The 144,179-nt window shown below is 31.3% G+C and overlaps 7 protein-coding genes across 10 annotated transcripts in view; 4 read left to right on the plus strand and 3 right to left on the minus strand.

Moving 5' to 3' along the window:
• Positions 1-20,196: 20,196 nt before the first annotated feature.
• On the plus strand, positions 20,197-23,406 carry IntS9 (integrator complex subunit 9). Its single transcript, XM_065503401.1, has 6 exons — positions 20,197-20,282; positions 20,343-21,186; positions 21,277-21,590; positions 21,658-21,760; positions 21,821-22,020; positions 22,830-23,406. Exons 1-6 carry the CDS (start codon positions 20,274-20,276, stop codon positions 23,328-23,330), a joined length of 1,971 nt encoding a protein of 656 aa, XP_065359473.1. The 5' UTR covers positions 20,197-20,273; the 3' UTR covers positions 23,331-23,406.
• Positions 23,372-28,481, minus strand: IleRS-m (Isoleucyl-tRNA synthetase, mitochondrial). Its single transcript, XM_065503399.1, has 13 exons — positions 28,271-28,481; positions 28,079-28,198; positions 27,857-28,010; positions 26,225-26,432; positions 25,838-26,166; positions 25,600-25,772; positions 25,241-25,483; positions 25,019-25,185; positions 24,639-24,941; positions 24,462-24,578; positions 24,181-24,400; positions 23,878-24,112; positions 23,372-23,816 (listed from the first exon to the last, which is right to left on the minus strand). The coding sequence occupies exons 1-13, from the start codon at positions 28,433-28,435 to the stop codon at positions 23,404-23,406; spliced, it is 2,847 nt and encodes a 948-aa protein (XP_065359471.1). The 5' UTR covers positions 28,436-28,481; the 3' UTR covers positions 23,372-23,403.
• A 17,392-nt stretch (positions 28,482-45,873) lies between these two features.
• ATPsynbetaL (ATP synthase, beta subunit-like) lies at positions 45,874-68,022 on the minus strand. The gene is made up of 7 exons (XM_065503464.1): positions 67,892-68,022; positions 67,704-67,811; positions 54,896-55,143; positions 52,079-52,348; positions 46,658-47,111; positions 46,303-46,589; positions 45,874-46,240 (listed from the first exon to the last, which is right to left on the minus strand). The coding sequence occupies exons 1-7, from the start codon at positions 67,935-67,937 to the stop codon at positions 45,956-45,958; spliced, it is 1,698 nt and encodes a 565-aa protein (XP_065359536.1). The 5' UTR covers positions 67,938-68,022; the 3' UTR covers positions 45,874-45,955.
• Positions 68,023-81,327: 13,305 nt separating this feature from the next.
• LOC135955850 (uncharacterized) lies at positions 81,328-94,673 on the plus strand. Its single transcript, XM_065506218.1, has 6 exons — positions 81,328-81,346; positions 89,666-90,500; positions 92,970-93,249; positions 94,215-94,330; positions 94,403-94,480; positions 94,541-94,673. The coding sequence occupies exons 2-6, from the start codon at positions 89,680-89,682 to the stop codon at positions 94,599-94,601; spliced, it is 1,356 nt and encodes a 451-aa protein (XP_065362290.1). The 5' UTR covers positions 81,328-81,346; positions 89,666-89,679; the 3' UTR covers positions 94,602-94,673.
• A 4,564-nt stretch (positions 94,674-99,237) lies between these two features.
• ClC-c (chloride channel protein 3) lies at positions 99,238-116,203 on the minus strand. 4 transcript variants are annotated; one of them, XM_065506500.1, is made up of 13 exons: positions 116,043-116,203; positions 115,561-115,686; positions 112,323-112,647; positions 106,211-106,237; positions 105,746-106,089; positions 105,043-105,675; positions 104,761-104,978; positions 104,148-104,359; positions 103,828-104,078; positions 102,624-102,724; positions 100,757-100,920; positions 100,475-100,688; positions 99,238-100,390 (listed from the first exon to the last, which is right to left on the minus strand). In XM_065506500.1, exons 2-13 carry the CDS (start codon positions 115,645-115,647, stop codon positions 100,300-100,302), a joined length of 2,667 nt encoding a protein of 888 aa, XP_065362572.1. In that variant the 5' UTR covers positions 115,648-115,686; positions 116,043-116,203; the 3' UTR covers positions 99,238-100,299. The 4 variants fall into 4 exon arrangements, with proteins under 4 accessions (XP_065362572.1, XP_065362573.1, XP_065362574.1 ...); XM_065506501.1 differs by having other exon boundaries at positions 116,049-116,201; XM_065506502.1 differs by lacking the exon at positions 106,211-106,237.
• Positions 116,204-134,124: 17,921 nt separating this feature from the next.
• Pdf (Pigment-dispersing factor) lies at positions 134,125-134,666 on the plus strand. The gene is made up of 2 exons (XM_065505121.1): positions 134,125-134,229; positions 134,296-134,666. Exons 1-2 carry the CDS (start codon positions 134,125-134,127, stop codon positions 134,467-134,469), a joined length of 279 nt encoding a protein of 92 aa, XP_065361193.1. The 3' UTR covers positions 134,470-134,666.
• An 8,460-nt stretch (positions 134,667-143,126) lies between these two features.
• The window catches only part of LOC135955187 (uncharacterized), a 6,937-nt gene continuing 5,884 nt past the window's right edge, over positions 143,127-144,179 (plus strand). The window contains exons 1-2 of the mRNA XM_065505506.1: positions 143,127-143,227; positions 143,295-143,357. Coding sequence (XP_065361578.1) covers positions 143,201-143,227; positions 143,295-143,357 — 90 coding nt within the window. The 5' untranslated portion in view covers positions 143,127-143,200. The remainder of the gene's footprint in view (positions 143,228-143,294; positions 143,358-144,179) is intronic.

Consider the following 144,179-nt stretch of genomic DNA (forward strand, 5'->3'; position numbering starts at 1 on the left):
ATATGCTAGGAGACTACTGTTGGAGTGTCGTGAGGGAAACAAATGAAAATAATTATAAAAAGAGAACTAAAACACTTCACTTTTAATTTTTTTGTACTAATTTAATGTAAATTTTTATATGTTTCGTTTTTAAGAAATATCTCAAAAGTTTGACGTCCAGGATTTTTTTTAATATTTTTTCCGAAGTTAGAACCTAATTACACAAATCCCCATATGTTTGAATTCATGAGCAAAAACATTGTAAACTAGTGTTATCACAAAACCGAAAAAAAATAAACCGCGGTTTTGAAATTCTTCGGTTTTTTGGAAACTCTAGGTCCGTTATTATAGTAAATTCAAAAAAGTACCTATGAGAACAAAGAAAAAGTACCAAGAAGTATGGCCTTGAATTTTCACTCACTTGGGACCATAGACGCCTAATTTCATATTTCTATGTCCATTATTGCAGAAAATTCAAAAAGTACCATTAGAATATATAAAAAGTACCAAAAAGCCCCCACTTGTGGTTTCCCACTTACTCCCATATAAGCTTAATTTCATGGTTTTAGGTTAATTGGTGAAGAAATTACAAAAAGTCGAATAAAGAAAAAGTACCAAAAAGTCTCCCCCTAGAATTCGCACTCACTTTAGAACATATACGATTAATTTCATATTTTTATGTCCATTATTACAGAAAATTCAAAAAAGTACCGCTTCAATATATAAAAAGTACCAAAAATCAGGCACTTGTGGATTCCCACTCACTCCGGTCCATATAAGCTTTATTTCATGTTTCTAGGTTCATTGGTGAAGAAATTACAAAAAGTACCATTCGAATAATGAAAAAGTACCAAAAAGTCTCCCCTACAATTCTTACTGACTTAGGACCGAGTATGCTTAATTTCATGTTTCTAAGTCCATTGTTATACAAAATTAAAAAAAGTACCATTATAATAAAGAAAAATTACCAAAAAGCAGACACTTGTGGATTCCCACCCACTCTGGCCCATGTATGCTTTATTTCATGTTTCTAGGTTCATTGGTGAAGAAATTACAAAAAGTACCATTCGATTAAAGAAAAAGTACCAAAAAGTCTACACCTAAAATTCACACTCACTTAGGACCAAATATGCTTAATTTCATGTTACTAAGTCCATTGTCATATAAAATTCAAAAAGTACCATTAGATGAATAAAAAAGTACCTATAATTCAGTTCTCACATTTTGGTACCTAAATATTGTACCCTAATCCTAACACAAACTTCACTCAGATACATATCAGCTAACTTTAATGTCGATAAGTGAAATAATTTAAAATATTAAAAAAAAGTACCATTAGGAGAAAAGTACCAATTTCCCTTTTCTTTCTTGAAACAATCAAGTTCGAACTTTAAAAATATTCCATTTTGCCAAAATTGTTTATGCTACAGACATGTCTCAAAATATTAAAATCTGTGTTAATGTGCCCAAGAAAAATATGTTTTAAAAAAAGTACCAAACTGTTTACCCGGATTTGGCCCAATATACACCTTGGCACTCGAGTTCCAAATAACACCCTGTTAGTTAATTTTTGTACGTATCCAGGAACCAATGTTAAAAAATTATCAAAATTGGCTTAATAATTTCAATAAAATGTATTTTATCGATTTTATCCCCTTTTTGGTACCTTTTTTATCCCCATTGCTTTGGTAAATTTAATTCAAATAAATTTCTGTATCGTGGTGGTATCTATGTCAAATTATAGAAAAACATATTTTATGAAAAAGTACCAAAAATAAACTCAATTTTTATCCCTAAGGGTTCGAATTTCCAAAAAGTACCAAACTTATATTTTTTATTTTTTATTAATTAAAGAATACGATTTAAAATTTGTTTCTATGTTTATTGGTTTAAAAGATACATAGGGTGCAAAAAAAGTACCAAAATACAGTTTTTACCCGTTTGCTCCCCTAAAAGTTTCGAATTTCCAAAAAGTACGAAACACCTGTCAGCTTATTTTTTAAATGGAGTAACATGCTATTTTAAGTTTTTTTGTATCTTTATTAGTTTTGAAGATATAAGGTTACCGAATTTACCCGTTTTTACCCCCTAAACGTTCGAATTTCCAAAAATCCCTTCTTATCGGATCGTTTTGGGGAGGGAGGAACCCACAGTTAAAATTTCGTGATTCTAGCTTCAGCCGTTTGGGCTGTGCGATGATGAATCAGTCAGTCATTCAGTCAGTCAGTAACGTTACTCTTTTATATATATAGATAATAAAATATTGGAAGTCTTGTGTAACGTAATAAATGTACATTTATTAACCCGGCAATTCCCATACCCTCGCCAAAGGGAGAAACAATTTGTTTTTATTAAAAATAGTAAAAATACGTCTAGTTTACACTATAAATAAGTTTAAAATAAAAAAAAATATAGCTAGTTGCGATTTTATAGCGGGGTCACCTATAGGTGACACTGGGCAGAAAAAAATAATTTTCTAAAAATACTTGCTCACATTGTTAGCCTGAATATCTAGCAGTATTTATTAAAAAAAATTATTCAGGCATGTGATGACAAACGATCGTTTTCAAAACTGAAATTAATTTCAAAAACGATTTAGGTGTGATGAATTGCGATTGATTTTATATTCAATTTTTGGTTCATTCCTTATAATTTGCAAAAAACAACAAAATATGCGACTCTCCATTTGTTTATCTTAATTAATGTGAAAATTTAATTTCGATAAATTCCTTTTGAAGCAAATTGGAATTTGAAACTAATATGACAAATGATTCAAACAAACACATCATACCATAGGGTAACATAGAGACGAGACGTAATTGCCAAAAACCTATGTCTGTTGTCAAAAACCTAACTCCTGCAACAACAAAATACATGTTAGTCAATGTATTTTGTTGTTGTAAGAAACATATGCTTTGTTGTATTTTTGTTTGACAATTCAGAGTGTCTCGTCTCTATGTATAATTCTCTATGCATCACACCTTTTGTCGTTTTGAAATTATTTTTATATCTAAATCGTTTTTCATCACATACTTGATTGTGATACATACCCGTTTGGCATTTTTATAACAACTTATTTATCATAAGACACACACCAGTATGTTAAAATCAAAAACAGTGCTTAAAGATTTTTAAAAATCCCCTAGTTAATAAAATTCTAGCGTTGCCAAAATAAAATCAGATATAAAACCAGATATTGTCTGTATATAAATAATATCAATATTGATCAGTGATAACTGTTTCTATGTTTAAAACTAATGTTAATCTTTGTGACACTGGGAATTGCCGGGTTAAACAAAATATATGGGAGATTTCATGTCAAGTGAACCAACTTTTGAAATCGATGTCTTCCGATCGGGAAAAAAAAAGTTTTTGATTTCGGAAAAAAAATTTAAAAAGGTTTTTTTTTCGAAATATTGAAGAAATAGCTATCTAAACTATTCATGTTCACATGTTCACTTGACATGCAATTCGCCATATATATAAAGGTTGTGCTAATGAGCTGACCACCACTGTACAGTCTTTCTTTGTATATCTGTATTTCAAAAATAAAACAACAATCTGATTGTTCTTTATACATGTGGGAATGTTCCAATGTTTATCCGTTATTTTAGAAACCAAAAATAAATAGAAGTTAAAAATTTAAAAAAATTAAACTTGAATACAAATCCTCCTACGGAATGAGGACTTAATCATACCCTGATTGACTCGTATATATTCAGCCTTCTTAGCCTGGTCATATATTCTGGAGACTTGGACCAGATGTATTGTAGACTTCATCCCTAAAGGAGGGAAGGCTTCTCATACTAGACCGATATACCTGTTAGTCTATCGTCCTTCCTCTTGAAAACCATGAAAGGTTAATTGATTTGCACCTTCGTTCATCGATTGACCCTGACCGGCTTTCTTTGTTTCAGCCTACATGAAGGGCAGATCTATTGATACGGCTTTACATTCACTTGTGGGATTTATAGAAAAAGAATATGCATTGGTGGCCTTCTTGGGCATTGAAGGGGCCTTTAACAATGTGACGCCATAGAGAATTCTTTCGACTTTAGGCGGTCTGGATATAGATCAGTCTATAATCTGTTTCATATGTAGACTTCTGACCAATAGGGTCATTATTTCTTCTATGGGAACGGCTACTATCTTTAGATTAGCGAACCGAGGCACTCCACAGGGAGGGGTATTATCGCCACTCTTGTGGAACCTTGCTCATTAAATTAGACTTCATAAAGTACAAAAGTTACATATGCTGATGATGTTGCAGTAGTCGTTTCTGGGAAACACCTTGACACATATCAAAATGCCTACAAACTTCACTTAGTACACTTAGCCAGTGGAGCACTTCTATCGGTCCATAATTTTTCCTAGCCCCATACAACTGCCCTATCTGAAAATAGTTACGCTCTCATAAATATCTTAGTTATAATCATATCAAAACCAAATTCAGCACAAATAAGTTTTCTATAAGTTCCATAGCTCCCATATAAGCACGATTCTCAAAAATTTCTTTAATATGCATAAATCTCTGAAATATGTTAGTGTAAACACTTTGCTTAAATAATTTTGAAAATAATCAGAAAGACATTTTATGTATATTCAAATAGAAAAAATAAAATATGGATTATTCAATAATTGATTGTAAAACAAAACGATTGTCTTTTATTCAAAATCCTAATAATGCAGCGGTGGGATACAAAAAATTTGATATATTCATAATTCCTATGCCAAGAGGAAGCAGAAAACGTTACATGTATACCAGAATGCAGAGAACACTCAGATATAAGAGAAGTCTCACAAAACCGTACACAGTCCTTGAATATTGATGTTACTCAACAAGAAGCTATGGGAGATAACGAGATGACCATACGTATTAATGCGTTAGAAAGCTTGGTAAAGTCTTTGAGTGACAAGTAACATGGGGCTTTCGGAAACAACATCAATTTTAAAATTGATTGTATTCCAGAATTTGAACCTGGAATACTTAATTTACCTGTATTGTGGTTACATAAAATTTATCACATAGGAGAATTGCATAATTGGGACGACCGATACAAAATATTTGCTATGCAGAATAGATTAAGGGGTTTAGCTAAAATTTGTTTTGAGCGAAACAATTATGTATCATCCTGGGATCATCAGGATTTTGCGGAAAATCTAAAGCGATTTCTCAGTCGCGTAAAACTTCCATCAGAGCCCATGACTAATTATTATTTTTAGAAGAAAATTCTAGCTGATGTTTGCAAAATAACTGATAAGGATGCTGTATCATGCATTATAGATGGTTTACCTGGAGGAAGTGTACAAGTTAGTACAAGAACTGGGAGATTTCAAACTCCAGAAGATTTATTTAGTAATTTTTTGTCTACATTTTCAGATGTAATGGAATCTCAATAAAAAATAAGGCGCATTGAAGGCCGCACCATACAGTAACAGAGAATAATGAGGATAAGATGAAGAAGATTATATGTTTTAACTGTAAAAAAAACAGGATATTATGCTTATAATTCTGTTAAGAAATGCGAAAACTGTAAGAAATGGGGACATCTTACTATAGATTGTATGAAGAAAAAAGGTGAGTCTTCAATATTTTTTATCGGTGATAAGAAAATTTCGGAAGTTCATAAAAATTGCTATTTTGTAAATTGCAAAGTAAATGAAATATTGATTAAAGCTTTTATTGATACTGGTTGTTCAGTGGTGTTAATAAAGCAATCTAGTGCTAAAATTATAAAAGAGCCTATCCAACATTGTAATATACAAGTTATAGGATATGGGGGTTCGGTTTTATCAGTGACATGCTAAATATTTGCAAATTTGGAGATAGATTCAGTTTCAGCAATTGTTCCATTATTTATTGTTCCTGATTATGCTCAGAAAAGTGATATTCTTAATAGTCAACCATTTATTAATCATGATGTGATAATGGTAGTCAATGATAATACTGTTAGATTTTTATCAAAGGAAAGTGAAAATTTTTCAGACTTTGATTATTTCTCCAAGGAAAAGGCTTCACTTTGGATTGATAAAACAGTAACTATTCCTAAGGAACATGCTAGTTTTGTTGTAGTTTTTACTGATCAATCACATAATTCAAGTTTTTATTTAGAGGATATGTATGTATGTAAACAAACCAAATGGGGAATATAGAGTTTCAAGATGTGTAATTGATAAACAAGGATTGATTTTCATAGAAAATGAATCATCTAATGATCTTCATTTCAAAAAGGTCGCTTGTATAGGAAGAGTTTCTCCCTGCGAAATGGATGAACAATTAGAGTATTCTAATTATATGAAAGATTGTAGGGAGTTAAGGAATTTTTTTAAAGTGAAGTTATTTCCCAAGCTAAACATTTAGATGATATTAACATAGAACGATTACTGACATTACTTAATAAGTACAGAAACTGTTTTGCACAAGAAATGTCAGAATTATATATATATATTCCCATAGTTCCTAGGAGGAGCATAGGGCCTTAACAAATTGTCTCCATTTTACTTTGTCTAAAGCTAAGTTTTTAATTTCCCGCCATGTGTAGCCAGCTTCCAGTGCTTCTACGTCTACCAGTCGTCTCCACGTATTAGCCGGTCTACCTCTTCTGCGACTACCCTGAGGATTCCAATCTAGAGCTGAGCATGCGATATCATCATGTGGCTTTCTTAAGGTATGACCAATCCACATCCACTTGCAATTTGTTTGCTCCATAGCCTTTTACCCGCCTTGCGCTTTTCTTCACCATCTTGTCCAATCTGGCGTATTCTTGTTGGGCTAGAGCTTTTGCAGTTCTGGTTTTGGCACAGTTTACTTCGTTCTTTCCCTTTGCACGCTGATTTATTAGATTCCACGTATTTTCCGTCAACCATGACTTCTTGGGCGAGGTCCTGTAGCCTATGTGTTCCTCTGCTGCTTTGATCAGGGCATTTTTGATGTGAGCCCATTTATCTCCCTCACTGTCTCGTTCCTCTTGATAGGAGTCCCTGACGGCATTGGTAAAACGGCTTCAGTGACAGGGTCTTCTAGTCTGTAGGTGTTAAATTTCTTCTGGTATAACCCCAATAGCATGTCTGGATGCTTAGTCAGCAGCCCTGGCACCAGAATCGGACGCTGTGGTCCAATCAACCGCTCGTCCTAATCCTAACGATTAACGAAACCGAAACAAATACAACCAAAAATAAAGCAAAAAGAACCGAAATGTCAGAATTAGGGAAAATAAAATATCATTAACTGACGAAATTCCAGTTTCTTACAAACCATACCGGATGTCTGAGAGAGAAATAGTTCGCGAAATGGTGGATGATTTGAAGAAAGCTGACCTCATTCAAGATTCATCGTCTCCTTATTCTAGCCCTATTCTTTTAGTTAAAAAGAAAACAGGGGAATACAGGATGTGCATTGATTTCAGAGTTCTGAATAGGAAAACAGCAAGAAGTTTTTCCAATGCCAAGAATGGATGATGAAATTGATAGATTAAGAGGTAGCTGCTATTTCACTAGTCTAGATTGTGCTAGTGGTTATTATCAAATTGCACTTGATAAAGATTCCTCTCAAAAGTCTGCTTTTATAACTCCAGATGGGCATTATGAATTTTTAAGAATGCCGTTTGGATTACTAAATGCTCCGATTGTTTTTCAAAGAACTATCAATAAAATTCTAGGAAATTTAAGATTTACAACTGCTTTAGTTTATATGGATGACATTTTGATTCCTTCCGATACCATTGATAAAGGATTTGAGAATGTAGAACTAGTTTTAAAAAGGTTAATGGGAAATGGTGCAACATTAAAATTAAAAAAAGTTTTTTCTTACAAAATTCAATACAATATTTAGGCTTTGAAATCGATGGCAATGGTTAAAACCAGGTAAAGAAGAAAATAGTGCGGTTATTAATTTTTCTGTTCCTAAGAATATTGATAAATGTAACATAACATGTTACAATGTGCATGTTGATCACATTGGTCCATTTACAAAAAGTATTCACAGAAATATGTATTTAATTATTTTAGTTGATGGTTTTTCAAAATATGTTTTATTGAAAGCTGTACAAAGTACCAAAGTTGAACCTTTTATAAAATTTTTGGAAGAATTCATTAGAAGATTAGTTTGTGACAGAGCAAGTAGTTTTACTTGTCATAAATTTCAAAAATTTGTTCAAGATCATGGAATTAAAATCGTTCATATTACCACTGCAACTCCACGCGCTAATGGACAAGCTGAGAGATATAACAGAACAATTTTGTCGGCCTTAAGTTCATCTGTTGATAATGAGAACATGTGGGATGTAAATGTTAATGATATTCAGTGGGGTTTAAATTCTACTGTTAATAAATCCACTGGAAAAATACCAAATGAACTTTTATTTGGAATTTCGCCAAGGGGAAAATATGATTCTTACTTAGGTAATGAAGTATATGAAATTAATACTAATGATGTTTCTTGTAGTAGAAACCAGGCTAAGTCATCTATAGATAAGATGCAACTGTATCAGAAACACTCATATGATCAAAGGAGAAGAGCAGGTCAAATATATAAGATTGGGCAATTAGTGTTAGTAAGGAAAACTAATTTAATTGAGGGAAATCGGAAACTTCTTCCACGATATAATGGTCCATATCAAATTGTAAAATATTTAAGTAATAATATATATGTTATAAGGGATATGCCAGGATCAAATAGATCCCGAAAACCCTATGAAGGAATAACCTCATCTGATAAACATAAATTATACAATACACTTGTTGTAACTCAACTTCAAGAAAATTATTGAATTATTGCGTTACTAATAACCAGTGAAACCAAAATATGCAAATGCATGTTTTTTCTGGTGAGTCTAATGGGCACATGGATAAGATATTTACACGTTTCAGAACTATTTAAGAATTTTGGCATCGATTTGCTGGTGCATTTTGCATATTTTACACTTAAATGCATATTTTTGCATATATTTGTTTTAGAGCGTGTTTTACTGTTTAATAGCATATTTTGACTTTATCAAAAACTAATTTTGTCTTACTTATTTTTCGCTGTTGTGCTACAGGTTTTTACTTCATTTGTTTAAAATTCAAAATTGAAAAATATATGGCTTTTTTAATATAAGATAAGCACTATTTTAATAATAGCGCCATCTAAATATCAAATTTTAGTTCTAATTCAAACTTAACCGTTCTAAGTGTTAAAGAAATATCATATTTTAAATTTGCTCCTACAACATCAATGGATGTCGAAAGAACATTTTCTATGTATAAAAATGTTTTCAGATCCAATACAAGTTGTAATAAAGGGTATTGACTGTAATGTTGAACCACTCGAAATAAAGCAAAGCTTAGAAGATAAAGGCTATAAAACAAAAAATGTGATAAATATTAGAAATCGCGAAAAAAATACTCCAACCACTCTTCCGTGTTGAACTTGAACCCGGTGACATAAACCTGAAAAAAATTAAACACATCCCATATATAACCTGAAGTACTTATTGCATCGTAAAATTACGGTAGAAGAACCACACAAACGATTTGGCCCCGTCCAATGTATGAATTGCCAAGAATATGGACACACAAAGGCATATTGCAAATTGCCACCAGTATGTGTCATTTGCGGGGAGTTGCATAACACATCCCAATGTAACAAATCTTAAGATGATCCTAAAATAAAAAAATACAGCAATTGCGGAGGTAACCACACAGCAAACTACAGGGGTTGTCCTGTCTAATCAATTGTTAAAAAATCACAAAGCCAGAAACCAAAGATTTTCCCCGCTCAGCCATTAAATAACATCAATTTGAACTACCCCCCGTTGCAACAGACATATGACAACAAAGTAACATATGCAAATGTACTTAGAAACAACCAAACTCAGCCGCAAGTCCGTCAACTCCAAAACGAAAATATGAACCCAGAGGTAAGAGAACAAACGCCAATTTTCAATTTTACCCGACTAGAATATACAATAGAAACTCTTGTGCAATCGGTAAATAACTTTACAAACTCAATGAGTAACATGATGCAAGAAATGCTTAAGATGCAATCAATGTTATTGCAGGCTGTGCTTAACAGACCATGAACTGCCTAAGAATATGTTTTTGGAATGCAAACGGCATACGCCAACACAAAAACGAACTCGAATATTTTTTAAGAAACCAATGTAATGCTGGTTTCTGAAACTCATTTGACGTCCAGAAGTTCCTTTCGAATAAATGGATATGTAATATATGACACCAAAGATCTCAGAGGTAGAGCATGCGGAGGCTCGGCATTTTAATAAAAGCTCGAATAAAACACTACTTAATGTGTGATTTTTGCGAAGATTAACTTCAAGCTACTACAATCTGTCTTGAAGATTTTCATCGAAACTTAGTGATTTCATCGATATACTCACCCCCAAGATTCTCAATTACAGAAAGTCAATATAATAGATTTTTTAAATCACTAGGCCCCCGTTTTCTGGCTGCTGGCGATTATAATGCCAAGCACACATTCTGGGGATCACGACTGATTATCCCTAAAGGTCGTGTTTTGTTCAACTCAATTTCTAAAATGGGTTTGCATGTGCTTTCGAGCGGCCAACCTACTTACTGGCCTACTGACCCACGAAAAATACCGGATGTTATTGATTTTAGCGTGATGAAAAATATCCCTAGAGAAATGATTCAAATTGAATCCTCGCTGGATCTATCTTCAGATCACTCACCCACAATTATTACTTTATTGAGCCCCCTAGAAATTGTATCCCCGACTGGTAATTTAGCGATGGTAGGCACAAGAATAAATTGGCTCAAATATAAAAAATACCTCAGTACACATTGCTCAGTACACATTGATCGCTAAGAACACCAGAAAACATCGATCACTCTCTTATCAATTTCGATAAAAATCTCAAACTGGCTGCTCAACATGCTACCCAAACCCCCCGACAATTCAGATATAATAGAATTAATTCTGCAGATGTCGAACGGCTCTTAAATGAAAAAAGAAGATTTCGAAGAGAGTGGCAATTGCATAGATCCCCCCAACTAAAATCGAAGCTTAAAGATTGTATAAAAAGACTTAAAAAGCTCTTGGAATTTCGAAAAATGGAATCATTGAATAAATATTTAGAAAGCCTGGACGCAACCCCGCAATCGGATTACTCATTATGGCGAGCAACAAAAAGTCTTAAAAGACCCGTTATATGTAAGTCCCCCTTGCGAAATTCAAGTGGCGGTTGGGCAAGAAATGATACTGAAAAAGGGAATCTGTTTGTTAATCATTTAAACCAAGTATTTACACCGAACACATCAAACGAAGCAATTGAGTTGCCACCTGTTGCACCCCATTTTGGAGCAGCCGTACCCCTACGTTTTGAGATTCGAGAGATCGAAAATGCTATTGTTGATTTAAATCCCAAGAAAGCGCCTGGTATGGACAAGATCAGCAACAAGATGCTTATGGAGCTACCCCGGATAGCAATAAAAATAATTCTTTTTATTTTTAATGCTATATTACGACTTGAATATTATCCTCCAGAATGGAAGGTTTCACTGGTTACCATGATACCCAAGCCGGGAAAAGATCACACAAAAGTAGAATCATACAGACCCATCAGCCTATTGTCTAATACAGTGATGTTCATCCCATACAACAATTGTTTAAAAAATTTAAACACATTTGTTACGCTCTTTTAAAGAGCGTAATAAATGTCTCATTTTTTCAGAAATTCAATAAGCATTGTTGTTGGTTGGTTTTTGGATGAAGCATAGCAAACACACGCGTTTCAATTACAATTGAACACAAAAAAACAAAGTTAAAAATAAATAAAAAATTTGAGAGTATTTCGACCGTATAATGTATATTCTTTCATTTCCTTAAAATTTAAATTATATTCATTTAATAAATTGGTTTTATTTGACAAAAATTCTAAATTTAAACTTTCTTCATTTTGTTATTATTTTAAGTGTTTGACATTATGTTTGCTGGGTAGCTCTCTCACCAAATATCTTCATTTTTATTTTTGAACATCACTGGTCTAATATATCAAAGCTATTTGAGAAGATACTTATGAACAAGTTGTACCCGATGTTAACTGAAAACAATTGTATTCCGAATCATCAATTTGGATTTAGAAGAAAACACAGTACTATCGAACAAACGCATAGACTTGTAAATATGGTGAGAAAAGCGTTTGAAGAAAAGAAATACTGTTCTGCACTCTTCATCGACATCTCTCAAGCGTTTGATAAGGTATGGCATGCTGGATTAATATACAAATTGAGTCAAAATTTACCGGCAAACACACATAAGCTGTTGGAAAGCTATTTAACTGGTCGAACATTTAAGGTTAAAGAGGGAAACTTTTTAAGTACTGCACAACCCATTGAAGCTGGAGTCCCCCAAGGCAGTATCCTGGGACCTTTTTTATATTTGATGTATTCGTCTGATATGCCAACTAACAATCGCACTCATACATCAACATTTGCTGATGATACTGCTATTCTAAGCATTCATGAAAACCCTCAAGAAGCGTCTCGTTACTTACAAAACCACATATTTGAATTAGAAAAATGGTTAAAACAATGGAAAATTAAAGTCAACGAGCAAAAATGTACACACATTACATTTACATTGCGTAGAGAATCATGCCCCCCTATTCATATCAATAACCAAACAATACTACAACAATCGGAAGTGAAATACCTCGGAATACATCTCGATCGTCGTCTTACATGGAAAAGTCATATAGATGCAAAGTTGACTCAAATGAAATTGAAATCAATTCAAATTAATTGGCTTATTGGCAGAAACTCCACGCTTAGTTTAGATTGTAAACTTCTACTTTATAACATGATCATAAAACCGATATGGTGTTATGGCATACAGTTATGGGGCACGTCCTCAGCGTCAAATGTAGAAAAGATCCAAAGACGCCAAAACAAGTTTCTAAGAATGATCACAGTTGCCCCCTGGTATATCAAAAACGCGAATATACACAAAGATCTAAACGTGCCCATTGTAAAAACTGAAATCTCGAAAAATGTACAAAAATATTTAAAAAAACTTGAAGTTCACCCAAACCCGCTGGCCCGCAACATATTAGATAACCGTGGCCACACTCGATTAAGAAGGAGGGACACAGCAGACCTAATCTAGAAGGAAGAATGCCAATTTAACCAAAACAACCATGAACACAAAATTTTTTCGTCCGGCACTGGCTGGACTAATTAAATAATAATATTAGATATAAGATTTGAACCACTTATTGTTAGTTCATTAAATAATGAAGATACAATAAATAAATGATGAAAAAAAAAAAAAAAAGATCCAATAGACAACGATTTTTATTTGAAAATTTAAGTCAACATTTTGTAATTTATTGCAATAATATCCTTAATTGAAGAAGTGACTTTATATTTAGGGCCTCATTTTATAAAACGATAAACAAATTTTGTATGGAAAATATTCAAGTTTCAAACCCTTTTCCCAGTATTCTTCTTACAAATTGCTTACGTTTCTGAACGCTTCGTTTTACAAAATGGGGCCCTTATATAAAATATCATCAACAAATACCTCTCGAGGCCTTTTCATTACTTAATTTCCTATTGTTTTTATGTTGTATTTCTTTTTTTGTTATACCTGTTTTAGGTTTTGTTATTTGTGTTTATTTTATGTTACTTTAACTTTTTAGAACTGAATTGTATTGATTTTTTTAAGTAAAAGTTTATTTTTTTGTTAAAAATTATGTAAAAGTTTGTTTATTTATGAGCATATTTTTTAAATTTTAAGAGCATATTTTAAAGTTTTTATTGCATATTTAAAGAGCTTAAAACGTTTTTTTAGAGCATATTTCTGGTTTCCCTGCTAATCACATTTAATTACAGATGCTTCACGGGGACTTGAGTAAAGGTGCGTGGCCGAGTTGTAAGCACTTTGCTTAAATAATTTTGAAAATATTCAGAAAGACATTTTATGTACTTATATTCAAATAGAAAAAATAAAATATGGATTATTCAATAATTGATTGTAAAACAAAACGATTGTCTTTTATTTAAAATCCTAATAGTTAGTATCCAAATAAAATTCAACACAAATATCTTTCATATACAGTGGTGGCCAGGAATTTAAGACAAAAATTGTTGGTTAAATTCCATGTAATTGTCAATTATGTTTTCAAATATTTCAACAAATATGTATGCATGAGGACTGTTTTAACACACACGTGTGTTTTATTTGACTGTGTCAATTCATACATATTCACAATGAACACATACATTTTTCGACAACTTGACCAAACATTTTTTTTTTTAAATAAACATATTTTCTCACATTTATATCATTATAATTTTATTATTATAAAATATTCGGACCAAATTTCGTATTTTAAGTTCCATTAGTTTCGGTCATATCATGTTATTAACAGCGGATGTTCGCTGAGGTGGATCAACGTATTTCCACATATCTCTGTCCATATATATTTTACCGATTTTTTCAAATATTTTTCAGAAACTAGAAACATTAATAATAAATTTCATACCCTAGAGGTCCTTTTATTTTGGCTCTATCGCATATAAAATTCAGTTGATGAAAAAAATTCAAGTATTTGTCTTAAATTGGTGGCCACCACTGTATATGCAAATCATCCCAAATCATCATGCATATTCTAAAAGATGTGGAAAAAATATTATGTTCTGCATACTCAGAAATCCTGAAATCGTCCTTTTATCATGGGATATATAATCCCAATAAGCATTTTTCGTGAACATATAATCCCAATCAGTGTTCTTGATGGGTGACCTAAATTTAAAATTTAATAAAACATCATAAATTATTAAATTTAGATGAATAATATAGTGAATGATTAAAAAGAGACAGTTATACAGGCGTTAGATGAAAAGCAAAGCAAAGTCAGAGTAAAACGTTATAACTGCCGTAAATCCAGTCATATTCAGCGAAACTGCAATGCACCAAGAAAACGAATCAAATCAAGAAACAACCAGCAGTCCAGTCAACAATCATCACAAGAGTCACCTTTAAACGAAAACGAACTAGCACTACGGGGCTAGCTCTCACATCGGAGGACCCCATAATCTCCATATCCTTTATGCAGCAGATAAATAGTAATATTACTGCTTGTGGGTACATTAGCAGCCAGTTTGGTGAACATTAGTAAAAAAATCATCCTGAAAAAATTTTGGGTAAATCGGTTAACACGTGCAAGGGGAAAAAATGCATTTTTTTCAGTTTTTGTAAAAATTTTGCCATTAAAAAATTACTTTTCCAATTTAATTTAAAATAATCGAAATGTGTACGCAATTGACGTTCTAATGAGACATAAAAAACCGAAATTGGTCAAAAAATTGTAAAGTTATTAAAATATTGCCAGGCCATTAACGTGTCTCAGCCCACTAGAACAAGAAATGTAGGAACAAAATTAACATATTTTGATAAATATTAAAATAAAAGCTCATTTTTACTTAAAATATGTCCATATATACTTGTATATGAGTATCTGTCTTCGTAGGATACCGTTAACCTATTCTTAGGTATGAACAAAAAAAAATTTTTTTTAAGGGCAGTTTCAAAAATACATTTTCAAATTTTTAAAAATTTTGTTAAACAAATTTCAGAATTTTTTGATCATCTCATTGGGATTTATTAAGAATATAATAGGGAATAAAAATGTGAAAAAATTATGAAAATATCTCTTATAGTTTTTCCGTACCTGCGATTTAAATTTTGAAATTTTCCCTATTATAATAAATCCCAATGAGATGATCAAAAAATTCTGAAATTTGTTTAACAAAATTTTTAAAAATTTGAAAATGGAGTTTTGAAACTGCCGTTAAAAAAAAATATTTTTTTGTTCATACCTAAGAATGGGTTAACGGTATCCTACGAAGACAAATACTCATATACAAGTATATATGGACATATTTTAAGTAAAAATGAGCTTTTATTTTAATATTTATCAAAATATGTTAATTTTGTTCCTACATTTCTTGTTCTAGTGGGCTGAGACACGTTAATGTCCTGGCGAATTTTTAATAACTTTAAAATTTTTTGATCGATTTACCTAAAATGTTTTCAGGATGATTTTTTTTACTAATGTTCACCAAACTGGGGGGTGAGAATGGCCAAAATCCAACTTTCGTTTATTAAGGGCCATCCTAGGGTACATCAATGCACATAGGTCTCCAAGACCCACTTTTTTGGCCAAAACTCAAAACTTTTTGAGTTTGTTGGAATATTGTAGCAAACACTTCAGATAAACAAAAAAAATAATTTGTTTTTGCAAACTTCAATTAACCGTTATTCTATGAAGTGAGAAAGTTCAATGTTTTAAGTGCAGTGGTAAACTGAAACACGTGGTGTATTTTTTTGTTTTCTTTGAGTCACATATTACACGAAAATAAAAAACTTTTTAAATCAGTTAGTTATGGATATTAATGACGATGGTAAGTATTTAAATTTTTAATAGTGAAATATTCAATAAAAATTATGGTAATAAGAAATTAAATAAAAACTTTCATAACCTAAAAATCAGTGATTTTTACTTTTTATAAAAAAATAGTATATAACTTACATAATTTCAACCGATTCCATCGAACCAAAAACGCGCAAAATTACAGTGATATTTTGTGCTTACGAATCATCAATAACTTTCTGCTAGTGTTTGCTTATTTTGAAGAAATCAATTTTTGTTTCAGGAAACTTTTGCTTCAAAAATTAATTTACTCAGAGTTTAGCAAAGTAGAAGTCAAAAACAAGAAAAAAATTAAATTATTAAAAATTTAATAAAATTTATGTTTTTTTGTTATTAATTGTATCTTATGTTTGAATTCATGTATATAAGTGAATATTTTAGTTTTGGCCAAAAAAAGTGGTTCGCCAGACCATGTGCAATGGTCGGAAGCACATTTTTACTATAGACATAGGAGCATCACAGTCTATCGTCAGACCCGAATTAGTCAAAAATACAATTGAACCATTATGCGGGGTAAGTCTACGCACTGTTCCTGGGGAGCCTAACTACCACAGTCAGAAACTTTAGTATGGGTCCGTATGGTAACTACCAGAACAGTTTGTGGGTGGTAGAAACACAGAAGTAAAAATGATCTTATAACAGCAAAAACCCTCGTTAAACCCCGCAACAACATAATAGTTCGTGTAAGAATGTAAGAGCCAAATTCCGAAATAGATCAATGTGCTTCAGCAAAATTTAATTTTTTTTTTAATTGTTTTTCAACATTGTTTTTTAATTTTTTTTGAATTTTTTTTTTTTTGAAAAAGAATCCATATTGGCTATAACAATTATTTTTGCATTGGTTTTTTAATGATTTGTAACCTTATTAATTGTGGGGGGGTTGTTGATTTTAATGGTGAACCTTAAGAGAGTCACTTCCCAGGAAGTTTTCGGTTTCTAATTATATTTTACCTGGTCCTTCTCCACACAGAAACCAGTCTTGAGCGGTTTGGTTAAAAACACAAAAATGTGTAAGTATTAAGTAGTGTTCAGTTCAAAAAATGCCAAGATCTTTCATAATTATAACACATTTTATTTAAATTGTGTTTAGTCTTTTTAAAATAAGTGATAAACAATTTCAAATCATTTTGGCAGAATTAAACAAGTAAGAAAGTATAGCGGCCAAACCCGACAATATACGAGTAATAGCCACCGCTGAGTAAATGAGCAAACAATTGTTCTTGTATTTTGTTGAATTTTGTCGGGATACCAACACTTTTAGGAGTTTTATGTTCGAAAAAGTAATTTTTAGAAGTTTTGAAATTATGAAACGGTCCACACACAATTGTTAGGTGTTACATATTTATGATTGTAGTGTTATTGAACAATATTCTTCCTCTCGGTACTTTTATAGCAGCAATAATTTCTCAAATATTTAAAATTTGGTAGGTTTTGGTAGCTATTAGTCAGAAATTTGGTAGGAAAAATATTTTATTAGTGGCATCACTGCTTGGTATACTTTGGTTTGAAACGCAAAGAAATTGAATGAGAAATACTAAAAAAAAGTATAATTATATTTTGTAATCTTATAACCAAGGCGTATTTAACAAGGTGACAGCAGTGGCGAATTGAAATAAATACAGGCGAATTCACTTATTTTTTATCTATAGAGTTTGACATACGGACGTACGGGCGAATATTTTTTATATATGTAGTTTGACATTTGTGCGTGCTATTTTTATAATCAGCTGTGCTGCCAATGGCACCTTATTAAATGCTCCTTGCTTATAACGTAAAATTCAAAATGTCCACCCAAAATGATACCAAGTCTGGTAAATGTTATTATACCCTTCACAATGAGTCTACATTTTTCATTTGCGACCCCATTAAATATATATTCTGGAGCATTAAAAATAGCTGAGTCAATATAGTAGGGTATTCAATTAATCGGGTTTCTGGTTTAATCGGTTAATCGAGCAAATAATTAATCGAGGTTTAGATTTATTCGGTTAATAATCGGTTAATTTAAAATTATTCGATTAACCGAGTAATTTCTATTTTCATTTTAAATTGAAAATACAACAACGAATTTTGTGTACAAAAACATAAAAAACAGCAAATAAGGTATTTGAGATCATTTTTGTAAACATATCGCCTATTTGCTGCAACAACGTCATAACTTAAAATCCGTATTTTATGAACTGTTATATAATCTTTCATATAGTTTCATCAGTTTTCAAAAAAGTCAATTATTTTTTGTGTGAGTTTTGTTCTAAACATCAAAATTAAAATTCATGTTAAATATTTGATAAGTAAAAATTTGGGTTAAATACAGATTAGAAAGATATTAACATCTATTATTTATATATCTGAAATCGCATGATTTGTATAATTTAAACGATTTTTTAGATTTAATAAAACTTTTCTTGGAAAAAAACTCTCTCGCTGATTGTATATGTTGGAGAATTTGGATTGTTTTAGATTTTGATTAATTTAATAGTCGCGTTTACACAGAAAAAATTATATTTCAATTCAAACTTTTATCACATACTGAACTGGTTTCAATTATTTCATAATTGAATCAAGTATTCATGTGCTTAAAAACTAAATTTTCTGATATTTTCTATTGAATTTTGAGTTTTGAATTTTATAATTTTGACAATTGAATATACAATTTTCGTATTGGTTGAACTTTAAATACAAAAATTATTGAATAGATAATTTTCGTAATTGAAAACACAAAAAATAACAAAAATGTGTTTTTAATTACGAAAATTATCTATTCAATAATTTTTGTATTTAAATTTCCATCAATAACGAAAATTGTATATTCAATTGTCAAAATTATCAAATTCAAAACTCAAAATTCAATAGAAAATATCAGAAAATTTTGTTTTTGAGCACATGAATACTTGATTCAATTATAAAATAATTGAAACCAGTTCAATATGTGATATATATTTGAATTGAAACGGTTTAAGAAATAGTTTTTTCTGTGTAGTTATGATAAAAGACTCATTTCAAAAAAAGTTTCGTCTATACATGTAAATACAAAGTTTCAAATACATGTAAATTAAATATGTCAGTTGTTATACATACTCACTAATAATGTTTATTGGATGTTCAAAAATATCAAATTTTAATTTGAAATTTGTATTTGAATTGAAATGGAAAAATAAATACAAAAAAAATGTTTAAAGTGCATAAAAAAGGAATTTCGGTTAATCGGTTAATCGGTTAATCGACACAAATTAATCTGTTTATTTGTTATTTGAAAATCGGCAATTTCAAATTATTCGAACAGTTAACCGTCCAAAATTAATCGGTTAACCGATTAACGGTTAATCGATTGAATACCCTACAATATAGCCATGTCCGTCTATCTGTTGAAATTAACTTTCCGAAACCCCCAAATTATTTTCGTGACGGATACGAGATGAATATATGCGATGTAGTCCAACTTAGGTTGCTATTTAAAATCGACAAAATGGGCCCACAAATGGCTGAGATATAGGCCAACACTTTTTGTTTCACCAAAAAATAGTTTTTAATTTTAATAATTTATCTTAATGTTTACTCTGGTGAAGGGTATGTAAAACCGACACAACCGAATATATCACTCGTACTTGTTTTTTTCTATCTTTTGGCCGGCAAATAGCAATGCCAGCCTTGATAAAATTAATAATAAATTAATGGCAATACTGCATACAGCTGCTTGAGTCAATTATTTTATACAGTACTTTAGTTATTTTTGCCCAGCTGACTGTCAAAGTGGAATTTTTGTTTACAAATTTGCTGGCGGTAGAATTAACTAAAAAAATATTTTTATTCATTGGATATTTTTTGTTTTATTAGAGCAAAATGCGTTTAGTAAGTTAAATTAGCAATATATTTTATTTTGTCAGTAATAAAATGTATGTATTCTTTTAGTATTGCCTCAGTAATGACTTGGCCAAACCGTGCTATGTGATCACTTTTAAAGGGTTGCGAATAATGTTGGATTGCGGTCTAACCGAACAGACAGTATTAAATTTTTTACCCCTGCCTTTTGTGCAGAGTATGAAACTTTCCAACTTGCCCAATTGGATTCCCAACCGTGAACACGATCCTCAAATGGACGGTGAACTGAAGGAATGCTGCGGACGTGTGTTTGTAGACTCGTCACCGGAATTTACACTACCCATGGACAAAATGATGGATTTTAGTGAAATCGATGTAATATTAATATCAAATTACCTGAATATGTTGGCCTTGCCCTATATAACCGAACACACTGGTTTTAAAGGGAAGGTATATGCAACAGAACCCACTCTTCAGATTGGTCGTTTTTTCCTTGAAGAATTAGTCGAGTATATTGAAGTGGCGCCCAAGGCTAGTACGGCTCAGCTGTGGAAAGATATGTTGCATTTATTACCATCCCCCTTGTGTGAGGCGTTTAGACCAAAAAAATGGAAAACCATTTTTAGTTTACGTGATGTTCATAATAGCTTGGCCAGAGTGACAATAATGGGCTACGATGAGAAATTGGACATTTTAGGAGCATTCATAGCCACACCTGTAAGTTCAGGCTACTGCCTAGGATCCAGCAATTGGGTTTTAAGTACGGCCCATGAAAAGATTTGTTATGTCAGTGGCTCTTCAACGCTAACGACACATCCACGGCCCATAAATCAATCGGCCTTAAAACATGCTGACGTTTTAATCATGACAGGTTTAACACAGGCCCCTACTGTTAATCCAGATACTAAATTGGGTGAATTATGTATGAATGTCGGTGAGTTAGATAAAAAATAAACCAAGTATTTTATAGACTTTTGGTGTTAAAAACATATACATATATTAAAAAACGTTTCCTATATTGCAGCTTTGACAATTCGTAATAATGGTTCGGCTCTTATACCATGCTATCCATCGGGTGTGGTCTATGATTTATTTGAGTGTTTAACACAAAATTTGGAAAATGCAGGACTAAACAATGTGCCCATGTTTTTTATTTCACCGGTCGCTGATAGCTCTTTGGCCTATTCCAATATTCTAGCCGAGTGGCTAAGTTCAGCGAAACAAAATAAAGTTTACCTACCAGATGATCCTTTTCCACATGCCTTCTATTTGCGTAACTCGAAATTAAAACATTACAAACATGTATTTTCAGATGGATTCAGTAAAGACTTTAGGCAGGTAATTAAAAAAAAAACAGTTCAATTAGCAGTAGTTCATATTATTTTAATTAATTTCTTTATTTAAGCCTTGTGTGGTATTTTGCGGTCATCCGAGTTTACGATTTGGCGACGCTGTTCATTTTATTGAAATGTGGGGAAATAATCCCAACAATTCTATCATATTTACAGGTGATTTGTTGTTTTTAGGTGCTAATATTTGTTTACTTATATTTAAATTGTTTTTTATAGAACCTGACTTTCCATACTTGCAAGTATTGGCACCTTTCCAGCCTTTGGCTATGAAAGCATTCTATTGTCCGATTGATACTTCTCTGAATTACCAACAGGCGAACAAATTGATTAAAGAACTAAAACCGAATGTTCTAGTTATTCCAGAGACATACACAAAACCTCATCCGAATGCATCTAATTTATTCATCGAACAACCAGTAAGTTGTATGAATTGTATTTTTTTTTTCAAAACTGTTTCTTTTAAATGCATTCTTTGATACAGTTTTTGTTTAAATTTGAATTATCTACAATCATGTTATATGACTTTATCATATGTCTATAAAATAATACTAAAATTCTATGCAAATTTGTGAAATTCAGCCGCAGATCACCCAGAATTACCAGAATGTTTTTTACCTATTTATAAAAATTCTTTTCAACATGTCACATGTCAAATACATACTCTTAAAGATTTTCCAAAAGCGTAGAGGATTTTTGGCCATTTTGAAAATTAGGAAAAGGGCTCGGATATTACACTATATGGAAATGGTAGAAATGAATGCATTATGGTTGCATTGTTTCCGTTTTAACTGAAAAAGTGTGTTTTTTGGAAAAATCGGTTTCGTTTTATGTAATTCTAAAATGTTTATTCAATATGAAAAAGTTATATTTAAATTAATTTTTAAAGATACATATTTCTGTTAAAATAATTTTGGGATATCAACAAATTTGAGATTTAATTTGATTTTCGAGCTCTTTACCTAATTTCCAAAATTGCCACATAAAAAAATCAAATTTATTGGAATCCTGATCTTAAGATCAGTTCACATATCCCTCTATTTTAAAATGTTTATTACAATTCAAGTATATTAACAAGTGATTAACAGCAAATTGGGCGATGCTAAAAATGCGGTTTTAGCTTTCCTAGTTAAATTTAAATTTATCTTAACACACAATGAAAAATCTCAAATATAAAAATATGCAACAAAATAAACAATAACATGACTAATTTAACTTTCTTTTGTAGGACAAAAAGATTATAACATTCAAGTGCGGAGAAATTATACGTTTGCCTCTGAAACGTAAATTAGATCGTGTATTTCTTACGTCGGAAATGGCACAAAAGATTGTACCACGTGACGTTGGCAATGGCGTGACCATCTCCACCATAACGGGAATCTTACAAGTCAAGGACAAAGTTCACAATATTAAACCCTGCAGTGATGAGGCCAACGACCAACCCAGTGGCAGCAATAAATTTCCGCCTCCTACAAGAGAAGATGTTTTGAAAAATGTCAAATATGAATATGGAACACTGGATGTAGACATGCTGATAAAACGTCTCACTCAGGATGGCATTACCAATATCAAAATGGAGAGACAAGGCAACGTTCTAACGCTGCATCTGGTTAATGAAGATACGACGATTAAGTTTGATGAAAATGAAACGCATATTGTATGCGGTGGCAAACAGTCGTTACGTTTGAAATTAAGAGATTCCCTGTTAAAATGCTTACAAAGTTTCTAGATTTATGTTCTAATATAAAAGATGACAAATACAACAATAACTTTTAAATTTTTTCTAATAAATAATCAATAATTTATTTTTGTAACTCTAAAACTTTATTGCAACGATGACAAATTGCGTTTTCATGTAAAACGGCATGACGTCGACAGCGAGGGCATAACGAAGCTTCAATTTTATCAATTTCTATAACAAAGTCTGACGAAATGTCCCCACAATGATGTAGTGTCACTGAACCCACTTGTAATATTTCACATAATTCAGAGTCAGTAGAAGGTTGCTCAAGTCTGGGTTGCAAATGCTTCAACAACTCAATGTCTTTCTCATTACATTTGATTGAAACGTTCAAAAGCCAGGAATTCTTTTCCGTAGCCTTTTGATTTATTAAACGTTTTACATTTAGGGCAGTATCAACAACTTCTTCTACTAAGGCATTTTTCCAACTACTGTCAGACACAATTTTATGTTGATGGAAAGGCGATGAGGCATCTTATGAAAGTAAAAAGTATAATATTATTTAACAAAATGACAATTCTTCAACTGGACTTACCATAATAACTCCAACTTTCTTCCACTAAGAATGGTGCTATGGGCCACAAGGCTTTGCTCAACACTGTGTAGCATTTCTCCAACGTGGTACGAATGCCTTCAATTTCTGCTGGTGGGCCACAGTACAAACGATCCTTGATTAAATGAACATATATGGCAGATATTTGATTGGTAACGAAATTTTGTACATTTGCCACTACGCGATTGTATTCATAGCAATCGTATAAACTGAAAATCTTGAACATTCGAAAAATCAGAATGAAATTAATAACGTTCGTTTTGGTGAATTGTTGTACTAACTAACCTCTTGTTCGAAATCAAATAGTTTATTTAATAAGTAACGATTTAAATAGATTTGTTTATCAATTGCTAGGCAATTCGTAATATTGGAACGTTCTCCGATTACCCCATTTAAATAGCGTAAAGTAGAACGAATTTTACTAAGGTTTTCTGCAGATTGTTGCAACAGTTTATCACTTACTGTAATGGCCATGTGTTGGGTGCCATGGGAAGCCACCCACCATCTATGAAATGTAGAAAAAAAAATAACCAATAACAATAATTAAAAATAAATAAAACATGTACCTTAAAACATCGACGCCATAGGTTTTCCTAATATCTGTAGGCGATATAACATTGCCCAGAGATTTTGACATTTTATGACCCTTTTCATCTACTGTAAAGCCATGGACAAACAGAGCCCTGAAAATAAATGTTTAATATAAGTATGGCTTTATTAAAATATAATTTCATATCAAATACTTATAGGGAGCACTGTTTCTAGCACCAACACTAGTTAGTAAGGAAGATTGAAACCAACCAGTAAATTGATCATATCCTTCTAAATACAGATCGGCTATTTGTTGATCTTTTAAGACGTGCGACCACGTGCTGCCGGAATCAAACCAAATATCAAAGATATCCATACCTTTTTCAACATCACTAATGTTTACATTTAAATCTTTTAATAGAGTTGCAGGTAAAAGTTCTTCTATTGACTTTGACCACCAAAAATCTATATTACCTTCCTTAGTAACCATATTGCAAATATGCTTCAAAATTTGTCTGAAATCAGTGCAAAACAAAGAATATTATGGACAAAATAATTTATAAATATTCTTATACCTTTGTATGATACATACTCATTACATAGAACTTTTCTTGTATTATTGTCGTAAAATACAGGTATAGGCACACCCCAGGATCTTTGTCTTGATATACACCAATAGGGGCGTTTCATAACTTGAGTTCTTAATGCGTTTTTACTGGCCTCTGCATTGACACGCGGATATATTTCGATTTTTTCAATCTTAACGTAGACAAAATTAAAAAAATGATTCAGCGATTATTAAGCGAGTTCATACCTCTTTAACGGCCTGTTCCTTAAGCTCCGATGTATTTATAAACCATTGCTCACTAGCTCTGAGTATAACTGGTTCTTTGGTCCGCCAATCTAATGGATAACTATGAGTAAAAGTATCCGCATACAATACATCATCTTTTAAGTTTTGCAATACCAAATCATTGCCTTCTTTTAGTACGCTTTTACCCTTTAAATAACTAGGCGCATCGGAGTTGTAAATACCTTCTTCGTTCACTAAAGATTTCTGAAAATGAAAGTATGAGCCGATTAGATGCGGAATAAGATGGAATACAATTGTTTGATTATTTATTATGTTTTGCTGTTTGAAAAACGGACAGTTGTTAAACTAAATTTTCTTACCACTGGAATATTTTTGGACAAGCATATAAGAAAATCATCGGGACCATGGGCAGGAGCTGTATGAACTAAACCGGTTCCCTTGGTGTCTTGTACATGAGAAGCGTCAAGGAATGGCAATGCATTTTCCTTTCCGTAAATAGGATGCTGATAAGTACAGTGAATCAAGTCAGTTCCTAAAATAATATAAACAAAGTAAATAGTAAACAAATTTACTACTACCAATCAACGCAAATCTCACCTGCTACAGTTTGTTTCACTGTACACTCAATTTTAGTATTTCTTACAAAATCGTCTATTAAACTAGACGCAATTAAATAAAGTTCCTTTGTCAATAAGTTTTTTGAGTCATCTTTTAACTCAACTATGGAATATTCCAAATTTGGATTAAAGCAAATTGCCTGATTACTTGGCAATGTCCAGGGTGTTGTTGTCCATATTAATGCAAATAGCTTTTGTTGTGCTTCAAGTTCAATAGATGGTGGCAAAGATTTTAAAGCAAAGCGAACATAAACCGAGGGACTCACGAAATTTGCATCATATTCGAGTTCAGCTTCCGCTAATGCCGTTCTAAATGTAGCAAAACTTTAACACTGTTGAATCTTATAATAAAGCGTTTAACAATTACCTTGATGATGGCGACCAGTATACTGGTTTTAGGTCGCGATAAACTAATCCCTTTTTGTAAAAATCCAAAAATAACCGCAATTGATTGCATATAAAATCAGGATTAAATGTAAAATAAAGTCGCTCATTATTGTGCCAATCGGACAAAATGCCCCAGGACCGAAATTCCGCCCTTTGTCGGTCAATTGCATCCAAAGCAAATTGCCGTGCTGCAAAGAAAGACATATTTGTTTGAATATTCATAGATAAGTATATTAATGTACAGTATAGGAAAAAAAGTCTACATACTCCCCTTGATTTAGAGAGTTTGTGAAGAAAATTAAAAAAATGTTTATGTCAATATTTAAGGCATTAATAAATAAGTTTATTTATAAAATAATAAAGTAATTCAAAAAATAAATATTATTTAAAAATGTTATATAAAATTAAGTAAAAAAAATAACTTTTAATATATGGTTGGTCCATCTTGTGCATCAATAACTGCTTGAAGTCGACATTGATTTCTCCAAACTCTCTGTAATAGGTGTTATTTCGGCCCATGCTCGAATAAGTGGAAAACAAATTCCAAAACGTCCCATATGCGTTCTATAGGGGGTAAGTCTGGTGAATGGGGTGGTGAATTTGGAGCATATTAAAGAAGACAGTCTCGAACAACGTGCGCAGTATGCTTAGGGTCGTTATTTTCTGGAAAATCCATTGATTTCCCAGGCCCATGCTATCAACAGATGCCTTGAGGTTTTGTTCCAATATGTTGTTCCTATATGTTACCCTCGAAAAAAACCAAATGGCCCACTCCAAATGGCGCCCCAAACCATAACGTTGCCTCCACCATTTTTGATTGTAGGTATAATATTCTTTGGATGAAGTGCAGTGTTTGGTTTTCTTCAGACGATGGATCGGCCAACAATTCCGAAAATATTACACTTACTTTCCTCGGTAAATATAACACGAATCCAAATTCCATACCCTTGTCTTTATGAGCCTTAGCAAACCCAAGGCGAAGTTTACGATTCTTCGTTGAAATAAATGGCTTTTAGCGTGCTGTTCTGCTATCAAATCCATTGTCAATTAAAACTTTTATTACTGTTCGTTGAATAATAATTTTATGGGAACATTTTTCGATGTGTTCCGCCAATTTTGGGCGGATTATTAAAGGTTTTTTATGATCTTCTGTATAGTAGTATGACCTAATTATGTTGTTTTAGATATTTCTCCATAAGATTTATTTTCCTTTCGGAGATTTACTACTATATTTCGAACTGAAATATGCATATCTTTTCGAGTTGCCATTTTCAAGGATAAATATAAAAATAAATTCTTTAATTATCACTTTGTCAACTTAATTATTCAGCCCAATTATGAATAAAAATTCCGCGGGAGTTTTTTCTTTTCTCATTTTTCCTATTCAATTTCAATGAGAAAAAACTCCCGGGGAACAAACTCCCGCGGAATTTTTTATTCATAATTGGGCTGATTATGTTTTTCCCCAATAATTTCTACGTCATATTTATTTCATATTATTTTTTAATTCTAACAGTCTTAATTTTAAGTACCTGCTCCACCAATTCTCTAAAACTTCAAAATCGTAGGGTGTATGTAGACTTTTTTCCTTGACTGTATATCATTTACTTACATTTCGAACGTATATTATTTGGTGTCTTCTCACTGGTGTCAGTAGAAGCCAAAGCCTTAAGCTCTATTGGCAGGCCATGACAATCCCAGCCAGGAACATAGTGAATCTTTTGCCCCTTTACCACATGATGCCTTATTGTAATATCTTTAAGAATCTGAAAAATTAATTAAATTCTTACACATGCAATTACATCATTTATAATACAATACAAGCTTTACAGACCTTATTAACTGCATGGCCCATGTGTAAGTCTCCATTTGCATACGGTGGACCGTCATGTAAAATATACGACGGTTCCTTAAGATTGTCATTTTGATATTGATACGTTTGAGCGAACGTTGTCTGCAATTGGATAGATGTCATTAATAATAAATGCATTCATAGGAATCTTAAGGATTTTAGCTATTTACTCACAGATATTAATTTGTTTTCAAGTTCCTGACGTTTTGCTGCGGATAGACGTGCTGGAAATTTAGTCTTTGGCAAATTAATTGTTGTTGTGTATTTGATTGGTTCCTTGGCTGCATGTTTAATTGAATAATAACGCGAAATAGTTGGAATTCGAATAATTCTCAACATTTTTGCCAATTGCTGAATGTTTACATAAAAAAATTAACTGAGGCTATGCAACCGGCAAAACATGTGTTGTTTTGTTTTTGTTGTTGTTACCATATGTTATCCAACGCGAATTTATACAAGGTGGAGTCAGTCAAACAGCTGATAATTTTTTTTCGCTTTTTGGTTCTAACAACTGTCAAAGCTAGTTTTTATATTTACATATTCTAAGCTTATTAACAAAATATTTATTATTTACATAAATAAGTAAAGCCCTCACTATTCAATTATCCACACTATATTAAATTTAAATACTTATTTGTTTAATTTTTCATTTTGGTTTTTTGACATTTGTTAAGACCAATCGTTATTTTTGTAGAACTGACACCACCTTGTATGAATTCGCCTTGATGTTATCCGTACGTACATTTGAATGTATAGATAGCAACCAATAATCAACAAACATAACCCGATTTTTATACACTACACAAGTGCACTTCCCAACTAGTAAAAATAAAACGAAAATCATAGAGAAAGGCTGACTTCCAAAATGTTAGTTGCTTTGTATTTGAACAAAGTATACTGTTTCATAATGCCGGCATACAAAATGCTTACTGTGTATACTATTTCAAAATGCCGAAAATGAGTATTTTGAACGCAGTAAAAAAGCAATCACGCATCGGTTTTATAGTTGATGCTTTCTTTGACAATTTTTTATTTACGCACATAAATAAAAAAGAAAATATAGAAAATGGCCAACTCACAAATGGAAGTAATATTATTATTTTTTGGATAAAAAAACTTAATATAAACACCAAATAAATACTTTTATATATTTTTCAGTGAAAAAAATTATAATTTGCATTATGTTCATTTCATATCGTAAATGTAAACAAAGTATATAGTTGCTTTGTTTAGGAAGTTTAAATATGTACATAATTAAATTACCGTAGGAGAAATGCAAACAAACTTAGCATGGATACATTTTGGAAGTCAGCCAAACATAGAGCGAAAACTTGAAAAAAAAATCAAACAAAAAAATTACTAAAAAGAATCACACATACGAGTGTTTATATTTTTTTTTTATATTTAAATGGGATTTTATTAGTTTTCCTCTTGATCTAAACTGTTATTTGTTCCTTATTATATTAGTTAGACAAAATACTATTTTTGAGTTGAAAATATTTATTTATATCTAAACTCTCTATATTTAAAAATGTAATATTGTATATATATATATACCCTGCCAGCAATTGGAAGTTATATTTTCGATATATATGGGGAATTTCATGTCAAGTGAACCAACTTTTGAAATCGATGTCTTCCGATCGGGATGAAATTTGCACCAAGGTTAGCTCTATTGGATAGTAACTCAGGCACAATTTTTCAACAACATCGGTCGAGAACTCTCTGAGTTATAGGGGGTAAAATTTTGACAATTTGGTCAAACAGGGGTTTTTTCTTATCCATGTAACTTATTACCTATTGTTCTTAGCAAAATGTGTCCCAAATAGTATAGATAGCTATTTCTTCGATCTTTCGAAAAAAAATATTTAAAAAAAAAAATAAAAAATTTTTAATATTTTTTTTCCGAAATCAAAAACTTTTTTGACTTTTTTTTTAAATTTTTTCTCTTTTTTTTTTTTTTTTTTTTTTCTTAAAATAAAGTTTAGATATTTTCCTTGAACACCTACTTGGTCGCTTAGTGGGATGCGAGTGGGATATCTATCAAAATAAATATTTTGTAACTCAAAACATAAAATTTTTGACTTTTTTTGCAAAATCAAAAACTTTGTTGACTTTTTTTTTTTCAAAATGGACCCTTTTTTAATCTTTTTTTTTAGATCAAACAAAAGCTTAGATATTATCCTTGAAGACCCTTTTGGTCGCTTAGTGGGATGCGAGTGGGATACCTACCAAAATAAATATTTTTTAACTCAAGACTTACGATTTTTTTTCCAAATGGGCCCTTTTTTTAAAATTTTTTTTGTAGTCAAAAGAAAGCTTAGGTCCATTCCTTTAAGATATTTTTAGTCCCTTAGTGGGATGCGAGTGGGATATCTATCAAAATAAATATTTTGTAACGCAAGACATACAATTTTTTAATTTTTTTTTGTAAAATCAAAATTTTTTTCCAATATGGGCCCTTTTTTAATTTTTTTTTTGCTCAAAAGAAAGTCTAGGTCCATTCCTTTAAGATATTTTTAGTCCCTTAGTGGGATGCGAGTGGGATATCTATCAAAATAAATGTTTTAACACAAAAATTGTATGTCTTGAGTTACAAAACATTTATTTTGATATATATCCCACTCGCATCCCACTAAGCGATCAAAACCATCTTAAAGGAATAGGCCTAAGCTTTCTTGATAGCAAAAAAAAAAAATTACAAAAAGGGCCCTGTTGGGGTGAGAAATGGGTGATGGAACTCTGGATGAATTTGGAAAAAAATCAATCTCTGAGACTTTTGAAAAACCAAAATATTTATGTATTTTGCGTTTTTCTCAGAAAAATCCCAATAGGAAATGTAGCGAAAAAAAGAAGAAAATAAAAGACAATTATTAGGATTTTAGGACTACTTTAGGAAACCTTTATTTGATTCTTTGTAAAATTGTACCTTTTGGTTTGGATGCAGAAAAGACAAGAAAGATCAGAATTCATTAGGAAACCAACGGAAACAACATTTGGGACATTTTGACCAAGTTGACAGATTATTTTAGGCATTATGTGAGAAAGAGATAGCCTATTATTAACAACATTCAGCTTCTGTATATAAAGTAATGACAGGTAAAACGTTGACCATCACAAGTATTAATGCCAGAGCCAGATAAGGCTTTTTGGCATTAACATTGCCGCCCGCCTTGCAGGAATATGCAATGAACAATGGAGTTGATCAACCTGGTCATGTCACAGATGTTGCTTCTGAAAGAGTAAAAGTAAGTAATTTTAGTTAAAATAATTTATGTTAGTATTTTGAAATTCATTTTAATAGTTCTTATAGCATAGATACAGAGCAAATTTTTTTTTTTTTTTTTAATACAATTCATGTTTTGATTTTCATAAAATATTTAGACAATTCAATGAAGTATATGATGAAGGGATATGATATATGATATATAAATGAATATATTAGTTTTTTGTTAGGCATACATTGAAAATTAAAATACGTTTTGAAATTTGCTTGAGCTTTGCTTAAAAATGCATTTTAATAGTTTACAAAGAGCAGGGACCGTATATTGTCCATCCAAAGACTGTGCTTTGGGCAGTTGGAAAGCCTACCCTAGAAAAAACTCCTTGGCACATAACCTTTGGATATTGATCCACTCCTATTATGATGTCTATGGAGGAGGATTCATAAAATTTCGAGTCTGCGAGGAATAAATCTCGAAAGTTTTTCTTGTAGGCATCTGGAAGTGATTGAGCTGGAGTGCGGAGAGTTATTCGGTTATCAACCCTAAATGTACCTTCGATCTGAGAAGAAGAATCGAATCTGGATTTCAAGACAAGTGGACAAATGGTCTCCTCATTGAGAGTATACGCGGTTAAGTCAAGTTTGTCTACTAACTTCTTTGACACACGGCTGACTTGCGAGCCAGAATCCAATAAACAACGTGCGTGAGAAGTTGTTGACCCTATTTTGACTAAAACGGTTGGAAGCAAAATAAGGGTATTTTGGCGAATGATTGCCGTCAAAGAAGTGGACTTAGAAGTGGATGGGGTTGACTGATCGTTTTTAGAATCAAGGGTCAACGAATCACGTTTCTTTGATGATGTGGATGGCCTTGGTGACTGTGAACGTGAACGCGAACTAGATCGAGAAGGTAGCAAATCCTTTACCAATCTAGGATTGACATGTAACAGAGTGTGGTGAAACTTATGACAGTGTTTGCATCCATGTTTAGAGAAACATCTGCCTTGTGAATGGTCATGTGCCAAGCAATTAATGCAATAATTATTGTTGCGGACTGCACGAATACGATCGGACATATTCATAGCAAGAAATTTTCTACATGTGCGTAATGGGTGGGGACGTTTACATATACGACACGGATATGCGTTGTATCTTCCAATGGATCCACTAGAGGTAGATTTAGATGAAGTTTTAGGCATGTTGAGCTAGAAAAAAAAAGGAAAGAAAAACAAAGCTATAAAGAAAACGTTCTAGGTGCAAAATTATGATTCGTCGGGAAGCTTTATTAGTTTTACTATTGGTCTTTTTATTAAGCCACGTTGTGTCATTATGTCGGCGACTCGCACACGGTTATCCGAACCGGTATATATTTTTATGACTCTACCAAGTCTCCAAGAGTTCGGTGGAAGGTTTTCATCTTTGATCACTACTAGCGCTCCTACGTTAAGATTGACTTCAGGTCTCTGCCATTTAGTTCTCTTGTTCATTTCTTTTAGATATTCATTTTTCCAACGGGAACAAAAATTTAGATATATTATCTTTAATCTTTGCCACCGATTTATCATGGACAAGGAGGAATCATTCACCTGGGGATCAACAGGTGCTAGTATCGGAGTTCCTATAAGAAAGTGACCTGGGGTTAATGCGCACAAATCGGCTGAATCAGTAGAAATAGGAGAAATCGGTCGGGAATTGAGACAGGATTCAATTCTAGATAATAGAGTTGACAGTTCTTCGAATGTGTATTTGTAACATCCGACAACTTTTCGGAAATGAGCCTTGAAGCTCTTAACGCCAGCTTCCCACAATCCACCCATATGTGGAGCACCTGCAGGAATAAAGTGCCACGAAATATTTTGATGCGCATAATTTGATAATAAACATTGCTGGGAGGTTTGAACGAACTCTTTGGCTAGGATTTTTGAAGCTCCTACAAATGTTGTACCATTATCGGAATATAGGTGAAGAGGACATCCGCGACGAGAGACGAATCGACTAAATGCTGCTAGAAACGCCTGAGTGGATAAGTCTGACGTGGCCTCTAAATGAATGGCTTTGGTGGAAAAACAGACGAATACGCATACGTAACCTTTGGAAACACGACAACCTCGTCCTGAGTAGTTTTTAATGTCGAAAGGTCCAGCAAAATCCAAACCGGTGTGAGTAAATGGACGTGTAATCTCCGACCTTTCAGGTGGTAAAGCTGCCATGATTTGTTTTTGACACCTTTTTTTGTAAATAACGCATATTTTGCATTTATTGATGGTAGCTTTGATTAGATTTTTTGCTTTAGGAATCCAATATTGAGTTCTTAGGAGACGCAGAACTAGTTGATTTCCGCCGTGAAGACTTATGTCGTGGACAAATTTCACCAAAAGTCTTGAATATTGGGAATTGTATGGGATTATAATGGGATGTTTATCGTTATACGTTAACCCTGGAGATGATTCTAGCCGACCACATGAACGAATAATACCCTCCGGGTCTATAAAGGGATTTAAATTCAGTATTCTACTAGTTTTGGAAATACTTTGCCTAGAAGAAAGAGCTTTGTATTCATTCGGATAGCTAGCTTTTTGAATCACGGAAATGAGTTGATTTCTAACGGAACTAATTTCAGAGCTAGAAAGTGTAAGGGAATCTTTAAAGAAACTGAAACGATATCGCCGATGTGTTCTATAAAAGAAGCGATAGATATATGCCATGACTCGCATTGCCCTGCTGAAAGAAGAGAATCGTTCTAGGATATCTTCAAATTCCGTAAAATAGGAGAAATGTACCTTGACTGGTTTAACTTCAAGATCAGTACTTACGAAGTTGGATGGATCAGAACTAGGCCATTGAGACTCTGTTTTCTTAAGCCATTGGGGTCCAAACCACCATAAGTTATTTCTTGAAAGTTCTTGCGGACGTAGACCACGACTAGCCAGATCTGCTGGATTATCTTCAGAGTTCACATGTTTCCACTGTGAATAATTTACAACTTGAGAAATTTTTGAGACTCTATTGGCCACGAAGGTTAACCAACAACAAGGTGGCTTTGCCAGCCATGAAAGGACAATAGTGGAGTCTGTCCAGCAGAACATGGAGTATTTGTCAACATCTAGTCGCGGTAAAAGATTGTCTACCATTTCAGCTAGGAGAACCGCACCACAAAGTTCTAATCTCGGAATGGATAGAGTCTTAATGGGGGCCACTTTGGTTTTCGATAAGAGTAAATGGGTTGAAATAGAACTGCCTTGAGATATGCGAATATATAAAGCCGCTGCATACGCTTTTTCAGACGCATCGCAGAATCCATGGAATTGGATATTGGAATTTGGACAATAATCAATCCATCGAGGAATACGAATGGTATTGATGACGGAATAGTTAGATTCAAAGATTTTCCATTGACTAAGTGTGTCTGAAGCAAGAACATCATCCCAACCAGTACCGTCTATCCATATCTTCTGCATTATCATTTTGGCCTGGACAATACAAGGTGCTAACCAACCGGCAGGATCAAAAAGTTTGGCTATTTGTGACAAGACCTCTCTTTTCGAATAGTTTAAAGACTCTGGAAATGGTTGGGCAACGAAATAAAAATCATCAGAACAGGCATTCCATCGGATTCCTAATGTTTTTGCAGAACTACTATCTTCAAACTTCAAAAAGTCTTCCCGAAGTAGATGGTCTGGTGGAATATTTGCTAGAATCTCTTTGGAATTTGATGTCCACTTTCTCAATGAAAACCCAGCGGATTCTAGAGCTTGGATTAACTCATCTTTTGCTTTTATAGAATCTTGTATAGTATGAGATCCCGCAAGGACATCATCAACGTACATGAAATTTCTTAAAATTTTGCTAGCAATTGGAAAACTGAATTGGACATCATCTGCTAACTGGAGTAATGTTCGAATTGCCAGATACGGCGCACAATTGACCCCAAAAGTCACGGTTTTCAACTCATAATCGCAAATCGGATCACTTGGGTTTGCTCAGAATAAAATTCTTTGAAAGGCAGTATGATCTGGATTGACCAAAATCTGCCTATACATTTTTTGAATATCAGCGTTGAAAACCAATCGGAAAAATCGCCACTTTAAGATCAGAATAGTAAGATCATTTTGAAGAATAGGTCCAATGTGCAGCAATGAATTTAAACTTTTCCCATTGGAAGACGGAGCAGAGGCATTAAACACTACTCGAACTTTCGTAGTGACACTATCAGGTTTGATGACCGCGTGGTGTGGTAGGTAATACACATTGGAACTATCGGAGAGGTTAGATGATTCTACCTTAGACATATGACCAAGTTTTTCATATTCTTGGACGACATTGTCATATTCAAACTTAAAGTTTGGATTTCGAATCAATCTTGCCTCGTTTCGGAAAAACTGTGCCATTGCACTGAATCTAGAATGACCTATATTTAATGATTTTGGAAATTCTTCCCTAAATGGAAGTGAGACTATATATCTTCCATCGGCATTTTTCTTGGTACTTTGAAGATACAATTCTTCACAGGCTTGATCGGAAGGAGACATATAATTCTTCTTTGGGAGATTTTCCACCTCCCAAAAGCGTGAAATTTCCTTGTCTAAGGAAATTTCACAGAAATTCGAAATTATTATAGGACTTGGATTGGATTGATGGGAAACAGGACCAGTTAGAATCCATCCAAAAATGGTTTCTTGGGCTATAAGAGATTCACACACATTATGCATAATCCCTGAACGAACAACTAAAGGAAAAATGTCTCCTCCAATCAACATATCGATCTTCGCACTAGAATAAAATTTTGGATCTGCCAACTGAATTTCAGGAAGATTCGAAAATTTAGTATTAGAAAAGCTTTGGGATGGAAGATTATTCGACAATTGAGGAACTACTAGAGCCGAAACTGGAATTGAGATCTTGTCATTTAACTGTGAACCTAATACAAGAGAGCACTGACGTTGAACTTTAGCAGAAACGGTGTTATTTAATCCCGAAATCTGCGCATTGGTGGGCTGAGATGGAAGTTTAAGACTATTAAAGATGCGTTCTGAAATGAAAGTCCCCTCTGATCCTGAATCAATCAGAGCACGTACCTGGTATTTCATTCCCAAATGGCAAATATTCACCCATGCTGTCCCCAAGAGAATACCTTTGGAATTGGAAGCAAAACAGGACTGCACTCGACCGGAAACTGAACTACTACTAGTGGACTGTATATTATTAGAATTGGGGAAAGAAAATGGAACGGTGTTTGGATTGAGAGCAGAACTGCTTGCAGTATTTGATCCTTGAGAAGACGAAGGATTATTATCAACATCTTTATGGAGGAGAGTATTGTGTCTTTTCTGACATTTAAAACAGTTATGTTTACTACTACAATTCCTAACACTGTGAGTTTTGGAAAAACAGTTTAGACATAAACCCTCTTTTTTTATCTCATTGAGTCTTCTTTGGTAATTCATTTCTAAAAATTTGGGACATTTCCGAATTGCGTGGGTTTCTGTGGGACACAAATTACATTTTGGGTTTGTAACATTAGCTTGGAAGCTATGAACTCTTTTATTAGTGTTCGAATTTGAAGAATTTTTGGATTTTTGGTCATTAATTTTAGAATTGTTGGAACCACGAATTTCAGACACAGACTCCAGAGTTCTATAACGGTTAGTGAGGAATTCATCTAACTCGGACCACTTTGGAATAGCGGTCTTATCTTTTAACTCTTGTTCCCACAATGTTAAAGTATTTTCTGGGAGCCTATTGGTGCAAATAAATACAAAAATTGGGTCCCAACTTGCCACATCTATGTTGTAAAGTTTCAATATGGAAATGCATGAATTAATGTCTCTTTGCAACTGCTTGAGAGACTTACCGGTTTCGGAATGAATGGTTTGGAGATTGAACAGAATTTTAAGCTGACCGTTTACTAGAATCCTACGGTTTTCAAAACGTAAGCATAAATTCGTCCATGCCAAATCAAAACCCTGATTCGTAAGTGGACATTTTTGGACAATTTCCTTGGCCTCACCTTGTGTTTTTTGTGTTAAAAAGAACAATTTCTCAACGTTACTAGCTCTAGAATTGGATACGACAGCGCTGAACATGTCGCGGAATGTAGGCCAAGAAGCATAATCACCCTGAAAGGTTTCAATCTCAATAGGAGGTAGATGAAGACTACGTGACTCAGAAGTAAAGGTCCCACGATCTCGAGAAGGCGTGGGATGTACAGAGATATAGCCTTGATGTTGCGCTTCTTCAGAATTGTTAATGGATTGACCTCGAAGATTATCGGACCTTTCGGACAGTTCTGTCAAACAATTACAATACGTCGTATACGTATTCTTGTATTTCACCTTGAAAGATTCTATGTCCAGTGGATTCTCATCGGTAGCCTCCTTTTCAGCCTCGTTCAAGAATTGCTCATAAGCAATCTTTAGTCGGCTCCATATAGATTTCAGTTCATACCGATGCACCTCAAGCGTATGGAGCGATGCCACCGGATACTGATTCCCTTTGAGGTCGGCCTCGAACTCTACGATACTATCGGCTAAACGTATGAACTGATCCAAAGACATATTGAAACTTTCTATTGAAACTCGAATCAACTACACAATTTATATAGGGATATGGAATAAGAATCTTAAGAAAAACTAAAATCAGACTAATAGGAATAATAGGAACTGTGATGAAAAGCACCGAAAAATCTGAAGAAATTTAACACCGAATTTGCAATTTGAAATAAGTGTATAAAAACAGCCAATTGAATAATAATTTTTATAATTATAATAATTATTAACCACAAAATTTGATTTTGTTTTTAAACTTGAAAGGAATATCAAAGAAATAATCGCAGGGAGTAATAAATCGCAATAAAATCACGATATAAAACCTTAAATTCAATAATATTAATATTATCTTCTATAAATTATCTGAAAATTTAAAAAAATCAATGTACATATTCAAACCACTGTATTATGATACTATTGCATTCATTTAATATGCTGGAAACCAAATCAGCTGTTGACAAAATTAAAATAGCAAAAGGTCGTTCACCTTTTACTTATGGGAAATAAACAATAACTTTCCAGAAATTTTCCAGATTATAAGGTCTGTTCTTGCACCAATACCACACAGAATATGTATACAGTCGAAAAATAATTGAAATTGTAGAGAGGAAATGATTCTAAAATAAATATTACTAGCTGAAAATTTTATATTTGGAAAATTATTGTACTTTAAGGGGGGGGGAAATCGTTAAATCGGTGAGATTGGGAAAAACTACACAGGATTTAAAAAGTTAACGATGTTAGAAAAGTTGGAATGAGTGTTGTGAACAAATAAAATAACAATAGTTCTATTGTTAAAATAATACGAATAATTGGTACACGAAATGACCTATTGTTATAATGGAATGTATAAGTGTTGCCGAGTTCCGTTTAATTGTACCATACGGATTAACAATTTAAATTTGTAATATGAATTTGGATTGGGATATTGTGTCTAATTTTTCAGTTTTATAAAAAAATGTATTACTACAAAAGGATTTTTGTTTCCTTCTATACAACTAGATGAATTAATTTTATTTTGCCCAAATAGTAGTTAATAATTTTTGTAGTTAGAAATCAGAAAATTATTCAACAATTAATTAAAAACACAACTATTTTTAAATTTTCGAAAAGTTTCAATTCTTATTAAATCCTTGTGTGATTTCTTAAATTTTGATTAATTTTCTAATATCGGTAATACAAATCGTTTTACAACTGCGGCAATATTGGCCAGTGATAAAGTGTGTCTCTCTTATTTCCAAAGAATAATATGGAAAAGGGAAAAAACTCTTCCGAATTAAATAAGAAGAGAGCAACACAATTGGAATTCGAGCTTTAAGTAAGAGCCTACGCATACAAATGTATTACGAGACGGGAAAGTTGTAAAAGAGATGTAATACAAAGAGAAATGATATAAGAGATCACACAAATAGTTGTTATTTCTTAATTAAGAGTGATTACAGTTTGTTGTGTAAGAGATATTAAGAAATATAAAATAATTTAGGGAAGTTAATTAGTAAGTACGGAAGAGAATAAACTAATTAAAGGAGATTGGGATTTGGTAAAGTAAGAGTATGAGTGTTTTGTTGGAAAAAAAACGAACTGATCAAAAGCTGTAAAAAGGGGAAAAAATAACATACATGCATATATATATAATTCAGGGGAATCTGAAAAAAAGGAAAAGGCGCGAACGGTTTCGAAGAGTGTAAAAGGAGAAAGGAGAATACCCTACATCAAGGAATACCCGAACTATTGAAAATATGTTGTTATTTTGCACTCACATAAATATCGAAAAATCTTTCAAGGAAATAATGCACTTACTTAAAGATCGATGAAACCTTCCACTACGGATAACTTGAAGTCATTCACGGTGTAGATAATTTTTCCTTTTTGATGAACTAATTATGGCTCACTTTTCCGTAGATTTTGCTTCCTCAATTTTGTTTGTTTATACTCCTCACGTTTTTCTTATGTTTTTTTTTTGTCACTACTAGGTTAGGCTTTATCTTTAAATTTGTATATTCTTTAAATTTGTATTCTTATTGGTATGTTTTTCTTTCAATTTAGGTGGACACGCGGTATGAGAAAGAAAACAACAACAATATTCTTGTGGACACTATCAATGCACTTTTATGACTAAATCTACATAACAAGCAAAATAACAAAACGTACCTTTTTTGTTTTGTAGAGAAATGTAGTTAGTGTGTGTATGTAGATCTGTTGGCAATCCAATGGTAATCCAATGCAAAACTCAGAGAAATTTTTTGTTTACTTCCAATCCGGTTCGAATGGGACCAAATGTTGGGGTGAGAAATGGGTGATGGAACTCTGGATGAATTTGGAAAAAAATCAATCTCTGAGACTTTTGAAAAACCAAAATATTTATGTATTTTGCGTTTTTCTCAGAAAAATCCCAATAGGAAATGTAGCGAAAAAAAGAAGAAAATAAAAGACAATTATTAGGATTTTAGGACTATTTTAGGAAACCTTTATTTGATTCTTTGTAAAATTGTACCTTTTGGTTTGGATGCAGAAAAGACAAGAAAGATCAGAATTCATTAGGAAACCAACGGAAACAACATTTGGGACATTTTGACCAAGTTGACAGATTATTTTAGGCATTATGTGAGAAAGAGATAGCCTATTATTAACAACATTCAGCTTCTGTATATAAAGTAATGACAGGTAAAACGTTGACCATCACAAGTATTAATGCCAGAGCCAGATAAGGCTTTTTGGCATTAACAGGCCCATTTTAAAAAAAAGTCAAAAAAGTTTTTGATTTTGCCAAAAAATCAAAAATTGTATATCTTGAGTTACAAAATATTTATTTTGATAGATATCCCACTCGTATCCCACTAAGGGACCTAAAATATCTTAAAGGAATGGACCTAAGCTTTCTTTTGACTAAAAAAAAATTTTTAAAAAAGGGCCCATTTTGAAAAAAAATTCGAATTTGCAAAAAAAAGTCAATAATTGAATGTCTTGAGTTACAACATTTTTATTTTAATAGATATCCTACTCACATCTTCCTAAGTGACAAAATAGGTCTTAAAGGAAAAGACCTAAGCTTTCTTTTGAGCAAAAAAAAATTTTTAAAAAAAAGTCCCATATTGGAAAAAAATTTCGATTTTGCAAAAAAAATTAAAAAATTGTTACAAAATATTTATTTTGATAGATATCCCACTCGCATCCCACTAAGGGACTAAAAATATCTTAAAGGAATGGACCTAGGCTTTCTTTTGAGCAAAAAAAAAAATTAAAAAAGGGCCCATATTGGAAAAAAATTTTGATTTTGCAAAAAAAAATTAAAAAATTGTATGTCTTGCGTTACAAAATATTTATTTTGATAGATATCCCACTCGCATCCCACTAAGGGACTAAAAATATCTTAAAGGAATGGACCTAAGCTTTCTTTTGACTACAAAAAAAATTTTAAAAAAAGGGCCCATTTGGAAAAAAAATCGTATTTGCAAAAAAAAAAGTCAAAAATTGTAAGTCTTGAGTTAAAAAATATTTATTTTGGTAGATATCCCACTCGCATCCCACTAAGCGACCAAAAGGGTCTTCAAGGATAATATCTAAGCTTTTGTTTGATCTAAAAAAAAAGATTAAAAAAGGGTCCATTTTGAAAAAAAAAAAGTCAACAAAGTTTTTGATTTTGCAAAAAAAGTCAAAAATTTTATGTTTTGAGTTACAAAATATTTATTTTGATAGATATCCCACTCGCATCCCACTAAGCGACCAAGTAGGTGTTCAAGGAAAATATCTAAACTTTATTTTAAGAAAAAAAAAAAAAAAAAAAAAAAAAAAAGAGAAAAAATTTAAAAAAAAAGTCAAAAAAGTTTTTGATTTCGGAAAAAAAATATTAAAAATTTTTTATTTTTTTTTTTAAATATTTTTTTTCGAAAGATCGAAGAAATAGCTATCTATACTATTTGGGACAGATTTTGCTAAGAACAATAGGTGATAAGTTACATGGATAAGAAAAAACCCCTGTTTGACCAAATTGTCAAAATTTTACCCCCTATAACTCAGAGAGTTCTCGACCGATGTTGTTGAAAAATTGTGTCTTAGTTACTATCCAATAGAGCTAACCTTGGTGCAAATTTCATCCCGATCGGAAGACATCGATTTCAAAAGTTGGTTCACTTGACATGAAATGCCCCATATACTAAAATGTGTCTCTTTTGTGTCGCAAAAATGTTACTCAGCATATAAAAAACATTTTACAAAAACAAATTACATTACTATCATCAAAACGGGGTCCCTTCGACTCTACTTGATTGTTCGCACGTAGTGAACTACCACGTAAACCAACTATCGACTCTTAATGCTCATCTTAAAGTACATTTTAGTTACAAACAAAGATCCCTAAAAATTAACTTAATAGATAATATTAAAAAGTACATTATGATAAAAAAACGATCCATTTTAGTATACAAAAGAATATTATAGTTGGTTAGTGACAAATTTTACAATAACAAATTACATTAATACTGACTTTTTACTGTTTACATTTTAAAAGAAAGAAGAAGAACATGACAATACTCAGTATATTTATGAATTTTAAAATCATCGGTTGTGTTAAATAAAAAGTGTGTGTTTTAACTTAAGTTCAAATTAAATAGTGATAAATAAAGTTTTTTTTAAATAATTAGTGATTAATTTAAATTATATTTGTAATTGAAGTGTTTGTTAAAAGTGTATCAATAAATAAAGTTTTTTTAAAGGTATAGAGTTAGTGCAATAACTGGTGAATTTTTTTTTAAAAATGTAAATACGTATTCCAATTAATTTGTGAAACATATTTTATATAATTTTTTATACTCTAATTTTTAATTAAAGTCATATTAAGTTCAGTTATATCATTATTTTATTTATTTTTAATGTAAATAAGTATATGCAAAGTGTTTTCATAACTGGAATGCAATAAAATATTTCCATTTTAATGCAAGAATCAGAATTGGAAACATTATCTGGACACTTCTTAGACATAAATTTAGATATAATAAAAATACACTAAATGGATAGAATTGATAGGTATCATATGCGTGGCACGTTTTTTCCCGCACTGTGACACTATTACGATAAGAAAGCGATATTCGATGAGTTTCAACTTCAAGATGATACGTTTGGGACACTTTTTGGATAGTAATTCTGTGGTCACAAGCAATAACCGCCTAATTCAAAAAACATGTTTTTGAGAAAAAGCTATAAAAGCGATTCTGAAAAAAATAAAAGATTGCATTAGTAAAAGTAGAATGCAGAAACAAAGATTCTTACCCCCACAATGCTAAAATGAAAAATTATAACAAAAGCTTTATTTATTAGAGAAATATTTAATAAAAACAAATAGCATAGCTTAATGCAACTCAGAAATACTAAATTGAAAGTGCTAATGTCTGATAAGGCGTTTGTTGAAAATAAGTGTTTTGATTGTTGCTTGGCATATATTGAGTTAAGCTGTTATTACATATTTAAATATTACATGTCAAGTAATTAAGCCAATTTGCAATAATCGCTTATCCTTAGTTTGGCTCTTATAACAGCACTCATATTTATGAAAATTTATTTTGTGAAAAATAACAATAACAACTAAAGTCATTATAAGCTATTTAAACAAAATAAAATATAATTGAATGTTTTCTTAAGTATATTTTGGCGCTTATTGTAAATGCGATAGTCTTCCTTAGGGCTTAAGCCAATATGTTTCTAATTAATAACTTTTTAAATAAGAAAGTTAGGAAGGTAGGGATTTCACATATACATACAGTTCTATGAAGAGAATAATGTAGCATATATAACTCAAATCTGTCTTAAGTCGACTTAGGTGGTTATTGCTTATGACCACAGAATTGTTGGCAGGGATGTACTAGCTGAACCCGGTCCGCGTTGCTGGCCTTTAGAAAACATCTGTTTTATATTGCATCTCGATTTTAATATACAGTGTCGGAAAAAGTCGGTAATCCAACCTTCAATGTTAATACATGTGGTGGCATTTCGTCTGGTTGCAATGAATTCAAAAATTAAGTAAGACAATTGACGAATTGTTCTTCGTTCATTACTGTGTCAATCGATTTGTATTTTATTGCTTCGCCAGACACTTTCAATTGTATTTGGTCATCGAGCTTGTTAACATCATAATTATTTGATTAAAAGTAGATTTCATATGGAAATTTCTTATTCATGCACCTAACTAATATTCAAGAGTAAACAAAATTGTTTATCACAGACCGAAAATCAAAACTCTGACTATACACTGTTACCCAAAAGATTTTCTGAAGATTCCGTGAAAATTTTATCAAAATCGGTCAAGCTATTTTGGATTTTTACACGCCCGTCCGCCCACAGACCGAATATTAAAAATCTGACTATAGAATGTTACCCGCTGGCCTATTCTGAATATTCCCTGAAAATTTCATCAAAATCGGTCCAGCGGTTTTTTATATATATAGATGGCATTAGCGGTATAATGTAAAAATTTGATTTTGACACACCCCTCCGCCCACATACCGAAAATCAAAAATCTGACTTTAGAGTGTTACCCGCTAGGCTATTCTGAAGATTCCCTGAAAATTTCATTAAAATCGGTCCAGCCGTTTTTGAGTTCCTCGGAACATACATACATTTTTATATACATAGATGAAAAATGTTTGTATGAGAAAATTCGAAAATCTTCTTTACGAAATCACCGAATGGACCTAATGTAGTATTTGAGGTGTCCAAAACCATATTCAGAAAATTTCCTTTCCAATGATACCAATTTGGAGCTAATCGGTTGGATGGCCTCAGAGTCTATAACGGACATAGGTAGAAACATTTTTTGTATTTTATAGATATAGATATGGAATCTATTAGATGAGATCTACAAAAAAACATTGCTTTAGCCATATATTATCTCTTATAGATTACGAGTTATTCGCATTTGAAAAGTAAAATTTTTTTTTTTTTTTTCTTTCCCGACAATAGAGAAACTTTCGATTAAAATCCAAAAGTGAAAAATATATTTGTGAATTGTTAACGACAAACCCACAATTCCCACAAAACTTTTCAAAAGTCCCAAAATTGGGATTTTTTTAAATTTTGGATATATTGAAGGCGCCAAGCTTGGAGCTATGAAATCCCTTTACGATATTGAAGAACAATTGGGACATACAAAACATGTCTTCATTTTTTGAAAGCAACTATGCGATTAGAGAAGATGTCTAAATTTGAAATTTACATAAAAAATAGATCGGTCTACTTTGAAAGGCTCTGGACCACGTAATAAAAGGAATTTTGATATTATTTTGCTTTTATAATATTTCCTGAAATATTACAACTGGTTCAGCGAACGTTGATGCATAAAACGTTAATGTCGACGAATTGAATTTTAAGGTTCAAAGTGAAATTGCTGTCGAATTAATGACGTACAAATCGGTGGATTTCGTTAGTTCCCAAGATAATGTCAACTATACAACCGAGTTTTTAAACTCGCTGGAATCAGACGGATTACCACCTCAAAATCTATGCGATCAATTGACCAGCTTCTCACATGGTCAATTGTACGTCGCCTGTTGCCGTGTCTGAATACCATCAGCATTATTAGTTTAGGCCCCAGACAATAAAACAAAAATGTCATGTATCATAGACTATTACAATGAACAAAATTATGATATCACAGCGAAGCAATCGAAAAAACTATTTCTTTATTTTAATTGGTTACCTGAACATCGATCTTTCAATCAAAATGCAAATAGGACACCATAAGATTCATTGTACATATTTTCAAATCAAATGTTAATCAAACATACGCCAAAACTTCATGAATAACAATGGTCATTTAAAAATACGTGGTTTTTTTCTCCTTTTAACTATTTTTACACATTTGAAAAAGCCTTTCACAGGACAAAGTCTGTCGGGTCAGCTAGTACAATTATACAATTATAAATAGAAAATTCTGAAAATATACATGGAAGTTTCTGAAATACAATCGGAAAATTCTGAAATATATGTATGTAATCAACAATCAACTAATTTGATAATGGTCCATACAAATTTATTTTTAATTTAATAAATAGAACAGTAGTTAAAAACATAGAACATGAAAATTAAATAAAATTTAAAACATTACATTTTTAATTTTGCAGCTAAATCTTTAGCCTTTGAAATTGCTTCGTCAATATCACCTACCATATAAAAGGCAATTTCTGGCATATCGTCCATGTCACCGTTTAATAAGCGCTTAAATCCTTCAATAGTTTTACCTACCGGTACCATTTTGCCAGCATGTCCCGTAAAAACTTCTGCCACTTGAAAAGGTTGTGAAAGAAATCGTTGCATTTTACGGGCTCGAGCAACTGTGAGTTTATCGTCTTCCGATAGCTCATCCATACCCAAAATGGCTATAATATCCTAAGTATTTTAACATCCATTATTACAGTAGACAAATAAATTTCAGTGTTATAAAAAGTCACCTGCAAGGATTTGTAATTTTGTAGTGTTTTTTGAACCGACCGAGCAACATTATAATGTTCCTCGCCCACAATCATAGGATCCATAATTCGTGATGATGAATCGAGAGGATCTACAGCTGGATAAATGCCCAATTCGGCTATTGGCCTGGATAATACGGTAGTAGCATCTAAGTGAGCAAATGTTGCAGCTGGTGCCGGATCTGTCAGATCATCCGCTGGAACATAAACAGCCTGCACAGATGTAATTGAGCCATTCTTAGTACTTGTGATTCGTTCTTGCATAGTACCTATGAATGTAGTTTTAAATATATGTATTTTTAATGTTATACAATTCATTATTATCTGATATTCTTACCCATATCAGTTCCTAAAGTAGGTTGATATCCAACAGCCGACGGTATGCGGCCTAACAATGCAGATACTTCTGAGCCGGCTTGAGTAAAACGAAAAATGTTATCAATAAATAACAAAACATCCTGACCTTCCATATCACGAAAATATTCGGCGATGGTAAGACCTGTCAGAACTACACGTGATCTTGCTCCTGGTGGTTCGTTCATTTGACCATACACTAAGGCAACTTTGGATTTATCGTCATCCAAAGAAATAACTTTTGACTCAATCATTTCCATATACAAATCGTTGCCTTCGCGTGTACGTTCCCCTGCACCCACAAATACCGAATATCCACCATGCGCTTTGGCAATATTGTTAATTAATTCCATAATTAAAACAGTTTTTCCCACTCCAGCTCCACCAAATAGACCGATTTTTCCACCTTTCACATATGGTGCCAATAAATCAATAACCTACAAATCAAATGAATCATTTTCAATTTCCATTACTCGTAAAATATTATCAACCAGTGGCGAAAACAAACATTTTGCATTTAAAAGGAAAAAAGGTCAGATATTTGCAATGCAAAAGAAGTCGAAAAACCGAACACTTCTATCAAAAAAGCAGCTCGTAAAGTTATTTGCTCTGATTATTTTGTTCGCAGAGCCAAAGCTAATGCTGGGTTGAAGTCGTATAAGGTATCCAGATCGCAACTCGGTAAAGAACTTAGAAGCAAAAGAACAAGCGAAAAAATTGAGGTAAAATTTTATATAAAAAATACACATGTTGTGTGATCGATGATGAAACTGAAGCAGACTTTTCACAACTTCCCATTTAAGATTTTTATGTGGCTGATAAGGCTGATGTTCAAGAACAACAGCGGATAAAAAAAACAAACAAAATTCTGAAGAAGGCATTAGCAGTTGTGGCAAAAGAAGCAAATCATTTGTGACATCAGGCACGATAAACACAGAAATATATACATACATATTACGGAGTGTCTACAAAAACGGATTTAACCTTTCTTAAAACAGTAAAGAGTACCTTCATATATCTGGCCCGATTTGGTATCATGTCACTATGGAAAAATGCCCCTTGAGTGGTATTCAAACCATAATGTCAACTTTGTAACACGGGAAGCAAATCCACCCAACTGTCCAGAACATTAGGATGTGAATGTGAAAAAATTAAAGAATGAAAGTAGTAACGGAAGCAACTACAAAATCTTTAATGGTAGGATTTCCGGAAAAAGTGGATAAAATTTTAAATGCCGAGTAATATGTCAATATTTTAATGAGTAATGAATTTGTACAATATTTGAAAAAAACTTATCCAATTTAATTTTTTACTGAAGGAAAAATTGACCACGCCCACTTTTTTCGATTTATCTAAAATCGGAAAACGACTATTTGGCTAATTTGTTTTTAAATGTTCGTAGTAAAATTCGTAAGAAAAATTTACCACGCCCACTTTTTTTTCGATATATCTAAAATTGCAGAACGCCTGGACCAATTTGGCTATTTTCTTTTAAATGTTCGCAGTAGTCCACAAAAGTTTTTTACGCCCAATAATACGCCCACTTATCAAATGCTGTAAATATGCGACCAAAGGCCAAATATGGCATCTGAAAAATGGTTGATCGACCGCCATCTACAACATTAACCAGATTTTTTGATATGTGCCGGAATGATAAATTTAGCCGAACGCTGCTATAATCCTTGGAATATATACTTGGAATCAATCGTTAAAAAAATTTCAACGACGGAAACAAGGCATTCCAGTTCCAGGTTTCCCCCATTTATTTTCTAACGAAACATTAGGTCCATCCGAGAAACGATGAGTGTTTCTATTTGCGTTGGCCAAAAATCGATTTTTTATATAAAAACTCACAATATCTAAAATCGCTAATAACTTGGCCAATAAGCGTTTAATCAAGAAAAGCAGCTCGATCTGAGATCACTCATATTTCTGAACAAAAATAGATTTTTTATATAAAAACTAAAAAAAAATATCTAAATTTTCTAATAACTTGGCCAATAAGCGTTTAATCGAGAAAAGGAGCTCGATCTGTGATCACTCATATTTCTTAACAAAAATCGATTTTTTATATAAAAACTCAAAATTTCTAAATTCGCTAATAACTTGGCCAATAAGCGTTTAATCAAGAAAAGGAGCTTGGTATGTGATCACTCATATTTCAGACCAAAATTCGATTACTTATATAAAAACTCAAAATATGTACATTGATTTACATGTATGCTGTTGTTGCTTGGACAGGACAACGTCTGTCGGGTCTTTTATGAATGTAGACTTCGTTAAAAAGCTAAAAAATGTAATAGGTTTTAAAATGTAATTGGATACAAATAAAAAATCCAATAAAAAATTTAATACAAAGAGATAAACTGACTCGATTTCTAATTTGGTTTATACATATACAAATCTATCATCATTTGTCATTTGTAACGGAATGGCTTTTCCAATGGCAATTTCCATTTCCATTTTGTTCTTCGTTAGATTCTAATTAATTCTGATAATTTGCAAAAAAAAAATAAAGATTAAGTAAAGATGTTAATTAAAACTTGAAGAAAATCCAATAATATTAAACAAAATTCAAATCCACGGAAGGTGATTTTATTCCAAAAATTTTCGTTTTACTCTTTGTGAAAAAGCTAAATACTAAAATAATTCCACTTTCGATCGGTATAGAATTCTATGACAGCCCTCAACATTCACGAGTTTTTCGAATAATGAACTTGTTATTGGTATATTTGGGTTAAATCTTTTTTGTTGTATGGATCTTCTGCACTTGTTTTGGAGCTTTAAGCATCTTTCAGAGAAAGTCAAGTTAAACAAGTAAGAGTGCTATATTCGGCTATGCCGAATCTTATATACCCTTCACCTTTGTTGTGGATGCATTATTATTTTTTATAATAAGTATATATGTCCATACATTGCCCACTTTCAGCGTACAGCATCCTAAATTTATCAAGAACACAAAAAACAACAACAACGCCAAACGAAACAGAACACCAAAAGAAAAAACAAAAACAAAATACGCAAGGCAATGAAACCAACACACATCCAAACATACGTTTAATTGTATAAAATACAACAACAACGCCAAAAGAAACAAAACACAAAAGAAAAACAAAATACGCAAAGCATGCACATTCAAACATACGATTTGTTGATTTTTTTTTTCAAAAAAACCAACACACAACCAAACAAAAGTTTAGTTGTATAAAAAACAACAACAACAACGCCAAAAGAAACAAAACACAAAAAAAAAACAAAATACGCAAAGCTTGCACATCCAAACATACGTTTTGTTGTTTTTTTGTCAAAGCATGCAATACATTGTGTTTTTTGATGAAATTTTCAGAGGTTGTCTCGGATTTTTGCTCATATCTCCGTTATTTATGGACGGATTTTGCTGATTTTAAATAGCAAAATTCTCGAAAGTATGTCTGACAGAATTGTTGAAGATTTGGATCCCGGAGATATCTGGGGCCTTCAGAAAATTGATTTCAACAGACAGACAGACAGACGGACAGACAGACAGACGGACATGGCTTAATCGACTCCGCTATCTATAAGGATCCAGAATATATATACTTTATAGGGTCGGAAATGAAAAATGTAGAAATTACAAACGGAATGACAAACTTATATATACCCTTCTCACGAAGCTGAAGGGTATAAAAACATCACATATAACTAAGGAAAATAATTCCCGGAAATTTTCGCAAATTTCCCCGGATTTCGGGATTGGAAATTTTGCGGAATTTCCGGAATTGCGTAGTAGAAAGCCAATGAGACGCTACAGGACTTCGCAATGGAAATTGAACGTTTGGTGAAGGGAATCCGTGATCTTGACGTAAAGTATGCGGAATGTGCCCAATGAAGCCATTGCTTGCAGAAACCGTTTCATTCGCATTGACACAAGAAATCTCTACACAGCAAATATGGTAGGTGCCACGCTATAAATTGGTGAACGCTATAAAACAGGCAGTTATGAATGCATTAGCAAAGCCTGCCAGTATCAAGTGCTATAACTGCGGTAAATTCAGTCACATTCTGCGTAATTACAAAACGAAAATGGAAAGGAGGAGCCAGTAATGATGAAAAACCTGGTCATGTGTACACGATCTCAGTTATGAATGCATTAGCATATCCAGCCAGTAAGTGTTATATTGGAAAGTGCTGATGGCAAATCGATGAGCTCGATGAGGGCCCCAGTGGTGGTCTAGAAAAGATAAAACAAAGTTTATATTGGGTCGGATGTCAACAAGCTTTTGCCGATTGGATATCAAATTGTCCACATTGCATAGCAGCCAAAAGTCGTGGACAACATCAGCAGTACAACTCGGGTGTCCTATTTGAGCGAACAACGATGAATCTGAGCGCAGGTGGGTTAAAATACCCAACAACAAAATGACAGTGTTACGAAGTTGCATTAACGATTTGTTACAATTTTAAACAACTAAACTGTTTTTATTTGTATTTAAAAGAATACGGTTCATTTCATACGGTAACAATGTAAATATTTTGTAAATCTTCGTAAAGTAATTATAGTTTTCCACATATTTGAAAATAAATATGTACCGACTTTGTATGGGAGTCTACACTGATCCCAGCCATTTTATTTCATGTACATTAGGGATATAACTTTTGACATTTTTTGCAAATATGCAAATTGGCATAGCATAGTCGAATAGAGCATTAAAAAATATGAAAAATCACGGTATTATTTTTTCGCGGTTGTTAAAAAAGTTCACGCACCAAACGCAATAAATATTTTCATTCAATTATTTTGAAAAACAATATATTTTATTTTAATAATAACTGCGGACATACTTCAAAAGATAATTTTTAAATAAGGGAAGTATCCCTCACACTTGCAATTAGGTTCTATTAGGTTATAGGATTGCATGTCAGCGACTGGTGTGGGTAAATAAGTTTTTAATTAGACAAGAATGGACCGATTTATGTATTTAAAATACTAATGAATAATTTGAAGCAGTCAGTATATGAAATGTGTCTATCTGGAAGCTGCTACTTCCTACAGGATAAGGATCTAAAGACTACAGCAGCACTTTGTAATGGAATGGCTTTTGTCTAATGTACTGATACAACTTCATTCTCCTCCCCAGTCACCAATCTTAAACCACATTGATAACGAATTGTACCGGAGTATAATAAATACAGCAATAAGGAACAAACAGATCCTAAAAAATTATGTTATGAAAGTATGGAACCACATTCCTTCGGACACCACCTGTAAACGAATCCATTCAATTAAAAGACGATTGAATTCGGAGTTAGAGATCATTAGAAGTACAACATAATCATAAAATAGAAACATAAGTATGTTATTTTCTGTGTATTTAAAACTGAATTGCATTAATTTTTTTATAAAATTAATAAAATATTACAATACCTTAATACCAGTTTCCAGTAAGACAGGATTCACATTTAGTTCAGTCATTGCTGGAGCATCGGCATGTATAAAGGAATGAAAATCTGATTTTATTGGTCCACGCTCATCAATCGGATCACCAACAACATTAATAATACGGCCAAGGGTGGCTCGTCCAACCGGAACACGTATAGGATGTCCTGTATCGGTAACTTTTTGACCCCTTCGCAAACCTTCAGTACTATCCATAGCAACCGATCGCACAATGTTATTACTCAAATGATGAAACACCTAAAATTTAACGTCATGTACAAAAATAATCAGGGTTCAAATAACGATTCCGTAAATATATGTACATATGTATGTATATTAGACAGGTTATTAAATTGAACTTTTTAGATTTTTGGAGGTTTCTATTTGAAGATTCGAAAATACTTTCAAAGAAATAATAACCAACTAAATCCTCTTCAAACGAAATTGATATTATCTCAGATGAGGAGCTCGAACAAAATGTCGAGCAAAAATCTATGTTCCGGAGAATTGTATACAAAGACTCAAAAATCATAGGTTATATTCAAAGGGAAGATAGCTAGGCGATGATAGGATTAGGAGAGGAGTCACCAGGGGTGGAATGTTTTTTGTTTGATTACTGACGGTCAATTATATTCTCAGGATCTTTGAATCCTTGGATCCAGGATTACAGTTCCGCCATGAATAAAAATTGTGTGCGCCGTTGGACTCATGGGGTACTAATTGTAGAGTTACACATACATTTCTGAAGTTTTATGTGCATATTCATAAAATTGTTCAATATTAATGTGATGTCTGCTTGTAATTGCTTCTAATATTATATAAAGTTGATAATCCAAAAGTCAAAGCATTGGGCTTTAGAGGAACATTATTATATAATGTGTTAAAATCTTTTCACGTTTAGCCGCAAATATAACACCTGTGCATTTTGTGTCCGTTGCAGCATTGCAGACTTTTCTCTCCATCATTGCACAGTGGTTTAAGAACTTTTTTTTGGAAATAATTCGGTATCTTGGGAACTGTTGAAGATATTGTTACGAAATTTGACATGGTTTGAGCTGAGGTTTTTTCGAGTTGATTTATGTTTGTTTCCTAGCGCTAATGGGGGCAAGTACGTAGCCCCTCAAAGTTGGTCACCTCGGGTCTCAAATTTAAAAAAAATCGCCAAAAATCCATTTATGATCCGAATGAGCTGAAATTTTGAATATGAATAGTCCTACAAAAACTACGCTTACAAGTGTAGGTTATCTCTATTAGTTGAAGAGATATTCAGGTTTATTGATTTACTTTTTTAATTTTGCTCGATCTTTTTATGGTTTTTTAGATATGGCGGGCCTACGGAGGGTCGAAATTTATTTTTAAAAAATCAGCTATATTGGCGATAAAATTCTAAATAAAATGAAAAAAACGTGCTAACAGTTATCTCTTCTCTATAAAAAGTTATACGCATCCAAAGTTGGAACTTATAAAAAGGACCGCATTTTTTACGTTTCTTCGGGACTATATATAATTTTTATATGATCCGGAAATATAACTTAATGCAAAAGCGTGTAAAGAAAAACTTGGCTCAGTTAAGCGGACATACCACCCCCAGTCCTATCCAAACTTGGCAAATTTTAAAAGAAAATTTCGGTTTGAGTAAAAAATTCTAAAAAGGAAAAGCGCCGATCCACAAAAAGCTCCATATTTGTATAACCCGATATGTTTCTTAAATACCTACAAAGTAATTTTACTATCACACGATAAATAACGTCACAGTAGGCATTTTTCAAAAAAAAAACTCAGTTATTGGAACACATTTTGCCCGTTTTAGGAATTTCGGTATTTGGAAATAAAAAATTCGAATGCCATTGATTTAAGGACATTTGAGTCTACATTGGTTCCAAAAATTCACCATATGACTTTTTTTAGTTTTTAATGTGAATGAAGTCCCAAAATTTTATAAAATTATTTAATTTTACTAAAATATCAATCTAAAGGTCCTAAGGTTTTCAACAATATCAACTACTTATATAAAAAGCCTTTATTTACTCCTCAGAATTTGCACAATTTTGAATTCAAACACGTACTGACTTAACAGAAATTTTGGTGTAACAGATTTTGCACACAATATATTGTTACGAAATAGTACTTAAATTCAAATATAACGATTTTAACGGCTGATTTAAAAGTAGCATAATGCTTTCAAATAGCAGTGCTGTAATAGCAAACTGTAACATATATGTGGGCATTATTAACATTGAATAAAAGCTTTCAGTTGACCATTGATCGTAAGTATGGCAACACTGTTTGCTGCGACCGTATATTCGAATTCGAATATTCAGTTAAAGAACATTGTAGAAAGTACACAACAGATGGCGTATGTATTAGAAAGCTCTAGAATATACGAGCTTTGACAGTTAAAGAGCAATCTAGAGTGCAGATGGCAGTGTTATAAATAGTAGCAGAGGTTGCAGTCGTTAGTGAGTTTATCAGAGACGCTTTTCGAATAAACATCAACTGAGTGCCTTAAAGTGTGCTGTATTTTTCAAGTGAATTCGTGTACATTATAAAGTGTGTCTGTATAAAAAAAACATTGAGTGACTATTTAATACTGTTTGTGGAACTTAGTCCCGGTCCACACTGTGAAACATTTGCTGCAAAACATTTTTAAATTCTTTTTTGAAACTGCATCCGTGTCCACACAGTGAAGTTTTTTTTTTTTTATAAGTTAAGTTTTTATAGTATAAGTTAAGTATTTGTTGAAAACCTTAGGACCTTTAGATTGTGTCAATTATAAGCAATATTTCTTATTTCAATATATCAAACCTCTAAAACTAATCTTGGACCTGCTTTATAGTCGGAAACCTCCATAGCATTCATAATATCAGGTATGTTTTCATTGTCAAAAATAACATCAACAACGGGACCAATTACGGCATGTATACGTCCGACCTTGAAAAGTGTTTTATCAACTGCTGTGGTGGTACCACCTGTAATATCGGTACTGGGAGATTTCCGTGTCTCTTTTTCACAAATTGGTTCAGGATCACAATAATCTACATCAGTTGTGTTATCTATAAAATTATAAAAAAGATAAATTTTGTATATGCATATGAGCAAAAAGACAATTTTGTTAAAATTTTAGCAAATTTTGTTCGTGATTTTGTTTTCTTAGTGATTTTGTTTTGTATGAACAAACAAGTAAATCAGCGACGATGAACAGTGGTTTAAAAACTCTTTTTTTTGGAAATAATTCGGTATCTTGGGAACTATTGGAGGTATTTTTACGAGCTGAGGTGCTTTCGAGTTGATTTGCGTTTGTTCAGCTTCCTAGCGTAAATGGGGGCCAGTACGTAGCCCCTCAAAGTTTGTCACCTCGGGTCTAAAATTTTTTAAAAAAATCGCCAAAAATCCATTTATGATCCGAATGAGCTGAAATTTTGAATATAAATAGTCCTTAAGAAAAAGGGCGTACAGGCGTAGGTTATCTCTATTAGTTGAAGAGATATTCAGGTTTATTGATTTATTTTTTTAATTTTGCTCGATCTTTTTATGGTTTTTTAGATATGGCGGGCCTACGGAGGGTCGAAATTTATAAAATGTTGGGACTTCATTTACCTTAAAAACTAAAAAAAATCATATGGTGATTTTCCACGAATAAAAATATAAAATTTTAATTAATGAGAAATTTTAACTTAAGATTAAAGATATCATAACAAAATTTGGAACCAATATATAGTAGACTCAAATGTCCATAAATCAATGGCATTAGAATTTTTTAAATTTTTTATTTGCAAATATCGAAATTCCTAAAACGGACAAAATGTGTTCCAAAAACTGAGTTTTTTTAGAAAAGTGCCCACTGTGACGTTATTTATAGTGTGATAGTAAAATTACTTAGTAGGTATTTAAGAAACATATGGGGTTATACAAATATGGAGCTTTTTGTGGATTGGTGCTTTGCCTTTTTAGAATTTTTTACTCAAACCGAAATTTTCTTTTAAAATTGGCCAAGATTGGATAGGACAGGGGTGATAGGCTTAAGTGAGCCAAATTTTTCTTTACACGCTTTTGCATTAAGTTCTCTCTCCGGATCATATAAAAATTCTATATAGTCCCGAATAAATTTTTTTTCTACAAAAGAAAAAATATATGGGCTTTTTTTGGAAAAAAAAACTTAAAAAATACGGTCCTTTTTACAAGTTCCAACTTTGGATGCTTATACCTTTTTATAGGGAAGAGATAACTGTTAGCAAGTTTTTTTATTTTATTTACAATTTTATCGCCAATATAGCTGATATTTTAAAAATAAATTTCGACACTCCGTAGGCCCGCCATATCTAAAAAACCATAAAAAGATGAGGGTGCTGTGGCTTAACTGGTTAGCGCGTTTGATCATTAAGCATGATATGGTATTTGTGGCCTGGGTTCGATTCCCAGCCGCTGCCAATCAACAACATCAGTTTATAATAATTATTAGTTTACTAATAACTAATATTTATCACAGCGCCCTCCTTCGGTGTAATACGCCACCGAGGTAAAATAATTAAATAAAGGTTGTTGGCTTGACTAATGCGGCATCTCACCACCACAGGCGCTGCAACCTGCACTAATAACAAACATAACGCGCAATTGCAGAGTTGTCAATTAAAAAGCTTTTCTTCTCCCTCTAACCCCTTTCCAAAGAAAGTAACACAATTATATATAGGCATATTAATTGCCTGAGTTACTTCTCTTTTTTTTAAAAAAAAAAAAAGATCGAGCAAAATTAAAAAAATAAATCAATAAACCTGAAAAAAACCTCTTCCACTAATAGAGATAACCTACGCTTGTATGCGCATTTTTTGTAGATATTCTCAAGGACTATTTATATTCAAAATTTCAGCTTATTCGGATCATAATTGGATTTTTGGCGATTTTTTTAAAAAAATTTATACCCGAGGTGACCAACTTTGAGGGGCTACGTACTGGCCCCCACTTACGCTAGGAAGCTGAACAAACGTAAATCAACTCGAAAACACCTCAGCTCAAACCATGTGAAATTTCGTAACAATATCTCCAATAGTTCCCAAGACACCGAATTATTTCCAAAAAACAGTTTTTAAACCACTGTGCATCAGCGCACAGTGGTATGAGAATAAAAAAAGAGGGAAATAAATCTGTAACTTCTAAACCCTTATGCCGATTTGAATGAAATTTCACATGCGCAAAGAGGAAGTGTAGTCGAGTTTTAGTTTTGAATTTGGACCTCATGAGCCCACCAGGGACCAGGGGTTCCCAAAGTAGAACACCTCGGGTATGTTCAATTTTTAAAATGATCCTATTTCTTCGTCTGTAAAAGTCAATGTGTGTTTGTATGATTGTTTGCGTATTTGTAATGGCACTCGACTTACAGTAAGGCAATTAATGAACAATCTAATCGGAGCGACCTTTATAACTGGGAATTATAATTTCGGAAATGCCATTTGATTTTAATCGATTGCAGTTTCCTATTTGCTTAGTATTTGCAATGACAATTTTTTTTTTTTTTTTTCAATTTTATTTTTTTATTTATTGTATCTTCATTCATGAACTAACAACAAGTACTTCAAATCTTATATCTAATAATTATAATTTAATTAGTCCAGCCAGTGCCGGACGAAAAATTGTTTATTCATTTAGCTTTTATTAAATTGGCAATTGATAAAGCTCATGGTCAGTCTTTGCAAGTTTGCGGACTAAATCTAGAAAATTCATGTTTTTCACATGAACAGAAACTAATTTTAGATAGACTAAATATATTGTAAATCTTTACGGTACGGGTAGCGAAGCACACCTGGTTTTAGCTAGTATAGTTATAAAGTTGAAATTCGATACATAAAACCAATATATACAAACATCGCTGTACCAAATATTGTGAAGATCGGTCAATAATTGGCCATAGTTTCCATATAAGAACCTCTTCCTAAAAACACATTAACCTACATAAATATCTAAAAAAAAAATCAATACTGAACCAACATTTTACACAGATCAGTAATTTGTATCCAAGAATCATACAAGATTTTTTAAATATCGGTAATTAATTCGCCATAGCTTTCATATATTTCATACTTTCGAGAATCACCCATAAAACTCTTCTTAATAGCGCTGTTTAAATTAAATTCAACAAAAGTAGACCTCAAGTATGTACATAGACATCACGTAATAATATTTTATGGAGATAAGCCCATAATAAGTCATATGTCCAATATAAGGTCTACATTCGAAAACTAAATTAACTTATGTGCGTTAATGTATTTTTCGGGTGTCTATATCGATAAAAAAAATTAACAGAAATTTGTTTCAAGAAGGCAGAAATCATACTGCTGGATTTTGTGACTATCGTCCATAAATATACATAGCTCCTATATAAGGCCCACATGTGGAAAATTCATTAAACGCGAATATTTCTCGAAATCCTATGATATAACCATATGCAAATTTCAGTCTGAATACAAAACGTACTCTTGAAGTTTGTTTAAATATATTTGTGCACTAAGCCCAATAACTAACACTGAATATGGATATTTTAGTGTTTATACCAATGTAGTTTCTATAATTCTCATTATATTTAAATGTCGGTTCCATAGATTTTAAAAGAATAGTGTTTTTGCTCATATATATTTAATTTGGAAATAAAAAAATCATCTTTTTCTCCATATTCCAAATTTGTTTATAAAAATATTAATATAAAGAAATACCATCAAGTACATGTGACGAATTCCACCAAAAACCAGTAGTCCGATTTCGGCCATATCCTTTGGAGTCCTTTGGACATTTACATTTTTGTTCTTTTATATTTCGAAAAACTCGCAATTTCATTCACTATTTAAATTTCAGTAAAAATTTAGCCCTTTTCTGGCTAAATTTAGCCCTTAAAAAAATTAATTTAGCCTTTAGCCATTTTTATACCCTTCACCTTCGTGAGAAGGGTATATATAAGTTTGTCATTCCGTTTGTAATTTCTACATTTTTCATTTCCGACCCTATAAAGTATATATATTCTGGATCCTTATAGATAGCGGAGTCGATTAAGCCATGTCCGTCTGTCTGTCTGTCTGTCTGTCTGTCTGTCTGTCTGTCTGTCTGTCTGTCTGTCTGTCTGTCTGTCTGTCTGTCTGTCTGTCTGTCTGTCTGTCTGTCTGTCTGTCTGTCTGTCTGTCTGTCTGTCTGTCTGTCTGTCTGTCTGTCTGTCTGTCTGTCTGTCTGTCTGTCTGTCTGTCTGTCTGTCTGTCTGTCTGTCTGTCTGTCTGTCTGTCTGTCTGTCTGTCTGTCTGTCTGTCTGAAAATTTTAAAATTTAAAAAAAAAAAAAAATTTAAAATAACAGAAAAATTTTTTTTTTCCAAAAAATTAAAAATTTTGTTTACCTAAATATATTTAAAATTTTGAAGTATAATTTGGTGAAGGGTATATAAGATTCGGCACAGCCGAATATAGCACTCTTACTTGTTTATTTTCATTTATCCCTTTTTAATGGCTAAATCAAAACTTATATATTTACTCTAACGATCAATTCTAATATTATGACAAAAATTAACTAAAAATGTTGAACCAGTAAACAATTTAAGCAGTTTTAAGTTGGAACGCTCCCATAGTTAAATGGTCATAAAATCTATGCTATGGTTCAGCTATGATCATTTATATCTGATAAAATATAAAAAATCATCTTTTTTCTAAAATTAAAATAAATATTTATGTTTAGTGACCAGCATGCCACACCCGTAATTTCCATAATTGAATATAATTTTAATATTTTTTTCTGCATTACTTGAGGGCATATTAGCCATATATTATATATGAATATCAAAATATTCTCCACCGATTACGAAGTTATCACAAAAGATTACTTTAGAATTTGGCTTTCATAAAAAAAATTGCATTGGAGCATTTTGCAGACCAGGTGATAAATACGAGATTTTAAAAACGTGTGGCCATATTACGTTATTTTAAAGTTAAGGATCAACATACAGGAATAAATATTCTTATTTTCTTTCATTTGAACGTGTGTTATATTCATACATTTTTGTTTGTCTATTCGGCATAGCCAAATGTAACACTCTAAGTAGTTTTTGGAGTAAAATTAATGTGTTTTTATACCCTACACCACCATAGTGGGGAGGGTATAATGCGTTTGTGCAGATGTTTGTAACGCCCAAAAATATTAGTCTTACACCCACCTTAAAGTATACCGATCGACTTAAGCTGAATTTACCCATGAGTTTCTGAAACATTTTTTTGTTATATGTAGTTTGACGTTCTATTTTTGAGAGAGACTTCAAAATACATATAAAAAAAAATTGTTCCGAACAAAAAATGTTTCAGAAACTCATGGGTGAATTCAGCTTTAGAATCACTTTCTGAGTCTACTAAACGATGTCCGTCCGTCTGGTCGGCTGGCTGTCCATGTAAACCTTGTGCACAGATTACAGGTCGCAATTTTGAAGATATTTCGATGAAATTTGGTACATGTAATTTTTTGGGCCCAAGGACCAAGCCTATTGAATCTGGCTGAAATCGGTCAATTATTTCACCTAGCCCCCATACAAATGTCCTTCCGAAATTGGACTTTATCGGTCATAAATGTTTAATTATACCCTACACCACCATAGTGGGGAGGGTATAATGCGTTTGTGCAGATGTTTGTAACGCCCAAAAATATTAGTCTAACACCCACCTTAAAGAATACCGATCGACTTAGAATCACTTTCTGAGTCGATTAAACGATGTACGTCCGTCCGTCTTGGACTTTATCGGTCATAAATGTTTAATTTATATATGTATCTCCACAAGTTGCGCTCCAAATAAGTTTTATATATACAAAATTCATGTCACCAAATTTTGTTACGATCGGTCCGTAATTAGTCATAGCTCCCATATAGACCCGCTTCCGAAAATCGGGCTTGACCGACCATACTTTCTTACTTGTTTAATTTAAAAATGTTAGCAATTTTTAGCCACTTTTTAGCCTTTTTCTAAGTATTTAGCCCTTTTTGTTCACCAAGAATTGGCAACACTGCATGTAACTTTAAATTAGGGTTGCCAGCCAGGCTGGACTTGGATGGATTGTCCAGAAAATTGGAATTATCCAGCTAAATAGAAATTTTCAACAATAATATCCATAAATGAAAATTTACTTACTACTAATTAGTACACAGTAGAGATGAGCGATATTTCCATACCTGTGATTTAATCACTGTGATTGAAAAATCACTGGTAACAACAGTTACTGAATATAGCAAGTAACAGGTTCATTTAAGTCGTTCTTTCATATTTTTCAACATACTGTTAAATGTCGTTCTTTTATATTATTCAACATTCACTGGTAACAAATGCAGAAAGTCGTTCTTTTACGTATTTCAACAAACTGTTAAATGTCGTTCTTTTATATTTTTTAACATTCACTGGTAACTGCTGTTTACTGCATATTTTTAGGCGCATAATTTTATATATCTCCAATACAGTTTGTTGCATTTGCTTAATTCTGTTATTTTCCTATGTTTTTTTAACAGACGTTTTTAAATCAGCAAATATTAGTTTTTGGTTAACATAAGAACAGATTTAAGAATGAAAATAATATGTTATGTATTCTTCTTAACATAATTGTTATTTTGCTTAACATAGATAAAACGTGATCACAGTCACTGTTTAAAAGAACAGTGATTTATAAATCACGTTCACTGAGAACGACGTTCTTCAAAAATCACGGGATCGCTCATCTCTAGTACACAGTAATAACTTATGCAAAAAAGTGTTTTTGAAGAAATTAACAAAATAAATGCCAAAAAGTTTAATGGGAATACGTGTCATATAGAATTTCTGATACTTATGCCAATGAAGAAGATGAATGTAAACGTGAAGGATTATCAGAAGCATATTTATATTTTATGCAAAACATAATGTAGGAATTTACAACTCTTGAGAATGACTCTTGTACAGTTTTAGAGTTGCACGATATAATGACCGTACTTATGAATAGCCTCAAATGTAGAATACATAACACATTTTTTGGCACCTAAGTTGAACATAAAACTTTTAAGATGAAATTAGAAGACTTTTTAAAAACAGTGGTTAGCTATTTAGAAAATCGTTAAGACTTTGGTACTTTAGTACCTCTAATAACACACACATTTTTAAATAGTTACGGAAAGGCAAAGAATTAACCTTTCATAAAATGTATGCATATAATTTATAACTTACAAATGTATCAAAAAATGCACGTCCTTTTAAAGAGTAATAAGTTTACTTTCTTAACCCGTTAAAAAATTAAAATCAGACCAAAACTGCCTGAATTACTGGTCGTTAAGTTGTCGAACATCACTGAAAACTTTTTTTAGAATAACTTTTTTAGAATAACAATTTGTATTTACTCAACAAGACCTACATATCTATACCCACTCTAAGTCGTTTCCAAGTTTTTTTCACTGTAGCTCCGTGTAATACATATATGTTGATTACAATGGATAAAAATATATTTAAAAACAAATTATTTACACAAAACCAAAATTAAATAAAAAAGTAATTTTTTTAATGTCGTTTTTTTTGATTTGTCCAGCTTTTTAAAGCCCAATGTCCAGCTTTTTGGGAATCTGAATTTGGCATCCCTACTTTAAATAGTCATCTATATATATAAAAGAGTAACGTTACTGACTGACTGACTGATTCATCATCGCACAGCCCAAACGGCTGAAGCTAGAATCACGAAATTTTAACTGTGGGTTCCTCCCTCCCCAAAACGATCCGATAAGAAGGGATTTTTGGAAATTCGAACGTTTAGGGGGTAAAAAAGGGTAAAAACGGGTAAATTCGGTAACCTTATATCTTCAAAACTAATAAAGATATAAAAAAACTTAAAATAGCATGTTACTCCATTTAAAAAATAAGCTGACAGGTGTTTCGTACTTTTTGGAAATTCGAAACTTTTAGGGGAGAAAACGGGTAAAAACTGTATTTTGGTACTTTTTTTGCACCCTATGTATCTTTTAAACCAATAAACATAGAAACAAATTTTAAATCGTATTCTTTAATTAACAAAAAATAAAAAATATAAGTTTGGTACTTTTTGGAAATTCGAACCTTTAAGGGATAAAAATTGTGTTAATTTTTGGTACTTTTTCATAAAATATGTTTTTCTATAATTTGACATAGACATACGAATATTTTATTATGAGCTCCCACCACGTTACAGAAATTTATTTCTATGAAATTGTACCACCTCAATGGGGATAAAAATGGTACCAAAAAGGGGATAAAATCGGGAAAATACATTATATTTGAAATTATTAAGCCAATTTTGATAATTTTTTTAACGTTGGTTCCTGGATTCATACAAAAATTAACTAACAGGGTGTTATTTGGAACTCGAGTACCAAGGTGTATATTGGGCCAAATCCGGGTAAACAGTTTGGTACTTTTTTTAAAACATATTTATTCTTGGGCACATTAACACAGATTTTAATATTTTGATACATGCCTGTAGCATAAACAATTTTGGCAAAATGGAATATTTTTAAATTTCAAACTTGAGGGGTGTTCAAGTAAGAAAAGGGAAATTGGTACTTTTCTCCTAATGGTACTTTTTTAAAATTTAAATTATTTCAGTTATCGACATTAAAGTTAGCTGATATGTATTTGAGTGAAGTTAGTGTTAGGAATAGGGGATAATATTTAGGTACCAAAATGTGTGAACTGTACTATAGGTACTTTTTTGTTCATCTAATGGTACTTTTTTGAAATTTCTATAATAATGGACTTAGAAACATGAAATTAAACATATATGGTCCTAAGTGAGTGAGAATTCTAGGGGGAGACTTTTTGGTACTTTTTCTTTATTGGAATGGTACTTTTTGTAATTTCTTCACCAATGAACCTAGAAACATGAAATAAAGCTTATATATAAACCGAGTGAGTGGGAAACCACAAGTGTGGGATTTTTGGTACTTTTTCTATATTCTAATGGTACTTTTTTAAATTTTCTATAACTATGGACTTAGAAACATGAAATTAAGCATATATGGTCATAAGTGAGTGAGAATTCTAGGGGGAGACTTTTTGGTACTTTTTCTTTTTTCTAATGGTACTTTTTGAATTTTCTATAACTATGGACGTAGAAACATGAAATTAAACATATATGGTCCTAAGTAAGTGATAATTCTAGGGGGAGACTTTTTGGTACTTTTTCTTTATTCGATTGGTACTTTTTGTAAATTCTTCACCAATGAACCTAGAAACATGAAATAAAGCTTATATGGAACCGAGTGAGTGGGAAACCACAAGTGTGGGCTTTTTGGTCCTTTTTCTATATTCTAATGGTACTTTTTTGGATTTTCTTTAACAATGGACTTAGAGACATGAAATTAAGCATATATGGTCCTAAGTGAGTGAGAATTCTAGGGGGAGACTTTTTGGTACTTTTTCTTTATTCGAATGGTACTTTTTGTAATTTCTTCACCAATGAACCTAAAAACATGAAATTAAGACCGGAGTGAGTGGGAATCTACAAGTGACTGCTTTTTGGTACTTTTTTTCTATATTGGAATGGTACTTTTTGAATTTTTTGTAATAATGGATATAGAAATATGAAGTTAAGCATATATTGTCCTAAGTGAGTGAGAATTCTAGGGGGAGACTTTTTGGTACTTTTTGTTTATTCTAATTGTACTTTTTTGAATTTTCTATAACAATGAACTTAGAAACATGAAATTAAGCATATATGGTCCTAAGTAAGTGAGAATTCTATGGGGAGACTTTGTGGTCCTTTTTCTTTATTCGATTGGTACGTTTTGTAATTTCTTCGCCAATGAACCTAGAAACATGAAATAAAGCTTATATGGAACCGAGTGAGTGGGAAACTACAAGTGGGTGCTTTTTGGTACTTTTTCTATATTCTAATGGTACTTTTTGAATTTTCTATAATATAATGGACCTAGAAATATGAAATTAAGCGTATATGGTCCTAAGTGATTGAAAATTCAAGCGGATACTTCATGGTACATTTTGTTTATTCTAATGATACTTTTTTTAATTTTCTATAGCAATGGACTTAAAAACATGAAATTAAGCATACATGGTCCTAAGTGAGTTAGAATTCTAGGGGGCCACTTTTTAGTACCTTTTCTTTATTCGAATGGTACTTTTTGTAATTTCTTCACCAATGAACCTAGAATCATGAAATAAAGCTTATATGAACCCGAGTGACTGGAAAACCACAAGTGTATACTTTTTAGTACTTTTTCTATATTCTAATGGTACTTTTTGAATTTTCTATAATATAATCGACTTAAAAACATGAAATTAAGCATACTACATGGTCCTAAGTGAGTTAGAATTCTAGGGGAGACTTTTTGGTACTTTTACTTTATTCGAATGGTACTTTTTGTAATTTCTTCACCAATGAACCTTGAAATATGAAATAAAGGTTATATGGACCAGAGTGAGTGGGAATCCGCAAGTGGGGGATTTTTGGTACTTTTTATATATTCTAAAGGTACTTTTTTAAATTTCCTATAATAACGGACCTAGAGTTTCCAAAAAATCGAAGAATTTCAAAACCGCGGTTTCGGTTGTAAAAAATTAAAAACCGATCGGTTTCGGTTTTGTGATAATTTATTAAATCTTAAGTATTATAGAAACAAAATTAGTTGATAATATAGGAAATGATATACAAATCTAAAATTCAAACTTGACGGGTTATGGTTTAGTGAATGCGAATTTAAAAGTGATAATCAATGGTACTATTTCCTTATTGCAATGGTACTTTTTGAATATTTTATAATAATAAACATAAAAATTTAAAATTTGGAACACATTTTGCATTTTCTATAATAATGGACCTAGAAATATGAAATTAGACATTTACAATTAGATTCACAAACGGAGACTTAATAGTACTATTTCTTTCTTCTAATTGGGGTGGCGAAGCGCACCGGGTCTGCTAGTATTTTATAAACCTGATGTCGGATATTATTGATTTAAGATGCATTTGAAAGATAATTATGCCCCCTTTAGACTACATAGTTATAAATATATTAGTTCTCCAAAAATGTATTAATTGAAGTTGTATTTGCATCAATTTCCAGATACACATACTTTTGGAAACGTTCTCCACGTAAAATATAAATTATTTTCACATAATCGTAAAAAATGTTAAATCGACTAAACGAACAAATTAAAATTTATATGTGTTATGTGTTATATTTAACGCCAACTCTTTCATGCATCATAATGCATTTTTTATAACAATTTTTTTTTTAAATTATGTAGTCTATGTAGGACATAAGTATCTTTCAAAGGATTATATTTCGAAATTAGGAATAAATTAAATGGAAATGTCCAAAATGACTCTAATGAGTAGGTGTTTACCGAATATGATCAAAATCGAAAGACCCAAGGTAAATTTGTTTGTGAAATCTGATGGAATTCATGACATATTAAAATGGGTTAATATTCTATCTAGGGTTTTTATCCCGGGAATTCCCGGGAATTTTGCCAATTTTTCACTACCCGATTCCCGGTATTTTTTGTCGGGATTCCCGGGAATTAAAAACTGACGCAACTTCAAAGACAACAAGTTAGAACTCTATTTTTTTAAATTTAAAAGTTTTTTTTACAGTTTTTCGTTTATATCTCGGCAATAATAGACCGCTTATTATTATTGTTTATTTGGAGTTTTTCGAATTGACATTTAAAAAGACATAAGGTGAATAATCTTCAAAGCCAAGCTGGATCTGTGCGAATTATTCCACAAAACTCTAGTAGAAAAAAGGCCCCTACTTTTGATGGCGGCACACCATTTGATATTTTCAAGTAAAGATTTGATTTTGGCATTGAAAAGAAACACAGCAATTCTTAGTAACAATAACAGCTTTATAATGAGTGTGTTTTGCAGATGTTGTCTTACAAAAATTCATATCGTCTTGATTTTGTGAATGAACACTTTTGAATCCAATAATTTGGAAATTTTAATCTTTAAGCTTTCCGTCATTATATTTGTTAAAAATTATTTGTATAAACTTTTATATTAAAAGCATTAAATGAAAGCTTTATGTATATTTACATATAACATATATAACAAAGGATCGAAGGAATAAATTCTTAATTCCTTTTTCGAGATCAAAATAAATTTTATCTCTTAACGATTCAGTTGTATTGAATTCATTCCTTTTAAAATCTAAATAAAACTGAATGAAGAAAAAACATTGAATCAACAAAAATTTAATCAATCAAAGTTTGAATAAATTCTGTTATTAATTAACTTCAATTTAAATGAAGCTTTGAAGGAAGCTAAAGAATTAGATATTGGGAATGAATTTATTAAATGAAAGGCTGACATGTTTTAATTACGGATTAAGATTTTAGTGAATTTAACTCAAATTTAATTAATTAATACGAAGCTCTTTATATAATGATTATAACACTAAGTTTTTATATGAAATTTTGCTATAATATTCATAATTAACAGTATTATTATATATTTCGGGAATAGTCGAGACAAATTTTCCCGATTCCCGGGAATCAAAAAAGGTCGGGAAATTAAAATCCCTAATTCTATCACACATTTAACTAATTGATAATATAGATATTTAACGAATATGCACAAATTTAACTAATATTTACCATCTTCTTTCTTCAAATAAACGGCTGCTATTTTCTGATGAAAACGAGATTTTAAAAAACTCAATTGCGGCAACCACAGATTTTTTTGGTATCCATCATTTTGCATAACTATTGAATTCGTAAAATTGTATGGTCATTAAATATACATACACCATAAAATCTCAACGCGTACATATATATGTACTTACCAATTGCTGGTTTTGCAAATTTATACATTTTGTTCAAAACATTCATTGTTGTTAAATTAAATATTTTTTCAAATTTTTGAACTTTCAGAAAAATGTTTATACATATGTATGTCTGTATCGTATTTGTATGGGTACTATGATTATCGTTGTACAAATAAATGTCGATCATTTGCGACTACAATATAATTACAACCATGACACAACAATATAAGGTACACTCAGTAGAAAATAAATTCTCAATTTTACAATTCTTGTAACAAAAAAAAATTAAAAAAAATATGAACAAAATAAAAATCAAAGTTTGACGTTATAGAGCTAAATATTGAAAACTCTCCCTAGTGATTCTACCTTCTACAATTATTGTATCATGATTACAACCAAAGTATAACGTATAAAGCAAAGTATATTTATACTTTGGTATAAAGCAAGGCGAATTTACTGTACAGGTGGCGTTGATATTACAACAAGTACAACATAGCAAAAACAACATTGTGTTTTATTGTTGTTTCAGGGGCAAATGTGTCAAAAAAAAACAAAACAAAAATTTGTGAAAAAAAAACAAAAATAATCAATTTAATAAAAAATTAAGTAAAAATAGTAATAAAGCCAATAAAAATAACGTAAATTTTACACCAACGCTAATTAATATTAAGAAGACATTACTAAAGTTTAAATTTATTTGCTAGTGATCAGTAATTGTCCAGAGAAAACATCGAAAAATACTAAAACAAATGAAAGAAACTGATAAAATACGGGTGCCTCCTGGAAGCTCGGTTAATGGTGGCACACTTTGCGGTGAAAATGGTAGCGCTAATGCTCCAAATGTATTCACGTGGCATAAATTGTTATTTCCAAGATCAAAACACTAATTTTAAAAGATCTTATAAACTTTTTTTGAAGCTAAAAAGGTAAACAAAACAATTTAAGGCATAAAATAAATTTGTTTTGTAAACAATTTATGACAAGTTTGTCCCCAAGGCGAAGAAAAAAAAGTAAATCAGCTGTGCTGTTAACGCCACCTGTACAAAGCATACAAAACTCAACAAAACGGATTACCAAATATCATACCAGATATGAATTCAATATCGTTACCTTAATATACAAAGGCCTTAACTTGTGTTTTTTTTAAGTTGAGATTTTTTGGGAAAATCTGGGCTTACAAAAAAAACACGAGTTAGGACCTTTCTATATTATGGTAACGATATGTAAAATTAAGTCAAAAATATGTATGAAGTCGTTAATTGTATTTAAAGATAATTTGATTATTAGTTAGAAATTTTTAAATTTATAAAATTTTATATATGGGGCATTTCATGTCAAGTGAACCAATAAATGTTTTGTAACTCAAGACATACAATTTTTGACTTTTTTTTGCAAAATCTTACTTTTTTCCTAAATGGGCCTTTTTTAAGCGACCAAAAAAGGTCTTCAAGGAAAATACCTAAGCTTTAATTTGAGCAACACATATAAATTTTTGTTACTAACACATATTTCCACTTAGGTACTTTTTCATTAACACATGTTTAGAGTTAGGAACTGTTGCCAAAGAATTGGACTACTTGTTATATTTTGCTTTATACAATTGGGGTATTCACACTTTCTACTATTTGGTCATATTGTCATAATGTCCTAATATATTATGATAGTTTAAATAAATTTGAACTATGTTATTGTTTTAAAAAGAAACTACACAGTCTTCAAGAAAACCAAAAAAACAGATAAGTGTCGGATGTCAAGAAACCGAACCAAAAAAAGCTTATTTTCGAAATTGCGGTCAAACAACATGATGAAATTTATGTTGAGTTCTCATAATGAGTAAATATGTAAGATTGTCTTCATCAAATTAAACATACATCATATTGTTAAACCCGACGAAGACTGAGGGATGCCCCATCATAAAATTCGTCTGCGAATTGACCAGGAAAGCAAATTCACCAAGCAATAAAGATTATCTGGTTCTAGTTTGGTAAAAAAGCTGACATCTCCACATATTTTTTAAATAATACTATAACAAAATTAGAATTTTTCGGTGAAATTCCGGAATGGTGTAATAAAAGTTTTATGTAGTACATTCTGATGTAAATACAAGTTTATGTTAAAATAAATTTTGTAATTTAAACGGTCGGTTACACTATGGTTAAGACTTGACAAACTTAACAAAAGAACAAATAATTTCATTACGTATCTTTTAAGTACCAATATAAATTACAAACTAAAAATCAAAATTTTTTAACGTTGTTTCCCTTTTTTCATATGTGTCAACGACTTTTTCATTGTTTACAAAAATCGAATTTCAAATAATTCCAAACCAAAGAATAATAACAAGAAGTGAAACGCTGTCAAAAAAAACCTAAGTCGGTTGTCAAAAAAAACCTAACTATAAGAATGTATTGGTATCATTTTATTTATATGTATTGGTTTTCAAACCACCCAGCAGTTCGAGGAGACAGTACCGAACTAGTGATTTTACCCATCCTTTAGGGTGGGAGCTAGTTACTTCGATAGCCACGTGACTAGTCATTTTAACACGGGCATGTCCTAGGCAGGGGGTCAATTGTCTCTTTTTGATTATAATGGGACTGTCTAATAGCTAGTCCAAATTAGGCAACGCATTAGATTCACATACTGGTTATATAGCGTCAGTTACCTTACTAGCTTTGTAACTGGTTACTTGATCAGCTACTTGACTAGTTATTTTAACACGTACATGTCCTAAGCAGGGGTTCAATTGACTCTTTTGATACAATGTGACTATCTGATAGCTGATCGAAAGTAGTCAACGCTTCTGGTGGGTAAAATAAAGAGCAGTACAAAAAAAAAAGTATGAAGTGACTTCTCCATAGGTTACTAAGAGACACTAAAGTGACTATTGACTTCATGCTATGTTACATGGGATACCAGATACTTAAGCAAAAATAAAAATAAACTGTATGAGAATTATATCAACACAATTTGTATAAAACCAGTTTGTACGAATTACTCACAAAGCGTTTAAAGTGACTACACTCCAGATTACTTAGAGACACTTAAATGTCAATTGTCTTCACGCTAGATTACTTGGGATGTATGAAGTAACCAATTGTCTTCTCTCTGCACTACAAAGTGCTCACACGTGTCAAATGACCAAAATAAATAAATTGGAGTTAGCCAAGTGATACGACATTTGTGACAATTACTGTCTATAAGGGATACATTGACTACTTGCTTAACTGCTGGGCACTTTCACCACACTCCTCAAACACACAGAGTTGTAAAAAAGTGACCTTAAAAAGTATAACAAAATTTTGTTACAATTAAATTTAAAAATTCAAACAATTCTCAAATTATTTGGATTATATTTGATTTGGAGAAGTTTTATAAATAGATTTTTCCGCATTTTATTACATAATTTCTGCAAAAATTAAGTTTATTTGAATATTTTTATTAATTTCCAATACGAAATTTTACAAATGTGTTTATTTTAGTTTTTATTTCAACCCCCAACAAAATGAATGTCAAAAAAATTAAAAAAATATTAAGGGTACTCATTTAAACGCTTAAGTTTCCCATTTGTGCAAATGGGCAAATTTGCGCGACATGTTTCATGAACCCACCTTTTCAATTTTGTGCAAGTTTATACAGAAAATTTATATTTGTCAAATAAAAATACATAAATTCAACAAAAGCTTTAATAATTTTTTTTCAAATTGTATAAATTTTAATTTTAAAATGTTGAATGAAAGTTAAATCTTTGGAACAAACGGTGGTATACATAGTTTGGAGGACTTTGTTTATGTTCTAGCTGTTGGTTAATGTTTTCATACACAATGTCATTTAATACGATCATTCTGTTCCAAAGTTACACAATTTTCACATGCACAAAATTTTCATATTTTATTTGATTTTTATTTCTTATAAATAAAAGTAAACAAAAGCAGCTGATTCATCAAATGCTCAATAAATTCAAGTTTGCGAGTCTAAATTGTCGCGCACACTTATCGGAGTTGTGCAAACGAATTTCCATACATTTTTTGACATTTCATTTGCGAGAGTGTAAAAATGCACAGATTGCACAGTTTGCGAGGCTTTTAAGCGTTTACATGAGGACCCTTATTTTTTTCGTTTGTGCAAAATATACACGTTTCGGTTATTTAAATGGTTAAAATGTGTGGAAAAAAATAATAAAAATATTATGTGATGGTGAAAGTGTATGTTAGAATTGCAATTTTTTGCAATTTTCAAAAAATAGTTTTGAAGGTAAATCTCTCTCTCAAGTGTGTTGAATTCACATACTACTTGTATGCAGGGCTGCCAGATGAATTTGGGAAAAAATCGTCAATATCCCGATAAAAAAGAAAAAAATCGTCATTTTGAATTTTAAAAATCGTCAAAAAAAATCGGAAAATTAAAAAGGTCAAGATTTCTAACAGGAATTTTAAATTTCTACTTAAAAAGTGAACAAAAACATCACATTTATCAAAAAAAATTTCTTAAAATTGAAGTTCATAAATAAGGGATCACTAAAATAAAAAAGTAAAGCTCAATTTAATTATAATATAAGATTTCATTCAGAAGTTTTTTTAAATAAAACACATAAAATAGAATTTAATGTCTAAATCTTTATTATGACCCGAAAGAACAATCTCTGACATTACTTTTTAAAGATAATTTCATTATTATATAGCACCACGCTGTAGGTGGTCAATTCGGAAGGTAATAATGCCTGAGATTAAAGCATAAATTCGAGCTTGTCGGCTTCAATTGAATGGGGTAATGTCATTATATTCTGAATAAATTTTGTCAAAATAGAAAAAGTTGCATTAGAATTTTTCCGTTTTATTTCAGTAATTAATTTAATTTATTTTATTGGTTTAAAAACTAAAAATTTAATTGACAAAATTCAAAATCTAAATATTCACCAACAAAATGAGAAAATTCTTTACTTATCTCATAAAATAGTATCATATTTGCATAATGCAGAAAATCGTCATTTTCGAGAAAGAAATCGTCAAATCGTCAAATTGCTATTTTTGAAACCAAAAATCGTCAAAATGACGATAAATCGTCAAATCTGGCAGCTATGCTTGTATGTGAGAAGAGAGAGAATTTGTTGTTGTAGAAAAAATGAGAGGCTTCCCTTCTTGTTATTCTTTGAGTGGAACCAAAGAATAACAAGAAGGGAAGCCTCTCATTTTTTCTACAACAAATTCTCTCTCTTCTCACTTTCACCATCACATAATATTTTTATTATTTTTTTCCACACATTTTAACCATTTAAATAACCGAAACGTGTATATTTTGCACAAACGAAAAAAATATTTTTTTAATTTTTTTGACATTCATTTTGTTGGGGGTTGAAATAAAAACTAAAATAAACACATTTGTAAAATTTCGTATTGGAAATTAATAAAAATATTCAAATAAACTTAATTTTTGCAGAAATTATGTAATAAAATGCGGAAAAATCTATTTATAAAACTTCTCCAAATCAAATATAATCCAAATAATTTGAGAATTGTTTGAATTTTTAAATTTAATTGTAACAAAATTTTGTTATACTTTTTAAGGTCACTTTTTTACAACTCTGTGTGTTTGAGGAGTGTGGTGAAAGTGGTTTGAAAACCAATACATATAAATAAAATGATACCAATACATTCTTATAGTTAGGTTTTTTTTGACAACCGACTTAGGTTTTTTTTGACAGCGTTTCACTTCTTGTTATTATTATTTGAGTGGAACTATCTTGTTTTTTTCTATCATGGTTAGGACATTATGACAATATGACTAATAGCAGACCATGTGAATACCCTAAATGTATTTTGAAAATAGGTGTGTTCGTGTACTTTCCAGTAAAAAATATCCAGTAACTTTATTTTAGAGAGTAAAAATAAATTACTCTCAATCTAAAAATATATCCAAAAAAGTACGCGAATAACAATTTGTAAAAATAAGTTGTATTTTATTATAAATCAATTTAAAAAGTTTGTTTTTTGTTATTTTACTTCTTTTCTTTGCAAAACTTGTAAATTGTATTAATTTTCAACTTTTTAGTTTTGTTTGCATTTGCAACCATATGTTTTAAACACAATTTTATGTTGATATTTTTTACTGGAACAAAAATGTCCAGTAAAAAATATCATGTTCTCTATCGAACGAACTGTCACTTTTAACACTCTCTTGCTCTCTCGTTGCAAGTTTTTAAAAGTAAACGAACGGAATCCCGTAACTTCCAGTGATAATTTGTACAAATTATTACAAATTATCATGTACGCGAACACAACTAATGTTTTCTTTCGAATCGAAATACACAATAAAAAATTACACTATATACATATGTATATTGTAGTCTAAAACCATGGATATTTAGTGAAGTTATGCCATAATTTAATTGTAATTCGACGCAAAATTGTCGAAGGCCAAAAAACGAAAACAAGCCTAATTGTCAAGACCTAGTTTTCATTGAGATTTCTCTCTCCTTCCGTTATTTGTATTAATTCTATGACAAAAAATATGAAAAAATCATAGGCCCATAATCATAGTCAAACACTAAAGTCGGTTCTTTTTAAAAACAACTTTAAATTAAAAACCCACTTTATATTATTTCCCAACTATAGTCAAAATTGAAGTATGTTTTAAATTGAACCGACTTTAACTGGGTGTCACCTCACATGTAGAAAATGTTTTCATACAATATACAAGGAAATACAGACAAGTGGCACCGCTGAACAGCTGACATAAAATTAAAACAAAAACCAACTAAAGAAAAAAAGTTTTTTGTGGTGGAAAAATGGAAAAGATAAGATTAGTATCATATTTAGAATATTTTGGTACTAATTTTATTGATAACTGTTCAATAATTGCAAAATCTCTCCCAAATTCTTGTAACTTAATTTTTTTACTTTTTGCCGAACTTTTTTACATGGCGAAGAACAGCTGATGCTGTTGTTAAATGAGTTAATAACAGCTTCAGCTTGTTTTATATTTACAGTCGACTTTAACGTCAAAAATATACTTTAACTTGTCTATGGTATACCTAAAGTCCACTCTTAAGTAAAGACGACTTTATTTCTATTAAAATATACTTTATTTCTGACTATGATTATGGGCCATAGTATTTAAGAAATCATTTATAAATTAAAATTAATGAAATCAAATCATAGTACCAATTTTTATCGAATTATCTTTGAAATTGCGACCTGTAGTTTGTAGGTTTACATGAACGGACGGACATCGCTTAATTAAGGCGACCAGATTTTGAAAATGAAAAAAAAAATATTTGAATTCAACATTTTTTACATATTTTACAACCAAATTTACGTTCACATATACTTATGTATGTATGTATGTATGTATGTTTTTTTTTTTTTTTTTTGGACGTAGTGATAGCGCGCTATCAACTAGTGGCCCTACGACATCTCCAATCTACCCTGGGACCGCGTCAGCATTTCATCAGGGTAGGTGGTTTATTTTGCGTTCACGTTCTCTTTGGTTTCATTCCTACGTCCTCCTAACGTGGGAGGTTCGGAACTATGGAACATCTGTCCTTGATGACTGTGTTTATGTATTTCTCACAATGATTCCAGTCGTTTTTCGATCGTAGCATTATCTTAATTATGGTTTCTGCTATTATTGTATGTATGTATGTATGTATGTATGTATGTATGTATGTATGTATGTATGTATGTATGTATGTATGTATGTATGTATGTATGTATGTATGTATGTATGTATGTATGTATGTATGTATGTATGTATGTATGTATGTATGTATGTATGTATGTATGTATGTATGTATGTATGTATGTATGTATGTATGTATGTATGTATGTATGTATGTATGTATGTATGTATGTATGTATGTATGTATGTATGTATGTATGTATGTATGTATGTATGTATGTATGTATGTATGTATGTATGTATGTATGTATGTATGTATGTATGTATGTATGTATGTATGTATGTATGTATGTATGTATGTATGTATGTATGTATGTATGTATGTATGTATGTATGTATGTATGTATGTATGTATGTATGTATGTATGTATGTATGTATGTATGTATGTATGTATGTATGTATGTATGTATGTATGTATGTATGTATGTATGTATGTATGTATGTATGTATGTATGTATGTATGTATGTATGTATGTATGTATGTATGTATGTATGTATGTATGTATGTATGTATGTATGTATGTATGTATGTATGTATGTATGTATGTATGTATGTATGTATGTATGTATGTATGTATGTATGTATGTATGTATGTATGTATGTATGTATGTATGTATGTATGTATGTATGTATGTATGTATGTATGTATGTATGTATGTATGTATGTATGTATGTATGTATGTATGTATGTATGTATGTATGTATGTATGTATGTATGTATGTATGTATGTATGTATGTATGTATGTATGTATGTATGTATGTATGTATGTATGTATGTATGTATGTATGTATGTATGTATGTATGTATGTATGTATGTATGTATGTATGTATGTATGTATGTATGTATGTATGTATGTATGTATGTATGTATGTATGTATGTATGTATGTATGTATGTATGTATGTATGTATGTATGTATGTATGTATGTATGTATGTATGTATGTATGTATGTATGTATGTATGTATGTATGTATGTATGTATGTATGTATGTATGTATGTATGTATGTATGTATGTATGTATGTATGTATGTATGTATGTATGTATGTATGTATGTATGTATGTATGTATGTATGTATGTATGTATGTATGTATGTATGTATGTATGTATGTATGTATGTATGTATGTATGTATGTATGTATGTATGTATGTATGTATGTATGTATGTATGTATGTATGTATGTATGTATGTATGTATGTATGTATGTATGTATGTATGTATGTATGTATGTATGTATGTATGTATGTATGTATGTATGTATGTATGTATGTATGTATGTATGTATGTATGTATGTATGTATGTATGTATGTATGTATGTATGTATGTATGTATGTATGTATGTATGTATGTATGTATGTATGTATGTATGTATGTATGTATGTATGTATGTATGTATGTATGTATGTATGTATGTATGTATGTATGTATGTATGTATGTATGTATGTATGTATGTATGTATGTATGTATGTATGTATGTATGTATGTATGTATGTATGTATGTATGTATGTATGTATGTATGTATGTATGTATGTATGTATGTATGTATGTATGTATGTATGTATGTATGTATGTATGTATGTATGTATGTATGTATGTATGTATGTATGTATGTATGTATGTATGTATGTATGTATGTATGTATGTATGTATGTATGTATGTATGTATGTATGTATGTATGTATGTATGTATGTATGTATGTATGTATGTATGTATGTATGTATGTATGTATGTATGTATGTATGTATGTATGTATGTATGTATGTATGTATGTATGTATGTATGTATGTATGTATGTATGTATGTATGTATGTATGTATGTATGTATGTATGTATGTATGTATGTATGTATGTATGTATGTATGTATGTATGTATGTATGTATGTATGTATGTATGTATGTATGTATGTATGTATGTATGTATGTATGTATGTATGTATGTATGTATGTATGTATGTATGTATGTATGTATGTATGTATGTATGTATGTATGTATGTATGTATGTATGTATGTATGTATGTATGTATGTATGTATGTATGTATGTATGTATGTATGTATGTATGTATGTATGTATGTATGTATGTATGTATGTATGTATGTATGTATGTATGTATGTATGTATGTATGTATGTATGTATGTATGTATGTATGTATGTATGTATGTATGTATGTATGTATGTATGTATGTATGTATGTATGTATGTATGTATGTATGTATGTATGTATGTATGTATGTATGTATGTATGTATGTATGTATGTATGTATGTATGTATGTATGTATGTATGTATGTATGTATGTATGTATGTATGTATGTATGTATGTATGTATGTATGTATGTATGTATGTATGTATGTATGTATGTATGTATGTATGTATGTATGTATGTATGTATGTATGTATGTATGTATGTATGTATGTATGTATGTATGTATGTATGTATGTATGTATGTATGTATGTATGTATGTATGTATGTATGTATGTATGTATGTATGTATGTATGTATGTATGTATGTATGTATGTATGTATGTATGTATGTATGTATGTATGTATGTATGTATGTATGTATGTATGTATGTATGTATGTATGTATGTATGTATGTATGTATGTATGTATGTATGTATGTATGTATGTATGTATGTATGTATGTATGTATGTATGTATGTATGTATGTATGTATGTATGTATGTATGTATGTATGTATGTATGTATGTATGTATGTATGTATGTATGTATGTATGTATGTATGTATGTATGTATGTATGTATGTATGTATGTATGTATGTATGTATGTATGTATGTATGTATGTATGTATGTATGTATGTATGTATGTATGTATGTATGTATGTATGTATGTATGTATGTATGTATGTATGTATGTATGTATGTATGTATGTATGTATGTATGTATGTATGTATGTATGTATGTATGTATGTATGTATGTATGTATGTATGTATGTATGTATGTATGTATGTATGTATGTATGTATGTATGTATGTATGTATGTATGTATGTATGTATGTATGTATGTATGTATGTATGTATGTATGTATGTATGTATGTATGTATGTATGTATGTATGTATGTATGTATGTATGTATGTATGTATGTATGTATGTATGTATGTATGTATGTATGTATGTATGTATGTATGTATGTATGTATGTATGTATGTATGTATGTATGTATGTATGTATGTATGTATGTATGTATGTATGTATGTATGTATGTATGTATGTATGTATGTATGTATGTATGTATGTATGTATGTATGTATGTATGTATGTATGTATGTATGTATGTATGTATGTATGTATGTATGTATGTATGTATGTATGTATGTATGTATGTATGTATGTATGTATGTATGTATGTATGTATGTATGTATGTATGTATGTATGTATGTATGTATGTATGTATGTATGTATGTATGTATGTATGTATGTATGTATGTATGTATGTATGTATGTATGTATGTATGTATGTATGTATGTATGTATGTATGTATGTATGTATGTATTAGGGATGCCAAACGGGACTGGGTTTTACAAATCCCGGGATTCGGGATTTTAGAAATGTAAATCCCGGGATCCCGGGATTTTTCGGGATCCCGGGATTTTTCGGGATCCCGGGATTTTTCGGGATTTCGGGATTTTTCGGGACTTCGGGATTTTACTTAAACGTCAAAAACATCAAATTCAACAATAAAAACAATTAATTTCATTAATATATTTAAGTAAAAATATAACAAATCAAAAACTAATGCATTAAATTAAAATAAATGGTCCATGATTTCCGCTAGCTCCATACAATTGTCCCCCGGAGTACTGTTTGAGCAGTCATAAATATCTTGATTATGCGGCAATCCTTATAAAATTTTGCACAAAATAAGTTGTAAGTACTCTGAAATTATACTGTAGAATACTGCGGAAATCGGGCTGCATTTGCCCCTAGTCCGCTTCAGAAAATAACTTGAACATAAATTTCGTAAAACTGTAAATTGTGTAAAAGCCTGTCAATGCAAGGGAGACGTGCTGCTCCCTGATTCAAATGAAAAAATCTGGCTGCGTTTGGATTTGAAGCGAGATTAGTATTATAAATATGCTGAAATTTAGCTTTCTAAATATTTTGGGTGCTTCAAAAATCTTCCTAAAATATCAAAAATCTCATAATATTTCGGGATTTGTTAATCCCGAAAAATCCCGGGATTCTTTTTCACAAATCCCGGGATTCGGGAAATCCCGATCCCGAAAAATCCCGGGATTTTCGGGATCGGGATTTCGGGATTGGCATCCCTAGTATGTATGTATGTATGTATGTATGTATGTATGTATGTATGTATGTATGTATGTATGTATGTATGTATGTATGTATGTATGTATGTATGTATGTATGTATGTATGTATGTATGTATGTATGTATGTATGTATGTATGTATGTATGTATGTATGTATGTATGTATGTATGTATGTATGTATGTATGTATGTATGTATGTATGTATGTATGTATGTATGTATGTATGTATGTATGTATGTATGTATGTATGTATGTATGTATGTATGTATGTATGTATGTATGTATGTATGTATGTATGTATGTATGTATGTATGTATGTATGTATGTATGTATGTATGTATGTATGTATGTATGTATGTATGTATGTATGTATGTATGTATGTATGTATGTATGTATGTATGTATGTATGTATGTATGTATGTATGTATGTATGTATGTATGTATGTATGTATGTATGTATGTATGTATGTATGTATGTATGTATGTATGTATGTATGTATGTATGTATGTATGTATGTATGTATGTATGTATGTATGTATGTATGTATGTATGTATGTATGTATGTATGTATGTATGTATGTATGTATGTATGTATGTATGTATGTATGTATGTATGTATGTATGTATGTATGTATGTATGTATGTATGTATGTATGTATGTATGTATGTATGTATGTATGTATGTATGTATGTATGTATGTATGTATGTATGTATGTATGTATGTATGTATGTATGTATGTATGTATGTATGTATGTATGTATGTATGTATGTATGTATGTATGTATGTATGTATGTATGTATGTATGTATGTATGTATGTATGTATGTATGTATGTATGTATGTATGTATGTATGTATGTATGTATGTATGTATGTATGTATGTATGTATGTATGTATGTATGTATGTATGTATGTATGTATGTATGTATGTATGTATGTATGTATGTATGTATGTATGTATGTATGTATGTATGTATGTATGTATGTATGTATGTATGTATGTATGTATGTATGTATGTATGTATGTATGTATGTATGTATGTATGTATGTATGTATGTATGTATGTATGTATGTATGTATGTATGTATGTATGTATGTATGTATGTATGTATGTATGTATGTATGTATGTATGTATGTATGTATGTATGTATGTATGTATGTATGTATGTATGTATGTATGTATGTATGTATGTATGTATGTATGTATGTATGTATGTATGTATGTATGTATGTATGTATGTATGTATGTATGTATGTATGTATGTATGTATGTATGTATGTATGTATGTATGTATGTATGTACCCGCAAGGGTATCCTCAGGAGAGGATAACGGGATTAACGACCCCGCGGACCCTAGTTTTGGCAGGTATGGAGAGCGTACTAAAATGGTACATGAGCTCGATGAAGGCCTGTGACAGGGCGAGGGAATACCGCCCTAAAATAAGTATTCACCCAAAGGGGTACCCTCTAGAGAGGCGTAGTTAGAAGCTTGACGACTTCGTGGTTTCCCCAGTCTAAATTCCGTTAATGGATAACCCCGCGAAGGCCATCCTAACATGGCATATCTACGAGGGAGATTCTCTGCCGAAAGGCATTAAGACCAAGCCCAGTACGGTCTTTCTTATGGTATTTCTGGAAAACGAACATGAATTGGCGCAACACTGGGCTGACGGCTGTGGTATTCTGGAACCTGAGTATGCAAGGGTGAAATCTTGCAGAAATGGCTTCCAGGCTAATGCTTCAGCTGCCTCCGTCCCTTTAAAACCTGGCGAGTCTCGGGGTACGTTCAAAGCTCGTCACCATTTAGTTGGCGGTGCAGGATCGGATGTAAATTCCCGACTTACACGGATCTGGCTCTGACGGAAGGTCCCATAAGGTCCTTTCGTCAACCCTCGCATGGACCTCACTGCTTGCAAAGGGACCCATGGGATCTAAACGTGACTGCACAACGAGCGGAGATAGCGGCCTTGAGTTGGGACCCTATTAACATGAGCAATGAAAATAATCAACAACAACAAGACGGCATAGTGAGGAGAGCAGACGATAGAAATGTAGGAAATCCTTTTGAAAGAAGTTCCGTGATAACGCGATCACCACCCTCAACAGTGATAAATGGAACAGCGATTACAATAGAGGATAAGGGAGTAGACACTCCACTTGGAAGATGCCCGGTTAAGACACCTACTATAGGCGCAAAGAACCAACAGGATAACGGCTCTGGAAATAAGAATGTTGCAAAACTAGGTGACGAAATAAACCAGCTATTGAATTTCCTAAAAGGACGTACTAATGTACACAAGGAAATAGTTTCATATGCACGTAGGATACAGGCAACTTATATACAAGTTGTGGATGATCTGGGTAAGGTATCCGAAAACCTTGGCGAAGTAGTTTCTGCTGACAAGGATACACAGACCGAACAGGACGTGAGTTTAATCATACCATCTGGAACCCCAAAAAGGAGAAGGGACCCTCTCAGTCCAAAAGGAAACAAACCGAAGAAGAAAAAAGAAGGTATTCCACAGAAGCAGGCTAGATATGCTATACCAAGTACAGCTGATATACCTAGTACATCAAGTATCGTAATAGTTGACCAAGAAGCGATAAATGAGGCAAACTCTAAATGGGTCAAAGTTCCCCCCAAGTCAAATAGAAGAATGAAGGAGATCCGACGGAAGCCTGTCCGACCAGATGCCCTTATTATACACACATGTGGAGAAACATCTTATGCGGACATACTCAGAAAAGTAAAGAGTGATCCAAAATTGGAGACTTTTGGCCAAAATGTCAAAAATATCAGGAAGACTGCAAAAGGTGAATTGCTACTAGAGCTTAATAAATCGGCACACCAAAGTACGGTTGAATTCCGACACACTGTTAAAGAAGTACTTGGTACATCCGCAGAAGTAAGGTCATTGTCGCACGAGGTTGATATTGAGATTAGAGACATAGATGAGGTTACATCCAAAGAAGAGGTTTACGAAGCTCTTGTGGGGCAGGAAGGGGAGTTCGAAACTTTGCAGTTTACTGCAATAAAATCGTTGAGAAGGGCATATGGAGGTACTCAAATTGCCACAGTTGGGTTGAGCGCGGCATTAGCAGCTAGGCTTATAAAGACAGCAAAGATACGCATTGGATGGGTCGTATGTCGAATACGAGAGAAGATCAAACCTAGAAGATGCTTTAAGTGCTTGGATTATGGTCATACAGCCGCAAATTGTAAGAGCCCAAATGACTATACAAATCATTGCCTACGATGTGGCGAAAATGGTCACAAGATCAAGACATGTGAAAAACAACCAATGTGTCTACTTTGTAGCAATACCACCAATAATAGCGACCATGTTACTGGAGCATTTATCTGTCCCCACTACAGAGAAGCGCTGCAGAAGCTCTTGGTACGAAAATGAAATTGATGCAGATTAACCTAAACCATTGTCAAGCAGCCCAAGATCTGCTAGAACAAAGTGTACGCGAGTTAAAGGTAGATATCGCTGTTCTTAGCGAACCCTACAGAAATTTCGATACACCAAGTTGGATATCTGATAGTTCCAATTCATCTGCAATTTGGTCCATTGAAAATAAGGTGTTACATAGTGCAAGGACGACTCAACAACTCGGATTTGTTCGGGCCTTAGTTTCTGGAATAACAATATATAGCTGTTATATCCCACCGAGATATTCACTTACGGAATTCCAAAGTATCGTCGATAACCTGACTTCTGACGCTAGCAATAGAAGACCATTATTAATAGCAGGTGACTTTAATGCTTGGGCCACGGAATGGGGGTGCCGGAGTACTAATACACGAGGCCGGATATTGTTAGAATCATTCGCAGCACTTGATGTGATGGTTTTAAACTCTGGAAATGAGCAGACTTTTTATAGAAATAGTGGAGGCTCTATAATAGATATAGCGTTTGCAAGTGGAGACATCTTTGGCAGAATAAAGTGGTATATTAGTGATCAATATACACACAGTGATCATCATGCTATAATCATGGAAATAGAAGATGAACCAACGACACCAACATTTACAAACCCTCTCAATGTAGGACACACGGGCTGGAAACCAAATTCCCTAGATAAGGATCTGCTCAAAGCATATATGGAAGGTACGATTCTGAATGGTACTCCAGAAGATATGGCGGATCAGCTAATTGGCCAGGTGACACATGCATGTAATGTTTCGATGAGGAAAAGAGGAAAAGGAGGAAATAAACCTCCAGTGTATTGGTGGAACGAGGAAATCGCCCAAATGAGAAGAGACTGTATCCGAGCCAGAAGAACATATGTAAGAACGCGTGGTAGACCGGGAAACGAGCAGCACCATCGAGAGTTCAAATTTAAGAGAAGGGCACTGAAATTGGCCATACGTCGAAGTAAAAGATTATGTTTCAATGATCTTATCGATGATGTTGAAAATAACCCATTTGGAATGGCTTATAAAATTGTGACAAAGAAGTTGAATTGCCTGAATAAATTTTCACCTAGAGAACCAGCTATACTTGATAGAATTGTTAAACAATTATTTCCGCGGCAAGATATTGCATATTGGGAGAACAACGTCAATCGAGATGTTTTTAGTTTCCCATCTGTTACCAGTGACGAGATAATAAAAGCTGTCTCAAGATTTGATGAAAAGAAAGCACCAGGACTTGATGGCATATCAAACTTGGTATTGAAGGAGGTTGTCATGTGTTGCCCAAATCAAGTACTCGGTATGCTAAACGACTGCCTAAAATATGGATCGTTCCCTTCAAGGTGGAAAAGACAAAGGTTGGTATTGTTACCCAAAGACAACAAACCATTAGATGACCCTTCATCATATAGACCATTATGTATGATAGATACATTTGGAAAGTTGTTGGATCGAGACATCCGCTGGCCTGTCAGATACCCAATATGGTTTCCGTAAGCGCAGATCAACAATAGACGCGATAAAAGTTGTAGTTGACACGGCTAAAGAGGCTATTGCAGGCGAAAGCTGGACACATGGATCAAAAGAGTATTGTGTGGTTGTAACGCTAGATGTTAAAAATGCATTTAATACTGCAAACTGGGAGAGGATTGTGGATACTTTGGACTTCCTGAATATACCGCAATACTTATTGGCTATAATTAAGGACTATTTTCGAAACAGAATACTCGTATATGATACAAACGAGGGTAGGAAGGAATGCGAGGTTACCGGAGGGGTGCCACAGGGCTCTGTTCTTGGACCACTACTGTGGAATGTGATGTACGACGGGGTACTAAGACTGAACCTTCCGGAGAGAGCAAAATTAGTAGGTTTTGCGGACGACATAGCTCTTGTAGTTGTGGCAAAATATACACAGGAGGTGGTGAGTGTTACCAACAGTAGCATCAAATTGGTCCAGTCATGGTTAAGCAGAATGGGGTTAACATTGGCCGAACACAAAACTGAGGCCGTATTGATTACTGGACGGAAAACCATTGAACATATTACCCTGAATGTTGGTAGATGCGAAATCGTAACCAAGAAGTGCCTTAAATATCTAGGAGTAATGATTGATAATCGCTTATCGTTTAAAAAGCACCTGGAATATGTCGAAACAAAAGCCAGGAAAACGTGTACAGCATTGTGTCGCATAATGCCCAATACAAGAGGTCCTAAATACCTACGGAGAAGAATACTTGCAGGAGTTGTGAAGAGCGTTATCCTCTATGCCGCTCCAATATGGGCGGGTTCTACCAGGATTAAGACCTATAGAAAGAAAATTAATACGGTTTATAGATTAGCCGCACTTCGGGTGTGTTGTGCCTTTCGAACGGTGTCGGATGAAGCAGCTTTCGTCATTGCCGGCATGATACCCGTGGACCTGCAAGCCAGAGAGGCGGAATGTGTATATGCTTCAATAGGTGTTGCAGATGTTACAACTACGAGGAACACAGCAAGAAGCACGAGCATTTCTGAATGGCAAACGAGGTGGACAACATCTACCAAAGGTAGGTGGACCCATAGACTGATCCCAAATATAAATATATGGTTAGAGAGGAAACATGGTGATTTAAACTACTATCTAACACAATTTTTAAGTGGACATGGCTGCTTCAAATCGTATCTACATAAATTTAGACATGATGTCGACGCGGATTGCCCAGTATGTGGTGACGATGTAAAGGAAGACCCCGAACATGTATTTTTCAATTGCCCGAGGTTTAGTGCTGCGAGAGTAAATGTGGAACAAGCAACAGGGAGCAGTCTACGTGTGGAAAATATTATTCCAGTAATGTTATCTTCAGCGTATAATTGGGAATGTGTGTGCAACTTCGTACGGAGTATTATTATTGAACTTCGCGAACAGGAAAAAATACGAAGAAGAATGTAAAACAGTGGTTAAGATGGCGTAAATATTTCCGAACCTCCTAATGTGAAGGAGGATGTAGGAATGAAATTTAAAACGATTGAGGAGCGACTGCTAATGAATTACCCGTCTTGATGAAATATTAACGTAGTTCCAGGATGGTGTTAAGGAAGATCGTGGGGCCACTAGTTGATAGTGCGCTATCACTACGTCCAAAAAAAAAAAAAAAAAAAAAAATGTATGTATGTATGTATGTATGTATGTATGTATGTATGTATGTATGTATGTATGTATGTATGTATGTATGTATGTATGTATGTATGTATGTATGTATGTATGTATGTATGTATGTATGTATGTATGTATGTATGTATGTATGTATGTATGTATGTATGTATGTATGTATGTATGTATGTATGTATGTATGTATGTATGTATGTATGTATGTATGTATGTATGTATGTATGTATGTATGTATGTATGTATGTATGTATGTATGTATGTATGTATGTATGTATGTATGTATGTATGTATGTATGTATGTATGTATGTATGTATGTATGTATGTATGTATGTATGTATGTATGTATGTATGTATGTATGTATGTATGTATGTATGTATGTATGTATGTATGTATGTATGTATGTATGTATGTATGTATGTATATTTATTGGTTTGAAGTAGAGATGAGCGATATTTCCATACCTGTGATTTAATCACTGTGATTGAAAAATCACTGGTAACAACAGTTACTGAATATATCAAGTAACAGGTACATTTAAGTCGTTCTTTCACATTTTTCAACATACTGTTAAATGTCGTTCTTTTATATTATTCAACATTCACTGGTAACGTTTTTAAAAAATCACTGGTAAGAAATGGAGAAAGTAACAGGTACTTTTTATGTCGTTCTTTTACGTATTTCAACAAGCTGTTAAATGTCGTTCTTTTATATTTTTCAACATTCACTACACCATTTCCAATTGTATTTCAGAAGTTTCTAATTGTATTTCAGAAATTTCCAATTGAATTTCAGAAATTTCTAATTATATTTCAGAAAATTCCAATTCAATTTCAGAAATTTCCATTTATATTTCAGAAATTTCCAATTATATTTCAGAAATTTCTAGTTATACTTCAGAATTTTCTAATTATATTTCAGAATTTTCCATTTATATTTCAAAAATTTCTAATTGTATTTCAGAAATTTCCAATTGTATTTCAGAATTTTCCAATTGTATTTCAGAAATTTCCATTTGTATTTCAGAATTTTTATTTTATACTTAAAAAGTTTCCAATTGTATTTCAGAATTTTCCAATTGTATTTCAGAAATATAATTAGAAAATTCTGAAGTATAACTAGAAATTTCTGAAATATAAATGGAAATTTCTGAAATTGAATTGGAATTTTCTGAAATATAATTAGAAATTTCTGAAATTCAATTGGAAATTTCTGAAATACAATTGGAAATGGTGTAGTAACAACAGTTACTGCATACTTTTAGGCGCATAATTTTATATATCTCTTAAAATTTTGTTGCATTTGCTTAATTCTGTTATTTTCCTATGTTTTTTTAACAGACGTTTTATATCAGCAAATACTATTAGTTTTTGGTTAACATAAGAACAGATTTAAGAATGAAAATAATACATAATCTATTATTCTTAACATAATTGTTATTTTGCTTAACATAGACAAAACGTGATCACAGTCACTGTTTAAAAGAACAGTGATTTATAAATCACGTTCACTGAGAACAACGTTCTTCAAAAATCACGGGATCGCTCATCTCTAGTTTGAAGTCTATAAACGGCTGACCAGATTTGCTTGAAATTTTTACTGTAAGTTTCTCTATATCTGAAAGGAACAATAGGATACTTTTTGTTTTGAATTCTCGAGTGTTTTGAATTTACTTCCCATACAAAGTTAATTTTAAATATCAAATATTTTGGAAACTATAATAGCTATAGTGATCAATGTCTGCATGAGCAATACCACCGTTTGTATAAGTAGAAGCCACAGTGGGCATGGCACCTCCCATATGATGATAATTAAAAAATATATTTGGCCATATTTTGGTGAATGAGCCCAATTTCCTTACTGTTATGAATTTTAAATAAACCTATTCAGAATATTATAGTACAGATAATATTAAACATACTCTGAAAGTTTTACTAAAATCGGAAAACGTTAACCCTTAAATCGTGAAGGTCAAATATTTCAATATTTGGAATTTCTAATTGAAAGATAGCGAAACATTATACATATATTTTTAGGACGATTTTAATGAAACTTTAGAAAAATGTAGCATAAAGTTTAGTATATACAAACTAAACCACTATGGTGGTGTAGGGTATAATTTAAGCCAAATGCTTTTGAAATCTGAGAATGATTGCCTTTCAAACTTATTATATCCAAAACGAGAAATGTGATTTTCTTGAAAACTCTGGAAAAAGTATTTTTCGACAGTATTAAACAAACTCATCTTCATTATACATATGTATGTATGTGTATAAAACAAATAAGTTACCCAGCAGTTCTAGGGGACAGTACCGAACTAGGGGGTCAATTTTCTCTTTTTGATTATAATGGGACTGTCTAATAGCTGATCCAAAGTAGTTACTAGCTTTGTAACTGGTTACTTGATCAGTTACTTGTCTAGTTATTTTAACACGTGCATGCAATAAGCAGGGGGTCAATTGACCCGTTTGATTACAATGTGACTATTTGATAGCTGATCCAAAGTAGTCAACGCTTCTGGTGGGTAAAATAAAGTGCAGTAGAAAAAAAGTGTGAAGTGACTTCACCATATGTTATTAAGAGACACTAGAGTGACTATTGACTTCATTCTATGTTACATGGGATATCAGTATACTTAAGCAAAAATAAAAATAAACTGTATGAGAATTAAATCAACACAATTTGTATAAAACCAGTTTGTACGAATTACTCACAAAACGTTTAAAGTGGCTACACTCCAGATTACTTAGAGACACTTAAGTGTCAATTATCTTCACGCTAGATTACTTGGGATGTATAAAGTAACCAATTGTCTTCTCTCTGCACTAAAAAATTCACATACGTGTCAAATGACCAAAATATATAAATTGGAGTCAGCCAAGTGATAAGACATTTGTGACAATTACTGTCTTTAAGGGATACATTGACTACTTGCTTAACTGCTGGGTATTCATTCAAATCTTCGACAGAAATGAATTCGCACATTAGCGAATTAAATAACGGTTCAAATCGACAGTTTTTGAAGAATAAAAATAAACTTAGATCAAAAAAATGAAATGTTCCGTTAACATTCGCATAAAGCGAGGGCGTACTGTACATACATATTTAAGGATACATGAGGGTTAAAAATTAGTTGCTTTAGCAAGTGTTTATGTGTTTCCATAGCAACATCAAACGTATATAAGTTTTCATTACACTAAGTAGAAAAAAAAATAGTGAATTCAGTTCAATAAAGTACAATGGATGAATTATCAGACTATACTTCGCCGGTTATTGAATTTAATGCATCACATATCACAGAGAGGAAATTTAAACTGATTGATAACAGCACTGCTACAGATCCTTCGCCACCAAAAAATGATGCGTCTGTAGAAACTCATACGAAATGTTCACAGGAAACACAAACTGAAACGTACCAAACATTAGCTGAAAATGTTGACGAAAGGAAATTAGCAAATTGGTTACAAAATATCTATCCAAATGTTGAAAAGGAATTGATTAAAGGTTGTACACCCGCCCTGGAGTCACAAACAAATGATCTGTCCGTAGCTGATATTGAAATACAACCATACCAAAAGCTATCACTGCCAGCTGTAACAAATTCTCAAGGACTCGCCATTTGGTTGTCGGTATATACTAACAATGCACCTGTCCTGGTAGTCACAACAGTTGCACCACATGATGACTGGTGTGAACACGTTGATCAGTATTTGAAGCTTTTTGTTCCCAAACGAATTGCCAATGGTAACTTCGTGACATACAACGAAATAAAAAGTATCCCTATTAAAGCCTGCCTGAAAAGTTTGTGTACAAATCCTTTCAATAAAAACATTTTTGTTGGTTCCACTTTCGATGGTGACATCTATGTCTGGCAATATGAGCAACAATATCAGAGCCGTGCCAAAAATAACATAGAAATCAAAGAAATTTACCACACGACTTTACTCTATGGTTATGCAGTGGCATTGGACTGGTCCAGCGAAAACACTTTATTAACAGCTCATGGAAATGGCTACGTTGTACAATGGCATCTTGGCAAAGAGATAACTAAAGAAGCAGAGTAAGTAAAGTTCGACAATATATGTATGTATGTGCATTAGGGACAAGGAAAATCATATTCTACAGATCAAAATAAGAAATTTTGCCCAAGGAATCATACCTCTAAAATGAATTCTGATGTTCCTTATTTTGACCCAAAGGTCGAATTTTGAAAAATAAGTTACATGGATGAAAAATGTTAAAATTCCACTTAAGTTGGTTGTTTTGTCAAAAGTTCACAGATATGTATTTAATATAAACTATGTATGTATACTAGGGTATTCAATCGATTAACCGTTGATCGGTTACCGATTTGGTTGCTTAACTGTTCGAATATTTCAAAATTGCCGATTTTCAAAAACAAATAAACCGATTAATTTGTGTCGATTAACCGAAATTCCTTTTTTTGTCACTAACATATTTTTTGAATTTATTCTTCCGTTTTAATTCAAATAGTTAAAGTAAAATTACATACTTGATTCGAACATCCATGAAACATGTTTAGTGAATATAACAACTGACATGATAATAGACGAAACTGAAAATGAGTCTCTTATAAGAACTTATCGAAATTATTAAAATTATTCAAAATCTATATATGTAAATCCAAAAAGGATGCCAAAGGTATAAGGAGGATTTTATATGCTTAGAAAAAAACTAAAAAAAGAACCGAGATATATTGGATATGCTTTGTCATACTTTAGATTTCTACAACATTTACAATCAGCGAGAGAGTTTTAATTTGAAAATAAAACCATAAAATTCGTGGTTTATTTTCAGTTTAAATGTAAAATGGAATTATTAGGTTAATCGAATAATTTAAAATTTACCGATTCTATCTAATCGTCGATTAATTATTTGCTCGATTAACCGATTAATTGAATACAATAATGTATACTTATTAGAAATTTAGAAAATACAGTAAAAATTATCCAGTAACATTAATTTAGAGCGTAAAAATACATTTACTCTCAATCTAAAAAAATATCCAAAAAGTACACGAACAACAATTTGTAAAAATAAGTTGTATTTTATTATAAATCTATTTAAAACGTTTGTTTTGTGTTATTTTACTTATTTTCTTTGTGTTAATTTTCAACTTTTTTGTTTTGTTTACATTTGCAACAATTTGTTTTAAATATATTTTTCATGTTGATATTTTTTACTGGACAAAAAATGTCCAGTAAAAAATATCATGTTCTCTATCTACAAACTGTCACTTTTAACACTCTCTTGCTCTCTCGTTACAAGTTTTTAAAAGTAAACGAACGGAATCCCGTAACTTCCAGTGATAATTTGTACAAATTATTACAAATTATCAAGTACGCGAACACAACTAATAAAGACTTTATTTATAGAGAATTATACATAGAGACGAGATACAAACAAACAAATGTAAATCATATCATATGTTTGATTTCGTTGTTGCAAGAGATACATAGATTTTTGACAATTAAGTCTCGTCTCGATGTTATTCTATGGCCGTATTCATAATCAGCGTTGCCACTCATAAAATATTTTTCCTACCAAATTTCAGATTAAAAACTACCAAAACCTACCAAATTTTAAATATTTGTGAAATGCTATTTGGATTCCTTTCAAAATTAATAGTTAAATTAAAATTATATTATTGTTGCTATAGCATTACCCTGAGGATGAATATTATTTAATTACTCTACAATCATAAATATGTCACATCTAAAATTTGTGTGTGAATCGTTTTATAATTGACCATAAGCCATATAAGGCCCATTTCTAAAACTTATTTTAAGGAGCATAAAACTCCTAAAAGTGTTGGTATCCCGACAAAATTCAACAAAAATAAGTTTCATCGGTACATAATTGGTCATAGCTGCCCACTTCTGAAAATCACTCCCGAAAATAAATTATTGAAATTTTAAAAGAAAAATGTTTTTGCTCACTACTTATTACTTATTTTAACATGACTACAATTTAAATAATATGTGTTATTATTTTGAAATATTTAAAATGTGTAAATTAAATGTATAATACGTTAAAAGTTTTAGTATTGCAAGGCCTTTGGCATTTTTTGAACTGAACACTACTAAATTACACATTTACTTGACTAAACTAAAAATTTAAGATAATTCTGTCTTCATATTTTATAAATAATTTTATTATTTTGGATTAACATAGTTTTTTTGTTAAGTTTTTTGTTAATTTGTTCTTAAAAATATATATTCAAAAAACCTACCAAAATGCGACAAAAATCGGAACAAACCAACCAAACTACCAAAAGTCAATTTGTTAACATAAAACTACCAATTTTGGTCCAATTGGACCAAAGCGGCAACGCTGTTCATAATCAATTTTTAAATTTATGAAAGGTTTATAAAACAAATTTTTTATGGAAATTTAGTTTTATAAACCTTTTTTGAAAATAAAAACTGATTATGAATATGTGGATAAGAAAAAAAGAACCAAATACAGAAAGAAATATGTATGAACGAGGATTTTCTTTTTACAATAGATATCAAATAAAAGCGCCTGTCAATGCATCTACGGAAATATGTACATTACTTGCTCTAAGTATCAATCATTTTGTCGTTGGGACTAAAGATGGTTCAGTTTTTTACTGTACGAGTTCGAGTTTGTCTACTGTAAAACGTCACTTGGAAATTGTGGCTCTAAAAAAACATTTATTTATGACATCAACACTTTTAAAGACCCATGTAAACGGACACATTATGGTGATTAGTTGTGACTTAAGTGGCCAAGTTTATTTTCACGATTTACGGAATTCGAATGATGTAAGTATCAATAATAAATCAGTATAAATAAGTACATATTGTTCATTTCTGAGAAGATAGTAGTAACATAAATACAACGGTTTTAGTAAAATTGATTGATGAAAAAAAATAATTTGATTAGATTTGAATTTGAACATTCAATGGTTGAATGAATTCTATTAAGAATTAATTCATTCATTAATTATTCATATAAAAGCCTATCGAATATATCGTCATATGAAATGCAAAATAACGTAACATCACTTTTCATAAGTTTATAGGAGAAGCAAATAACGGTAAAAAATGAATTACATTGAAACTAGAATTATATTTCATAAAAAAATGTTTTTTTCAAAGTACACTTTATGCTATTTATTCTTACGTTATTTTATACATCAATATATGTAAATTTCTATGAAAAAATGAAAACTTAAATAAAATTATTTTTTTAATTTAAAATAAAAGCCGTTATACATAGATATTTTGATATTTTATACTACTTATTTAAACTAAAAAAATGTACTTCATTAAATTTTCGTAAAGACTGCAAAAATATTCAATTGCAACAAAGTTATTTAAAAAATTACTCAAAGCGTATACGTTATTTTGTTGAAGAAAATTATGTACATACTTGATGATACTTTGGCTGACTTCATTAACGAAGTTTGCAAAGCAACACTGCAATGCATAGTGTTCATAAACGCAATAGATTTGGTTTTTGCAATGTCGCAAGTTCATTATTGTATGGCAATGCTTTTCAATGCGCAACAACTGTGAAATTTGTGAACAGTTTTTATTTATGATTCTTTATAAAACATTTATACGTTCATGAATGTCACAAAGTATTGCTTTACCTTGTAATTGCTTTGCATTACTGCGTTTATGAAGTCAGCCTTTATTTTGAATTGTGGTTATAAATTGTGGTTGGCGTAAAACGTTTACGCCAACCACGATAAAGGTGATTATTAATATTATTTCTTCAAAAGGATACTGATACAACTGTTACACAAATACCTTTGCCATTTACAAATACCATTGCCTGTTCCCGTGATGGAAATTTTATTTATTCTCCTGGCCAAGATGGTTCTCTTGAGTATTATAGGTGAATGAATATTCATAAGCTTAAGAAAAAACTTATACATAAATATTTTTTATCACAACTTCTATTTTAAAGGCTAAATAACGGGTTACAAAACACTGTGAAGGGAGCATTGAAAGGTAAAGGAAATTTCATCAAATCAAGTGACAATGGGTAAGAAGGCTCAATTAAAACATTTCAAATTTCCATTATTTTATGTTTATATATTTTCAGATGTTGGTTAATAACAGGACTATACGAAAACGAATTTCAAATATTTTCAATAGAATCCTGAAGTTTTTAATTTATTTTGTAAATAATTTTATTTAAATGAAACTCATTTAATTGCTTAATAAAAATATAAAATTGACATAGTTAGTGGTAGTGTAAAATTATTCACTAAGTTTTTTTATGTTTAGTGATGAATTGAAAAATATAAGCCTCACTCAATAATAGTGATAGTGTAGTTAAAAATTTTTAACTAAAAATATTTTGAAAATAGTTAAAATATTTTTTTTGCAACCTAATGAAATAATTTTTTCTATACTAAAATTTTTAGTTAAAAAATATATATATATTTTTGAAAAATAGACAAAATCCCCTATCCATTGATATATAACATTTCTACCTTATGTTTTTTTCGTGGCAAATAAATTAGGGAAAACTTAACAACTCGCAGAGAATTTACCTAACATAGAAATTCTTAAAAAAGTATGTTGCTTACATAACAGCATTTTTATGAATGTAAATAACAGTGTTAGATAAATTCTCTGCGAGTTGTTAAGTTTTCCCTAATTTATTTGCCACGTAAATAATATAAGGAAGACATGTTTTTTTTTAATATTTATTATAATTAAAATTACAATAAATCTAAAGTTAAAAAGCACTAGCAACATAGGCTATCAATGAATAGGGGATTTTGTCTATTTTTTCAAAAATATATATAACATTTGACAATTAAAAAATTTATGGAATAGTTTTTTTTTGAAAAATATGACAAAAATTGCATTTTATTGAGTTTTTCCAAAGATACAAATTTTTCAATCGAAATTAAATTTTTATTTATCAGGTATGTTCTGCAAATCACATTTTATAGAAGTGGTTTGAAACCACAAAAATGGTGTTCTGTGCACATAATTTTGTGATTTTAAAACGTTCAGCTAAGTGGCTGTCGATTTCAAATCACTTAAATGAATAATTCGATTTGCTCCTTAATCATTTATGTATTAAAATTAGATATTTATCAAATTTTTAAAAAGGTGTCTTCTGCTGTAAAAAGTTAGTTCATTTTTGTGATTTTCTATTTCTGATTTAGTTGTTGGACAATACAAAGCAGCTTGCCAGATTAACAAATATAATTAATTTGACGAAAAATATAATTAATTTATATATGTAAGTTAACTAACAATTTAAAATCTAAATTAATTTATTTTTTTAAGTTTATTGATTGATAACAGTCAAAAATTTAATAGTTTTTTGTGTAAATTTAAAAATATTAAATGGCAACAATATTTTTTTTTGAACAATGTTGTCTTGTGATTTCGGATTTTAAAATCACACCGAAAAATTCTAAAATGTGTGATTTACAGAACAGGCACAAATCACACGTGTGATTTGAAAACGATTAGTGATTTGAAATCACGTGGATTTAAGAACAGACCTGTATTAATAGTTTTTAATAAAATTTTACAGTTATATAGATTTTGCCATTGAAAATAGAAAACTAAAAACAAATTTTGAAATTTGTAATCAGGAATCCCCAAAAAAGTTGAAAAATCCCAAAAATGGGATTTTTTAGGTTTTTGGCTTTAATATCCATACCATGGCTGGGGTTATCGAAACCCATTACAAAACAATTGAAAACATATTTGGCCATTTAAACTGGGTTACAAGATTTTGATATCGAGTATGCGATTTGAGAATTTTTGCCCTAAAGTTGAATTTTACATAAAAAATAGGCGTGTCAATAATTTTCATATTTGTTTTCATTTAAAATATTTAATGTAAAGTTAGCTTTTCAAAAAGTATAAATTTCTAATACATCTTTTTAGAAATTTTTATATAACTTAAAAAGAAAAAAAGTACTTTTTTCCCAAAAACTAGCGAAAAATCGCCTTTTTTTAAATCTTTAAATTCAAATGCTTATAACTTTTGACTCAGTTACGAGTTTTGAACAATTCTTTTTTGTTTGACATATACATTTGTTATTAGTAGGGGGCGGATTTTCATGCATTTATTATTGGAAAATATGCACCTAAAATATGCTTCAAAAAAATCAAAATATGATCTAAAAATTTAAAAAATATGCACTTATATTTTTGTGCAGAAACAAAAAATAATTAAGTATGGATTTTGAAATGTCCAAAAAATACAAAACATTGTTGCCAGCAGTTAGAACTCTTTAAATTATACCAGGAATTAAACAATTAAAGTTCCAAAAATATTTTTAAAATAACTTTTCTTCTGGAAAACGATGCATATTTATATTAATTGTAATATCTTCTTATGAATACTTGTATAAAGCCATAGAGCTTCTATATTGTGACTTTCCTTTTAAAATCATCAATATTTTGATCGTGCTGTAAAGTAGCATCCAACCTTAATTTTTATCTTGTAATAACCCAGCAATTAAGCAATTAGTACTGCTTGGAAATGACTGTCAGGAGCGGTTACTGTGTAGGTGAAGTTACAAAATCTTTCGATTACGAAATCTCTTATAAATCGAATTTGCAATGAAAACAAATATGTATGTTTTCTACACATTTAATGAATTTTTGATACTAAACTTGTTTGAAGAAAAATGTTTTGAAATGATTATTTTCAATTATTGATAGAGAAATGAAGAACTTAATGCCAGTTTCTCGATGTCGAAAGAAGTTAGTCGATAAAATTTATTGCTATTTCTATAACAAATTCGACAAAAAAAATTTTGTCGAAACCATGTATTGCCCATTAACGACAAAAATTTATATTTTTATTAAAAGTTGGCATAATATGCATACAAATATGCATTTTGAAGTAAAATATAACAAAATATGCATTATCAATAAAATATGCAAAAATATGCACTAACAAATCGATGCCATTTTGCAGCAAAATGTGAGATTCGGATAGATAATTAGTCTACATTGTATTTGCAAGTTCGAGAAAAAACATGCATTTGCATATAAATCCGCCCCCTAGTTATTAGTCTAATAAAAGAAAAATGGAAATATTTGGACCTGCTGTTATCAAATAACCGGAGTAGGGTGGGTAAAAATATTGAAAATTTAATATTCAAATGCGTATATCTCCTAAGTTATAAGAGATAATTGATAGCTATGACGAGGTTTTTTGTAGTGCTCGATGAGAAGATTCTATATGTGTAAGTTTAAAACTTAAGCTAGACAATACTTCTTCTTTGCGTATGTCAAATTTTATTCAAATCGGACTAAGGGTTTAGAAGTTACAGATTTATTTCCCTCTTTTTTTCCTCATACCACTGTGAGACGGTGTCCTCCCCAAATTAGATTTGTGAATTTGTAATCCTCTGGATATACCTGATAAATTTGTATCATGATAAACTTCAAAATGGTTGTCTAGATAAAAAATTATCAGGTATAGTCCACATTTATAAGTATTATTGCTTCGTTATGATAAAATTGGATGAGAGTTTAAATTTTGGACAGCATATATCTGAGATTTCGGCTAAAGTGTGTTATAAACTGCGAGCTTTGTACAATTTAGGATGCTACCTACCGCTCAGGGTAAGGATCAACTTGGCGCATTCACTTTTGATGCCGCATATTCGGTACTGTTTAGAGATATACTGCGGAACAACGGGGAATCAACTAAGGCGGTTACGTTTAGTATTCAACAGAATAATCAGATATGTGTTTAATGTAAATTTCAGGGATCATGTATCCGGATACTCATTACAGTTTTTATCTTGTTCTTTTCGGGATTTCATAAGTGTTCATAATTTGATTGTTATGTATCGTATAATGAGGGCTGAATCACCAACATGTATTTTCAGTTTATTTAGGTTATCTCATTCTACTCGGAATCCTTGTTTAATGCTGCCCAGGATATCTAATTCGACATTTGAGAGATCATTTTTAATAAGGACGTGCAGATTATGGAACTCACTTCCAATTGAATTGAGAAATTTCAGTTTTACTATTTCAGTCATTAAACGAAATTTTTTGGATAATTTTAAGTAATGAGCTATTTTTTCCACAATAGATTTATTATATATGTACATAGTTACAAAATAGTATTATATTTTTAATTTATTTATATTTACATGAATATTGCAATTTATACTATATTAATCATATATGGCCCATTTGGGCTCGATTAAATAAAAATAAATGAAATGAAAAAAAAAATTGTTAGTGCTTTTGCTTAGACAACTTTGTCTTGACAACAAATGTCATTTATTGTTATGATGAATATTTGTCAAGTATAGACAGGGGCTAAGAAGCTGTTTAAAATGTGTAAAAATAGTTATAAAGAGAGGAAAAAAATGTATTTTCGAATGATAATTCTACATTTTTCGATTGCTTTGCTGTGATATCATAATTTTATTCATGGCAATGCTCTATGATACACATTTTTTGTTTTGTTGTCTGGCGCGTAAACAAATAATGCTGATGGTGTTCCGACACGGCAACAGGCGACATACAATTGACCTTGCGAGAAGCATGGATTTTCAAGGTTAATGCCGCAAACACCCAATGACTGGAAACTGCAAGCGTTTAAAATCGAGTGCCATGTCGATCCGTGGTATCAAAACGTATTCTCCTTTGTACTTTCCTTCCGCAAGTCGTGGAGATTGTAAAGCAGAAACAATATCATAATAAGCGAACAATAATATCATGTAATTCGTGCGTAAATGAACACATTTAAAAATGGTTTAAACTTATCTGACCAAATGAAAACCCTTAATGTTTTGTATACGTAATACATAATATACTTTTTTTATTTATTTTATTCTTGTTATTGAGACATACAAAAAAAGAAATAATAATAAGTAACATATGAAAATATAATTTACTATGGAATACACACACAATTTTCATTCAATAAATCAATCAAGTGATCATTCAATGTTTGGTTTTAAAATAAATATTTTGTTAGTTAAGGGCATAATAGATAATAAATACCAAATAGTGTAACTCATTGACATGAATTGACAAAAGTACCAAATTTTACGTACCAAGAAAACATACCTTTACATTGAAATAGTTTATATATCCCTCGTTATGATTTATACAAAGAGATGTATGTAATTAATAAATAAATATGTTTGCAAAGAGTTGCATTAATAGGTATTTTTATTATATTAAGTACCCACTTCTATAATACTTACGAAAAGTGGTTGGTACTTTCTTGGCCACTATTTCGTTCGTTTTAAAAAAGGGCCTTAAAATAGTACAAAAATCATATAACAAAAAAAACTAAAATGTTTTTAAAAAAATAAACAAAGTCATCATTTAGACAAATTAAATTTATAATAAATATACAGTGATGTTTTTAATGTAAAATATTTTAATGTGAATATAATTGATTGGAATTTTCTACTTTTCATTTTATACATAATTTTCTTATAATCATCATCATCATCATCATCGTTATCATTATTATTAATATTAATACAATTAAATATATACTAATTACATAAATTACTAAAGTGTATAACATTTTATTTAAACCACAATTGTATGCGAAATAAAAAAGAAAGAAATTGTAATAATCAAACAATTAAATTCCGATGAAACTAAGCTCAGTTTGCAACCATCAATCAATTTATCAATAATGTACAGCAATCGTACCATCTTGGAGCATTAAAATTTATTTTATAACGATATGGTTGATATTTTTTTTCTTTTTTGTTGATGATAAATTGAGGAAGGGCGATTTTACATTATGATATTTAATCTAGAAATTCTTTTTTAATTAACCACATCCGCTCTGGTTTTGTTTTAAATTTGTTTACAATAAAATATCATTTAGTTGAATAAAACTGTGTTGGGATCTTCATTGTCCATCTGCTTCACATGCCTCAGAACATCCTTCTTTGTTATAACACCCAACAAACGTCTACACAGATATTGAATAACACCATTATTTCATTATTTGTTAGCAATGTTGTGTGACATAAATAATCAAATCGATGTAACTTACCCATTATGAGTTACAAGAGTTTGTCTCAAACCTAATTTACGGAACATATCCACTACAGTTTCCATGGGTGTTTGATCTGTTACCGTAATGGGAGCCATGTCTAATATCTTTTTCAGTTTCAGGGGTGGAGGCCCTAGATTTTGCACAGGAGCTGTAGATGTGAATAATACTATAGATTGACCATTGATGCCTTCAATAAAACGTTTAGCATTGCCTACAAAAACAAATTATATATATTTTTTTAATATATTTTTCTTAGCTGACTGCACGAGGAGTATTCACCTAAAGCCAAATTTAGATCTCTACGCAATACGAAACCAACGAGATACTGATTTTCTCTAGAAACAACCACTGGGTATCCATTATGTTCCGTTTCTTTGAGTAATGTTTCGATATCGTCGACCGTCATGGAGTCTTGTGTTATAACATTTAATGTTTCATTGCGTCTGAAAAAATAGAATTTTATTTTTATAAAAAATTTAACTAGATTGCTTTCACTTATCCCCCAAAAACATTGATATATTTATACGAGGGACCCGAAATAACTGTTATTTTTTTTAAAATAAGCAATTGGTTATAGAAAAAATAACTGCAAAGAAATACCGTAATAACAATTATAAATAACTCAAAACAATTTTACAGTCTTATGCAAAAAAAAAAACCTTATTGTAGATTTAAAACACAATTTTGTTAACGAACACTTTAGCTTTAAAACCCATTTATAAAAGTATTGTATGCAAACACGTTTGTTAAAGGCATAATAACTAATGTACTGATTTTTTCTAAGCTGGCAATGCTTCTCATTTATTTCCGCTTTTTCGTTGTTAGTGATGCTTTCAATTAGGATAAAATATTCGTTACTTTTTTTTTCATTTATTGTTTTTAGTAATAATACATTTTTGAAGATAACAACTAATTTTTAGAGAAAAAATGTACATATGTTCGAAAATTAAAATTTTAAATATTCAAAAATTAATAATAAACAAACATTTTCAAAACAAGCTATTATTTAATTGTTCTAAAAAGAAACAATTATAAATTAAATCAAACTTTTGTCGCTTCAAGCTCAACATCAGGAAAATATCGTGAAAAGCTTTAATGTCATATAACTTGTATAATGTAATAAATAACACAGTACAACACATGATTTTGGGACTCAATTCTGACAACTGCACGTGAAAGTAGCCCCAAAAATAAGAACTTCTGCATCATTAGTTTTGTCAAGTTGGCTGCCGTATTAATTTAATGGCCATACGATTTTTTTCCTCAAGGTGGATTTTTATCACTTTTTCTATATTTTAGCACGGTTATATCTCGTATACCGTACGGAATATCTCTTTTGTGGCTGAAGCAAAGTTGTAGATATTGAATAGTAGAAAAAAAAGTACGGAACATACCTACCCGAAAAAGATGCATCCAGTGCCTTAAAAATCGCCAAAATGCCCAGTTTTTAAATTTTTTAACCAATTTTTCACCTTTTTTGCTCAATAACTGGATTACAAATCCAATTATGGACTGATCACCATGAAATTAGGTCGTGTGATTTGTGTCTATATAAAAGTTATTTATCATGAATTTTGTATGTATACCATAATTTTTTTACAGATTTATGCACTTTAAAGTGATTTTCGGAAGCGTGTCTTATATGTGAGCATCTTTTTCGGGTAGGTATGTTCCGTACTTTTTTTCTACTATTCAATATCTACAACTTTGCTTCAGCCACAAAAGAGATATTCCGTACGGTATACGAGATATAACCGTGCTAAAATATAGAAAAAGTGATGAAAATCCACCTTGAGGAAAAAAAATTCGTATGGCCATTAAATTAATACGGCAGCCAACTTGACAAAACTAATGATGCAGAAGTTCTTATTTTTGGGGCTACTTTCACGTGCAGTTGTCAGAATTGAGTCCCAAAGCAATGAACTGAAAAATGTTGTACTGTGTAATTTGATTTCATTTAAAGTTTATTTTCTTCATTTTGTTTTTTATTATTAATTTATTTAATATTAGGTAATGTAAATAAATAAAAACTTACATATATTTAAAAAACCCAAAAAACACCCTAAATTATAATTTTAAGAAGACTGTCTTCTACATACAATTATCAGTGCAGTATTTCCAAAACCAATTTCCATTAAATACTTACTTTGGTTGCATAACATCAGCTGCTAGGGTTGTATGTGCAAATTCTTCCTTACTATCAAGGAAAGGATAACCATTTAATGCAATATGTGCATCATAAATACCCTAAAAAGAGATATTAATACATTAAATTCATATAAAGGAAACGAAAAATAAACAAATTTAAAATCTACATACAGATTAAACGATACCGTGAAATAACTCCCCACGAAAAAATGAAATAACACCCAACAAATTTTTCATACAATTTAGGACTTATTTCATTATGAAACAACTCCTAACGCATAGGGAGTTATTTCAGTTATTTTGTTGGGAGTTATTTCATAATGCAATAACTCCCAATGAAATTTTTGTTGGGTTTTATTTCATTTTATTTTGGGAATTATGAGTTATTTCACTGTATTGGGAGAAAGAAAACCTTAGCGACCGGCCGAAGGCCCCCAATTCAAAAAACGTTTAAGAGCGAAGCCAGTTTTTGATACACCCCAGAGGAGAAAACCTTAGCGACCGGCCGAAGGCCGTCAATGCAAAAATCTTTTCTTAGCGAAGCCAGTTTTTGATACACACCAGAAGAGAAAATGTTAGCGCCCGGCCGAAGGCCTGCAATGCAAAAAACATTTCTGACAGTTTTTGATAACATTAGCGCCAAGCCGATAGCCGGCAATGCAAAACAAATTTTCAGAGTGAAGCCAGTTTTTGTTACATCCCAGAGGAGTAAAACTTTGCGCTACGCCATAGGCCCGCAATGCAAAAAATGTTTGGTAGTTCCTTTTTTTAGATTACATAAATAAATTGCTTCGGATTGGGAATTATTTCATTTCTATTGGGATTTATTTCGTTTTTTTGGGACTAATATTTTTAAAATAATGAAACCGCCAATTATTGGGAGTAATTTCATTTTATCCTTTGGTAGTTATTTCATTTTTGATGGAAATTATTTCATTGGGAGTTATTTCATTTGAGAGCTATTTCACGGTACCAGATTACACTACTCAGCAGCCAAAAAGGGCTCTTCTTACAAAACACATTTTTTATATAAAGTTGGCACGCTGATCACAAGTATATTTTTAAATCACATGGTTAGTTTTCGAGAAATTTCCAGTTTTTCACTAGAATTTTAATTTGACTCAATTTGTGTTCAGCGTACCCAAATTACATATGTATATAAAAATTTTTTATTTATATAGCAGTGTTATTTGTTTACCTACCTGTCTACCTAGAGCATCACCAACCCATTTTGATGCCATAGCAGCTGCCATTAATGGTACAATATAACCAACACCGCCAGTCAATTCAAACATTATTACAACAAGAGACACTGTCATCCGTGTTACTCCACCTAAGCAAGCTGCCGCTCCTACCATAGCATAGAGACCCGGTGTGATAAGATTGTTACCCGTTACACATTCGCCCGTAAAGAACCATACATTCGGATAGCTATAAGCAAATTGTTCGACGGCTGAACAGTAAGAACGTAAGAAAAAATAATTAAAGATGACAATCAATTAAAATTTACAATAGTACGTACCAATACCCACTATTCTGCCCATAATTGCACCCAATAAAAGGGATGGTATAAAAAGGCCAGCTGGAACTTTCATACCAAAAGTAAATACTGTCAATGCCAATTTTAAGAAAAAGGCCAAAACCAATAAACCTATTGCACGATACACACCAGGACCCAGTTGTGTCACTTCTATTGATGATGAAGCATTTGTTATGTTCATGCGAGTGTAATCACTAGAGGAGAAATAAAAGTTCGAGTAAAAATTTAAAGCCACCACAAATTGTATACATATGTATGTATTACGGTGGGTCGATTTTTTTCACAATAAATCGTATAGCAGAAACGCATTCTACGGAAAATTCTAAAAAAATTTCTCCAAGAAACCATAGGTCTAAAATCAAATCCTATCATGCGCATTTCGTCTTTTATCCAATGATATTTCAGTATATATATTTTTTTAATAGTTTTTTTTATTGGAGACGAAATGCACAAGATAGTATTTGATTTTAGACCTATGGTTTCTTGAGAAAACATTCTTAGAATTTTCCGTAGATTGCGTTTCTGCTATACGATTTTTTATTTTTTGATCGTCCATACAAATCGACCCATCCTAATATGTATGTTTGATGCATACCAAAGTGGATTTGAAACGTCTCCTGGTGAGCATTGGCTAAATAACAAATAGATTAATTCGTTCATATTCATGCGTGTAAATGGATTTGGATAGCAAATTATGCCGGTGATTAAAGTAACGACCAAAACTTCTGTTACAGGATATTGGCCCAATTTGCTGAATTTTCTAAAGCGACACCACCACAAGTTCGCCTTAATAAATAATGTACCAATTATGCCCTGAAATAAACGAAAAAATAATTTTCCTAATTTATGTATCAATATTTGCGTTATTCTAACTTACCCCCATTATACCCAAAAAGACAAAGGGAATCAATTCAAAAAATATCCAAGGCTTATTGTATTCCACAAAGAAGAGCACTGAATGTTCATTTCCAAACGGTGTTAAAGATCGTAGAACGAATGCAGCTATCAGAGCGCAAAAAAAGGATCGCCATAATGTCTTCAATGGAAAATAGTATGAAACCTCCTCCAATGAGAACAGAACACCTCCGATTGGTGCCCCAAAAGCAACTGATACGCCAGCTGCCGCTGCTGCCGACAAAATTTCACGTTTTTTAGCTTCATTACGACCATACTTTGGAAATAGATGCGAGAATATATTGCCAATACAGCTGGCTATGTGAACCATAGGACCTTCCTTGCCCAGGGTTAGACCGGCAGAGACAGAAAGCATTAAACCCACTGACTTGATCAGTAACGTCCATTTACCCAAATAGCCTCGTATAATGAAACCCGATAGAATTGTTTTGATTTCTGGAATACCAGAACCACATGCATATGGAGCAAACATTCGCACCAATGAAGCGCTGAGTGCGGCAAACAATAACGCCCAAAGTATAAACCAAATGTACGAGATAATATAAGCTCCAGTGCCTTCTCGACTTAGACCAAACACTTCTGGCCATGTTTTCCACTAAAGATATTGAAAGTAAACATTAATTCAAATCATACTGCTCCAACACAAATGTCGACGTTCATTTTACCGTTGAACAATTGCCTTCTTCGAAAACTGATTGTTTGGTAGGCCAACAACATTGTTCACGATTAAACCAAAAGGCTTGTGGACAGATACCATGTTTTAAATCTGACATCCAACTTGCTCCGATATCAACCATACCAGCCACACAACCCGCCGCTATACCCACCAACAAAACACACAGCCAACCCGACCAAGCATCATGCGCTCCCTTGACTAAATCCCACAGAGAATCTTGACGTTTCTTCACAATGTATCGATGACGCATACGATCTCTTGCAATATCACGCTGCCAATCTATCGTATGAAAATCTTCATACTGTCCAATTCCTGGTATGTCATCATTTGGTTCTGCAATATTTTATGGTTAAACACATTTGCGTCTCAAAACAATATTGCTAAATTCACTTTTAGTTTATGCTTCAAAGTAATTGTTAATTATATTAGTAACTTTGGAATTTCTTTTACATACCTGACGATCCATAAAACGACAAGCCCCCTAAAAACATTGAATAACATAAGATGAGTAAATTTTTAAGTCACATTTTTAGAAATTGCTTCGTAGATTTTAAGTTCTTAGAAAAATAAAACAACTAAGAATGCTATATCCGGCTGTTCCAAATATAAAAATTCTCTCGACCCAATATCAATATTAATATTTTGATTGGGATATGTTTTATATATATTTATAGCCGATACAATTATAAATTGATTATATATAAACATGTCACTTATTCGCCTGCCATATTTCTCCCTCGCACAAAATTAATTAAATTTAAAATAAATTATCCATTTTCAAGTGAGATTTGGTACGTAAGAAAATTAGATGATTCGAAAAAGAAGTTCCAGCTAGGAATGTTTTATGTAATGGTCATATGCTGCATTACTATTCATAATATTATTTTTCTTGTTGAGGTTTTAGAATAAAGGGTAATTTTTATTTTGGAACAAAAAATCACCAAATGTTAATTGTTTTCCCTCTATGTATCCCTTTATGGCCCATGTATTGACAAACGTCTGTTTATTTGTTCGTTTGTTCCTTATAGCGGACTAAACCACTATCTATATCGGGACGTGGCCACGCGTTCAAAGTAAAAAATTATTATGGAATATCTGGTGTACTATAATTGTGAAAGCCGCAAACATTCACGGGATTTACTTCGGTACCATTATGAGCAGTTTGGAAGTCTGAAAATGTGCATGATTGTATAAATGGTCGTGGCACCACCTATACAAAGGAAATACTTTCGACATAACCTTTATATTTATAATTTCTTCTGAAAAATGAATTTTGGATAAGCTTTTAAAAAGATTGTCAATTTCATGTTGCATTTTTTGACAAATATAACTGATTATGGACAATAAGCTAGGTTGTTGAAAAAAATAATAAATAAATAAAATAAATATCATTTTTCGTAGGCAGCCTCCGCTTGCAAAATAGCGAACGTGTGAAAGTTTGATTGGATGAGCAGATTAAAAAAAAAAGAATTAGCGGTTTTCACTCTTGGTAGTTAAGTACCCTTGTAGGTTTGTTAAGAATGGTAGGTGTATTATAAATAATACTATTTACATCAACGCAACAACAAAATTTATTTATTTTAAATTTACATCTCTTTACTACAACTACTATGAAAAAGGTCTAGTAAATAAGCTTGGTAGATTTACCAAAATAATAAACAGCTGATTGCCTTACCAAAATAATTTATATTTTATTATAAATTGTGTGCTAAATATTAAAAAATAAAAATGAGTGAAAATACAAATACTAAAATCAAAAGAAAACGCAACAAAACAAATAATAAAAAAATGGACTGATGCCGAAATTAAGCAGTTATTGGAATACCTACAGGAACAACAAGATTTTGAAGTAAGTTATAAATAATTTGTATTTTTATTGGAATTTTAATTATCTGAAAATATTTTAGAAGCCTACAACTCAAATCTTTTACAGAAACAACAGCATTAGATGCATCTTGGGATATTGTCCGTTGGAAATTAAAAAATCTTAATGCAAATTATAACAAAGCTGAGAATTGGAGAAAGTCTACAGGTGCTGGCTTGCTTGAAGCTAACGAAGGCGTCACATCAATACAAGGTGGGTAATAGTTTTTAATGTTTATATTTATCGTTAATTAGAATATTATTCCATTTCAGATAAATTAAGAAAGATGTGTCGGTTCTACGACGAGTTACACAATATGACCCCTTTCACACTAGCCAATTTAGTTGCGCAAGTCTCTTGTATTTGTAGATGCCAGAGTTAATGTCGGGTTAAGGAGCAACTAAATTGCTAAATTGCTTGCGCAACTAAATTGCCAAGTGTGAAAGGGGTCTATTTTTGGGAAAAACAACCGAATTCCCATTTGATTTTTTTGTGTGGTTTCATCCAATATTGGGCTTAATAGCACTCCAGTTGGTGAAAGTACACTGGATGAGCAAATAAATTTTTGTGGTTTTGGAGACATTGAAGATTACTGCTCAACTCCAGTTATTCAGTATGCAAGTTCTGTAACCCTAGAAGATGAATCCGCCGACATGCAACCATCATCTCATGTCCTCAACCATTAGCTGTAAATACAGATGATACTATAATTGATGAATCTGTCGCTATAAACCCACCATCGTCACATATGTACATATGTCTGTAAAATTAATTTCATCAATAGCAATTTTCACCAAAAAGTTTATAATTTTATCATCAATTTGGCGGAATAACAAAAATCAGCTGTTAAAATTAATTTAAACAGCTTTGCCGTCAAAATAAGTAGTAAATATAAAAGTGTGTTAACCAGTACTTGTTGGATTATTTAAATTTTATGCTAAAAAATATGTTTAATTGCCAAAACATGTTAAATTATTATTAAGGGAATAGATGACAATTGTTAGTTTGTATAATTAAATTGACCTCTTGAAATTTATATAAATTTGTCTAAATTCTTTGATTTTAAATAATTTGTATTTCTTAAAATAATAATAATTCACTATTTACTACTTACAATAAACTCATCCTGTTTTTTAATAATAATTATAAGATTATTGGTCTTGTTGTATGGGAAAACAAAGTAAATAAATAAATAACATAGATGTAAAACGTTTTTGGCGTTGAAGGCTTTTTGTAAATAAATATGTAGAACATAATACATATATGATCATAATACTAACTAACAATGAGTCATATCGTTTACCTTTCTATGAATGTGTTATCGAAATTAAATTGTCAACACATTATTTATTTATCCACCAATGTAGTGCAAATTACAATATTAAATAAATCAAATTAACAACAACAACAAAAACATAAATTAATAAAACAAGTATGATATTTTAGTCGGACTTGTTGGTGTCATCTAACTTTATAAATAAACAATAAAGATTCGAATATTATTCGATACGATCGAGTTTAAACGACTTATGAGCGCATAATTGGTTTCTAGTGAGGATGTTTCTAACGTTCGCACAAAATATCTTTTGATTTAAACAATTAAAAGCAAATCGTAAAAAAATGTTAATATAGGCAATTATAAAATGAGAAATATTATTATTGTTTATGTTGTATTTGTGTTTTAAATTAATTATAACTAAATTTTCATAGAAATTTATAAAATTTTATTTTTACATACATATTTAAAAACATCCATAAAAAAAGCATTCACATTCGATGAACTAACAACTTGCATAATTTCTATGAAATGAAATTTATAGCACAGAATAACAATATTGACATTTTTGGTTTGGTGCAGCGATAAATGTAATTGATAAAACATATATGGGACATTACATTTTCAAAACCATCTTTAGTTTTATTTGGGCAATTCTTGTGTTTAAAATATCGCGGTTTAAATTTTTTTGGTTATTCTGTATTTTTTTTCTTATAGGTTGAATATTGCATAAATGGCGATTAAAATAGCATTTTGATACTGGTATTCTACACAAAATTATATTTTCTTTGTCACCAATTTTGCTATCTAGATTCTAGGATATATTGATGATATCGCAAGGATGTTGAAATATAACTTTTTCCAGTTTTATCCTTATAAGTTTGACAATTAAAATTCGCTGAAAATATACTAAACAATTTGGCAAATAACTTGAAGTTTTACAATATTTTTATATGACTTTCGTATTAAAAACAAGTAAGAAAGTATGGTCGGTCAAGCCCGACCAAATAATACCCTACACTAAGTGAAAGAACAAAAACATTTTTCTTTTAAAATTTCAATAATTTATATCATCATCATGAAATTAGGTCGTGTGATTTATGTTTATATTAAAGTTTACATGGACAGCCAGCCAGCCGACCAGACGGACGGACATCGTTCAATCGATATTCAATATTTGGGTTAGGTAAGGGTCTGTTTTTCTGTAATTGATGCAAAATTCGCGATATTTAAAAAAATTAAAGAAAAACACCAAAAAATAGGGTATGTAATGGGATTATAGAAACCGCAATATTTCGAAAACGCTAGCTGATTTGAAAAAACAAGTTGTATGTATAACACAGTAATTTCAAATTTTTGGCACAAAAATGAACAGTCATTACTTAATGCACCATAAAATTCCGATTAAAATTTTACCACGGACAAATACAATAGCGTTTTTTATGAAGAATGCATTAGTTAAAAAATATTTAAAAAAATAAATTTGAATTTTATATTTAAGTTAATTTAAGTGATAAATGAATTGCATCTAGAGATGCCAAACGGGTAATCCCGTTCCCGAAAATCCCGGGGTTTTTGAGATTTCTTAAATCCCGAAGCCCGGGACTTTTTAATTTTAAATCCCGGGATTTTCGGGATTTTCCAAATCCCGTTTTTCATAAATAAATAGGGAAAAATTAAATTTTTGTGTGCCTTTTTCATGCATTTTCACATTCTACATGCCCGAATATCGCAAAGTGATGTTCAGCAAAGTTGTTAAGCTCAACTCCTGATACAACATAGTTAATAAAGGAAAGCGGTATTATTGGTTTTCCTAGAGTGGGGCTCTGGAAAATCAATTCTTCACTTTTTTTTTGTAAGTTATCTAACAAAACTCAATTTAAATCCTCTTCAAACGAAATTGATTTTATATCAGACTAGCTGAACCCGGTCCGCGTTGCTGGCCTTTAGAAAACATCTGTTTTATATTGCATCTCGATCTCGATTTTAATACACAGTGTCGGAAAAAGTCGGTAATCCAACCTTCAATGTTAATACATGTATGTGGTGGCATTTCGGCTGGTTCCAATGAATTCAAAAATTAAGTAGGATAATTGACGACTTGTTCTTCGTTCATTACTGTGTGAATCGATTTGTATTTTATTGTTTCGCCAGACACTTTCAATTGTATTTGGTCACCAGGCTTGTTAACATCATAATTTTTTGATTAAAAGTAGATTTCATATGGACATTTCTTATTCATGCACCTAATATGCAAGAGTAAACAGAATTGTTTATCACAGACCGAAAATCAAAAATCTGACTATAGACTGTTACCCAAAAGGCTTTTCTGAAGATTCCGTGAAAATTTTATCAAAATCGGTACAGCAATTTTTGAGTCCATACGGATCATACATACACACATCCATTTTTATGGCATTAGCAGTATAATGTAAAAATTGGATTTTTACAGGCCCCTCCGAACACAGGCCGAAAATCAAAAATCTTACTTTAGAGTGTTACCCGCTAGGCTATTCTAAAGGTTACCTGAAAATTTCATTAAAATCGGTCCAGCCGTTTTTGAGTTCATTCGGAACATACATCCATTTTTATATACATATATAGATGAAAAATGTTTGCTTGAGAAAATTCGAAAATCTTCTTTACGAAATCACCGAATGGACCTAATGTAGTATTTTAGGTGTCCAAAACCATATTCAGAAAATTTCCATTCCAACGATACCAGTTTGGAGTTAATCGGTTGGATGGTCTCAGAGTCTATAACGGACATAGGTAGAAACATTTTTTGTATTTTATATATATAGATGAGGAGCTCGAACAAAATGAAAATATTTCCATTGCTCAAAGGCTAAAAGATATTATTAATAAATGTAAAAAACCCAAATAACAATAACGAAACAATTGCAGACGAAACCATAAATGCAATAGTATGCTTTTTAGTGTCTAATAAATTTTAATTGCTAAATAAAAAATTTAATTTCAATTGTAAAGACATAATTATGTACGTTTCTTTCTTATAATTTTCGGGATTTTAGATTTCCCGATTTTTGAAAATCCTTTTAAACGAATATTTTTATACTCTATTTGCTATTTTTTCGAAATCGGTTTCATAGATTTTAAAATAAAAGTGTATACTATATAACAAAATATTTCCGAATTTGTTGGACTTATGTGGACTACGTAACAATAAGAAAAAAATCTGCATTCTCGAATAAACCATCACCATTTAGTCAAAATTATATTTAATGGGGTTATTGTCTAGGCTTAAACAAATGTAGTACAACATGTATGTACGTATGTATGTATGTTCGAATACCAGGGATGCAAAGTAAATGACACATTTATAATAATACATATACATATTCATATTAAAAAGAAATCATAAAGTAATACAAATTAAAAATAAATAAAATGTATTTCTCTTACCATCCATTGAATCTCCAAAAGCGGTGTGAGTTGGCACATGTTGATGTGTACGTTGGTGCTGTTGACTATTGTTAGTATGATGTTGATGACTGTTATAATCTCCTCGTTCTCTCTCCATATCGGAATTATCAGCGGTACTACCGCGACTGTAAGTATTGAAATGATGAGAACCGTCTCCCGGACTAGAGTGTGGTGTTATATCGATCATTTCATCATCATCCGGTGTTGTTAAAGTTGTTGTAGCTGCACTCCTACCGGACGAAGATGGGGCCGCTAAAGGATGATCTTGATAATCGGTTTCGTTGCCAGATGTATGACCGTTAGACTAGAAACAAAAAAAAACATGCAAAGAGATAATAGATAAGCATACAAGCAAACAAGCATCTGAATAAAGATATATTTTGTTATTTAAACAGTTGATTAAATTAACTAACTACTTATATGTAGTAATAGTGAATATGTACGTGTAGATAACAAGTCTGTTATTTATATAATAAATACGCCAATGATGGTGGCAAACAGTGTGGGACACAATGATCGATTACATTTTAAATACTCTACAGGTACATGTTTTATTTTAGTTTTCTGTATATTTCTTAACTTTTGAGCAAGGTTGGCCACCGATTTAAAACGGTACCGCTAATTTATAGAATTTCGCTAACGTTGAATTAGCGGTAACGATAATGGTATTTTAGAGGTATTTACTGTTATTTCGGTAACCCTATTTTAGTGATAATGGTAATTTCATCTTAATAAAATAAAATTTACAAAATTAAAGATAAGTTGATATTATATTATATTTTAAATTCTGTAGATTTTTATAATCTCAATTATTAAAATTAAAAATTTGTATCTTTACAATTTTAAATTATTTATAGAATATCGGTAACAATTAGTCCCCTTAATAAAACAATAGTGTATAATGTATTTGCCATTTCGAAATAAATGAGTTTAAAATTTTTGTGTTAGTAGACATCTAGAACAAATGTAATATTTCAATTGATCTTTTGACCCACTTTGTGGAAGTAGAATTTTGACCACATATAGAATCAGTTATGTAGATTCTTATTATATGGTTTATATGCTTATACACTATTGTTTTATTGAGGGGACGAATTACAAATATTGAAAAAATCCAAAAAATGACATTAAAATTTAACAAAAAATAAAAATGAATAAATATTTTACATTGTCCCTCTCGCGACACTCCAACTATAGTCTCCTAGCATATGCTGGTCCCAAATACTCTAATAATTCTTTTCAAATCCGGCACAGTGGGATCGATCAAAAGAAAAGTATACCACTTTTATATTTGTCAACTGTAAAGTAGACAACACTCTAATGACAACCCTGTTTTTATTATTTTTGCTTTGTACGTATATATTTTTGAATAGTCAACGGTCAGTAGTAGTATTGTTAAAGTCTGGGTTAGCCGACCGTAATGTATTCTTAAGGGGACGGAACAGCTGATCGTTTTTGTTGTGTGTGAAGTAGTTAGAGCAGTTATAGTAATAAAATGTAGCGTCCTAACCTGTTAAAATAAACTTTCAATGTCAAATTCTTGTTAAGTCAGCATTACGGTTATATTACATTAACGGTGGGCTAACACAGCCTTAACGCCCTGACAAAGCACGTCTTAATTTTATATTTTTGTTTAATCTTTTAATTTATATGTAAATGGAATAAACGTAAACTTTTATATTAAATCTACGCCTAAAGTGTTTTTATTTGATATCGTGAATAAATATTCAACGAGAGACTTTTCTTATTTTCTAACAAATCGTACAGGATGACTAAGCATTCAGGAAATTAAACATGTAACTACCCTTTAATAATACAAGATGATATACAGGGTGTAACTTATCAAAATTTTAAACATAGTTAAGCTTAATCAAGCTTAAATACTTTTTTTTATATGAAAAAAATATATTTAAACATTGATTATGCCTAAACTATGTTTAAAATTTTGTTAAGTTAAAAGATATTTAAGTTTCAATTTAGAAATTATCGAATTTTATCTTGGCTTCATTTTGTTTTTTGCAAATATCTTACGTAATAGTTTTCAAAAAAATGTTTCTAAACCCATTATTTTATATCTGATAAACTCCAAACTAAGACGAAAACTGAAACAAAAACTACGCAAATTCGAAATCCCAGAACTTTTAAAAAGAAGCAACTTCGAAATGACTTAGAGGCATTGGTGTAAATTAAAAATTTTGAAATGGGTATGAAAAATTCATCATACCCGTTATGCCCTACTTGTAAAATTTCGCAAAATATATATAAATCTCTAAAGTCTGATGATGTAAACGGAGCTGCTTAAACGCGTGTTTATTTATATGATAATTAGCTAATAAATTGCTAAAAATTTGTGGAAATTAAAGAATAATAAAAATATTAATGTATAATAAATCGAGAACTTTTGGCGAAAAAATTCAAAATTTTTACTCATTTTAAAATTTTTATTTTTTTTCACGACTAGACAGATTGAGATTTTGAAAAAAAAACAAAAAAATTACTCAAAATAATCACACATACGAGTGTTGTTATTGTTTTCACATAGTTTTTTTCTACTAATACATTCTCAGCACTAAGGTTTCTGACAACTGAGTTAGGTCTTTGACAGAAGAGTTTCCGCTCTATGTGCTTGTATAACAACTATTACGAAAGATATTTTCGAAAAACCAAAAACTTAAATATATTTTCAATTATAAGAGATAACTTGGAGAAATAAGCTGAATCAGACTGATGATTTGTATTTTCTTTCTCATTGTTCGATATTTTTTAAGTAAAACTCGACAAAAATTATATTTTTTTAACATCTTATTATTTATGCTTTATTTTTAATATAATAGACATCTTTTAATTTATAACATTTCCTTTCGTAGGAAATGATTGTGCCTATTACGTTGTCCAATACTTGAAAAATTTTAACCACATTGTTGATAATTTTAATGTAAATTTTAATGATAGTTTCTCAAAATCCACGAATAATATTTAGGAACTTATTAAACCACACTTTAATAATAAAATCAAAAAGATTAATTCCTAGGAAAATGCTTTCTCTTGCAGAAACTGGAGGCGTTTACTACATTTCTACGACATATACAAATGAAAATTTCTGTGCTAAAATCTGCTAAAATTACCAAATTGAAAAATTTGCAATATGTATAAGGCATTTGTATGTAAATAACTGCCTATAATAAAAACAAAAATATGATAATTGTTAAATGTTTACCTTTTTCAAAACCGATTGATACGCTGTTAAATAATTATTTCCCTCTGCCACAATTTCTCGAACCCCCTTCAAAGGAAACTTTTCCATAACGATTTTAAATCACAGCCTCTGACATTCACTGTACATCTATAAGAAAAAGTGGGTGGAAAAACATCCATAATAAGTACTGATTCCATTCCCGTTGTAGAGCAATTCTTCACATTTTAATGAAAAGAAAAACACTTTTTAATTAATTGATTTGATTGCTAAACAATACTGAACCACAAAATGACGTTTACTTTATTTTTTGTAAAACAAGAATTGAAATGCATTGTAGTTACACACACGCACACAAAGACACAAATTTTTATTTTATGGTGCAACAAAGAAAAGTACTTTTCGCATCAATCTTAAAGACAATTACATATTTTTCATTTCTTTTTTGTGGTTTTTATTAAACTGCATACATATATTATACTAGATAAATATATATTTTAAATTACCCGTACACATATTAAATTATTAAAATACTTTTAACAAAAGGCGTAATTTGTTTTTTTCTTTCTTTTTTTTTTGCACAAAATATTACTTTACTGAAAATTACAACTAGTGACGTGCTAAAACTTTTTAATAGAACAAAATCTGTCAGTTGTACTAAAAATTAGTGATGACATTTTATCGAAAGAGAGCCCAGCAAACAAATGTCAAAAAGTTTGAACGAATTGGAGTTAAAACAAGTGTCATAATAATCTGAAACAGGGTTGGAAAATTGAGATTTTTAATTTAAATAAAGTTTGATATTAACGGTTCGATTCTAGTAGCTTCAATAAAATGTTATATCTGTAAACAGTTAAAAAAGATATTGCACGTTAAAATAAATTAATTAATATAACGTTCACAATAAATAAAGGCGAAATTATTTACAGGCAGTCTCAATTCTACGACAAATATAACTCTTCAAAAAACAACATGGATTTTGTTTATGTAAAATTATTTCCTAGCTGACTGCAAAAAATCAAAAACGTTTTAAATTTAACTTAATTTATTTGAAGTTTTAACATTTCGTTAATAATAACTTTATGTTTATAATTATTCGTTATTTGTAAACTGTATTCTTTTTTTACATTCTGTTATACTATATGTAAACAGGCACATAACTACATATTTACAATCATAGGAAAGTAATTTATAAAAAGTTAAAAGACTCTAACCAAGGCGTATTTAACAAGCTGACAGCAGTGGCGAATTGAAATAAATACAGGCGAATTCACTTATTTTTTATATATAGAGTTTGACATACGGACGTACGGGCGAATATTTTTTATATATGTAGTTTGACATTTGTGCGTGCTATTTCTATAATCAGCTGTGCTTCGATGGCACCTTATTAAATGCACCTTGACTCTAACAGTTCTTTAGATATTCGAAAATAACAATTTAGTTTATATGATCTGATACCATCCATTTGCAATACGTCAATGGTATTATTATAGTTCTCCAGATATTCGATAATAAATATTTACTTACTTTTACGGGCCCCTTTCTCCGACCCCCTTAATTTTTAGCATAACAGAACACTGGCAAAAACTTAATTTACACAAAGTTTAAAGGCGCTCACAATTACAGTTTACTTGATATTCGAAAATAACTCCATTGATCTGATCAAACCCACTTTTATATCTTTTATGTACATTGGTAACAAAATAACTAATTTGAAGCATTACTTTAACTATTATACAGTGGTTGACAAAATAATGGAAACTTTTTCAAATATTTCATTAGTGGTCTAAAATCTGAAATAATTTTTTAAAACATTTTAACATTTTTGTAGTATTTTATTTGTATACTTTTATTAACATAATTTAACAAAAAACAAAGGACATACATAATTAATTAAATTCTAAAAATGAGAAAACAAAATTAAAAGATTTCTTTATTACGGCATTGACAAAACAATGGAAACTTAGGTATTATTTTAACAAATATGGTCTAACTGCTACACATCGACGATGCATTGAACCAATTAAAGAGTCAAGGGTCTCCATTGAAATATTTTGCCATTCCCTTATAACCGCCTCCGATAAATCTTCCTTCCTGGGTTAATTTTGGGTCCTTATTTTACGATCTACAATTTCCCATAGATTTTCTATGGAATTGAGATCTGGCGATTGGGCAGGCCACTTTAAAACACGTACCTCGTTGGATTGTAACCACTCGGTTACAACCCTAGAAGTGTGTTTCGGGTCGTCGTCGTGTTGGAATCTCCAAACTAGGGGCATATTTTCCTCAGCGTATGGGTACATACCATCGTTTAATATGGTTCTGTATCCTATACCTGTCATGGTATCTTTTAAAATATGAATTGGGCACAAACATTGCCCTGAAAAACATCCCCATACCATAATATTGCCACCGCCAAACCTTTCCCTTTGGTCGTCTTACAAATGTTCTCCCATCACTGCCTCTTAAATTGTATTTGGATTCGTCGGAAAAGAGGACAGTATTCCATTTCTGTATCGACCAGTTTAAATGATCCCTGGCAAATTGTAGACGAGCAGAACGGTTCTTTTTAGAAATGAGTGTTTTTTTCACAGAACGATAGCAACCAAGACCAGCCTCATTTGCCCTGCGACTAACTGTTCGGGTAATTATTTCTAATTTTAGGCTATTAACGACCTCTCGAGAAGTTATTTTTGGGAATTTCTTGAACTCTCTCGCTATTAAGTTATCTTGTCTAGGAGTAGTCTTACGAGGTCTTCCACCTAAATGTTGAGTTTTTGCAGAACCGGTCTCACGAAATTTCTTTATAATTTTTGAAACTGCTGATTTATTTATTGAATATTTGTTTTAAACCAGCTTTAAAATCGTTAATTATTTTATTTTTTAAGTCTTCACAAATCTTAACTTTAGCCATTTTCGTTAACTTTGAAAAAAATCAATTATGCGAAAAACTTAGAAAAAGAAATTGTGAAAAATTACCAGAATTTAAAAATAAAATAACTGTATACAGGATGCTTTTTACATCGTTCTTTTAAATATTATTTTCATTTTACACTGTTTTTCAGTTAATTTATATAAATAAAACTATACAAGTAAAATACAAAAAAAAAAATTTATTTTAAAAATATATTTTAAATTTTGGGCTACATATGGAATATTTGCAAAAGTTTTCATTGTTTTGTCAACCACTGTATATCCATGTATTCAATTATTCCTACTAATCCGATCCCGGCCTATTCAGATAAACATCCTAAAATATAACAATGTTATTCAGAGACAGTAATGGAGGTCCTACACCCACTTTTAGGTACACTTCGTACAGTGGTACTAATCTTAAAGACTTACACAATTATTGTTCTCCAAATATGTATTCGAAAATAACAATCCAGCACATTGTCAGCCAACTATGTACCATGGTATCGAAATAAATCCTTCAAAGTTTTACGGCTTTCCCTAATACAGTACACCAGATATTTATTTTGTATGTGAAGTTCCATCCATGTCCACTATTAATAACCCGCCCATTTTGAGGCAAATTACGTAAAAATATAAAAAAAAATTTTGGACAATGTTTGAAGAATCTCGCAATTTTAGTTATCCAGATATTTAAAATTAAGTATTTTCTTTGTATTATTTTACAGTTCTGGTGGAACCTAAATATCTAATATATACTTTTTTAAATAAATATTACACATATATAACCCTTCGAACAAAGATAATTGGTCAATTCACAAGGTCTCTTATCAGTCATATTATCATAATGTCCTAATATATCACGACTCGGCGGCTGGGCTTAACCGACTCTTAGGCATTCGGCGCAGGTCTCTGGTTACGATAACACAATAAACATAGCATACAGAGTAGTATTATTTTAGGATATTTTTTTCTTGAAAAGCAATAAAAACCATTGTGAAATATTAGAACATTATGACAATATGACATGATAAGAGACCTTGTGAATATACCAATCTTCTTCTTCTATATAAATAAAAATCAAATGTCGTTCGTTGGTAATTGCATCAGTTGAGAACGGCCGGACCGATTTAGACAATATTTTTTTTTTTTAAATGTTGGTCATAGTCCAACTTAGGTTCTTACGGAATGAAAAATTGATCAGGCCCACTTTTCAAGATTTATCCAAAATCGGAAAACGGCTGCATCGATTTGGTTAATTTTTTGTTTAAATGTTCATAGTAATCCAATTTAAGTTTTTACTGAAAGAAAAATTGACCACGTCCACTAATATGTCTACTTATTAAATACATTTGCAAAATACATAGATCTGTGATCACTCATATTTCATACCAAAATTCGATTACTTATGTATATAAAAACTCAAAATATCTAAATTCGCTAATAACTTGGCCAATAAGCGTTTAATTAAGAAAAGAAGCTCGATCTGTGATCACTCATATTTCTGACAAAAAATCTATTTTTATATAAAAACTTAAAATATCTAAATTCGCTAATAACTTGGCCAATAAGCGTTTAATCAAGAAAAAGAGCTCGATGTGTGATTAACTGAACAAATCGTTTCTCTAATAATTTGGCCAATAAGCGTTTAATCAAGAAAAGAAGCTCGATCTGTGATCACTCATATTTCTGACAAAAAATCTATTTTTATATAAAAACTCAAAATATCTAAATTCGCTAATAACTTGGCCAATAAGCGTTTAATCAAGAAAAGGAGCTCGATCTGTGATCACTCATATTTCTGAACAAAAATCGATTTTTTATATAAAAACTAGGGTATTCAATCGGTTAACCGTTAATCGGTTAACCGATTAATTTTTGTCGGTTAACTGTTCGAATAATTCAAAATAGGTGATTTTCAAATAACAAATAAACCGATTAATTTGTGTCGATTAACCGATTAACCGAAATTTATTATTTTTGCACTTTTTTGTATTTGTTTTTCCATTTTAATTCAAATGTCAAAGTAAAATTACATATTTGTTCGAACATCCAAGAATCATGTTTAAGGTATTTATAGACGGCAATACTGAGTATTAATATTTGTCAATAACTCAAGTATCATACCACAATTTCATCGTCAAAACAAAATTTGATTAGATTTTCAAAGAATACAAATGATTTTTTGATTTACGGTCGGTATTCAAAATTTGTTTAAAGAGGGTATTAACTCAAAATTCTTAAAATTTCACATTTTGCAAGAAATCAATTACATAATAACATTAATATCTATCTACTGTAAAAGTTTCGACGTATTCCGATTACTCTATCATCTCGAAAACCACATTTTAGACGATTTTGGTGATAATGTAGTGACTACTTTTATATCAACAAAAAGGTATTATTTTGAGTTAATACAAAAGTTGAAATAGAAATATCGTATATTTTTATAAAAAATTTATTATTTTGATTTGAGCCTTTATTCAAATTAAAACTAATCAAATTGTTTTATTTAAATTTGGTTGTATTTTGAGTTGATACTTTTTTGTTGATAAAATTTGTTTTACTTTATGATTTTAATTCGAAATGTGTCTCTTTTTAGAAAAATTTTTTTCACATTTTTTCAGAAAAATGGTATTAGCTCAAAAAATAGATTTTTTTTTTGCAATAATTGGAAAAATTTAAGAGAAAAACTATGAAAACATATTTTCAAATGGAATTTGCTTACTATGATGTATTTGGATTTTCAAATTCTAAATATTTGTAATACTATCGTATAAACAAGAAATGTTTTTTCGAAACGATTTCTTGACATTCCGAATGATTTCAATAATATTTTCAATTTGAAAAGTGTTAATACTCAGTATTGCCGTCTATAACTACCTTAATGAGTATAAAAACTGATTTTATTGATTTTTTAATTTACATGTATTTGTCGGTTGAGAACATGATAATGGACGAAACTGGAGACACTACGGAAATAAGTTTTTATCATAAATTATCGAAATTAGTAAAAGTATTTCTAAAAAATCCAAAAAGGACTTCAATGGTATAATGGAGATTTTATGTGCTTAGAAAAAAACTAAAAAAATAACTGAGATATTGGATATTCTTTACCATGCCTTACTTTCGATTTCACTAGCATCTACAAACAGCGAGAGAGTTTTTTCCAAGTCGAGTTTTATTAAAACTAATGCAAATTAATTACTTTTTGGTAGAATTGCTATGTTTTGTCTATTTTGTATTTAAGTACAGAAAATTCGTGGATATATATTCAGTTTAAAATTTAAATTATTCGGTTAATCGATTAATTTAAAATTAACCGATTAAATCTTAAACCCGATTAATTATTTGCTCGATTAACCGATTAAACCAGAAACCCGATTAATTGAATACCCTAATAAAAACTCAAAATATTTAAATTCGCTAATAACTCGATCTGAACAAAAATAGTTTTTTAATATAAAAACTCAAAATATATAAATTCTCTAATAATTTGGCCAAAAAGCGTTTAATCAAGAAAAGGAGCTCGATTTGTGATCACTCATATGTCTGAACAAAAATAGATTTTTTACATCGGATTTCAGAATTCTGGGGCTGGATGTAGAGTGCCGGAGTACGCAATTTGCATTTTATTGAAGCAAAATGGACAGATTTTTTTCTTACAATTTCACAATTTTCTCTTTTTTATTTTTTTCGTAATTTTTCAAATTCAACAACAGTTATTTTAATTTTTTTCTATGAAACCCTATTTGTTTTTGTACGGTGTTTTAAAGACAATTTTATGTAGACAAAAACTAGACATTAGCTGTTAAAATCGGTTTATACTTGCCAAAGTTATTAACCTTTTTCGAAAAAAGTTCGATAAAATTTACCTTGTAAATTAAAAATTGTACAAATATTTTTTTTGTATAGTTTTTTTATACCCTTCACCATGAGTGGCAAGGGTATATATTAGGGTATTCAATCGATTAACCGTTAATCGGTTAACCGATTAATTTTGGAGGTTAACTGTTCGAATAATTTAAAATTGCTGATTTTCAAATAACAAATAAACCGATTAATTTGTGTCGATTAACCGAAATTCCTTTTTTTTTTGAACTTTAACATATTTTTTTGTATTTATTTTTCCGTTTCTATTCAAATACAAATTTCAAATTAAAATTAGATATTTTTTTGAACATCCAATAAACATGTTTAGTGAGTATAACAACTGATATATTTAATCTACATGTATTTGAAACTATGTATATATTTACATGTATAGACGAAACTTGTTTTTGAAATGAGTCTTTTAGTTATCAGAATTAAATTAAACTATTAAAAGTATTCAAAATATAAAACAATCCAAAAAGGACTCCAATGGTATAACTAAGGATTTTATTCGCCAACATATACATTCAGCGAGAGAGTCTTTTTCCAAGAAAAGTTTTATTAAATCTAAAGAAAAAAAAATCGTTTAAAAGGAAAACATTTAAATATATTCTTTATTTAAAAGATTTTTTCTGAAGATCTCACTAAAACCCTAAAAAATACACATATCATTCATTTGCTGCAACAACGTCATAATTCAAAAAAAAATGTTTTATGACATTTTTTGAATGTTTTATGACATTTTACTATTTCTTAAAAATAAAAATATATATAGTAGATGTTAATATTTTTCTAATTTGTATTTATCCCAAATTTTTACTTGTCAAATATCTCATACAAAAAATAATAGACTTTTTTGAAAACTGATAAAACTATATGAAAGATTATAGAACGGCGCATATTTTGTATTACTCAGTTCAAAAAACACGGATTTTGAGTTATGACGTTGTTGCAGCAAATGAGCGATATGTATGCAAAAATTATCTCAAATACCATATTTGCTGTTTTTTATGTTTTTGTACACAAAATTCGTTGTTGTATTTTCAATTTAAAATTAAAATATAAATTATTCGGTTAATCGAATAATTTTAAATTAACCGAATAAAGCCAAACACCGATTAATTATTTGCTCGATTAAACCAGAAACCCGATTAATTGAATACCCTAGTATATATAAGTTTGTCATTCCGTTTGTAATTTCTACATTTTTCATTTGCGACCCCATAAAGTATATATATTCTGGATCGTTATATATAGCGGAGTCGATATAGCCATGTCCGTCTGTCCGTCTGTTTTTTTAAATCAACTTTCCAAATCCCCTAAATAACTTACAAACATGATTGATACATCAAAATCTGCGGAATTCTTCCGGCTCGGTTGCTATTTAAAATCAAGAAAATTGGTCCACAAAAAACCCAAAAACCCATGTATTTTGTTAGTGTTTCATGAAATCGTGTACATATATAATAGCATAATAAAATGAAAACAACAGTTTAGTTGTGTGTATATATGTATGTAGATGTGTGTAATACGTATTACAATATCCTTGATTTCGGTTAGATTTTTTCCTTCATTTTGCAAGTTAATAATAATTTTATTTCTATCCATTAAAATTTGCTTATTTTTGGATTCCCTGACAACAACAAAGCTGGTCCATTCCATGCACAGCTTTTAAAATGAAGCAATTGCTCAGAAAGGAGGACCTACCACATATTAAATGCAATTAAGTTCGTACAATTATTGAATTTATGTAAATTTTTATGATTTTAAGGAAAATGTTTGTATTTTTTTTATGTTGATTTCTAGTTTGTAAGATTTTTTATAAAATGAATTAAAAAAGGTTTAAATATGTATTGAAAAGTAACCATAAATTGCTAGTTTATATTATGAGTATGTCTGTACGGAGACTTAATTGATTCAGTGTAGCTCTGTTACTTGTTTTTTATTCATATGGGCTGGGAGAGAAAATACTACGAAAGGTGTTAATGGAAAGTTCAATAACTTTTACAATTTTGATCCGATTTGAATAATTAAAACCATGTTTTGTTAAGAACTAAATTTTCTTTATATATTAGTATAAATTTGTATAAGCTTCCATATCAAAATAAGCAATGAAAAGCGTTTAAAATCAAAAAAGTTGATAAATTTTGTTTTTCTTTTAGATATTCTTAACAAAAACAATACTTATCACTTACAAATGTATCAAAAAAATGAACGACATTTTAAAGCGTAATCAGTTTTCTTTCCGTTAACAAATTTAAAGTCGGCCATAAACGGACAGAGTTACAGATCGATAAGTTGACGAACATCACTGAAAACGGTTTTTTCAGAATAACTTCTGAATTTGAGGGTGTTTCTGAAATTTTTTGACACAATTTTGTAATGTACTCAGCAAGCCCTATAACCCACGCTGGGTCATTTTCCAAGTTTTTTTTCCATCGTAGCACCGTGTTTTTAACCATTTTAAAACAAAATGTAAAGCAATGTGCGAAAAAGTTGGTATCGCAAACAACATTGCCTTTTATCAAGACAATGATCCCAAGCACACATCAAGTGTTGATTAGCTAAGATTGATCCATAATAGTTCCAAACATATAGAAACATCTGCACAGATTCCATACTTTAATGTAATTGAGCATCTTTGGGAGGAATTTTTGTGTTTTTTTACTTATTTTCTTTGCAAAACTTGTAAATTGTGTTAATTTTCAACTTTATCGTTTGTTTACATTTGCAGCAATATGTTTTAAACATATTTTTTATGTTGATATTTTTACTGGACAAAAAATGTCCAGTAAAAAATATCATGTTCTCTAGCTACGAACTGTCACTTTTAACACTAGGTGTGTTCGCGTACTTTCCAGTAAAAAATATCCAGTAACTTTATTTTAGAGAGTAAAAATAAATTACTCTCAATCTGAAAAGTAACAAAAAAAAACAACGCGAACAACAATTTGTAAAAATAAGTTGTATTTTATTATAAATTAATTTAAAACGTTTGTTTTGGGCTATTTTACTTCTTTTCTTTGCAAAACTTGTAAATTGTATTAATTTTTTTACTGGACAAAAAATGTCCAGTAAAAAATATCATGTTCTCTATCTACGAACTGTCACTTTTAACACTCTCTTGCTCTCTCGTTACAAGTTTTTAAAAGTAAACGAACGGAATCCCGTAACTTCCAGTGATAATTTGTACAAATTATTACAAATTATCAAGTACGCGAACACAACTACTCTCTTGCTCTCTCGTTACAATTTTTTAAAAGTAAACGAATGGAATCCCGTAACTTCCAGTGATAATTTGTACAAATTATTATAAATTATCATGTACGCGAACACAACTAGTTTTAGTTATGCAAATTTTAATTTTTGTTATTTCTTAGATATTTTGGAATGTGGAGTGTAATTATAAGCGAAAAAAACTATTTTTTTGGTGCATTATTTTGATGTTTATAGCACATTTACAATAGACAAAATCTTGTCCGATTATGCGTTGGAGCCACTGTATATATGTTGAGACTTTTTTCAGTGTGGAGAGAGAGAAAATACTTTGTTTTTGACATGACCAGTTAATAACACCACCAATGAAATAAAATACATAGCCCTATGCTCCTTGTAGGAGTTAAAAGGATCAAATATATATATAAAATATGCGATTTTCTACCAATTTTATTTTTAGCTCAGTCTGCATCCACATATCCATATAACTGATTACTTTCTGACGTAACTAATTTTTAATATTAACGATAATTTATTTGATGCTTTAAGATATTTTATAACTTCCAGTCTTCTTTAGTTGGTGCTTGAGTTTTCTGAGCACATATTGCAATAATTGCTGTAATAACCCTGACGAAAACAATGGTTAGGTTACGTGGGTTGCTCGCAAGTTAGCGAGTTCACTCGGAGGCCTTGCGGCCCATTGTGGTACCCTTAGAAGTACTATTCCCTTATGCTGAAAATGTCACACATAAAGTGAGAATAGTTTCCCTCCCTAGTTTCGTCTATTATGTGATTTCTGTGGTCCCTATGGGAACCAGCCGGTACTTCTAATAAACCCAATCATATTCACTAGTGACACATCCCTGAGACAGTCCAGATCATGGAAAAGAGCTCTACCAAGATGTAGTAGTCTATGCTCTTGTAAGGCTGGGCATTCACATAGAAGGTGCTGTACCGATTCCTCCTCCTCTTCATCTAAACAACTTCTACAATAGCCATAACGTGGGTAACCCATACGTTCCGACATATGTCCAATCATGCAGTGCCCAGTAATTATACCCGTGAGAAGTCTAATCGAATTCCTACTAAGAGACAAAAGAGTCTTAGTTCTATCCTCTGTCAGATTGGGCCAGAGCATTCTGGATATTCTACAAGTGATGATATTTGACCACCTGAGTTCCGTCTCGCTCAAAGCCCATTCATCTATCAATTTTGATACTGTCACCAAGGGAGTGTGAATATCCCTTTGCGCAAGAGATACGTCCAGGGACGACCCGTTGGTTGCGCACTCATCAGATACTTCATTTCCCCGGATGCCCGCATGTCCTGGAACCCATATCAACTCCACGTGATGTTGTGTCAGTTGTGCCAGTGATTTGATACAATTGAGAAGACATTTCGACCTAATCACGTTGGAGTTAAGAGCCTTGATTGATGCCAGGCTGTCCAAGTAGATATGTATGGTCGAATTTTCGAGATTCAGTTCCCGGATTCTTCTCGCGGCTGTATCAATAGCATAAATCTCTGCCTGGAAAACCGTGCAGGTATCGGGTAATCGAAGAGACATCAATAATATTGAAAACAATAATATTGAAGAAACTGATGATGAGTGTAGGTAGTTTCACATCTGGTAACCAATTTTAGGAGGAGAAGGCAGAATTGATTGGTACTATGCGGGATGAGTTTAAATCTATAAAATAATATTAGGGTTATTGTTGATCATCCTCCAGATCGAAAAACCATTAGTTGCAAATGGCTCTTTAAGAAAATGTATTTTTGGAATCATCTTATATTTACCGACGAAAGTAAATAGTATTTTCGTAAGTGATGACCGATCCAAAGTTTGGAGAAAACCGAACACTGCACTTGATCCAAAGAATATTATACCTACAGTCAAACATGGTGGAGGAAACATTATGGTTTGGGGCGCCATGGCGTCATCTGGAGTGGCTCGTTTGGTTTTTGTCGAGAGTAACATGGTCCGCTATCAATATAAAAACATATTGTGAACAAAATCTTAAGTCATCTGTTGATAGCTTGGGTCGAAGAAATCAATGGATTTTCCAGTAAGATAATGACCCTAAGCATATTGCGCACGTTGTTCGATACTGGCTTCTTTACGATGCCCCAAGACAGCTAAATTCACCACCCCAGTCACCAGACTTAAATCCAATAGACAAATTTGTGCGAAAATATGAAATTAGTAGCCTTGAAACATTAAAAACCGCTCTTATTCGTGCATGGTCCGAATTAACACCCTCTATTAAAGATAATTTGGTGAAATCAATGCCCCGCCCGTCCTCTTCAAGCAGTTATTAATGCCCAAGGTGGACCAACCAAATATTAAGATTTTTAACTGAACTCCTCCTTAACGTCTGGGCCGATTTCGATGAAATTTGTTCTGTGTGTTTGAGTGGGTCCCTGGATGGTTTAGATTCACAATTGACCTATATAGGAACAATGGGCATGGCACCTCCCATACAAAGTAAAAATTTGTTATTGCATATCTGGAGTACTATTATAGTGGGAGTCTTCAAATTTTGTGTGAACTATGGGAGAACAACGTTTGTCGGGACAGCTAGTTTTATATAAAATTTTTAAATATTTATTTTTTGTAGCTGCATGTAGACTATTTTCCTATGAACTTTTAAAGTTTTTGTTATTATTGTTTTTATTATGATCTAGCTGAACCCGGTCCGCGTTGCTGGCCCTTAGAAAACAACTGTTTTATATTGCATCTCGATTTCGATTTTAATACACAGTGTCGGACAGAGTCCGTGATCTAACCTTCAATGTTAATAGTCCGGCTGGTTCCAATGAATTCAAAAATTCAGCAGGATAATCGACGGCTTGTTCTTCGTTCATTGCTGTGTCACCCGATTTTTATTTTATTGTTTCGCCAGGTAGTTTCAATTGTATTTGCTCATTGAGCTTGTTAACATCATAATTTGTTGCATCTTCCCACAGCCAATCCGAATTTTTGTAGTTGGTTGTAAGACTTATCAGAATTTCGGGAACGAAATCTCATTTGTGGCAGGATCAATTGGAATGTTTCCATTTCCGATGTTCAACAATTGTTTTGAAAATGTTTCGGCAGAAGGGTATTGCAGCAAATGCACACACATGTTCGTTGATAGCGTTTGTCCAAACAATTTTTTTCTCAACCAAAAAAATTTGTCGACCAAAAATTTTTTCAATTTCAATTCGTAGCTTAACATCATTATAAATATTGTAATTCACAGTGATGTACTCTGAAACTTCTAAACCCTTACGCCGATTTGAAGGAAATTTCACATGCGCAAAGAGGAAGTGTAGTCGAGTTTAATTCTCAGCGAGTTGTTTAGTTTTCCATAATTTATTTGACACGTAAAAAACATAAGGTAGACATTTTATATATCAATGGATAGAGGATTTTGTCTTCTTTTCAAAAATGTATATAACTTTTGACAATTAAAAAATTCATGGAATACTTTTATGAAAAATATGACAAAAAATGCTTTTTATTGAATTTTGCATAGATACAAATTTTTCAAATTGAAATAAAATTTTTATTTATGAATATTTTTTAATGAAATTTCACAGTTATGTAGATTTTTCTATTTAAAATAGAAAAATAAAAACAAATTTTGAAATTTGTTATCAAGTATCCCGCAATTCCCCAAAAAATCTTGAAAAATCCCAAAAATGGGATTCTTTCGTTTTTTGGCTATAATATCCATAATAAGGGCGGGGTTATCGGAACCCTTTACAAGATAATTAAGAACTTATTGGGCCATCTAAAATAGGTTACTATATTTTGATATCGATTATGCGATTTGAGAATTTTCGCCCTAAAGTTGAATTTTACATAAAAAATAAGAAATTTTTTGAATGGACCTGATCCCATCGGTATCAAAAATTATAAATGTTTTTTTCATTTAAAATATTTGGCGTAAAGTTAGCTTTTCAAAAAGTACAAATTCATTATTCATCCTCTTAGAAAATTTTTAGATAACTTAAAAAGAATAAAAGTACTTTTTTCCCAAAAAATTGCGAAAAATCGCCTTTTTTAATTTTTTTATATTCAAATGCATGTAACTTTGGACTCAGTCATGATTTTTAAACACTTCTTTCTTTATTTGATATATAGATCTATTGTTAATCCTATAAAAGAAAAATGGATAAAATCGGAGAATATTTGGAACCGCGGTCACCAAAAAACTGGTGTAGAGTGGGTAAAAATGTTGAAAATTAAATTTTCAAATGCGAATATCTCCTAAGCTATAAGAGATAATTTATGTAGTGCTCGACGAGGAGATTCTGTATGTGTAATTTTTTTTTAAATCGGAACACAAAGAAATAGGATCATTTTAAAAATTGAACATACCCGAGGTGTCGTACTTTGGCAACCCCTGGTCCCGCTCCTGGTGGAGTCATGAGGTCCAAATTCAAAACGGCGTAAGGGTTTAGAAGTTACAGATTTATTTCCCTCTTTTTTTATTCTCATACCACTGTGCGACGATGCATTAATTTCACCAAATTCTCTGTAATAGAGGGTGTTTTTCGGTTTATGCTCGAATAAGAGCGGTTTTTAATGTGTCAAGGCTACTGATGTCATATTTTCGCACAAATTTTTACAAAACGTCCCATATGAGCTCTATTGGGTTTAAGTCTGGTGACTGGGGTGGTGAATATAGAGTCTTGGGGCATAATAAAGAAGCCAGTCTCAAACAACGTGCGCAGTATGCTTAGGGTCGTTATCTTGCTGGAAAATCCATTGTTTTCCCAGGCTCAAACTATCAACAAATGCCTTAATATTTTGTTCCAATATGTTTTTATATTGATAGCGGTCTATGTTAAGCTCGACAAAAACCAAACGACCCACTCCAGATGACGCAATGGCACCCCAAACAATAATTTTGCATCCACCATGTTTGACTATAGTTACAATATTCTTTGGATCAAGGTTTTCTCCAAACTTTGGATCAGACATCACTTTCGAAAATATTATACTTACTTTCGTCGGTAAATATAACTCGATTCCATAAATCCATACCCTTGTCCATATGAGAGTTAGACCCCTATCACACTAGGCAATTTAGTTGCGCAAGTCTCTTGCCCAACAACAAAAGAGCATGTAAAATTTTCTTCTCCTTAACCCGACATTACCTCTGACATCTACAAACACAAGAGACTTGCGCATCTAAATTGCCTAGTGTGATAGGGGTCTAACTCTCATATGGACAAGGGTATGGATTTATGGAATCGTGTTATATTTACCGACGAAAGTAAGTATAATATTTTCGAAAGTGATGTCTGATCCAAAGTTTGGAGAAAACCTTGATCCAAAGAATATTGTAACTATAGTCAAACATGGTGGATGCAAAATTATTGTTTGGGGTGCCATTGCGTCATCTGGAGTGGGTCGTTTGGGGTCTTAGCAAACTCAAGCCAAAGTTTACGATTCTTCGCTGAAATGAGTGGTTTTTTTCGTGCTGCTCTGCTATTAAATCCATTGTCATGTAAAATGTTTATAATTGTTCGTGGAGTAACAATGTTATTGGAACATTTTTCGATCTGTTCCGCCAATTTTGGGGCGATTATTTTCGAATCCTGGTTCACTACTTTCAAAATACTGGTAACATCACGTCTCGAAAGCTTATTAGGTCTGCCAGGTCTTGGCTTATTTTCGGTTCTATTGGTGTTATTATAATGTTTTATGATCGTCTGTACAGTAGCCGACTTAATTTTGTTGTCTTAGCAATTTCTCCATAAAATCTTTAATTATCACTTTAACCATTGTAATGCTTGTAAATTTAAATAACTCAACAAAATTAACTGTTATTTTCTTTTCTTTGTTTTAAATATTATATTTGATGTTAGAAGATACTACGTTGTATGTAGACTTTTTTTCCGCTAATTATGTTTTTTCCCAATAATTTCTATGTTAAATTTTTTTCATATTATTTTTTACTTCGAGCAGTCTTAACATAAATACCTTAAACATTGCTATAATATCTATGTATTTTAATTATCGCCATTTTATTGTTAATGTTGATATTTTTTACTGGACAAGAAATGTCTAGTAAAAAATATCATGTACTCTATCTACAAGTTTATTAAAGTTAACGAACGGAATTCCGGTACCTTCCAGTGATAATTTGTACAAATTATTACAAATCATAGAGAATAGACATAGAGCGGAAACTCTGCTGTCAAAGACCTAACTCAGTTGTCAGAAATCTAAGTGGTGAGAATGTGTTAGTAGAAAAAACTATGTGAAAACAAAAACAACAGTCGTATGTGTGATTATTTTAAGTAATTTTTTTGTTTGAGTTTTTTTCTAGTTTCCGCTCTATGTTTCTCTATGATTTTGAATTATGGACTTATATGAGCTAAAACAAAAAAACATGAGTAATTTAGTTAAGCATAAATTTGTCACATATTTCACAAGAATTCTACAAATTCGTTGTAGCCATAGGAACGAGACACTCTGATTTGCAAACAAAAATACAACCAATCATATGTTTGATACAACAACAAAATACATTGACTAGCATGTATTTTGTTGTTGCAAGAGTTAGGTTTTTGACAATTACGTCTCGTCTCTATTACTACGTTTATACGCACGACTTATTCGCAAATAAATATATTGAAAGTTGAAAAATTAGCCGTATAAACAGTGAATTATTTTTTTATTTGCAAATAGCTAACTCTCGAAATCAATTCCTGATTAACGTCACTATTTGCAAATAAGATTTTAAACATGGCCATATTTTTCAACGTTTTTAGTATTTCTTTCGGTTTTTAAATATTTAATTGCGTTTTTGCATTAATTAGATTGCAAGACAAACAAGAATTTTTAATTTTGAAATATTTGTATATATGTGGAATCTACTAGAAGAGAGCTACAAAAAATATTACCATAACATTATTTTATCTTTTATAGTTTACGAGATATTCACTATTGAATTTTAAAATTTTATGTTTTTACCTACCTTGGTCTATTTTTTTGCAAATAGCGGATCCAAATCTCTCCCGATTTTTTTCAAATATATATTTTTTAATTAACAACTAATTTATGCGAGCGATTTAGACCCGCTTCCGAAAAGCACGTCAAAGTGATTTTCGGAAGCGGGTCTATATGGGAGCTATGACTAATTATGGACCGATCGCAACAAAATTTGGTGACATGAATTTTGTGTATATAAAACTTATTTGGAGCGCAATTTGTGGAGATACATATATAAATTAAACATTTATGACCGATAAAGTCCAATTTCGGGAGGACATTTGTATGGGGGCTAGGTGAAATAATGGGCCGATTTCAGCCAGTTTCAATAGGCTTGGTTCTTGAGCCGAAAACATAATATGTACCAAATTTCATCGAAATATCTTCAAAATTGCGACCTGTACTCTGCGCACAAGGTTTACATGGACAGCCAGCCAGCCAGTCGACCAGACGGACGGACGGACATCGTTCGACTCAGATTTCTCAGTGATTCTAAGTCGATCGGTATACTTTAAGGTGGATGTTAGACTAATATTTTTGGGCGTTACAAACATCTGCACAAACGCATTATACCCTCCCCACTATGGTGGTGTTGGGTATAAATATCCAGTAACTTTATTTTAGAGAGTAAAAATAAATTACTCTATGAAAAATAACAACAACAAAAGTACGCGAACAACAATTTGTAAAAATAAGTTGTAGGTATTTTATTATAAATCAATTTAAAACGTAACTTCCAGTGATAATTTGTACAAATTATCAAGTACGCGAACACAACTATTAACTTCGTTAGAAAAATAACAACTTATTAATAATAATTTTTAGAGGTCCCTGTTCTAATGTTAATGGTACGCCAAAATTCACTTGAACCAAATGAACAATATTATGTAAGTAAATAAAGTTAGTGCCAAATCTATTAAGGTGGACTTTTAATTATGAACATATGTTGTTGCTCTTTAGACCTGCTTTATTTATTTTGCTTATTAGAATTTTAATTCAACGAAATTTCGTTTGTAAATATTGAAAGGACATAAAAAATAAACACATAAAATTTCACACAATTCTCGTATATACACGGACGGTTTTTCCCAAAAGATCTTAATTTTGGATATACTTTCGTATATAAATATTTACATACTTATGTATTACATGTACGTACATATCTATGTATGTGTGTATGTATGCATGTAGCTGTGTATATGCATGTAAATATATTTTAATATACAACTGATACATAAGTAGATACTCTCCTACAAAGTCAATAACATAGATTTTGAATTTGCAAAGGTTAAGGAAGGATATTCGTATATAACGTTTTTAGTTATACGAGTAAAGAGAATGAATTTAATGTGTATATTTTATTGTATTAAATGTGTACACAATTTTTATTGCTTGCAAATGATGTATTTGATTTGTATCTGACACTTTCCTGTGGAGTTTATGGCTGCCGACCGCGATGACACAACCAAAATGCAGAATATAAATTGAACTGCGTTTGGCGAAATCTCCATCAGTTACCTGCACAGAGTCAAGTAGTTAATATCTTATCTTCTATTTGTGTTACATACATATATTCAACGTATTGCATCAAAATGGTAAAATCACTTATTTTTATGATGGCTTTAGTTTTGGCCGTAGTCCTTGTTACAGTTACAGGATTGCCAACACCAGATGAAGAGCGCTATTTTGACAAAGAGGTAAGTTCAATCCGGTACTTTAATTTACAATTATAATTCCTTTTTATATATGTATGTATATTCTAGTTTAATCGTGACTTGATCAATTGGCTTTCATCTATTCATTATGCCCAGTCGTTAAATAATCCCTGCAGATACTACGGTGACAACAGTTTAACAGCTCCAATGCCAAAACGCAACTCAGAGCTGATTAATTCGCTTTTAAGTCTACCAAAGAATATGAACGATGCTGGCAAATAATTCTTCTGATATATTACTATTGTTCCATGAGCGCTCTTGTTATTCGACTCAGCTGTCGAGAGTAATGTACATTATCCCTAACTACTAAATATTTAATTATACTTATTGTATGTAGATGCAAAATATCAATTAGTTTTTATGTATTTTGGTTTTGATTTTAACAAACATGTTCAATAAAAATGCATTCACACTGTAAACAGTTTGATTAAAGTTGTTTTTATTTATTCAAATACAATTGTGTGCAACTCTTATATTAAAGAAGTGGCCACTTAAAATCTATACGCACCTTAGTAATCATAACAACGCTCCCTGTTATCAAAATGTAAAAACATTTACATATGTTTTTAACAACAAATATAACGTTATACTACAATTAATTGCAAGTCATTATGTTTAGTTTTAAAAAGTGTAGACATAATGGAAAAAGAAGCTAGAGAAAAAATTGTGCACAAATATCTAGAAAATCCGACTTTGTCGGGTTATAAGATAGCCAAAATCTGATTTTCGGCAGATATTAGATCAATAATTTTACGTCTCGACAGCTCGATGTTGTGTGGCCTTTAAATATGAGTACGTAAAATTGAACAAACATATTAATTTTGCAGGCAATCCGCAGCTGCGGTTTGAATAGTCAAGCTTTTCAGACATGTTTTTAAAGAATTTTCAAAGTTTCAGCCAAGTTATCATTACTCAATGACAAGTTTTCATTACTCAAATACAACTATGAAGTGGTATAATGAGAATAATATTGATGTTATACCAAAACACATCAATTAAACAAATTGCCCAAATCTTCGTCCAATCGAGATATATTGGGCAATTGTCAACGTAAATTGAAAAAGAGTGTAGGTACAGTAAATAACCAGATTTTTATGAGAAAAAAAGTGGAATAAATATGCTGGAATAACGGTAGGAGTGGGATGAAAAGTTGTGCAGCTATTAATGTGAGGCATAAGAAGAAAAGCCAGACAATTTATTCGCAATAATTTCCTTTAATTTCATGTATAAAATGTTAACAAACGTTGCAACGTCGCACATCATGTTCGCCGATTTGGATAATTTTTTGGTATTTTGTTGTCAGATATCTGAATATTATGATTCCGTAATATTAGGCTGATATATTTATTATTTGTTTGGACAGACACGATCGAAGTACATATATGTTCGCTTGTTTAAAATGGCATGCAAATTTACTGTATATTCAATCTTTTGGTACAATAACAGTAAACTTATCATTTGACTTTGTTGTATATTTTCGTAAATGACAATTGCCATAGATGAAATTTGCATTAAAAAAAGTTGGAAAAAGTGGCATATAAAAAATTTCGTAGAACAAAATATAAACAACATTAAAAATTCAATGTTCATCAACTTCAGTGGACTGCATCTTTTTAGCGCAGTGGAACGCTGTTTAACGAAAGATGTCAAATTACAGCTTGAAGTCTAAGCTAAAAATTAAAGAAAAATTCTGCTGCTCCTACCTGCTCCTTTCCAAAAAAAACAGTAAAAACTATAAAGTGATATAGTGATAAAGTAACAAAACATGAATTTTCGTTCATGCATGTTGTTTTGCCATAATTCTTTAGTTGTAGGAAGGAGAAATTTATCTCCTTTCCTGGGTGTTTTGTTATTTTATTATTTTTTATACTTAAATTATTAAGTAAACCCAAGCCAGTCGATCAACGTCAAAGCTGGGTAATATTTTTTATTTATTTGTTTAATCTGTCCTCTTTTGTATTATTTTTTATTATTTAAAAAACGCCGCTTTTTAGTTTGGTCAACTTTACCAGTGGACAGTTCATAAGCGAATGAATTTTATTTCAAAAAATATTTATAGCTAAGCTTCAAATAAATCAATAAAATAATACAGGATTGACGGTATTTTAAGAAGTAAATGAGAGTTGATTGATAACATGAGTTATTAGGAAAGTAAAAGAATGAGACAAAGAAAAACAAAATATCATTGAGCATCAATTTTTACATTTTAATTGATTATTTGTATCAGGTATGCTATCCGTGGAAGCTCAGGAAGCGAGGAATAAAGACTATAGAGCCTATAGATTACATCATTCGCAAAGAATTGGACATATAGCCACTAATGAAGACGTAATGCATACTATTTTATTGTCTTCAGACCCATTTATAAATAGATTACGCTCAAAGCTGCAAATCAAAAAATTGAAGTACGATTACTTTTTCATGTTTTTTCTATGGGAGATGGGCGTAAAAGTGGGCGGATCAGGTATATATTTTCCTAATATATATATATATAATATTTATTTTTATAATTATATAATTATAATATTTATTTTTTGAGAAAATTGAGTTGATGCATTAAAAATCAAGGGAGTTATGAAACTTTTTCAATACAAGTTGTATGGGATGTGGGCGGATATTTTTAAAATTTCACACAAATGATTCTGAGTGTTTAAAAATGGTATGTGCCAAAAATCAATGCCGTAGGTCAAAATTTAATTTTCACTTTGTATGGGAGGTGGGCGTAAAAGTGGGCGGATCATTTTGATTTTTAAATTTTTTCTTGATTCGAACAAAAAATGTCTATGTGCCAAGTTTCATTGTCCTTGGACAACTTCTTCTATTTTTAGCCGCTCGTTGTATGAACTTCAACCAATGTGCGCCGTTACATTCTTGTTTAACCTTTGCTTTACCAATACCCACCCGGGTGACCACATCGATTTTATTGGTTTAATATTTTTTTTAATTTTGTTTCGATTTAAATGAAATTTGTACTCACTGAACAAATTCTAGAGTTCTATAGAATTTAATAGAACCATTTTAATCTTTTTATAAGGTTTTTTCAATGTTTTAAAATTTCGTTCGTCGCATATATTTATAGAAGTGTAGTGTCACCGGGGTGGGTATTGGTAAACCATGTACATAAAAAACCTTTGGTAAAGCGAAGGTTAAGCCGCCGCCGCCGCCGACCATTTTAATTCGGCTTGTTTCTCTAGTGACCCACCCTAATGTACATATCTATATTTAGTTGTTAAGTTGTTTTCATTAAATAATAAGAAACGTGTAACTTACCTTATAACAAAGACTGTAACGAAACTTGTACCTTTTTGCTTTTATGTGTTAAAAATATTTTTATATTCAATAAAACATGTAATTTAACAGAATAAATGCACGTGTATGGATAGAAAGTTTCAAAAGTGTGGACTGGAATGACTAAAATGTACTACTGAATATCTGGGTCCTATTTCACTAAGCTACAAGTTCACAATTACAAGTGTTTTTGCCTGTAAAATTGTGAACTTTTGAATAATTGTGTTTCATCAAAATACAATTACAAGTTTGTAGCTACAAGTGAATTTTACAAGTCACAAGTCTACAAGACATACTTCAACAAGTGGTTTTGTTTCACTAAACTAAATTTGCACTTGTAAACTTGTAGAATTGTAGAAAAAAGGCTTAGGGTCGACGGCGACCCTCAGAAAAATTGTACAAGTTACAAGTGAATGATAAATTGAAATAAAATTTGATTTTTAACTATTTTTTAATAAAAATTAGTTAAAATAAACACAAAATCCAAAATTTTTAATATTAATTAGCATTTGTTTGCCTTACTATAGAAAGGCCAGATTTTTTTGCTAAATATGATATATGTGTGGACCATTTATCGAAATAATCAAAAATATGGGCTTATAAAATAACACGAGTTAGGTCCTTTCTATGTTAAAGTAACGATTTATTTATTTTGTTTATTTTTAAATAGGTTTCATATATTGTTAAGAAAATGTACTTGAATTCAAATATAACGATTTTAAGGGCTTATTTAAAAGTAGCATATTGCTTTCAAATAACATTGCTGTAATAGCAAACTGTAACATATCTGTGGGCATTATTAAATAAAAGCTTTCAGTTGACCATTGATCGTAAGTTGGCAACGCTGTTTGAATTCGAATATTCAGTTAAAGAACATTGTGGAAAGTACACCACAGATGGCGTATGATCTAGAATATTCGAACTTTGACAGTTAAAGAGCAATCTAGAGTGCAGATGGCAGTGTTATAAATAGTGGCAGATGTTGCAGTCGTTAGTGAGTTTATCAGAGACGCTTTTCGAATAAACATCAACTAAGTGCCTTAAAGTGTGTTCTGGTTTTCAAGTAAATTCGTGTACATTATAAATTGTGTCTGTATTTCTGAGAATTTATAAACGTGTATAAAAAACATTGAGTGGCTATTTAATTCTGTGGTTGTTGTACATTTTGAATAAATAAAGAGTTGTTACAATATTCAAACTACTGAACGGCTTTTATTTGCAATCAAAAGTATCCGGTTTATTTAAAGGAAATAAACTATCGTTTTGAAAAGGTTAAAACGTAACAATTGGTGTCAGAAGTGGGATTGCAAATTAATAAGCATGAAGTTTGAGGAACTAAAAGTTGAACAACTCAAGAAAGAATTGAGTAAGTTGGAGCTACCAACAGCAGGTAATAAGGCAGAATTGCAGAAGAGGCTGATAGACGAATTCAAGAGGCGTGATATTGACATCGGTGCTTACGAATTCGAGTATAAGGAAGAAATGGAAGTTTCAACACGTTCAACAACAAGCAGCATGGATTTAAGCACAATGTTCGCGGCTATGATGGAAAAAATGGAAACAGCCAACAAGAACATGCAAGCGAAATTGAACGAAAATTCTAGAACCATCTTAGAAACTTCTAAAGCTACAGACGAGAAACTTCAAGAACTTTGTGTGGTTATAAACAGCAGAGTAGATAACCTTGAAATGCAAGTATCCAAATTTGACAAAAAGGTGTTCGAATTAGAGAACGGGCTAGAAAAACAATCCCAAAAAGTTGATAATAAATTTCTCGATCTGGAAAGGAAAATTAATAATCTTCAATGCCGATACGGACCGGTGCGAGTTATTTCAGAAACATCGAGTAGAATAAAGGCTCCTAGTTTTGATGGCACCACACCATTTAATGTGTTCAAGTTCCAGTTCGATACGGTTGCCATTAGAAACATGTGGAAAGACGAAGAAAAAGCCATCGAATTGATTTTGGCCTTAAAAGGAAATGCAGCGGTAGTTCTTGAAAGCGTGCCATTGAGCAACAGAAACTGTTATGATGACATAATGGAGGCGCTACAACGTAAGTACGGTGACGAACATAAAAAAGAATTATACCGAATGGAATTGCGTGGTAGAGTGCAGAATGCCAATGAGACGCTACAAGATTTTGCGATGGAAATCGAGCGTTTGCTACAGAACCATCCGATTTTGGAGCATTTGAAGATAGAGGCATTTGTGAATGGTATTCGCGATCCAGAGATAAAATATGCGGTATGTGCCACACCAAAGTCATCATTCTTTGAAACGGTCTCATTCGCTCTGGTACAAGAAACAGCAAAGATAATTTCAAAACCCCACGTGTGTAATGTGCGGAAAATCGAGGTTGTCGCTGAAAATGATAGAAGTATGGTCAACGAATTAAAGAAATTAATAGAGGCAGTTTTAGAGGCATTAAGTAAGAGACAAACTAAAGCCAAAGTTAAATGTTATAACTGTGGAAAAATGGGTCACATTCAGCGAAACTGCAGAGCACCAATAAAGCGAATCAGATATGTTTCAGCATCAAGAAATAACCAGCTGGCGAATCATCAAGCATTACAGGAGCCACCTTTAAAGCGAGCTTGCACTGAGGGACAGGATCTGACACCCACACCTGATGGCCCTACCATCTCCATATCAATACTGCAGCAGGAAAATAACAATCTTACTGCTAGTGGGTACATCAACGGTCGGAATCACATCCTTACTATGGACACGGGAGCGTCGCAGTCTATCATCAGAACAGATTTAGTAAAGAAATCGATGGAACCAATTTGCAATGTAAGTCTACGCACCGCTACTGGAGAGCCTGCCGCTGTCCATGGTAAAGTTAATGTGAAACTAACTATTGGTGGTATTAGCGTAAATCATGTCTTTGTTGTTGCCGATATTGTGGACGAAGTAATCATTGGTGCAGACTTCATGATTAGTCACAGCATTACTTTGGATATGGGACAAAAAGTCATGAATTGGCGAAATGTTAAAATACCCCTTGACGTCGGATATGAGAGCAAGTCTCAAGTAAGAAAGTTAGTTTTTGTTGAGCACAAAAGGTTGCCACCGCAGTCAGAGGATTTGGTATGGGCCCGTGAGGAAGTGGAGGATTATGGTTTATTGGTGTTGGAACCAGCGGATGTGAGAAGTGGCCATGTAACAATGGAGGCCCTCGTTGAACAGTGCAACGACGGAATGGTTCCTGTTGGAGTGCTTGGTCTGTCCCGCAGAGAAAAGATCATCAGGCCGGATTCCAAGATGGGTGAAGGTGCTTCAGCAGAAAAAGAAATGCATGAACTCGTTCGGAGACGAATTAAAATGACAAATGATCAAATGAAAACCAGATATAGCTCACAACGTAATAAGGGTTTGTCATCCTAATTAAGGAATCACTGCAAAGGACCACATAGGGTAATTAAGAAATTGTGAAGTGGTGTGGTGTGTAATATGTTTGCACGGAAGACAAACATAAAGAAAACAAAACAATGAGTGGCCAGATTGCCAGCGGCGCTGGTATGCCCGCGTTAAGCTCGGCTGAAGCTCGCCGGATGGGGGTGGTTCTTGCCGGCAACCTGGACCATGGACACACACTAACACAAAAAATCATACCAGCTATGTATGTATTTTTTTTTTTTATTTGTTAGGGGCTCGAAGTCTTGGCTGCATCTCCCTACCGGTCATACTTATACACAAATGTATTGCCCTCCCACTCGAGGTTTGACCCTCGCCATGACGTCCTCTTCTTGACGTCCCAAACCATACCTGCAACTTAAATTTCCCCTACTTACCGCCGCTTAAAATTTAATTTATTCCATCATGTTAAATGACAACACTCATAATATTTCATTTATACATTATAAATATCATTATTTCTTTTATTAACAAAATTTTCCTTATCTTATTTTAATATTTAATTTAATTTTAATTCTTTTTAACAGTTTTTACAGGTAATTCGGTATGTATTTTAAGCATTTATGTAAAAATATATTTATTATATATATCTTTTTCTTTATTTTCTTTTTAGGTTATATATATTTTTTATATTATTTTCTAGGTGATTTTAACTTTTCTTTTAGGTACCTATGGTGCCCAACATATGGCTTACTAAATAACTAAATGACCCTACAAAATGAGCTCATTTTTTATGGCCCTAAGTATTTCCCCTCACTTCTCCGAGGAATTAATTTATTATTTAGGTAATAAAAAAAAAGGTAAATTCTAGCTTTAACCGCTTATACACAAAAAAAAAATATAGAAATTAAATATATAAAAATAACTATAAATACATAAAATTTTTACTTTGCAGATACCTGAGACTGTTTATGCAGATGCTGATGATGGTTGCTGAGGTGCTTCTGATGGATGATGATGCAGGAGATGCTGACAACGCTGATGATGATGGATGGAAAAAAAGAAACGGATGAATGATGGAGGCTGATGTACTATTGGAGAAGTTGATGACTAGGATGATGGAACGTTGCCGGTTGACAAGGATGATTATGGATTAATGCTGATGGTGTGTGTATATGATTTAAGGATGCGAGGATGCGGATGGAATCTTTAACGTGGCGGATGTGGTTGGCGATAATTTGGCGTTTTTATTTAATTTTTTTTTTTATATTTAATGTTTCTTTTTTTGTTCTTTTCTTTTGTTTTTCCTTTTTATTTAATATTTATTTTTAGCTTTACTTTTATATTTTAGCTTTAGTTTTAGTTTTTAGCTTTAGTTTTTAGCTTTAGTTATTGTTTTTAGCTTTAGTTTTAGTTTTTAGCTTTAGTTTTTATTTATTTTAGCTTTAATTTATATTTTGTTTTAACCTTTTTTTTTTTTTTAGTTCTTTTCTATATTTTGAATTTAAGGTTTTTAATTAAATAAAATTTTCACCAAAAACTTATAGTCACAATCCTTTTTTTATTTTACGGTGCGCCACATAACTTCTCACCAATCCGATCCACAGCAAAAGAGATCGATACCAAGGTAATCTACCAGCTCATCACCTCGGCAACGTTCCATCTTTTCCAGGCAAAATAGATTGTCAGCAATCTACTTTGCCTGGCGCCTACCATTTGTTTGTTTTTTTTTTCTATTTATTCCTTCTAGTCCATTTCCTTTTTTTTCTTCTCTGTCAAAACCCATTTGACATCTTTCATCATTTTTCGCGTTGCCAACCTCTTCTCATCATTCACAGGGTGCACACGACAAACCCAACCATTTCTGTAATCCATCTATGGATACAGAATGGGAGGGAAAAATAAGCAGCCTGATATTTATGAACCACCCTAATGTTAAATATTTTCTGGGATTTTGGGGATTTTCAAATTCCCATTTATAAAAAATATCTTCTGGTAACACTAATCGGTTACTCACCACGATTCATAAATACAACACTGTATTAAATTTTCTACCATGTGGCAACTCTCAACTGATCAGCATGAATAAAAAAAAAACGGAACGGGAGGAGGAGGAATAAAAAAAACTACGCATGTGTAAATGCGTAGTAAATTTTTCAATGGTGGTGATCAATAGGTAAGTAATTACTAATGAATTTTTATTTATTGAATGAATTTTATAAGATTAAATGAAAATTTTTAGGCAAAATGTAGGAAAATATTAATTTAATTATTTTTTTATATTCTTTTTAGGAGAAGACAAAGGATGCTGCTGATTTTAGGTGGATTATCGGTAAGTGTAAAAATTTAATATAAAACATATTTTAGTGATTATTACCAAAATTTTTTTCTATTTTCAGGAATGGGAATTTCGATGCAATAAAAAAAATGAGGACATCATCATTTATGGCAATGGATTAAAGGTAAGTGTAGTGTTTTTTATATAAAAAGTTAATTAAAACAAACTGTGTTGTAATTTAATTAGTTTGTGTGTTAAGTGTAAACAAAAAGTGATTACGCTAACGTAACGTAGCGTAGAATAATTATTAAAGTTTAATTAGATAGTGATAATCGGTGTTTTTTTTTATGAAAAAGTTACAAAGTGTAAATAAAAATAAAATTTGTGCAATTGGAATTTACAGTGGGTGACAAAAGTGTAAAAATTTTTAAAATTAAAAAAGAAAATTTTAGTGATAATCATGTACACAGTGTAAAACAAAAATATAATAATAATAATAATAAAATTTTACAATTTTACAGTGATCGTGAAAAGTGTGTGTCAAAACAAAATAATATGAAATTAAATGAATTTACAGTGGTGATTAAATGTGAGAAAATAAAAAAATTAAAATAGTGCAAATATGAAATTTAAAGTGATCAAAAAAAAGGCAAGTGAATTAAAAAAATTTTATTTACACTGAAAAACAAAAGTGGTGTGACAAAAATTAAATTTTAATAATTTAAGAAAAAAAAACTTGATGTGTGATGTGATTGTGTAAAAACATAAAAATTTAATTACAGTGAAAATCAAAACTAATAGGAATTTATAATATTTTGAAGTAAAAGTGAATTATTAAGCAAATTTTCGAGAATTAATATTACAGTGGATAACAAAAGTGTTAACAATCTAAAAGTGATTATTGTGCCGTGTCTTGTTTTTAATTAGTTAAAAATAAGTTGGAAAATCAAAAATACTTGAATTTAAGATTTTACAGTGTAAATTAAAAGTGATGTGACTAAAAATA

The sequence above is a fragment of the Calliphora vicina genome, chromosome 3 (assembly GCF_958450345.1).
Source record: "Calliphora vicina chromosome 3, idCalVici1.1, whole genome shotgun sequence".
In the NCBI taxonomy this organism is placed as follows: domain Eukaryota; kingdom Metazoa; phylum Arthropoda; class Insecta; order Diptera; family Calliphoridae; genus Calliphora; species Calliphora vicina.

Bases quoted from the DNA above. Each gene is read 5' to 3' on its own strand.
- LOC135955850 (XM_065506218.1), top strand. From the start codon at position 89,680: ATGGATGAATTATCAGACTATACTTCGCCGGTTATTGAATTTAATGCA. The intron at 94,331-94,402 runs GTGAATGAATAT...TCTATTTTAAAG, and splicing joins GGTTCTCTTGAGTATTATAG to GCTAAATAACGGGTTACAAA. The intron at 94,481-94,540 runs GTAAGAAGGCTC...ATATATTTTCAG, and splicing joins ATCAAATCAAGTGACAATGG to ATGTTGGTTAATAACAGGAC.
- ClC-c (XM_065506500.1), bottom strand. From the start codon at position 115,647: ATGGAAAAGTTTCCTTTGAAGGGGGTTCGAGAAATTGTGGCAGAGGGA. The intron at 105,676-105,745 runs GTAAAATGAACG...CAATATCTTTAG, and splicing joins AAGAAGGCAATTGTTCAACG to TGGAAAACATGGCCAGAAGT. The intron at 104,079-104,147 runs GTACGTACTATT...CTTACTGTTCAG, and splicing joins GGGCAGAATAGTGGGTATTG to CCGTCGAACAATTTGCTTAT.
- ATPsynbetaL (XM_065503464.1), bottom strand. From the start codon at position 67,937: ATGAATGTTTTGAACAAAATGTATAAATTTGCAAAACCAGCAATTG. The intron at 67,812-67,891 runs GTAAGTACATAT...CGAATTCAATAG, and splicing joins ATTTGCAAAACCAGCAATTG to TTATGCAAAATGATGGATAC. The intron at 46,590-46,657 runs GTAAGAATATCA...CTACATTCATAG, and splicing joins TACTTTAGGAACTGATATGG to GTACTATGCAAGAACGAATC.
- IleRS-m (XM_065503399.1), bottom strand. From the start codon at position 28,435: ATGTTGAGAATTATTCGAATTCCAACTATTTCGCGTTATTATTCAATT. The intron at 25,484-25,599 runs GTAAGAAAATTT...TTTCATTTTCAG, and splicing joins TGTCCAAAAATATTCCAGTG to AAATCTTTAGTGAACGAAGA. The intron at 24,942-25,018 runs GTATGTATCATA...CACTGATTTCAG, and splicing joins AGAAAAGTTCTATGTAATGA to ACAAATTTTGAAGCATATTT.
- IntS9 (XM_065503401.1), top strand. The intron at 21,761-21,820 runs GTGATTTGTTGT...TGTTTTTTATAG, and splicing joins CAATTCTATCATATTTACAG to AACCTGACTTTCCATACTTG. The intron at 22,021-22,829 runs GTAAGTTGTATG...TTTCTTTTGTAG, and splicing joins ATTTATTCATCGAACAACCA to GACAAAAAGATTATAACATT.
- Pdf (XM_065505121.1), top strand. From the start codon at position 134,125: ATGGTAAAATCACTTATTTTTATGATGGCTTTAGTTTTGGCCGTAGTC. The intron at 134,230-134,295 runs GTAAGTTCAATC...TGTATATTCTAG, and splicing joins AGCGCTATTTTGACAAAGAG to TTTAATCGTGACTTGATCAA.